Here is a 119164-nt window from a genome sequence, read left to right as displayed (position 1 = left end):
ACCAAGGAGCACTTATACCCTATAGCCTAAATATTTCGAGGGGGAGCTATTTCAAGGTTGAGCAATGTTGTTAAAAGTTTCGTGGTTTGAGCAATGTTGCTATAAATTTTTGCAGATTTGCAAACATTCACAAAATGTATTAGTCTATATGAATGTCTAAATGTTTCAAGCATAAAAGTTTTCGCTGGTAACCCTCTAAACTGCAAAATCAGCAAAAACATTCCCTCTCAAAATATTTAGGCTACACGGTGTCATAGTGATAGCCGCTATATGTGTTTCCCAGAGTATTGTGTTCCCGCACACATATGACTAACTGGCTAGCAATCTACAAGTCACAGTGATATATGTTTTCCCGGGTATTATGTTCCCCAGGTAAGGCGTTCCCCGCACACATATCCCTAGGGATGCGTGTTTCCATGCAAAGTGCATGTATACTGTTACTGCTTTTACTATTGTTACTAGCTGCTGCTGCTCCTTTACCTGCTACTACTACTACTTGTCTACTAGCTACACCAACTACTGCATGCAGGATCTGAGTTCCTTTTGCTCCTCTACTTACTGTATGTTTCTGCTACTGCTATAGCTATTGCTTACTGCTCCTACTACTACTACTTCTACTTATTATTATTATATGTAACCCAGTCTGGGAAAACTGGTCTTATCACCTATTTAAAAGTATCGAGAAATGCCGTTTTATAGTATTTAGAGTGTTGTAGCTCGCCAATGGTTGAAGCTATGTGTACCAAATTTTCACATGTTTTACACCAATTCCTTACCTTCCAAAGCATTTACTGTGCAAGTAGCCAACAACTAAGTGTACCACTATTTTAGATAGTTTTTAGGAAGTGGTTACCGAACTGAAAGGTTTATATTTTCGTGTCTTGTAGTTGCCCCAAGCATTCAACTTTAGGGGACACATCTAGTAGTTGCCCCAAGCATTCAATATTAGGGGCCGCAAAAAGTAGTATTAGCATTAGGGTTAGGGTCGAGTTCAGCCTTGGTTTCTTTTTCACCTTTAGGCTATGTTCTTCTTACTATATAAGACTACTACTTGAGTAACAGTTATAAGATAGGGAGGTGGGTAGCTGGCAGCAGTAGCACAGTGGTTAGCACACTTGCCTAAAGCTCCAGTAGTCCAGGGCTTGAGCCCTGGCTAAGTTTTGTGTTTTGTTTTGTATAGTTGCCCTTTTTGTCTAAGTTTTACTGTTGGTTCAATTGCCAGTACGGCTTATTGAACCGACTTTCGGTTCAGTATCCACTACCTAATTTTAAAACCGTGGTCGGCTGTATCAGGAGAACTCCAAAAGGGGAGGGAGGTGGGGCCCCAAAAGGAGGGCAAGAGGCTGTTTAAAAAAATTGAAAATGAAGGCGTAGGGATGAATTAGGCCAAGTTATGGGCCATTCAGGTTTCAAAACTGGCTAAAATGAAAGGAAATTCACAGCAGTGGTATTTGTTCAACACCACAGACTGAGCTGTATAACCATATACAGCCATCCCCAGGCTGACCAGAGCTCCATTAAGGCCCCACACTGCACGTATGGATCATCACTGGGCTTGCGAAAAGCAGCCAGCAAAACCAGACCACTTAAGTCTAGCTGATTTTGATTGTGAGATTAGGTAGTTTATTCATGTAGCTTTGTGTTCTGGGTGAAAAATACAATCTGCTGACATGGGCGATAAGACCGGTTTTCCCAGACTGGGTCACATATTATTACTTGTACGCCTCATAAATGAGTGTAATACAATAATAAATTATTACATTTCAGTCATTGATTTTAACATAGTCTTGAACAATCTATGGAGCAATCACAAGGGGGTAATTTGTTCCATTTGCTGATTGATCCGTGGAAGAAACTAAACGTGTAGGGGTTCACAGTGATTGAAGGCATTACAAATTTGATACTGTTTCCACGAGTGACTCTAGGTGCTAGAGTGATGTAATCTGGTATAGGTAATTCAACAATCTAATTAAAGGTAATTCCTCATATTGGCCTATAGTTTGCAGGGATGCTTTTATCACCCTTCTTATATACAGGTACAATATTGGCAGTAAGCTAATCATTTGGTAGTATGCCTGCATGGTTGTGTATATATTACTTGTAGAACTGGTGCTATAAGCAAAGCATATTCTTTTAGGATCCATGTAGGAATGTTACAGGGGCGGTGGAGCAGGATAAAAAGTGAGGGGGCCAACTTTGACAGTGAAATTTACACAATAAATATGAAACATACAACAAATACATGAATGAATGCTATCCATGGGGATCTGGGGGCTCTCTCTCAGGAAAATTTTCATATTTTAGAAGCTCTGAGAGTATTTTTGCAAATAAATTAAGTAGTTACTTAAAACTTTAAACAAAATGTAAAAGTGACTGTTCTATTAGAGTAGTTGACTGTTCTATTAGAGTATCTTGATCTTTCTTGCAAACATTGTCCCATAAAAGTTGGGGGGCCATGGCCCTCCAGTCTCCATTGCCTATCTGGACCTGCATATTTACCAGGCTTCAATTCTTGTAATAACTTCACAATTCCTTGATGTGTTGTGAATTTGATCTTGGCCATGTTATAGGATATTTAAGTTAACTAATGGAATATTATAATATTCCCCAGTAAAAACTTAATAAAACTGTTGGTTAAAAGCTTCAGCTTTGAATGATGGTCAGGTCTTTAATTCGTTTTCAACACAAATGAATAAAATAAATAAATAAATAAAACGCAAAGAATTGCCACAGATTGGTGATTCTTCCTTAACTGTTTTACTAAAGACCAGAATCTCTGGTTATTATTGGTGTAAGCATCATCAAACAAATGAGTACAGTACTTTTGGAGAGCTGCACTTAGAACTTGGTTTCAAGCCTTCCTGTATGCTCTTCAGTCTGTTGGTGCCTGTGTCTGCTTTACTTTAACGCATAGAAATTTCCTTTGCTTCATCTGTAACTTAGTACTGATCCATGGGTAAATGCTTTTCAGCGTTCAGATGTTTGAAGGGCAGGGCCGCCCAGAGAAATTAAGGGGCCCAGGGCAAAGAGTTAAAGTGGGGCCCTTGACCCAAGTTGTAAGGTGAAGACCAAAAAAAAAAAAAAAAAAAGGTCACAACCTGCTGGCAATGACAATAACTACCCATCACCAACCATATCTCCTTATCTATAAGCTTGCTACACTGCTCCTCTGAAGAATACTGTGACTGCTCTATTAGAGTATTTAGATCTGACTGCTCTATTAGAGTATATCGATCTTTTAAACAGGTATTCAGGGGGCCCCTCATGGGGCCTCCTGGGGCCTCTTTCAGGCTGGGGCCCGGGGCAAAATGCCCCAGTTGTCCCCCCCTGTGGGCGGCCCTGTTGAAGGGACATACTTATGAATGGTATGTAGTAATGTGCCTCAAATTGCTGCCAGTTATTTTCCACATGTGCAGTGTTTTATGGACTGCTTGTTAAAAGGATGTTGTAAAATTGCTTATGTGCTTGTTCATACCCCTTACATCAGCTCTATGATATTGGTAGACCTTTCCTAGATTGTTGGCATTTGGTTTGTCTGAGGGTATTACAAGCTGGCAAGTGATAGCTTTGTGATTGGAAATTCCAGGTACTACTTGGACATTTCCAATGATATCTGGATGTGTTGACAGAACCTGATCTAATAGATAATCTTTCCTAGTAGGTTGAGTAATAAATTGTTCGAATTCATAGTCTTTCATCATTTCCACAAAAGTGAAGTGGTCTCACATCTGTAGGTTGGATTCCGATTTACATATCTTCAAACTGAAGTTAAAGTCGCCTACCAAGAGAATTAATGGAGTAACAGAACTTTCGTGAATGTAGTTATACATAAATTTTACATGGATCATTAATTGACTCTCCTACATAATAACAGAGCACTGGTTCATAAAGGAATATGGTGCCATGATCGATGTGCTAATATATTAGAGTCATATAATTATTAGAGTTACTGACACCTCCGAATCATGTCATTGTTTTGCTGTTGCTAATAGCAGCAGTTCTAACAATAAATTTAGGTGTGTATAGTCTCGTGTGGCCAGACCACTTTTTTCTCTTTGTCATTGGGTAGGGGAAAAATGGTCTGGTCCAGTTCGAATCTCACAATCATCTCCATGCCTCACGTGGTTTTGTCACAAGTAGCAGTAATTATACTTAAACTCCATTGTAATAAAACTACCGTAGTACAATAACCAAAGGCTCCACTACCTGTGAATCAATAAAAGACTCATAACCGATTCAATTATTGGTAAACACCAAGCATGATTGGTTTGTAAATGCATACTTGTGATTCTTAGATGCAAGTGACTTCTATTGAAAACTCATCACATTTCTTTGGTTAATACTACCCATTTATCTGGGTAGTGTAAAGACTAGTGTGGGATTTGAACTGGACCAGCCCCTTTTCCCTCCCAAATATGTGAGACTATATGTAGTATGTGTATAATAGTTTTTCCATCTGAGATTGCTGTTGGTATACAGTAGCTTACAATAATCACAAGAGGCGAAGTTATTATTATGCTACAACCTGTGTGGATATAATTGTTATCACCCCCATGCAATGCTCTGAAATGTTTCTTAAACAACAACAAGAAACACAAATCATGTGCAAGAGACGATCAGCTTCTTTGCAAGCTTCTTTGTTTAAACTACAAGCACATGATTTTAGTTCAATTTTGTTGTTGTGCAAGGACTACTAGAATCCTTTGTACTGGGCACATGCTGCTGCAGGTATACATGGCATGGTCAGTGCCATACTGTGCTGAGGGTTGCCAGTATTGTGATTTAGCCTGTATTAATAGTATGTGGAAGACTGTAAAGGTTAGTCTACACTCTCTAATTTCACTATAGCTACCAGCTTGTCACAGATACCTAGTTTGGGGTCGCCATGGCACACATTGCAGCTTCCCTCAGATGAGCCCTACAGCAAAACATACTGTACTTGATTCTTATAACAGTTAAACCTCACTTTTGTCCACTTCTTTAACCTGACCATACTGCATAGTCTAAGTATTCATGATCAGAGGTGGGAGGGGGGATATTTGAGGTTGAACTATGTTATATATAAAGTTTGTGGACTTGCCCAAATTTAATTAATGGAGGTCTGAATATTTCAAGGATAAAATTTTTCTGTTACTTCTCAAAACTTCAAAGTTTCACCCAAAATATTTAGGCTATATTATAGTGAAGTCATACCTCACTACCTCCAGGGCCGCCCACAGGGGGGGGCAACTGGGGCATTTTGCCCCGGGCCCCAGCCTGAAAGGGGTCCCAGGAGGCCCCATGAAGGGCCCCCTGAATACCTGTTTAAAAGATCGATATACTCTAATAGAGCAGTCAGATCTAAATACTCTAATAGAGCAGTCACAGTATTCTTCAGAGGAGCAGTGTAGCAAGCTTATAGATAAGGAGATATGGTTGGTGATGGGTAGTTATTGTCATTACCAGCAGGTTGTGACCTTTTTTTTTTTTGGGTCTTCACCTTACAACTTGGGTCAAGGGCCCCACTTTAACTCTTTGCCCTGGGCCTCTTAATTTCTCTGGGCGGCCCTGACTACCTCATTATAGTTACCATGTCAAGAAGGTCCCATACATTACTAGGTTGTACTTCATGACCTCATTAATAAGACCACCTCATTAAAGTGACCGTGTCAAGTAGGTCTTAAACACAGTTTAATAAGACCACCATATCATGTCATGTAGGTCCAAAACACAGCTAATTAAACTTTATGAGCTCATTAATAAAGCCACTCATTATAGTGACCATGTCAGGTAGGTCTCAAACATAGTTAAGGTGTACTTCATGACCTCTTTCATAAGGCCACCTCATTATAGTTGTCATGTCAAGTAGGTTCCAAGCATAACTAAGGTGTACTAGATGACTTCATTAATAAGTATAGGGACCATATATGCATGTCAAGTGGGTGCCATGTCGCATAATATTACTATTTGTTACCGGACCTTTGAAAATAGGGCATGTGGGCACAAACTATGTCCTGTTGCACAACAGAACCTATCTCAGCACTGGAATAACATAATTATTTGCATTCTGAAACTTGTATTGTAATGCCAATTAATTACTTAATATCTGCTGAAAAGTTCAAAGCAATAGCTTGATGGCACACAATAATTATTATGGGTGATCAAAATTTGAAACAGTAGGCAAATTTTATTTACCCACATACCCTATTTTCGCAGGTCCAGTCACATCTGTGCCAAACATTTGATCCATTGTTTGATGAGGAAACTGCTCCAGTCCTATGATATGTTTATTGTGACAATGGTTGAATGACCTAGCTACTGATGTGTTGTGTATAATTTATGAAGGTTACGATGAAACATCTTTTTTTTGTTAGTGTGTCCAAAAATATTGCAAGCTAGTGAAGCTGTTGTCCAATAATAAATCATTCTGTTTCACACATTGATCAGTGATGCCACAGTTTTAAAATATAATATTATCACAATTTATCAGAATAAATTCATGTCATTTTCACAATACATGACTGGACAGTGTTATATTTTTGTTCATAATTGATGAATTTTGACCTTGGAAAACCATCCTTTTTGGCACATTGGTTAATTAGGCACTGGGTGTTTATCTGTCTTGTGTTTTGATATCTGCCAGATATGGTCAATTTACTGTCTATTATAATATTACAAACTAACTTTTTGTAGTAGTGCATTGAGTTCTGGGAGTGATTAAGTGTGTGACAAATGGCGACAAATCACTTTGTTCACAAATAATTCCATTCCTACCATCTACAATATATACCACTTTCACACCTCACTTCAAAGGGAAGAGAAGGTGTATAAGTGGTATAATAGCACTGCTAGCAGTGCTCAGGAATGCAGTAACGAGAATAGGAGGTAGTATATACAAGTTATATTCCTCCTAGGAGTGATATAACTTGTATATACTACCTCCTATTCTCATTCCAAGCATTCTCAGAAATCATTTGATTTCTTTAATGAAACTGTGTGATCTCCTCTCCTTTAATATAGCAACACTTCACAGGATCGATAGTGGGTTTTAGTTTTTGTAAAGTGAGCCAAGGCATAGATCATAGGTACTTTATAGTGCACTTAAGCTTCATTGTGAGCTGTTCAGCTCGCATTTGGGCTTCCTGTGTTTAATTGCGTACCCACAATCGAAGCGATCTGCATGCTCGTGATGGTACACTTACGTTCGCCTCTCAGCAGCGCCTTGTCGTTGCCCTTACGACGTTACCCTACCCACAATCGAAAGTCACATGGTCCCATATAAATACACTCGCAAAGCATTCCTACATTTTCCATGTACGCTTGCAGGTGAGTCACCCAAGTGGAATATGGGTCATTCCGTGTCAAATCAACAAGGAATTTAGGGTCACCTCTCGGATTTTGACGAAACTTGGTGTGTTTGTAGTACCTATGGTGCTTATCACTCATGCAAATTTTTAGCTCCATACATTCCATAGTTTCTGATTTATGACCACAAATATTTTGAATATTTCATGAAAATTTGGTCCATCTCTTGTTACAAAATCAATTGCAACCTTGCACTGTGTAAATATTTGTAAACACAATTTTCAGTGATGGAAGACTGTTGATTGACCTTTCCAGTGATCCCTAAATTATGGGATATCTACTTAATTATGGTTCAAAAGTACTTCATTGAAAACTTTAATCCTTTATATTTTGAAAAATGCTGCTTGAAATTTTTCGAATTCTTTTGTGAATAATGATTGGGTCATAGTCTATGTTTGATAAAATTTTTGTGGTGGGACCACAATGGGCTCAAGAGATATAATGAATTATGTTGTGGTATGCGGTGGAATTTGCCGTCTATTATTGCTGTATTGGAGTGTACACCTCCAATAACCACTCGCAACAAGGCCATGCCAAGTTTGTCTTACAGAGTGAAGGTGTCTAGGTGCATTGCAATCTGTATTAATGACCACCTGTATTGAAAGACCATCTATGTGCTGCAGTTAAGTTATACTTCATTAATGTATAGCACCAAAGCATCAACCCTTTCTAGCAAATCCAAAAATGGTCCTTATTAGACAGGTTGACTATAAATTACAGATCTGACCACCATGTGTCCATGAACATCATGTAAATGTACTATCTCTTCACAAATACCTTCTTTATTAAGTTGAATACCACTGTAGTGGACTTAGCCATATTTAAGTTGCGTATGTGGCTACATAGATACATACAACAGAACTCCTCAGAAGGGATACCTGGATATCTTGATAACCAGGACACCTGTTTATACACTGTACTCCCACTCTAGTGGTGCACATACATTTAGACCAAGATACTTCTGTGGCTTCTGTAATATGAGCACTTTATTATGTTCCTAGCAATGGAGGGGTTTTACCATACATGCATTAATTGTACCTCAATATGTGAAATTAATTACTACATTACTTTACATTCATGACCACTGAAGATCAAGTCATAAACTCATGCACATACTCACATAGGACATGCTGACCACATACTTAACATTTGCCTGTACTGATCTTCAAAGCGTCAACCCAAAATACTTTGAAAAACCATTTTAGTAATTACAGTACTATAAATCACACATTGAGGTGCAAGCAAGTGTTAATAATATAAAAACTCTTGGTACAAGTAATGCATCTACTGTATATAGTGTAACTATTCTATTCCCTGGACCATTGATAAAGTGTTCATTTTTGAGAAACCACACACTTGTCTTGGGCACAAAATGTACGTACAATTATAAAGTAAGATCATGAGGCTATTAAGGTGCCCAGGTATCCTTTTTGAGGAGGTCTATTGTACCTATGCAGCCATGTACGTAACTTGAATAGTGTAGAGTGGGGATATGTATGTGAGTGCACTACGGCGAGATTTTACTTAATAAATAAGGTATAACTGAAGAGATGGTACAACATTAATGTGTTTATGGACGCATGATAATCTCATTTATAATCAACCTGTCTAATAAGGACCATTTTTGGATTTGCTAGAAAGGGTTGATGCTTTGGTGCAAAACATTAATATCCAATTAAAGTATAAATTAGCTACAGCTTATAGATGGTCTTTCAATACAGGTGGTCATTAATACAGGTTGCAATGCACCTAGACACCTTCACTCTGTAAGACGAACTTGGCATGGCCTTGTTGTAAGTGGTTATTGGAGGTGTACACTCCAATACAGCAATAATAGACTGCAAATTCCACCGCATACCACAACATAATTCATTATATCTCTTGAGCCCATTGTGGTCCCACCACAAAAATTTTATCAAACATAGACTATGACCCAATCATTATTCACAAAAGAATTCGAAAAATTTCAAGCAGCATTTTTCAAAATATAAAGGATTAAAGTTTTCAATGAAGTACTTTTGAACCATAATTAAGTAGATATCCCATAATTTAGGGATCACTGGAAAGGTCAATCAACAGTCTTCCATCACTGAAAAGTGTGTTTAAAAATATGTACACAGTACAAAGTTGCAGTTGATTTTGTAACTAGAGATGGACCAAATTTTCATGAAATATTCAAAATATTTGTGGTCATAAATCAGAAACTATGGAATGTATGGAGCTAAAAATTTGCATGAGTGATAAGCACCATAGGTACTACAAACACACCAAGTTTCGTCAAAATCCGAGAGGTGACCCTAAATTCCTTGTTGATTTGACATGGAATGACCCATATATTATTGTAACATGGGCAGTTGTGATTTGCCTGAAGTATACACACTCGTGCCCATGTTACAACTACTAGATAATATTATATAAAGAGACTTCTGATAGTTAAATCAAGTGTTCTTGGTCCTTTTCTTCAATTTAATAACATGTATATCATTGTCTAAATAACCATTCCATCACCTTGCATCTCACACATTGTAAAATCACTACATGGTCAGATAAAATCATCCATATCTCCTGGCAGGAAAAGCTTTGGGTGTGAAACTTCACAGCAAAAGGTTGAGTATTTACTTTATTCAAATGTACAAAAAATGAGATAGCTGAAATTTTAAATTGCATGTGCCCAAAAGGATGGTTTCCAAACTTCAGTCACAATTAGTATATAATAGCAAAGAACTTGGAAGTATATACAAGTGTTTTTACAGCATGTAAAATAGCAGTAAACAACATTTTAGTATAGTTTTTGATTACATACTATGATGCAAATTACAAAATTCCGTAGTTATTTCACACTAATCTTTAAGCTTTTCACTGTTAAATCATATCATCGCAATTTATATGGCGATAATTTTATTGTGAAGTAGAGATTCAACGATACAGAGTATAGACGTATCGATATATTGCCTCTGGTGTATCATGATACAGCGATATATTGCACGATACAAAGTGGAGTCTAAGCAATGGTTTATGTTGTTTTTTAATGTTTTTAAGAGAAATAAGTGAGCTAATTTTTCTTTGAGAAGCATTGCGTATACTACTCAGTTTAACCACAATGTTCAATAATATGATTATCAGCCATGTTAACAAGCCACTATATGTCGATATATCACGATACGCGATATATCAATATGGCTTGACTTTGTATTGATACAGCGATATTGTCTTAAAATGATACGATACGCAATATATCAATATACTGTTGCATCTCTATTGTGAAGACATGGTATTTGTTGTTGATTTAAGCCATCTGGATAAGCCTGAAGATATACATGCTGACCGTCTTGGTTCTTGGATTTGCAATGGAAAGAGGTGTTCAAATTGTGAAGTAGAAGGTGGTTGTATCACAGGTGGATACTGGATCAATCCAAGTTGATGGAATATATTTCCTTGTTAGACACTATTATAAACATGCCACCTCGGGAGACTTTTGGAGTTCAATTGCTGAATTATACAGTAAAATCTGATTTATATCAGTAGGGATCCTTTAAAGCAGTGCACACCTGCAATAATGCTGCCCATTAAAACTTCTATATGTTAAGATAGTGGTCAGGAAGCATTGTAGTAGAAAATCTAATTGAATAGGAATTTTTGTATTAATATCTTAATATAATAAATTATGCCCATGCCCTCAGGTTTGAGCATACATACATCAGGCCAATTCTATGGTATATAAATATTTTATATGTACTTTTTATTTTCAGACTCATCTGGAGACCAACTTATTAGAGCATTTGTATAGTATTCATTTATAGGAAAACCTCACACCATTGTTTCTGAGCCACATGGAAATTCTAAGTTGATCGTGCCATTTATACGTACCACACCAAGTACTTTGTGAAGTTGAAGGAATCATGCAAGAAGAATTCTCCAAAAGAAATAGTTATTACCATTACAAAAGAAAAGGGGGGCATTCAAAAGCTTAATGCTGTTGGAGATATTCCATGTAATAATAAACAGTCAAGTATACAACATGAACAGCAAATCATCTGACAATGATGCACTGCTCAATGTAATGGTAATATGCAAAGAGAGCCAAGGGAAAGATGCTAATCCTTTTGTTCGCATTGTGACATCAGCTCCAGAACCAATGTCCGTCTTGTGTACAAATGCACAACTGTATGATATGCAGCGATTTTGTACTGATTCAGTCAATTTTTGTCCAATCAGTGTGGACCCTACGTACATTAGACTTGGGGGATTTTAGTGTCACCGTGATAAGTTATCAAAATCTGTTGTTGAAGAACAGAAGAACTGGAAAAAATCCCGTAATGCTAGGTCCTATGATGGTACATTAAAGGAAGCTTTTTAGTAGTTATCATTTTTTTGTATCTAGTTTGGTTTCATTAAATTCTTTGATTGAACAACTGGAACAGATGGAGAAGAGTCCTTGTACAATACATTTTCTGTCCAGTTTCCTTTTGCAACACATCTTAGATGTTTCTTAGATTTTCGTGATAATTGTAAATCTAAGCTACAGCAGTTGAATGTATCCAACAATGTATGCATAGATGTACTTCAAGATATTCTTTGAAAGGAAAAGTTGGCTTAGTGGATATAAGAACTACAAAATATGATTCTTTCCCTACAAGATCAATGGGAAACACAAGCGCCAGGTTTTTATGAGTGCTTCTTGGAGACCAAGCTTTCAGTGGTGGAGCCATTGATGCTCAAGTCTATGTGAGAAACTTCTGGTATGGGACATCCTCCAGACTCTTTTTATACAAATGATGTGGAGAGTACCAATCGCATAATTAAATGCAAAACAAATTATAAATCATGTGAATGGCCAGATTTTTGTAAGTTAACCTAAGAGCTGGTAGAGGAGCAAGAAAATGAAATAGAGAAAGCTGTAATAGGTGTTGGAGAGTACAGGTTTGATAATGAGTATTTTCGCTTAGAGGTACCTCTTGTTAAGTGGTCATCAATGTCACAAGCTCAAAGAAAGAACCATTTGCAGAAAATTAGAAAGTTTATGTTGATGGAGGCCAAAGCATTCAGTAAAGAAAACCTGGTTAACAGGTCAGTGGCCACTGATTCATCATCAGACAGTACAAAGGGCTTCACTATTATGTGGTAATTTGTTCAATGTAGATGGGTGTCAGTCTTCCGGCAATATTTTACAGATTATGTTTCGTAAGGCAGGAAGATTGGCCATTTGGCCATGTGAAATAAGACCTAGCTGATGCGCACATACCAATTGCAAGCCCCACTGCTGGGAGTAATCATAATGCGAACACTGACCGATCAATCAATCAACTGGGGACTGATTTGCAGACACTGATCCAGGCTATACCTTGCCTCATCCCTACTGAGGGGTTTTGATGAAGCACAAAAATTTTATTCAGTCAATCTAACCCCTAGAATAAGAGGAAAGGACATATCCAGGATTTAACAATAGCCCCAGTCAAGCCCCAGTACTGCTTCCCAGGAGAATCAGCTGTTGCTATTGTTGACCCAGCAGAGAGAGCTGTGCAGATTTTTAAAAAAGCCATGAAGCGAACAGATCCTCAAGAATCTCTGTCAACCTGTGTATCTAGATTTTTGTTTAAGTACTGTCCGACACGTCGCTCAACAACTGGAATATCTTCCATTACTAGGACCTAACCTGGCAAGCAAGGTCACAAGTAAACAGCTTGCCCAGAAGGTGTAGCATGACAAGAAGAGCAAGCCTCGAACTTTTCTAATGTTTTAGTATATATATGTAATTTCTCAACAGGGCCTGAGTGGTTGTTTGGTACAGTTGCCAACACTAAGGGACCAGTTTCCTACATAGTGAAATTGTCAGATGGGCGTCACATCTAGCATCATGTTGATCACCTGAGAAAAACTGACACTACTGCCTCTGATCAACAAGCTATACTGTTGCCAATGTGATTGATGACTTTATTCCATTCCAACCTCCAACTACTACCACTACTATGCAACAAGCCAATACAGAGCCACCTACACTATTACGTTGATCTACCAAAGTCAGAATTGCTCCAGACAGATTGACCTATATAGTTTCCCAAGTTACATGCAATATCTTTACTGGGAAGGAGTGTGACAGACTGTGGTAATTATTGACATTCCTCAGTGATTAGATGCATTGTTTGTAAAGAGTTTCTTAATCTGATTCATATGTGTTTGTACTTTGTTAACTATACTTATGTGTTTTTGTGTAACCTGTTTTTCCCTCCTTTGACTTTGTAATTAATTTCCCTTGTGCTTATTTTCTCCATCATGTATGTTTTACCTTTTGTTCTGTACCTGTGGTTTTATGCATACGTATAAATACTGTGTATTATAGCTACTTGTTCAGTTGTTGTATGCTGCTGCTATCTTAAAGTTGTTGTCAAGTTGTGACAGTTATGTATAAAGAACCAGTCTAGCATGTAAAGTTAAAAGTTTTATAGAGCTGTATCAGTATATAGTCAGCAAAATGATAATAAAAATGTGACCAGGCCTGTGAAAAGACTTTCCACCCTTGTCCTTTTTTTTGAGAAAGCCTTCACTGAATACTGTGGCATGGAAGCTAATGAACATCACTGTACATTTTAGTGACCATCATTAAGAACTTGCAATGACGTTCACTGTTTGTCACAGTAGCTATTCACTATTCATTGTTGATGACAAATTGTGGTTGCCTGGCCTAATTGGTCTTAATCCTTCACTGTAAAAACAACTTATAATTATATAGCTAGTGGTATCAGTTTTTTTTTCCTCAAATGGCCTGTGATGGGAGGCTTAGCTACTGCGGCAGTAGTACTGCCACATTGCCATTGGTCAGCAATGCTTGATGGCATTTGCGCCGCCTAGATCAGTTTTGCACTTTAAAGCTGTTTTCGAACAGCAGCATGGTGAAAAATTTTTTAACAGTGTGATCATGACAAGTGACTAACCACGCCCTACCATTTGGACGAGTGTGGGCGAAGTGCCAAGACATCGTTGTTGCACTCGTGTATCCGATTTTCACCACTTAGCTAGCTAGGTGATCAGTTCTTGGTTTTCACAGATCAGTCAAATTCGAGGTCAAATTACTCACGATTGTGTTGAACTGTGAGATTTGAAGACAAACGATGGAAGTCACGCCCATAAATAACACTACAGATTATGGTGGGTACGACTACAGATTTGTTGAACCTCCTGATCGTGTTGTTTGTAAAATATGCCATTTTCCCAGTAAAAATCCCTATCTGAGTGTGTGTTGTGGACATGTTTTCTGCAAATCCTGTCTGGATAACACTAAGAGAAATGCACTGACCACTTGTCCAATTTGTCGTAGTAAGAAGTTCATAACCTTTCCCAACAAGCAACTTGACAGAGAAGTTAAAGGTCTCCATGTGATGTGTACTAACAAGGAGAAAGGTTGTGAGTGGCAGGGTGAACTGAATGACATCAACAATCACCTTGGAAACAGTGATGGTTGCCAGTTTGAGGATGTGAAATGTTCCAATGAGTGTGGGAAGATGTTACAGCGGCGATATCTGACCAGTCATGTTGAGACTGAGTGTCCATGTCGTATAGTTGACTGCCAGTACTGCCACATTACAGGAGAACATCAGTTTATTGAGGGAGAACACAAAAAGTGGTACAAGTGTCCCAAGATTCCACTGGTTTGTCCAAACAAGTGTGATGTAGAAATTTTTGGCTCACTTGCTGACTTGAAAGCACACAGGAAGGAGTGTCCTCTTGAGATGATCCAGTGTGAGTATTACAATGTGGGGTGTGAGGAGAGGATGATGCGTAAGGACCTGGAGAAACATTGTAATGCAATGGTTGAAGTACACTTATCTCTTAAGCTTAGTTACACTGAAAATCAGCTTGCTAATGCCCGGAAGCAAATATGTGCCTTGGAGACCATCATAGCATACCAACTACAAAGACCAGGCACAGTGACTAGTGGGACTACAGAATCTCGCTGGTTAATAAAATTAGTTGAAATAATATATAAAACAGGCAATCAGGTTTGTCCTGTGATTCTGAAGATTCTGGACTTTAGTGAAAGGAAACAGATGATGGCATGCTGGAATAGCAACTCCTTCTACTCTCACAATAAAGGATATAAGATTTGTGTGTCTATTTATACTGCTGGTAAAGGTGGTGGTGAAGGTACTCACCTGTCAGTGTTTCTGTGTCTCCTAAAGGGTTCACATGATGATGAGCTAACATGGCCACTGAGGGGAAAGTTTCAGATCATACTGCTGAACCAGACCAGTGACTGCGAGCACCATTCGGTGACCATAATTTATAATCAACATGTTCCAGCTAAATATGTAGCTAGAGTTGACAGTGATGACAAATATATAGGTTGGGGGCAAGCAAAGTTTATTTCCCATGAAGATCTCTGTAAAGTTACTCCAACACGTCAGTACATTAAAGATGATTCTGTGTATTTCCAAATTAATAAACTGTAGATGTGGCCTGAATTATGAATGTATGCATGTCTAGCTAAGATTTCTTCTGTTGTGGTGCAGTTAGTGTACATGTTAGATTAAATATGAATTTTTGTGCCCATGCACTGCAAAACTAACCATCAAGAATTAATGCATGCGTCTCTACATGGACAGTACATACGTTATGGGTGAATTTAACTTATTCATGAAGATTTATATCATGTGTGCAGCTTGTCACGTCTTTAGCTACGTATTTTATCTATATATTAATTTTACAAGCATAGCTATACAATTGATGAAATGCTTGATTGTTTTCATTATCAGTGTTTAATTAACATCTGTGGTTTTAATATTAAACTATAGTGCAACCAGACATAAACCCCCAAAAAGCAAAATTCTGTAAAGGTTTAAAATACAAAAAACACATTATTTTGGGACTTACTGTAGCTACATGGATTTAGGTCATGAGGTAGCTAGTTTTATCAAAATGGTGAGGTTTTCATTCCACCACTAGAGATAGTTCCTGCAAACAGCTAGTACTTTTCATTATGAAAATGCCTACTGAAATTAGATTTTATGTAGTTACAAGCTATTGGACATTTTGTCCATGAAAACCCATTGAAAAAATAGCATACAACCTGTGAAATGTAGCATTCATAAATCCAATGAAAAATTACCAATGAAAATCAATGCAGCTTTCATTGGTTTTGCCCTTAAATGCTAATAAATAATGTACAAATTTTTTCAGTGGATCTCCATTGACAAAATGCACAGTACTGACGGGATACCTATACCACATCAAAACTTCTCAATGTGAAAATTATCATTGTATATCGAATTATTTTTTCAATGAAAATTAATTTTTCTGTTTCCCGTCCACCGCCAGCATCTGGTTGCTGTCAACTCAAAATATTTCATTATTCCGTATTCTTACATTGTTTCTGATTATTCTTTTGGAGAAGTTGGTAGCTACTGAATTGTCTAGGTATCTAGAGAGTACTGCACAGTTACATCCCCATCAGGCGGCATACGGGTTGGGAAGGTCTACTGAGGATATTCTAAGAGTAGCTGTTGATATTATTTCTAATTCAATTGACTCGGGTAATGCAGTTTGTGCTGCCTTTTTAGACTTGAAGAAAGCGTTTGACTCGCTGGACCATTGTATATTGCTTCAAACACTTTCTGAGTTGGGTGTGTCAAATACTGCATTGAGTTGGTTTAAGAACTATTTGACTGATAGATTTCATCGTGTTAAATGTCAAGGAAAGTTTTCTACCTGGAAGGTGATGTATGGTGGTATGCCTCAGGGCAGTGCTTCGGGGCTATTGCTGTTCTTGATATACATTAATACTCTACCTTCAACTGTTTCTGATGGAGTACTTCTCCAGTACGCAGATGACACTACTTTAATATGTTGCGGTAAAGATCCTCTGACTGTGGCTACTAGTATGAATAGACAATTACACAATGTTCAGACATGGTTAGTAGATAATAGGATGCAATTAAACATTAAGAAATCTTGTGTAATTTGGTTCCACACATGTCGTCAAAAAAATCGGTCTTACCCTGTAGATGATGGTAAACTGCAAGTTGCTACCAAACAGAAATATTTGGGTCTTATGTTTGATTCAACATTGAGCTGGTCTGATCAGGTTTCACGTACATGTCAGAAGATGGCTTACTACCTTTATTTGATTAATCATCACAGACATGTCCTTCCTTCATATTTGATTAAATTACTGATGGACTCATTAGTTATGTCTCATATGCAGTATGCACTGTCTGTATGGGGTCCATCTTTGAGTCAGAATCAGCTGCTGCGTTTACAACAACTTCAGAACCGTGCTGTGTGACTTGTGTTTTCCCTGATTAGGAATGATCATATATCTGACTATTATCAAGAGTTACATTGGCTTAAGGTTACCCAGCTCATTCAGTTTCATTTAGCTTGTGTAATGTTCCATCAATATCATGCAGCCAGAGGAATCATGTTTGTACCATCAATAGAGTTTGGAAACCGTACATCTTACAACACCAGAACTCCATCATATTTTGCGAATTCTAATCGAACCCGGTTATCTCAAACTCAGAAGTATGCTAGACATCAAGGTACTGTAGTATGGAACAATCTGCCCCCTAGATTGAAGGAACCAATGTCTTTTACAAACTTTTATGATGCCACCAATACTTATTTTTTGTCTTTTGAATGATTTTGTAATTGTTGTATATAATTTATATATGTACATGTGTGTTGTATTGTTTTTTTTGTTTTCTTTTGTATGCGTATTATTGTTCTGTTATTAGGCTATGTTTGGATTGTACTGTGTGTATTTTACTTGTATGTATATGTTTATGCATGTGCTTGTATGTATGTCCCTCCAATGAGGAAGAGCGGCTCAGGGGCGGATCTAGGATTTATAAAAGGGGGGGGGGCTAACTCAAGGTCCTAATCTCTTTGGTAGAGGTGTGTGAAGCACACTTCCCAGCATGCGAAGCATGCTGGAACTAGGGGGGTCTGGGGGCATGCTCCCCCAGGAAAATTTTGAAAAATAGATGCTAAAATACTGCAATTTGGAGACATTTCCACATAAAATTCATACCTGTAGATATTTTATATACTGCCTTTAGATTATATAGGTCTCTCTGAAGCATTTTGCTAATGGAAAAGTTTGGGTAGGTACAGACAACCAAGTACATGATGCACCCTTCTCACAATTGCACAGCACTGAATAGGTGCATGTTATGTTGAAAGTGGAAAATTTTGAAATTTGAACAATACAAGATTGAATCTGAGAGCATTTTCAATGGAAATTGTGTACCTGAATTAAATATTTCCATACATATTAACTACACAAGCAGAATGAAGCCCTTTAAACAGACCAATGCACTTCATTGTATGTATAGGTGCAGGCAGATTTGGAAAAATTCCATAACAGAACCAACTACATGTTTCTAGTGAATGTTCTATTAGAGTAGTTAGCTGACTGCTCTATTAGAGTATCTCGATCTTGTACACCTCCAATGCTGATCCGGGTCCTTGTTGCATAAACTTTAGCAAAAATCCACTGATAATACCTTGGAAAGATGTTTATAAGGTGGTTTTATGAGTATTTGTATTATTAGTGATCATATAATTATGCTAAGACAAAATTTCATTACAATACTCAGCATATTGATCAAGTAAAGCCTAAATATGAAGGGGGGGGGGGGGGGGGGGGCTTCAGCCCCCAAAGCCCCCCCCCCCCCCCCCTGGATCCGCCCCTGCGGCTGTGCCGATCATTGAGAGGTTAAACTTATCAATCAATCAATCAATCAATCAATCAATCATACTGTCAGGTTCACGTGTCAAGTCGGCACAAATTCACGCTTGCATGCGTTATTTTTGCAAGGTAAAAGGGAAATAAAAGCTTAGCATCCTTTTTTATAGTTGTGCCTAGTCTCGCGGCGCCCGACCCTAAAAAGAGGGTCTGGTGAAACTGTGTACAAAAAGTTTGGCGCTGCCGGAATGTTGGAAGCTCCAATCAAATCGCTCTATTTCAAATTGATTATGTAATGCGTACATTTCAAAAGATTCGTGCCTTACGGTTAATTACATCCGGTGACTCTGCCGCTTAAACCCATTGAGAAAACAGCCATACAATTCTGTTGGGTTCGTTTTAATGTTGAATAAATGAAGTAGCGCTATTAGTTTGGTGATGCTGTAAGCGGATCTGGTTGAATGGATGTTGTGACGTAAACAGTGCACTTACGTAACACGTAAAACGTCATCCAATAAACATTCCAGAGCTCAAACTTTTTGTACACAGTTTCACCAGACCCTCTTTTTAGGGTCGGGCGCCGCGAAACTAAGTTGTGCCAGGCAAAGGTTTCCAATCTCCCCGCCCGCGTGCAAATAAGCCTGAGTCCAGGAGGGGAAACAGGCCTTGTAAATTTACTTACTTGGCCAGTTTCTGGAATTTCAGAGCTCCCCCCCACCCATGGAGCCGAACCCGATCAGGGTGACTGTTTCGTATACGCGCCCGCGTCTCTACGTGTAGACATTAGAGGCGCGTAAGCTTAAATCATACCCGCCTATCTGGTAATGACCTTTTCTCGTTACGTGATTAGATTGGTCTTCTGCCAGAGGCTGCAGCATCAGTACACAAGTGAATCCAGTAAGACGTGAGAACTTCTAGATCTCTTAGAGATATTCAAAGTGATTTCTCCCCCTTTTTTACAGACGGAATTCATGTCGATATCCGGCACGCCCAGAGAACCTGCAACTCTAGCTCATGCGAGTGAACTTGGAGGATATGAACACGAATTTGTTGACTCTCCACACGACCGTCTTGTGTGTAAAATCTGTATCCATCCCTGCCGAGATCCTTACCTGAGTGGATGTTGTGGACACAACTTTTGCAAACTTTGTCTGGACAATGCCAAAGCTGCTACAAAAACTTGTCCATTTTGCCGTAATAAAGAGTTCAGTACGTTTCCTAACAGACAAGCTGATCGAGAGATTAGGAGTCTTCATGTGATGTGTACTAACAAGGAGAGAGGTTGTGAGTGGCAGGGTGAACTGAATTACATCAACAATCACCTTGTAAACAGTGATGGTTGTCAGTTTGAGGATGTGAAGTGTTCCAATGGGTGTGGGAAGATGTTACAACGACGATATCTGACCAGTCATGTTGAGACTGAGTGTTTATGTCGTAAGGTTGACTGTTCATACTGCCACATTACAGGAGAACATCAGTTTATTGAGGGAGAACACAAGGAACAGTGTCCCAAGCTTCCCCTACCCTGTCCCAACAAGTGTGAGGTAGGGAGTGTCCTTCGTGAAGATATGGAAGCACACAGAAAGGAGTGTTCTCTTGAAATGGTCCAGTGTGAGTATCATAATGTGGGGTGTGACGAGAGGATTATACGTAAGGATCTGGAGAAACATGAGCATGAAAGGATGAAAGGGCATTTGTCATTAACCAAAGTCAAGTTAATGGCTACTGATCAGCAACTACAATTGACAACATCACAGTTGACTGATACTCGATCACAACTTGATGGTGCACTGGAGCAGATCAATACACTCATGATCTTAATGCATCAAACAGTGATGGTGCAGAAACATACCAGTGATCCATTCCGTCCTGTACCAAATGTTTTGACAGCACAATGGTGGGCCAGGCTAACAGCCAAAGCAATAGTAATTAAATCTGGCGATCAGGTGTGTCCAGTAATCATGAATATTAATTTTACTGAACTCACAAGAACAGCAGTTTACTGGTTCAGTGACCCATTCTACTCTCATGATGAGGGCTACAAGATGTGCCTTCGTGTCAATATTCCAGGTCATGGTAAAGGTACTCACCTGTCAGTGTTCCTGCATCTCATGAAAGGTCCACATGATGACGAGTTAACATGGCCTATGAGGGAAAAGTTTGAGTTTAAATTGCTGAACCAGGTCAGTGACTGTCAGCATCATTCAGTTACTCTGATATATGGACACAATGATGGCAATGATGTGACTGGTAGGGTCACTGGAAGAGACAGAGCCACTGCAGGTGCAGGATATTCTCAGTTTATTTTAATGAAAAACTTGTACAAGGTCTCTTCCACACGTCACTATGTTAAAGATGACTCCATCTTCTTTCAAGTTAGTAAACTGTAGATATACTACGTATTCACGTGTAGTAATATCTTGTTTGATAGAAAATATATGATATTATATTGTTATTTAAACTGTGTAGCTATGCATGTCAGTATATGTGTCATTGGTGCATTGATTGCTAACTGTATTTGTGTGGCTATGTACCAGTACCCATTACAGTATCTATCATGTTCTAACATCTCAATTATTGCCTTGGGGAGTTAAAGACAGAAATGATCAAATTTCTGGGCAAAAATGGCCATAAAGGTCACCAAAGATCAAATTTGTGATGGCAAAACATACATGTAATGAGGAATACTGTTTATGTGGAAAGTTTCATGGTTTTATGAAAAAGTGCACAATTTGGCTAATTTTTGGGGCTATACCACTATATTATTAGTAAATCTGAGGGTATCATTGGACTGAGAACTGCTAAAAACATCTGTTTTCTGATCATATTGAGTTTGTAGCAGTTGTGGCAATTTCTGAATAGTTTGTTACGACATAAACTGTTTTTTGGTAGCCATGCAACACAAATTGTTGTTGGTAGCCAGTCAGCATTAAATTAATATATTGTATTATGAAAATTTAATGTTTGAAATTCCAGTGCATGGGACATAAAGTTTTCCAATACTGGAATTTTTGCACCATACATGCCAGAGTTAATAACAGTATGCTACAGCCGAATTAAGTAGAAAAGAATTTGTGTCAATTGCACATTTTTACTTCTATAAAATGGACACTTAATTAATCTGGCTTTATGGGACTCTCGTGAAGACATGGAAGCACACAGGATGGAGTGTCCTCTTGAGATGATCCAGTGTGAGTATCACAATGTGGGGTGTGAGGAGAGGATAATTCGTAAGAGAAAATTAAAGGGGAACATGAAGAGGTAAAGATGCATGGAAGGACACTTGTCATTGACCAAACATTCAATGACTCAAGGGCTTACTGATACACATGTACCAAATCACAGCTTGCTATAGTATTTTAGAACAGATCAACACATTGAGGTTAGTATTGCATCAGACATTTGGATACCACAGCTACATCAGTGACATATCTTCTGATATTGTGGTCACAAAATGGTGGACTGACGAAGTCTATGTTGACCAAGTCAGGCAGTCAGAGTTGTCCAGTAGTTATGAAAATAGCTGGGTTTAATGAAAAGAATAACAATCAGGTATGTTGGTACGGTGACTTTTTCTACTCTCACAATAAAGGATACAAGATGTATCTATACATGTTGATGCTGCTGTTAATGGTAAAGGTAAAGGTACTCACCTGTCAGTGTACCTGTACTTCATGAAGGGTCCACATGATGATAAACTAACTTGGCCACTGAGAGGAGAGTGTGAAGTGAAACTGTTAAACCAGATTAGTGAGTGTGAGTATTATTCTGCAGCAGTTCCCTATATGGTATTGATATATAGCCCGGGTTATGCTAACTGGTAGAGTTACTGACTGTATTAGAGCTACTAGTGGTTTTGGATACCTACAGTATATTTCCCATGAAGGCCTCCATGAGGTCATTCCTACTTGTCAGTATCTCAAAGATGATTGTATCTCCCTCCAAGTTAGTAAACTATAGACATGGCTGTACTTTGGAACTACAACATAATTATATGTGGCATTACATAGCTTTTATAGGACTCTACATCAAAAGTAAAAAAAAAGTGTGTACACAATTATTAGTAGGTCGTTGTGGCAAATTTACACCATGAACTCACCCTACACAAACTTGTTTTCCTAATCACATTCCCAAAGGTTATTAGTAGTTCCTATTTGTGAATGAGTAGTCCATGGCACCCCATAATAATTTTATGTCTCTGTGTAAAAGATACATGGGTTAAACAAAACTATAAAGCTTAGTAAAAATTAAATTTAAACATGGCTATTCATGAAGGTTTTTCACAATAATAGCTAGTTATTTTCTATCATATTCAGTAATGTCCATGTTTCCAATACACTACTGAGTACTGTACACAGAACACCAGTTTCTGACCTTCTGAGGTTGTAAACAGGCTCAACCTTATAATAATGTATGTATAACTAAAGCTAGAATTTTGCTATAGCAGTATAGCTAGCTATACATTAATTTGTACAATTCTATCTGCTAACAAAAATTAATGTGCATATATACATTGCTGTTCTGTTATTGAAATTCTCTAAACAGATTAGATGGTCTCATCTAATTTTGCTATCTCTTTAAAGAATTTCAATATCAGAACAGCAATGTATAGCTAGCTACAGTTGAACCACGATTATCCAAACACCGATTAACCAAACTCTCGATTATCTGAACACCAAATCGACTGCTCAATTAGGGTATTTTGTCAGTCAGCAAGTATATGCTTTATTAGGGTAGTTAAGCAAAACTCTGTATATAAATGTATGGATGTTCGATTTTACATACTATTCGATTATATGAACACTCTTTTCCCCCAATTAGTTGGGATAATCGAGGTTCCTCTATATAGCAATCTGGCTATAGTTATATGGTTAGGAGGTCAAGTATCCAGGAAACTAGTTTTCTGTGTACAGTACTCAGCCAGTGTAGTGGAAATATGGACATTACTTATGACAGAAAATAACTAGTTATTGTTGTGAAAAACCTTCATGAATAGCCATGTTTAAATTTTAGCATTTTATATTTTTGCTAAACATAGATTTGTTTAGGCCATGTATCTTTCACAATATTTATAAAACTATTATGGGATGTCATGGATTACTCATTCACAAACAGGAACTACCAACCTTTGGGAATGTGGTTAGGAGAACAAGTTATTCAATAATAATAGTAAATACAATGAGTTTAATTGTCAAAATTAGCTGTCTGTAAGAGGGTGCAGGGTGAGTTCATGGTGGTACCCCTTCTGAAATCACTTTATACACACTAAGGAATCACTGTACCAAATTTGGTGCTTTAATCCTCTGTGTCACAATCAAATCCATAAGGAACCAGACTATATTAAGCAATTACTAATTTGCAATTGAAATAAACCTGTTCTGTCTTGTGTGGAAACAACTTAAAATTGATTCCTTTCTGAACTAACAAATCATTAGTATGTAGGCCAAAAATCTGTATCCACAATGCATCCTTTAATGTAACAATATATCCTTTACATGTGGTAAATTATAGCTAAAGGTATTTCAACTAGGCTCATGTTTAAGCAAGGGTGTCAGAGAAGGGGAGCAAGGGGTTGTATCCCCTGTGAAAAAATTCCCCCTAAAATTATCTATACTATAGCTGTGATGGAGAACCTAGCTCAATAGCATCAATAATTTGAGATACTCTAATAGAGCAGTCAAGGTCGAGATAGTGTAATAGAACAGTCACAGTATTCTGGAGCAGTGTGGCAAACCACGTATGTAGTTATAAATAAGGAGATATAGTTGAGGAAGAGCAACTATTGCCAGCAGGTAATGACCTATTTCTTTCTTTTTTTTTTTTGGTCTTCGACTTACAGCTAGGCTATTGCATCACCAAGCTAGAAGACCCCCAGCCCTCCTTAAATGTAGGTGTCTCCTCTGCCCTTGCTTGCAAGTACTAACCTCTTGACTTAACTCTCAAAAATATTATCAATAATTATATGCTCAAGCTGGTATTATTAAAGGACTGCAACATTCACAAACAATTTAGCGTGACCTTATTTTGGAAAACCATACATTTGGGCATATGCAAAATTTGTGGGAATACTCAACTGAAAATTTCAGAGATTTTTTAAAATTAATTTTTTGTACACATTGATAGAGCAGCTATTAAGCCTTCTTGCTGTGAAATTTCACACCCATAGCTTCTTTATTCTAGGAGATATACTCAATTATATCAGACCATGTAGTAATTTCACAGTGTGTGGGACACCAATTAACTTACAAATTGGGTGATTTGTTCATTCCCAAAACCAAACATTTTCTTGTCTTTACACAATAATACAAGTGATTTAATTGAGGAAAAGCACTAAGAACACATGATTAAACTCTCAAGGATCTCTTTTAGATTGTAAGAATGGAGATCTTTGTTAACAAAGTGATTTGTCATCAATTTGTCACACCTGACCACTATACAGTTCTATAAACTGATAATGAAAAGTTAGTTTGTTATGTATAGCTATTAGACAGTAAATTAACCATATCTTTGGAATGCTTCAATGTATCATCACAAAATTTTCACACAAGGTAGGTAATCACGTGGTGCTTCATTTTAGGTATAAAAAAGAAAATTGACCAATGTATCAAAATGTATGGTTTTTCAAAATAGGGTCACTAATGTGCAACACTGCTTGCACACCCGACCGAATCTTATTTGAAGCCTTTTGAATATTGAATTACAGGCATGTAGTTATATTTTTGTGTACTGAAACCATTTTTCAATTTTAAACAAAGAGATATTTTATTTTAGTTCAGAATGGTACAGTATAGTCACTGATGCAAGGATCTTGGGTTGTGGGGTGAACCCTTTGTTACTGATAGACCCTGAAATTTTAAAATAGCTAGTGTAACAGAAACAAAGCATGTGTAGACTGCCATGTTGTTCTTATTCTAATTAATGTAACAGTAAGCACAATAATGCAAATTAACTACAACGGCAAACATAGAAAGCTTAGGTGCCATCAAGGTGACTACAGAAATGTCCCTCTTTACATTCGAAAACATTCATTGAAATGTACACCATATAGAAATTTTTAAATGTAACAGTGTGGTAGCTACGTACATATATGTACATAATTATATATATAATATATATAAAGATATAATACACCATATTTACAGCATGATTATAACATATTACAACTTAACTGTATGTGTGATTGTTTGTCAATAGCACCAGCTTTAAGTTTGTCTCGAAGACTCATTTCAGCATCGACCCCTTTGCTCTTTGAGATCCTTTCAAGCATGGCCTGACTTGATAGCAGACTATTTGCCATTGTGTGAATGACTCTCCTTAGCATGTCCCTAAAAATGCATAATATAGTAGAAGAACCAACTGAAGTAACACAAAATGTGATGATTGCTTCCAAATCTGTGATCAAATCTTGATTAGTTAGCATTTCTTTCTTAGTATGAATGACAACAGTCCTCCCTTGCAATTTTAGTTGCTTACAATTTAAATGGGCTTTAATAGCCCTAGAACACTTTTGCATAAAGGGCAGTAACGCATGGTGAGGAAATGTCATTTTACCTTGGTCCTGAAATTTTGATTACCACAGGGAGAACGTTAACAGACTTATCTGTTTCTACTAAATGTTTCAGAACATTTAGTTCATCTAGGTATCTTCTCCTTTTTATTGGAAGAAAGCACAACCGGAGTCTACCATATGCGGCCTTTTTCTGAATTGCATTCCAGCATGCAGAGCAAACCCAAACAAACAGTAGAGTGAGGCATCATCGTCAGCTTCTGGGGAATCATCAGTACTGACAGCATTTAGTTGGTTGGTTCTTCAAGTTGATTGAAGTGAAGTGATTTATATATTGAAGATGCAGGACTTATGTTTTCATATACAATTTATTTTACTTGTTGTTGAAGGAAAGTGTGTGAAGCTGATGCTATAGCAGAAAGGATGGCACTTCTATCCAGTGAAATGATCTCACCATTGAATTCAGAGATGGCATTCAGCCATAGCTTTTTAGTTTCAGATGTTTGTAAACCCTCACGTGCTAATGTACGTACTTGTCTTTTAATACCAGGATGCAAGTAGGCAATTAAATTGCTCTCCACCAACGCTGTGTTGATAATTCACAAAATGAGGCGGCAAGATAAAATTTTAAAATGCTGTTAAGTTTATTGTTCTTCAAAAACTTTCACAATTCTTGCCTGGTCAGATAGCAAACCAAGTGATATTCAACCCTTTCAGTTTCTTTCACTACAAATGCCTCCATTATTTCCAGGTCTTTTGTAAACACTTACAGATAAACTCCACTTCTTGTTTTCTAAGTTGTTTAGACATTCTTTCCAATTCAACACTTATGTACTAATCGCTTTCAACTAACTACACGAGCTATTGGATACCGGTATATAGCTCAGGTACTAATAAAAATGCGTGCTATATATGGCTGCCTACTAACCCACGACCACTGTTGACACAACAGTGGCAACCCATGCAGCTAATTAACACCCTACATATAAGGTAGGGTCCGCAATCCGAAAAATCAACTTCTACAAATCAACCCCCCTACCATTGTGGGATGTTCATTGTAGTATCCCATTGCTTGATCCACCATGAAACCGGAGGCACGATTGTTGTCTTCACAGAAATATCATTTTCAGTATCTCACAAGATGCAAGATTTATTTTTAAAATTTCGTGCTCAACACAAAGGACCGGATGAAACTTGCTACTTAGCCAAATCGTATCCAGAGTTGTTGTAGTTGAAAACTACGCACAGAAATAAATAAATGGTTTGCTGGGTGCCCGGCACAGGGTTGCTTTCTTTGAAAAAACAGACAAAGAAATACGAAGTTTCGAATTCAAACTGCCCTACCACCCAGGGCAAGAGAAGCCAACTCTTCCTCATAGTGTTTCGATACGGTTGGGTGCATAGTCTGTCTATGCTGTTAGTTTGGAAAAGATCTGAGACTTCTCACCATCTGGGTGACGAGCGTAAAAATTTTTTGCAGCATCAAAGAATTGTGTTGCGAATTCTGCCCATTTCCAGCGCTTCTGCAGCCACAACAATCATCAATTATAGACTAAAACTATGGCAAAAGATGTCCCTGAACGTTTAGTAACAGCGGTTGTCAATTATTATTTCATCCACAGCTTCCACGCCTCGCTCTAAGCTATGCATCAAGGGAGGCAGCAAAATAGTCCAAATTTGACTTCACCTCTAACGCTCCACAGCAGTTTCAAATCTTCACTAGATCACCCTACATCACCATTATGCTGCAAAACATCCCAAAACAAACCGAAAAATGCACAAAATCTTTCATTTTTTATTCGAGCTGGGTGGAGCTCCTGGTGAGCTGCTGGTATACTGCATCATATGAAATCACAGAAACACCAACTACTACTACTACCAAACGTTTTGAACCATCATTTATCATCATTCTAAACAAAATTAAGTGACCAGTGTGGCATCAGAAGTACTGGAAAGCACTTTGGTACCATTGAGAGAATCCCTTGAAATGACGCACGAAAATTTTGACGTTCTTCACCCAGATGGTGAGAAGTCTCAGATCCTTTCCAAACTAACAGCATAGACAGACTATGCATCCAACCTTAACACATCACTATGAGGAAGAGTTGGCTTTTCTTGTCTTGGCTGGTAGGGCAGTTTGAATTCGAAAATTTGTGTTTCGTTTTCTGCTTTTTGAGAGAAAGCAACGCTGTGCCGGGAATCCAGTGAATCATTTGCTTATTACTGTGCGTACTTTTTAACTACATTAACTCTAGATAATATCTAGCTAAGCAGCAAGTTCTATCCTGTTCTTTGTGTGGAGCCCGAAATTTTAAAAATAATTTTTGCATCTCACGAAATACTAAAATCGATAGTTCTGTGAAGACAACAACCGTGCCTCCGGTTTCATGGTGGATCTAGCAATGGGATACTACAATGAACATCCCACAATGGTAGGGGGATCGATTTGTGAAAGTTGATTTTTCGGATTGCGGACCCTATATAAGGACATGTGGTTGCAAAGGCATTTCAGAAAAGATAGAACACAGCTATTTCCTAAGTGTTACGCTCCTTTAGTCTCGTGCCCAGACTGCTTTTTTCTCTTTGTGTGAGGGCGGAGAAAAAATATTCTCCGCCCCCACCAAAAAAAAAGCGGTCTGGGCACTAGACTAACGCTCCTTTGCGCGCGGCGCTTTTGAGCTCCTGCTTTCTATCGCGTGATATAATGGTGCTCGACGGCGCAGACTATTCAACAACTGATGCCGTTTCAGTCTTCTATTGCATGGAGGCATCTATGGCCGGCGTCGCGCAGTAGCTGTAGCTATCCCATTGGCTTTTCAGGTCTACTAGTTTCCTTGCCAGTAGCTTAGGCCATACCTATTTGATCTTATGTTGCGCGGGCCCGACCGACTGCATTTTTCTTCAAATGAAATAATTTTGAAAATCACGTGTGCGGATCACGTGTACTTAATTAAAGACAACACATCAGCACTCTCGTGATATAGTCCAAAAGGGACCATTGAAGATCGTCCAATGCTCTAAAATGTAGAATACGATGGGAAAGCTCTTTTGGAGATATCTGATCCTACTAGAAGAGTATGAAACCTAGATTTTTAACTGTGTATGTACAGTGGAACCTGTCTATAATGGTCACCTTGGGACCAGATATATCTGGCTTTTATGCACTTGTCAATTTCATGCCTCACCCCCCCACCCCCATGGGGGGTGGGGGAATACAGGGGATTTGACAAATCGTGGTGTCAAATTCCCCACTACTGGGGCAAAATCGGCTGTCAAATCCCCACCCCCATAGTAGGGGATTTGACAACACCTCAAGGATGACTAAGCGCATATTTCATGCATGCGACTAGTAATAAACCTGCCCTGTAGCTAGTAAAATTATAGCGAGTGCAATTTTATTGTTTAGAAATGCAACTACCGAAAATCAGTTAGTGAATTGGACAACTGTCAATTGCCCCAGGGGTGGGGACAAGAGGCAATGTCAAATCCCCACCTGGGGTGTGGGGACGCCCGGGGGTGGGGGGTGGGGGGTGGGGCATGAAATTGACAAGTGCATTATATACAGGTGGCTGTTATAGAGAAAACCTGTATAAGGTGGTCAGCAGCATTTTAGTAGCTATGGCCGTTATAAATGAGTGATTATTATTAAGAGGCTCGCGCCAACCACAATGCAGTAATATTTTAGTACAAGATGAGCTTGTTATGAACGTTAGTTATAGCATAGATAATATATACCTTACCTAGCTATTGAATATACATTTAAGCTATTGAATATGTTTAATAATGAAGCCTGATAGATTATATAGTATTCATTAAAAGGCAGGAAGTGATAATTGTGCATTAATTGAAATGGTGCCGTGGTGCCAGACAGTTGGCTTAACAACCCACCATAAAAGGTAGCGACCACTATATGAAGGAGAAAGTTATGTATACAGTGATTCATAGGCGAATTCTTGGTTGGCCGTTATACGCGTTAGACAGGTGACCGCTTAATGCAGACAACAATGCATATATTTGTATGTGAAAATATTTGGGACCTCGTGTCCATGGCCGTTATGCAGAGGTGACCGTAACTCAGGTTCCACTGTACTATTATAGCTACATTCATTATTTACATTTTATATGCTTGTGTATAAAATTTTTATCATTTTCATTTTCAAACCGACCTACCTACCCAAATTTAAAATAATTTTGCCTGCGCAACATAAGATCAAATAGGTGTGGCCTTACTGATGTCCGAGCCGCGGAGCCTTTCCGTTCTGGATTCTATTTATTTAATGCGCACACCCGTATAAATTCATAATCAATACTAGCTAGCTAGCTATTCATCTTTCCGTTGATCCCGTGATTGATAGTTTAACTGTTCTCTCCAAACATTCATTGTATTGGAGTCACCAAGAAGGTTAGGTTATGTTATGTTGTTATATACCATTATTATTATTATTATTATTTTATTATTTTTATATAGATCCTTTACATGATACTTAGGCTAGTGCCACTCCAATAACATACCTCAGAACGGTAAATTAAAAGGACTTCTGTTTCGTTTGTAGCTAAGTGTAAAAGTATTTTTGTACAAGTTACGAGCGTCGCTAAAATTAATTATTAAAACGCCGTTGAGTGTCGCTTCAATGTACAACTTGATTCAGTATATGATTAGTGAAATAGCTCCATGGTGTGACACTTGTTTTGAAAGAGGGTGTGGCCTGAAATTATGGAACTGAATTGGTAGATACAGTCTATTTCAGGTTGGTTGTCCACGTAAGCCAAATGCAAAAATATCACGTGAATAGAAAAAACCACCAATGAAATTTCACACCAGACGGACGGCGCTAGTTTAAACTAAAGGCTGCTGATCTCATTGGCTACTTTCAAGCACGTGACCTTTAACACTTTCTCTAGTCAACCAACTGGAAATAGACTGTACATGGTGTGAACAATGTTGATGAAGCTATACAAGTGATTCAGACCACAAATCAGCACTTCCAGGGTAGAACAAAGCATAGATAGTACAAGCCAAGGATTGAAAACCACACGATTTCACATTTTACTCCTCACCTATGTAGCGCGGGCTTCAAGGGTTATACAGTAATGCCAAACACAACCTTGAATACAACACTTCTCTAAAGCACATGTACAGAATCACGTGATATATCTATTCTAATTAATGTTACATTACGTGTATGCATGTGATGTCTTTGTTCTATTGTATAAGAAGTAGACTAGATATAACCATGTTACATTATCCTTCCCCCTAGATCTTGTATCCTCACAAGGTTAATGTCGAACAAAGTCACTGTATCGAGCTGGGGGTCTGTTAGCTCTCGGTGGTCTGATATCGGAGTGTGCTGGTACTGGAGATGTTGACGGGTTTATTGCACTAGTATATCCGACTATTCCTGAATAGTGACCAGCTGTTACATCACTATACAAAGGTGTGTGGTGCTGCAATTCTGACTTGGACTGTTTAGACACCATGGAAGGTGGTGTTTGCTGTAGGGGTGGAGTGTGGCAGAGCTTTAGCCTACTGCAATGTACCACAAACTATTGGGTTTCCCCAATTAATTGTATTTTGTAATTTACTGGTCTTGGTTTATCAACAAGGATAGTATAGGGGCCTTTCCTGAAGGATGCAAACTTCCTTTGGGTACTACGGGTACAACCACACTCTGTCACCAATTTGGAATTCCTCAGAAACACCACAGCTATCATGTGTCCACTGTTGGTGTGCATGTTGCGTCCATAAGTACTCTCTAGGACTAGTGTAGATGCTTTCATTTGGTGATGTGTCTCTTGTACAAATTGGGAGTAAGAAGAAACTTTACTATGCTTTAATCGTCCAAGGATGACATCAACAGGAAGTTGGGATGAACGAGCAAATGTGAGGTGGAATGGACTAAACTTAGTGACTTCATGAACTGCAGTCCTATAAGCAAAAAGGGCCTTAGGAAGTTGGGAATCCCAGTCATGCTGGTTCTCATTGACCATCTTGGATAGCATTGCTTTCACCGTATGATTAAATCGCTTTACTTGACCATTTCCCTGCGGGTGGTATGCAGACATTCTGGTATTTGTAATGCCCAACATCTGTCAAAGAGAGTGGACGACACTGCTGCACAGGTTAGCTCCTTGTTCACTGTGAAGGCTAGTGGGTACACCATAGTGTCATTCAATAGGATAGTTGCTAAGGTAATAGTGGTTGTGCCCTTTAGGGGAAAAGCTTCTACCCATTTTGTAAACAAATTAGTGACCACCAATATATATTTGTCACCTTGTGATGATGTTGGAATAGGTCTCATAATATCCTAGCTAATCTTTTCAAAGGGGTGCGAGGATAGAATGGTACCCAAAGGTGCAACAGGAGTTGAATGTGGAGGGTTGCACCTCTGGCATTGGTCACATTGTTTCATCCAGTGTTCTACATCTTGCTCATATGCAGGCCAGTTCTTATGCAATCAAAGGTCTTCTTAACTCCCAGATGACCCAGTTGGTTATGTACTTCCTGGAGTATCGTATTTCTTATCCTTACAGGGAATACCACATGTGTGTGAGCTAAAGAAGTGCTTGTTTCTGTGTATTGCCTAGAAACAAGGCCATCTTCGACAAAACATTTGTGAAGGCCTGGAGGAAATCCTTGTGGTAATGTGTTCTTTTCCAGGTGTTGTCTTAGATGAACGAGTTTGGGATTTTCCTGCTGGGCTTGGACAAGTGTCTTGGTGGAGGCAGGGCACATGTCAGTAGCTATGGTTGCTATTGGTGAGGAGTCATGCGGAGGCCTCCTGGATAGAGCATCAGCATTTGTATTGCTTGTTCCTTTTTTTTGTACTCAACAGTAAAATTAAATTGCTGCAAAATTAACAACCAGTGGGTAAGATGGTGTGGTGTGTCCTTCATGCTCTTGAAAGAAGTTAGAGAGTTGTGATCAGTTAAAAGCCGAAAAGGAAAGCCATACAAATATGGGTAGAATTCCTTGACTGCAACCACTACAGCAAGGGCCTCACGTTCTATTGTTGAATAATTTCTCTCTGCTTTCTGCAGCTGCTGACTCCAGTAAGCTAACATGTTCGCAGTCATCCTGTATTTGGCTCAGGACTCCACCGATAGCTATATCAGAAGCATCTGTGGCCACTATAAATGTGTTGGTAAACCTGGGGTAGGTTAGAACTGGTGGAGAAGTGAGCTTGGATTTAAGAGCATTGAATGAGGAATCACAAGCTGCATTCTAATGAAAGCCCTTTGAATTCTTTCTTAGTAGCTGGTGTAGGGGTTCAGCAATGCTTGCGTACCCTGGGATAAAGTACCTGTAGTAGTTAGAGAATCCAATAAATTGTTTGATTTACTTGCTACTGGTAGGTGTAGGATAGTTAGAGACTGCCTCTAGCTTTACTTTGTCTGGTTTGATTCCCTTATCTGAAATGATGTGACCTAGATAAGTAACTGACTTCTGAGCAAATTGACACTTCTTTAATTGTGACCGGGCCTGCAAAAACAGGACATGTGGGCACATAAAAATGCCTACTTTTTCAAACTTTGATGCGCCAAAACTTTGTATTCCATTATTGCTTGGCCATGACATTTTCAGCACATATTAAACATTTAGTTGACTTTAAAGTACAAGTTACAGAATAAGAATATTCCATCCCAGAACTGAGATATGAGATGGTACGTGTTAGGGTGTAGTTTGTGCCCACATGCCCTATTTTCGCAGGCCTGGTCACAATTTCAACTTTAAGCCAGCTCATCAAAACCTTTCAAAAACTGGTGTCAATTGTTCCAGTGCTCCTTAAACATTGTAATGAATATGATTACATCATCCAAATAAATCAAACACTGTTCACCAGACAAACCTGCTAAAATAGACTTCATTAAGCACTGAAAGGTTACAGGAGCATTGGTGAGCCCAAACGGCATAACGTTAAACTCAAAATGACCTTGAGAGGTTGAAAACACAATCTTCTCCTTGTCAGATGGGTCAACCTCTACCTGCCAGTAGTTGGATGCGAGATGTAGGGTAATAAACAAGGTTGCAACAGCCTGGGAATCCAGAGTGGCATCTATCCGTGGCAGAGGATATGCATCATGGTACGTCACTTCATTTAGCTTATGATAATTTACACAAAACTGCCAGGCCCCATCTTTCTTTTTGGCCATTATTACTGGTGATGACCATGGACTAAAACTGTGCTGGATGACTCCCTGCTGAAGCATTTTCTGGACTTCTGAATTTATGTTGCTCTGTAATGCCATGGGTTGACGCCGCACTGGCTGGCGAATGGGAGGACTCTCTGTATATATGGTGTGTCTCCACGTGGAAGTTTGCCACAGTGGATCATCTTCAGTGGCAAACTCATCGTAATGCTTAAGCAAGGCCAGTAACTCCTGGTGTTGGGAAGGTGACATGGTTGAACCTGTCATGTCAATGTAAGGAAGTTCACATGTGTTAATAGCAGGTGATTTGGAATCCTGGGTTTCCACAAAATGTATGTCTGCCAGAGGTGTCACCTTGCCAATCTTGGTACCTTGGTAGAGCTTCATAGAGATGGGGCTCGTATTTATGATCTGAATCAGTGCATGATTATTCAAAACTGGTCTAAGAGTCCTAGCAGCAAGAAGGTGCTGTGGCAGCTTAGCAGTAGCCAGTGGTTCAATTAAAGGGCTTAATGGACTTTTCAACTTGACCTCCTCCGGCAAAGCAACATCAATCAGCTGAATTGATCGGCCAGGAATGATGACAATCTCAAGCACAGTTGTAGTATAGAACGGGAAGATTGTGCAGTGTTAATCACTACACAATGATGCTTGTAATTAATTATAGCCTCATTTGCTAACAAGTAATCTACACCTAACAAACAATCAACAGTTAACTTGCTAACAACTACAAATGCCTGCTCAGTCTTAAAGGCTCCAATGCTAACAGGGACCTTAACTTGTCCCACCACATCCAGGGGAGAACCATTTGCCCCTACAGGTGCTGACGATGTGTCCTTACTTATCTTGTCACGAAACTCACTGACAATAGCATCTAATCATACTATGGACATTGCGGCTCCTGAGTCTAGTAAGAAAGTAACTGGAGAGTGTCCTATCACACCATTAATGTGTAAAATTGTACTAATGTGTGGTGACTCACTACTGTCCTTACATTGTGCTTGGTGGGTTATGGTTGGTAGGGCCGGCTCTTGTCCACCTGCGATGCTGGCCCGTAGTAGTTTAAAAAGAAGAGCAGTTCCTGAACAAGTGGCCTTCCTCTCCACAATTATAGCAGGGACCCACACGACGGTCCCATCGCTGCCTTTGACCCCGTCCACCAGCATAGGCTCTCCTTGTGTATTGTGGATTTGAAGATCTTCATGACATTCATACAGTTGTTTCTAGAGATGCCAATTGCTTAGTTAGTTCTTCCAAGGAACTTTGAAGAGTAGTGGCATCAGGTAACTCTGGTTTCCTTTGTGGTTGCGACATAGCATGAACACTGTCGTCACTTCCATTGAACTTAAGGGCATATAAAAACTAGGCTGAGCCTAATATACTCAAAATTTTACCTATTATTCTTTCCAGAATTTCTCAAAATATTCTCCCATTATTCTTTTCAAATTCTTGTATCTAGCCTATTATTCCACTATAATTCTCCTTCAGTTTCTGTGGCAAGTCGCTCAGTTTTCAAGATGCTCATAAGCAGTTTTGCCAGAATTTATTAATAACCATTATATGAAGCACTTTATCTTGCACATCATTTTTGTAACCACATAAGTAGTTACAGCAAACTTAGAATAGCTATGTGCAGTAACAATAGTTCATAACAATATAACTGGCAGTAATAATTCAAGTGCTGTCAATTATTGGTGTATTAAGGCTGCCAGTGTATTTAAGCTGTATCTATAACTACATACTAAGTTAGGTAGACAATAATTATGAAGAAGATACACTGGTATAAGATGTACAAGTTTCAGAATTGTAGATAATCATGCAGTTGATCATGAATCTCTAATACTGACCGCAAATTGTTAACTTGAAACGATCTGACTGCTCTATTAGAGCATTTGAGCATTCTATTAGAGTATATCGATATTTTAGAAGCTTTTCAGCCTCTTTTCAGCCAGCACATTACAACACTCCTATAATAATGTCAGTTATATATCATTCTTAGTAGCTTAACTTTTTTCTAGCTACTCAAGAAGAGACACATTCCTAAATTCCTCCGATTATTCCTGTGGACTTCCGATAATTCTAAAATTATGCCTGTAACAATCCTATAATTCTGGAATTATTCTCACAAAATTGGTGACCTATTATTCTCAAAATTATTCCGGCATATTAGGTGCAGGCCTATTTCCTAGTAGTCTAAGAGGCCTGCTACGGTGTTTTTCAGTAGTTAAATACCTGAAGAGCCTGATGGGAAGGTAGCTCATGAAGTTTGTAGAGAGTCGCTACACCCATATCTCAATGCAAAGCTTACCTATGCTGAAGTTTAATATGGGCTTCATTAGTATTTAATTTTCATAAACTGACTGCTTTTACCACTAAATGGATTTGCTCACATGGGTATGTATGGAACATAGATAGATAGATACTGTACACACACACACACACACACACACACACACACACACACACACACACACACACACACACACACACACACACACACACACACACACACACACACACACACACACACACACACACACTAGGGCTGAGTGATACTGCCATTTTAGTACCATGATCGATACTAAAACCACGATACTGAATAGTTCACGATACTTACAAAGAAGTCAATCATAGCTGGTACTACACAGTGTATTGCTCAGTATTTCTGCAGGAACTCCTTATAGGTGATAGCAAACTAGCCACTATCATCGATCCTTGTTTACAGTAACAGTTATTGTAACACATGCTTTGAGGTTATGTTATGGTGTTCACATCTATCTGCAGGGGAAACCAGGTGGGTGGACTTTATCACTTACAAGGATTCTTAGCCAAGTACTACATAATAAATGGATTTTTAATGACAGTAATGTACAGGCATGGTATCACGATAGTTAATAACAAAATATTGCGATATCGATACTTTCAAACTATTGTGATATAGCGCTAAAACAACAGTATCGCTCAGCCCTAACACACACACAAACAATTTCAGTAATGTGGACACATGCCTGGTTTAAAATAGTAATTTATTAAATGAAGTAGGGATCCAAGCTATAACAACAACTTATAAATGATGGTACTGTAACATAGCACTGTCTACAATGCTATGTCAATTGTTTTGCACAATGCCAAAGTAGGGGTTTCCCTATCAGCCAATATGTAATCGTATAGTAAGTTGGTAAATGTATGCTTATAACCTGTTTGCCACACATATGTAGTTTCTGTGCATGCGACTTGAATGTTAGGCCAACATGATGTCTACATTAGTGTGCTATATCATGATATACCATATTTCCTTGCTGCACCTTCTATAGTTGCCACATTTGAATAGTGGCCACACTGTGTCCTTAAAGATAGAGCACACACTGTGAAAAAAGAGGGATATAAGATGGTATTTCCAGTGGCTTATTGAATACAAAAAAGCTTGGTATAATCTGTATTATACTAACAATCACATGTAAGGCTTTAGTAAATGTGTTAAACATACTGAAACCTTATATGTGATAGTATAGTGTGGGAATTATATCAGATATAAGCTATTCCAAGTATTGTGGTAATTAAACTGAAACCATACATGTAATAGTATAGTATGCATTATAATAAAGTATAACATGAGTATAATACAGGGTTTATATTAAGGCTTATTTGTATTCAATAAGCCACTGGAAATACCATCTTATATCCCACCTTTTTCACAGTGACAAATGCCGCCCTTAAATGAATTCCACGTATTTAATTGTTCTAAGGAGTTATCTGCTCATAAATATACTAACCTTGGGATTAGTATATCTATGATTTCATCTGCTGCTCTCTTTTAGTGCAGATCGTGCTGAAATATACCAGAACTACTAAATGTATAGGTACATACTCTCCTTGTTCGTATCATAATATTGCAGCACTAGAGCCATTGCCCCCGTCCTCATTTCCACTGCCTATGTATCCTATGGTTTTATAGTATGCTGGCTAGTAAACTATACGCTGTATTGTTTGTTTTATGCTAGGTCTTGAAAAGCCAGTCACACAATTCATGCATGGCAGCTATGGCCATAGCCACATCCAATAAAAATGGTGGATATGACTACAAATTTGTTAATACTCCACCAGATCGTCTTGTTTGCAACATTTGTTACCTTCCCAGTCGAGATCCTTACCTTACTACGTGTTGTGGACATGTTTTCTGTAAGTCCTGCCTAGATGATTCTAAGAAAGCTGTTTTAGTGAGTAAACCTTGTCCGGTTTGTAGTGAGGAAGAATTTGTGGCTTATATCAATAAGCAAGCTGATCGAGAGATTAGAAATCTTTATGTGATGTGTACTAACAAGGAGAGAGGTTGTGAGTGGCAGGGTGAACTGAATGATATCAACAATCACCTTGGAAACAGTGATGGTTGTAAGTTTGAGGATTCGAAGTGTTCCAATGAGTGTGGGAAGATGTTACAACGACGATATCTGACCAGTCACGTTGAGACTGAGTGTCCATGTCGTAAGGTTGACTGTCAGTACTGCCACATTACTGGAGAACATCAATTTATTGAGGGAGAACACAAAGAACAATGTCCCAAGCTACCTCTGCCCTGTCCCAACAAGTGTGAGGTAGGGAGTATCCCTCATGAAGACATGGAAACACACAGGAAGGAGTGTCCTCTTGAGATGGTCCAGTGTGAGTATCACAGTGTGGGTTGTGAGGAAAGGATGTTGCGAAAGAGGAAGAGGGAACATGAACAGGAGAAGATGGAAGAACACTTGTCATTTACCAAACGTACATTGACTGATACCAAATCACAACTTAATACTGCTATAGAAAAGATCAACACATTAAATTTAGTATTACATCAGGCACTTGGACACACCAGCTGTATTTCAGCATCAGATTTTGTAGTCACAAAATGGTGGACTGAGTTAACTACATTGTCTATGTTGATGAAATCAGGTAGTCAGATTTGTCCAGTAGTTGTGAGAATAACAGGATATAGTGAAAAGAAGAATAATGAGTTACAATGGTACAGTGACTCTTTTTACACTCATGATAAGGGGTATAAGATGTGCTTATCTGTTGAGCCTGCTGGTAATGGTGATGGTAAAGGTACTCACCTGTCAGTGTTCCTGCACCTCATGAAGGGTCCATATGATGATGAGCTAACATGGCCACTGAGGAAAAAGTTTGAAGTGAAACTGTTGAACCAGATCAGTGACTGTGAGCATCGTTCATATACTGTGACCTATAATGATCGTGCCAAAGATGATACTGCTGGTAGAATCACTACAGGTAACAGAGCTAGAGGGTGGGGATATCAACAGCTCATTTCCAATGAAGACCTCCACAAGGTCACTCCCACATGTCAGTATCTCAAGGATGATTGTATCTTCCTCCAATTAAAAAGTTAATCAAGTGTAGACATAATTACATTTGGAACCAGTATATACTGTAACTTTAGCTTTAGGACCACTTTTAAATGTTTAAACATACATTGCGTGCAAATTATTGAAGTTACTAAGTTGTAGTGTGTTACAAGAATGATTGTCTCAAACTTGTTTGTCTTGTGTGGAAAAAAGTTATATGGTTTTGTATTTCTTTTCATTTCTTTCCTGCACTATCTGAAGTATTCATGCAGTTTACTACAGCCATTAGTGTAATTGAATGATGGAACCTGATCCATTATACCTGTGGTAATAAACTATAGTACACGTACTGTATTGAATAGCTACAGTATTCCAACTAGGCTCATGTTATCCATCATGTAAATACTAGCTAACCTAGTTAGCCTTGGCATAATTATATGAAGCTGACATTGTGACTAGCAACATTTACAAGCAATGTATAATTACTATATAGATATTTGTTAATTTAAAAATGAAGTAGGGATCTATGCAATAAAAAGTAGTGAAACAAGAGATGAATGATGGTGTTACAGCAGAGCTCAGTGGAAAGTCCCTACTTTGGCATTGAACGAAATAATAATAGCAAATGTACCAAAGTAGGGACTTTCCCACTGAGCTATGCTGTAACACCATCATTCATCTCTGGTTGCACTACTATTTTTTATTGCATAGATCCCTACCTCATTTTTAAATTAACAAATTTTTGAAAAATACTAGTTTGTTTAGTTTTATTGTTGTGGCACAGCTAGCTACAATGTAACTTGTATTAGTCCAATTGTATTTTCCACATCTGTAGGTATGGGAAAGGCAGATACCATCACTTATAAACGTCTTGCCCATTTGCTCAGCCGGTGAGAAGTGGAGTTCTCCATATTCTGTGATTATGGGCAAGCTTTGCTGTAGTTTGGGGTTCTCCTTGCTGCGTTCTTCAGTAATGTGTATCAGGGGATCACGTTCTAGATCCAAGCGTCCCTGTGTGCCTCCAGCAGTCCACCTTGCTGTTGCTGAGGGCCATCTGTCTCCTTTAGAACAATAATGTAATCATCTTATATTGTGCTTGCTTCTTATTCTTATAAAAATAGCTAGGTCTACAATGTATTAAACTTGTAACTGTTCTATCATACATGGCTAATGTATTAGAGTGACTGTTGTATTAGAGTATATCTCGAGTCAGCCCAGGGGTGTGCAGCTAGCTAGACCAATAAGGAGTGAGGTGATCTTGTTTATTGCTATGTAAATAGCTAGATTGTTAAGAGGTGGGACCTCTTATATTATTATTATTTTATTGTTTAATTAGCAGAGCCCGCCTGGGGCATAAGTGCTAATGTACATTAAATTAAAAGTGATTGCATGATAATTGTTTGAAGCTGTCAATAGTTTGTTGGTTGATGATGTCTTGTGGTAGTCCATTCCATTCTGGTATTGTTCTTGGAAAAAATGAGTACTTATAATTGTCTATTGATGTATGATAGTGTAGGAATTTTTGTTCATGATTAGATCTTGTAATAGTGACAGGTGATAATGTTGGTAAGTAGCTGTTAGGTATTTCAGTTAGGTTGTAGATAATCTTGTACTCTTTTGCTATTAGTCCACCTAGATCTTTATTTGATGGGCGTGGTCGCAATCTTATCGCAAATAATGTGGCTCAAAATGCAATTTTCTCAGACTTTTAAAAGTGTTCAGTGACTCAGCAATGGTACAAAACATCATTAGGAAAACTAGCAATGCAGACAGAGACGAGAACTAATAATGTGTAGCCTAACCAGGTTTGGTTTGTTGGAGACGGAAACTTAAAATTCAATTGTTTTAAATGTTAACTTTTCTTATGAAATAAACTCTGCCGGTGGCATTGTATAGGAGTAAAACCAATAAATGTAGAGTCACTTACTTTGTATATGATACTGGGTGAAAGTTTTGAGTGAATTGGTGAAATGAGTGATTTTGCTACTAAAATATAATATGTCTTTTAAGTATGTACTGAAGTGATTTGTTGCACCAAATTCAATATTATTATAACATTCCACTATAGCCGTGGCAGTTAGGCCAGAAACCACCATTCGAGATCTCTACACCACCAAGAAAAGACGTCTGTTAAAACCAGCCTCAAGTAGTTTGAGTAGTACTGAGTGTCAAAACTAGTAGTACGATAGTGTAACTATCCACTGGCAGTGTTAGTTTGATTTTGCCTGATGTGCGATGTGGATTGATTTTGTAAAATCTGGTCACAAATATAGCAGGTGGTTTTGACATCATGATAGCTGAACACTGCCGATTACAAACTGCTCTTTCTATTAATGTTTGAAACCAGTTGGATGACATGCTATTCTATTTCATTCACTCAGGGTTGCTCACAATGACAAGGCATGCAATGAAAATAGAACTGCAGTTAGGTACGTGTCCGCAGCCCTTTGGCAGATTAGAACCCTAAAGGAAGCTTCTCTACAGTGCAACAAACTGGAAAATCACACTGAAAAGATGAATGTCAGCCATTATCAAGAGTGGAGCTGATGTCTCACTCTTGGACTCTGTGTGTGTGCGTGCATGCGTGTGTGCATGCCAGCCAAGCCAGCCAGCCAAGCCAGCCAGCCAAGCCAGCCGGCCAAGCCAGCCAGCCAACCAGCCAAGCCAAGCCAGCCAGCCAGCCAAGCCAGCCAGCCAAGCCAGCCAGCCAAGCCAGCCAGCCAAGCCAGCCAGCCAAGCCAGCCAGCCAGCCAGCCAGCCAGCCAGCCAGCCAGCCAGCCAAGCCAGCCAGCCAGCCAAGCCAGCCAGCCAGCCAAGCTAGCCAGCCAGCCAAGCTAGCCAGCCAGCCAAGCCAGCCAGCTAGCCAGCCAGCCAAGGCTCTCTCTGTCAAGGCTAGGCATGCAGCTATTATGCTCCAAAAATTGAGCATTATGCTTTTGAGCTGTGCTCAAAAAATCACCTATTATGCTTTTGAGAATTGCCAAAATTATGTCACCATAATTGGCTAATAATGCCAGTTTAGTGCAGTATCACGCCATCTTCATTGATGCTAAGCTTTAAAAAGTGTTGAATTCTTTAGCTGGTTGCTGTATTAGAGTATTTCATATCAATTTGACTGCTTTATTAGAGTAAATTATATTCAGTAACTGTTCTATTAGAGTTTCTGACTGCTCTATTAGAATATCTTGATTTTTTAAACGGAATTGTGCAATCTGCAGATTTTCTTACTGTTAAAAACTTTATAATCACCTTAAAATGCTAGCATAATTCCTGATTCCTATTATGCCTGAAATTATGCTGGCATAATCGCCGCATCCCTAGTCAAGGCAAATACTGTTTTCACTCAAGGAAGATGTTTTTGCGTAATAGACGATATGCACACTCTATTACTCGAACGAAAAATAATCAATTAAGCGTAGACGGCGCAAAACTCGACGGTAACTTAAAAGCGGAAGTCCCATACAAAAGTATGGGAAGCAAATACGGCTCGTGTAATAACTCACCACTCGAGCTAAGGACAGGCCATCTCGCTTGCCATACACTTCTTTCACGCTTAATTGATTATTTTTCGTTCGAGTAATAGAGTGTGCATATAGTCTATTCATATTTGGTCAGTGAAGAGCTGGTAGAAAAGACTGTATTATATTTATATATTCAGCTATAAATTTGAAGAAATTTGTGTAGTATCATGGTTTGGTCCTGTAGATCCATACATGGAGTGATACTGTTTTGGCCTCAATTCAACAATGGCGCCAGCAATTGCAAGGATAAAGCCCTAATGCAAAAAAAGTATAGAGCTACAGTACTATTACATGTGTATAACTTTGAACAGAGTTGGGGTAGCTATACTTCAAAAAGGTGACTATACGTAGTTACTAGTTACACAGAAAATCCAAATGGATCAATTCTTCTTACACAGATGACTTTATTTAACCACAGATGTTATTTGGCCCTCTCTGGTCATTCTTACTGATATTAATTCCTGCCCTGTAATTACAACAATCTTTGTATGGTCAATCCAACCAAAAACTCTAGCTAGGGTGTTAAATTCTGGTAATTTTAGGATAAATTATTGTATTTTCTTGGATAAATGTTGCACCATGACATTCTGAATCAATAGCAGCCACAACTGAATGGTGCCACAATCAATTTTGAACATAACTATAGGGCTTAACCATCATTTTCGATCATCGAGCAGTGGTCAAGTTTGAATAATCGTCCATCGATTTTTTGAACCATACGTTATAAGGCCCCTATTTGGTGATTATTAGTTTCTCATCCACCGCCCGCATCCTTCTTAGGCTACTGCATGGTAAGCCATTATTAACTCTGTGAATGCTCAGAAGAAAACGTGATACGAAACCGTTTTAATTTTTTTTGGTTGATGAACGCTACAGTGCACTGTGTATCGCCAGGAGAGCTGTTGTTTTCTTTAGCAAATTGCTGCAGTGGATCCACCCAGTTGCAATCGTGTTCTCAGTATCGACTTCATCAAAGCAGGCTTTCAGTTGACTGTTGAAAAACAGTTGGCGATACGAAAAGTAGAATCAGCTGGTGAAGGAAATGTTTGTAGTAAGAAAGAAAGACAATTGGACAAGGTCTATACATCAGTGTGTTAATATTATAAAATAATGGCCTAATGGTAATCTGACCCTCCCGCCCGCATCATAACATTTAGAAAGGCTGGATGAGAAACTAATAATCACCAAATAGGGGCCTAAATGCTGCAGTATTTAATTCTAGTTAATGTCTGGCCTACCATGGTAAGACCACCCATAGGCGGCGGAAAGGGGGGGCTAGGGGGTTAAAGCCCCCCCCCCTTGGTCTGCTGAGGGGGGGCTTAGCCCCCCCTCAGAATGATATCACACCGAAATTATCTTTCTTGGAGTGGGGCTGAAAACCGTGATAAAGATCGAGATACTCTAATAGAGCAGTCACTCTAATGAAGTAGTCAGTGTGTAGCAAGCTATGTAAGCATTTTTATGCAGTTTATCAGCTAGAAATGGTAGCTGGTGAGGTGGACAGCTCTTGTCAGTTGGTTGTGACCTTTTTTTTTTTTGGACTCACCTTGCCAAACTATAGATAGCGATTTCCAACCTACCAATTTTTCACACATATTTTTGCTACTTAAATTATACACCTTCAATAAACGTTTCACAAGCTGCCGTTCCAGTAAATGGTAGCCAATGCTTCGTACTTCGTATTGCACTTTACTGGATTAAAATCCATGCGGTATTTATTGAAAACAGCAAATCAAAGTTTGAGAAATAAAAATCCCCATAGGGAGCCCATACAAATAATTGCGTACGTAATTCTAATTGGAAGAATGTGGCATCTGTGATAGCCGAAGTTTCCGAGTGTTTCCGTGTGAATCTGCTGCTGATGAGGACGAAGAAAGTGGTTCTGGGCAAACCGTATATGCTGATTTCGATTTTGCTATGTGTTTTTTGATTGGAGGACGATTGATGTTGGATTACTATGGAAATATGGCCCTTTTAAAGGTAAATCGCCATCTAACACTGCTCAGAATTCAGCATTACAATCACCCTCGGCTTCAAGGCATCCCCCTGCATCGATGCAAGTATAGTTTGAAGGTGAGCAGTTTGTTGTCTTGCGCGGAATTGCAAAATAAGGTTCAAGGTTGAGCATAATCTTTTCAAAAGTGGAGACTGGCATGTGATACCAACCTTACATGGCTTCACACGTACCTGTTGTTATATTCTGGTGTATTTACTGCTGTTTTGATCCATTTTATGGCAGCTTCAGTGATTGTAATTTTGATCAGAAACTATTTATAATTTCTCTTTGTAGTATAGTGATGTCATTGTGTTATATAATAATTATCATCCTTAGTGCTTACAATGTGACAAATAAAGCTGAGCAGTGTCCAAACAAATCTATTTTAAAAATAATGTTGCTCTTATGTTGTGTTATCTGATTGTCATGTTTCCGAAGTACGTGTTAATTCTGACTTGTGATGTCAGTACTTGCCATTTATAAAATATTACTGATTTTTCTAGTTAGTTATCCTTGAAAATGCATTAAGTACCTGTTATTACACAATACACACAGTTTTATTTGTGAATCACTTGCTTTATTCATGTAATATTCTGAGTGGTCAGTCTACAAGGAAGTGGTCACTTTTGAGAGGTTTTACTTAGTTCATACGCTGTTCTTCATAAAATAGATATGTGGTAAAAATTTCATGTCGTTATTAGTTTCCTATCTAGATTTATGACACTTTGTATATTGTGTTTGGTGCCATGCAATATACATAAAAAGCATTGAAATGCTGTACACAAAGATCATCACACTGTCAACTTCTTTTCCTTATATCGTTTGATAGGAACCACTGATTGAGGTGGGGTTTGCACTAAAATGACCCTGACAAAATGCACAATATTTGCCATACCACTGAATGTATGGAATGTTAATTATTTAATTTAGTTGGAAATCTCTACTATAGAAATAAGTCTCAGTCAGCTCAGCGGAGCCTCCCCCTCATATCAACTACTTCCTCCGCCGCTGAGACCACCTATACAAATTACCTTAATTTGCTTTATTTTAGTGCAAAAATTTCCGTATGATTTACGTGAATGACTGTTCTATTAGAGTAGTTCGATCTTTATAAAAAATTTTCGTGCAAGAAATTTTCGTACAAGTGTTAGCATACGAAAATTATTTTACTACGAAAGAAAGCTAATTAGCTACAGTGATTTACATTGGTACAATGGTATCTAAACAATTGCAAATTTTGTATCCTACAATTTACAAAGTAAACTTAAAGACATAGATTTTAGGCCACTCCAAATAAATTCTCTGTTTCCCGTCCTGGACTCAAGCATATTTGCATGCGTGCGGGTGGTCCATTTCCATTATTTCATTATAAGATTGGCAGCTTTTCAAGCCATTGTTTGCCTGGCACAACCATAAAAAGCATAAAAGCATGCTTAAGCTTGTTCCTTCCTTTTTAAGTTGCAAAAATAGCAGTTTGTACCGACTTGATAGTACTACTGACACGTGAGCTGACACTGTTTCAAGATGGCCTTTACAGAGCCTGTCAGTATGCAAGAATAACCGGAAAATAATGGAAGAATACGGAATAATGGAGTTATTTAGAGCTGACAGTAACCAGATGCGGGCGGTGGACGGGAAACAGAGAATTTATTTGGAGTGGCCATATGTACAATTTGAAAACTCTGTACTATAATTATTATATACTAGCGCTGGTACCTGCCCTATATACAGGATCATGTCCATATGCACTAACTAAAGGTCATATCAATTAATTGTGTTAAATCATTGTTAGATTCTCACTTAGCTAATTCTAGATTTATTTTTGTACAGCCATCTTATGATTGTACAAATTTTGTGTTGACCCGGTATACACAGGCAGTGCCTTTACCGCGATACTAATATAAAAATGTTACATGATAAGTTCTCATAGAGAAAAAGATTGTACTAAAAAGGTTGCCAAAGCAATATTATAAATAAAGAAAAGAAAAAGTCTACCAGCGGGAATCAAACCCACGACCTCGCGATTATAAGGTGCATGCCATGACCACTTACGTAGCTAAATCTTTGGAAAGGCATTAGAAACCGTCTTATAAAGGCACGTATACATTGACTGGTATAGATGTTGACTTGCGGTTTGCATAATTATGTAGTTTACAGAAAGAATTCAAGTGAAGTTTTGTCTACGTCCTTGCACTAATCTCGCTGTAAATGAACAATGGTATAGTTAGAAGCTTAATTTAAAAATCTTAGATTTTCAAATACTCTAACAGAACATACATTTTAGGCAAAATAATCTAATAAAGCAGTCATTTATACTGTTTGGATAACCAAATGTTTGGATAATCAAGGGTGCACTGTATGAACTTGTCATGGTTATCTATACAAGCAAGTGGCCATTTAAACTCTAAAATTCTGTCTGTTAGCCTGTTACATAGCCTGAATCATGGAGTGCATATAGTACACAGAACACGTCTACATAATTTAAATTGGCTATACCTATTGGGACTCCACTATTATTATCTCTTGCAATATGGTGCAAACATTTCAGAGCAGTTTGGTTTTTCAGAACATTATTAATAGTAACTATTCTACAGCATTGTACATAGGAGGATCTCAGGGGGGGGGGGGGGGGGGCCAAGAGGGGCTTTGCCCCCCTGGCCCTTCTCTTACCCCCATTTTACTTACATGAGGACTATATTGACAATTTGACACCAGAAACGGGAGTCATACATTCACACTGTATCAGAAGTACAGAAAGTCAATGGGCAAATAGAAGACATGAAAGAATTGGAGGGGCCAGAGACAAGTGCCATCTGAAAATTTAGGTGACCACATAATGGGAATTAAACAGAATTTGGGACTTAACTGAATTATTATTGTAATGTTTGCTAAGAATTAAATTGAGGCTGCCATGAGCTTTTAAATTCTATTGTTATTTAGTGACAACATTATTCACTTGATTAAAACAAACCGTTCTAATTTTTAGAAAATGGAAAATCTAAAATGGCATATGTCCCTCTTTTCCAATGACCCTTTAATTTGTAAATGCACTTTACAGTTATATCAACTGTATCACTGTGAAGAAAGTCAGGTAAATAAGTTTGAATTTTGAGGTAAGATCGAGATACTCTAATAGAGCAGTCCTACTCTAATAGAACAGTCACAATTTTAATGTCATCAATTGATAATTAATATTTTTTGCAAATTATAATAATACTATATGCCTTATTTAGATTTAGCGCATTTTACCATCAAATTGGTTTTTCATATGCTTTGCAAAGCATAATTAGCTAATATTAAACATGCTCCCAAATTCAAATCTGAGTATAAGAGGTCAAATTTTCTAAGATATCCAACTAGAGTCTTAGAAAGTGTTCCCTTCATTCATTCAGCTATATATACCAAATAGTTATACAAATGAATAATTGTACTATAGTTGCACCCTTTTCCTCTTTGTGGAATGAACACTAGTCTCCCACCAGTTTCCAATCTAAGCTTATGATACTTTTACTAAAAAGCACACCTAAATACCAAAACATGGAGTCTAGGAGGCATGCATGCTCCCACAGGAAAGTTTTTGAAAGTTAGATCCTCTGAGATTGGATTTAAGCAATTTCAACAGTTTATCACACACAGTTATAACTATTAGTGTTTCATTCAGTGGAACAGTTCCCCAGTGTGATTCCTCTCTCTTTAATGCAGACAGTATAACGTGAGCACTTAATGGCATTGTTAATTGCATGTTCTATATAATCTGGAATTGATGGCATCACCATTTAACTCCCTATTTATTAGTAACTCTCTTCAATAAACTGAACAACTACAGTGTGTTGGAGCCTTGCTCAAATAAAGTCATAAAATATCTGGTGATAATAGTGATCCCTCTGACTTTGTCCAATTGCACTCACATCTGTGCATGGTGGGAAAGATGCTGCATAAAATCACTGTTTAGTCATCATCTTGAAGTGTACTTAAGAGCAAATGATGCCAGTGTCCAAAAGCGATTTGTTACAGGCCTGATAGAGCATATATAATATTGATGCTGTTTTTGTAATCATATACAGGATACTCTTTCCAACAAGAGGCCCAAAATGATGACATTCTTTGACTTTAAAAAATTTAATGTTTTCAGATCTCTGTCATATACCAATTGATTGTTGGTATGTTGGATGCTATAATGTTCCTTTATCCTTCATTCATTATATTACATTTAGTCCTTCAATACAAGACTGTTAGAGGCATGAGTTAGCAAACTGAGCCAACACCATTCAGATGAAGTGTTACCATAATAATTCTGCTTGCTTTAATCTTTACTGAAGTTAGCTGAAAATCATCCTTAATTATGGTTATGGAATTAAATTGCCAATTGACAATTCAGAAGTGGATTGCACCTGGTGAGGGAACCCCCTAGAGCATGTGTGGAGGAGTGGTGTTGGCAAAATCCTAATTTTTTTGTGACAATTAAGCTGAGCAAAACCTTACACAGTCCTTGAATTTCATTTTCTGTTATCTATATAGTAAGTTTCAGTTTTCAATAAGGAATAGTCTTGGAGTTATAGTGCTAGACGTTTTGAACAGCAAGAAGTTTGATTTGTACAGCAACAATAATTATAGTAAACAATTTCAAATACTTAAACTTGTAAAAATGATGAGATAAACACCAGACAATTGAGTCATGTGTCTGTAATATTATAATATTAATAATATACAGGCCTTATAAACTAAAGTTGCAGATTTTACATGCAGGCAAGTGACCAGATACTAAGACATAACTTGGTGTGGCTTTAAGCATGTGGACTTGATCTATTTACTGTTTGATATTGATGCAGCCCTATACCTAGATGTGCCTTTTTGCCAACTGCAGCAGCTACAATGCACACATCATGTGTTTATGTACCATTGTCCTCCTCGGTGTCTGTAGGTGTTAATTCACTGTAACACACCATGGAATTCAGTGTTTTAATTCCTGTAGTGTAATTGATCTTCTCATTCATGCTGTGTTTTTGAAAATTTGTATACAGTGGGTTCTCCATTATCTGAGCACCTGTGTGCCAGTTCAATTACAAATGTGTTTAGATAAGTAAATTTGCTGGAATAAGTGAATCCCATTCATTTATATATGGGGTTCTGTTCAACTAATCTAATGGAACACACAGTAAGTCTCAAAATACTCTAATGAAACATTCATTCGTACTGTTTGGATAATTGAACACCTAAGCCATCAATTGTAATTGGTGGGTGTCTAGGTGAAACATAGCAGAAACTGAAGTGGAATATCCACTTCATGTTTTACTACTTGATAGCTAGTTGGGACAGACATTCAGTCATGATTTCCATAGCTACTATAGACTGATTGCAGAGGCACTATTGTATTTATTCATTTAAAAATTGAATGGCCACTTTGCAGTTCAGTAATTGTGGTGCATGTTTAATTGCACAATTAATTTTCATAATTTATCTACCTTTGATGTGGTGATGGCACACCATCTCTCATTACAAAAAGTTAATAAGCAAAAATAAAAACACCCTTAAAAATACATACACACCCTTAAAATTTGCGGTACAGTTTAGTGCTGGGCAATATATGATATATTTTAGTCACGATATGATAGCTGGAAATTATTATCGTGATAGAACTCACATGACCTACCCAGTACTATGTAAGCTTGTAAAATAGTGTCTTTTGTTTTGCCAATTAAGCCTTACCCTGCACTCTCATTGAGAGTGCATAGTTATACCATTAGATATACTGGTAACAAGTATTCCAATCTAGTATTCTTTCTACCATTTTGAAAGGTGCTAGCCGGTAAACACAGATATGTTTGCAATGGGTCAATGCAATGCAGTGAACAGTATTTCAAAGAACCAATACAATTACACTTGTAATAAAGATGACAAAGGTATTACAGATTTAACTTTAAGTCTAACTTTTAAGCTATCAACTGTTATGGGTTAAATTTTGCCATGACATGACATAAGAAAAATGCATTTTTCCCAGCACTAAGTACAGTTGGTCAGATTGTCTTTATAGTGATCAAAGCAAGTGATAATACCTATAACAAAACCCTACTAAAAGTGTGATATCAATCTTAAAGGATGAAAAATGTACATTTCAGTCTCAGAGATTGGTAATAATAAATGGACCTTATCCGCAATGATATCACAACGTAAAAATGGTGGCAATAGTGTGGGGACTTTGTACAAGGTTGTATTGGGAGAGGTGGCGTTTCGCTGTGATAACATTAATATACAGCAACAAGGGGCAAGGTGAGGCATACATACTTACTTACAAGACAAAAGCACACCATTTTATATCCGTACCAAAACTTAGGTCTAGTTTCACCTAGGGGGATTATTTCGCATCGCAACATCATGCTAACTAGCCTCTTACCTTCATTAACCAATGTTCACATGTTGTGAAAACCACACACAAGGTTCATTTTAGTTACTATGAATAAAAATGTGATGAAGTCCCCATACTGACACTGCCTTTTGTCAATTATGACGTCAATGCGGACAAGGTCCATTATAACTGGAATGACTGGCTGATTAATTGGTTTACCCGGTAAGGTTTTACAGCACTAAATAATTAGGGTCAAGCATTGCATACAGTAAAAAAACAACAACAAACAAACAAACATGGAAAAGCACATGTTAAGCAGTCTTAACACACAAAAAATCCTATTACAACTTGTCCCAACAGGTATAATGTCTACAGTTTACTAACTTGGAGGAAGACACAATCATCTTTGAGATACTGACATGTGGGAATGACCTTGCAGAGGTTTTCATTTGAAATGAATTCAGTATGTCCCCAACCAGTAGCTCTATCACCACCAGTGACTCTACCAGCATACTTGTCTGGAGTACGACCATCATAGGTCACAGTCACTGAATGATGTTTACAGTCACTGATCTGGTTCAGTAGTATGACCTCAAACTTTCCCCTCAGTGGCCATGTTAGCTCATCATCATGTGGACCCTTCATGAGGCACAGGAACACTGACAGGTACACATTTATGGTGGGACGATCACCAGTATGATAAACACGCAGGCACATCTTGTATCCTTTGCTGTGAGAGTAAAAAAATTCACTGCAGAAAACACACCTGCTTGTTTTGTAATTAGCAAACTTTGATATTTTCACAATTGTCGGACATATTTGAGAAACTGTTCCAACCCTTGCTGCCATGGCGGTTAAATGACTGGACCAGTGTGCAGAGCCAATGAGCATATTTGAAGATCCAGAAGTATGGATCAAACGATGCATCATCAGCTCAAGTCTTGTAAGTCTAGTTTCTGTGGATGTCAGTTTGTTTTCTGTAGATGACAATTTATCTTCTGTTATACGTAGTTTAAGTTTAGTCATTAGCAAATGCTCCTTTGCTTTCTTGTCTTCATGTCCCTTCTTCCTCTTACGCATCATCCTTTCCTCACACCCCACATTGTGATACTCACACTGGACCATTTCAAGAGGACACTCCTTCCTGTGTGCTTCCATGTCTTCATGAAGGACACTACCTATCTCACACTTGTTCGGACAAGGTAGGGGAAGCTTGGGACACTGTTCCTTGTGTTCTCCCTCAATAAACTGATATCCTCCTATAATGTGACAGTACTGACAGTCAACCTTACGATGTGGACAATCAGTCTCCATGTGTCTGGTCAGATATTGTCGTTGCAACATCTTCCCACACTTAAAAGAGCATTCCACTTCCTGAAGAGGACACTCCTCCTTGTGTGTCTCCATATCCTCACGAGGGATATACTTGATTACTTCTCTAGGGTAAGGGTGCGCACGTCTCTTACGAACACAAACTGACTGAGGGTAACTACTTGTACAATTGTTGGGACAGGGTAGGGGAAGCTTGAGACACTGCTCCTTGTGTTCTCCATCAATAAATTGATGTTCTGCTGTAACGTGGCAGTATTGACATTCAACTTTACGACGCGGACACTTAGTCTTAACATGAGTGGTCAGATATTGCCGTTCTAACATCTTCCCACACTCATTGGTACACTTCACATTCTCAAATTGACAACCATCACTGTTTCCAAGGTGATTGTTGATGTCATTCAGTTCACCCTGCCACTCACAACCTCTCTCCTTGTTAATACACATCACATGGAGGCATTTGACTTCTCTATCAAGTTGTTTGTTGATATAAGCCACAAATTCTTTGTCGCTGCAAACTGGACAAACATTTGGTAGAGCAATAATTCTTTTGGAATCATCCAGGTATGATGATTTACAGAACACATATCCACAACACGTGGTAAGGTAAGGATCTCGACTGGGAAGATGACATATGTTACAGATATAGCGATCTGGTGGAGTATCAATGAATTTGTAGTCATATCCACAAGGCCTGGGTATTGCCATGCTGAGCTGATTTAATTACCATGCGTGACTTGGGTGTTGACTATTCGTAACACTATCAGCCGTGGCCACAACTGAGCTAAAGAAAAATATTACACACCACATTTACACATTGTATGAAGCATCTAACCTTGTTATACACAAGCAAGGAGTGGTGAAGTGTGCATTAATAGAGGATATAGCTATGCACACAATATTCTGGTTCGAACGAAAAATGATCAATACGATTTAGCCAAAAGGAATATTACACACCACATTTATACAATTGTATATGAAGGAAGCATCTAACCTGGTTTGGTGATAAAACACGAACACGCCGATACACGAGGAAGTGTGCATTAATAGGGATAAGCGCACTATAATATATATATATATTGATTATACAAACGAAAAATGATTAATTAACCCCACCGAGCACCACGCACGAAGACAACCATGTTACACATACAATAATGCAAATAGCATATTCTCCGTACGGAGAATATACTATCTATGCCATCATTATTATATTCCTTGCAGTTTCCTTCACCGCCCGCATCATATACAGGTCACGTAATTGCACTATTTCATAACAGAGGGATGATCAAGTGCTAAGGTACAGCTGTGCATATAAAGTCGTGTTCAACAGGGTGCATGCATATTAGTCTCGCGTGGCCAGACCGCTTTTTTCCGTATATTGGGTGGGGAAAAAAGGGTCTGGTGCAACTCCAATAGCTGTTTACTTCTGAGCCGTCCCCACATTCCGGGGACGCTAATTGAATAACATTGGTCACAAAGGAGGTGCCATGACGTCAGTAAAACTATGAAGTATTCCTACACTCCTGCTCCGGTTGTGAGTCTTGTTACACGATGAGGATTAACTTTCAAGACGCTATAAAAGAGACATCGGAGCAAATTAAGATTCGTTTAAAGCATAAACAGATCTCTAGTTAACTTACTGACGTCATGGCACCCTTTGTGACCAATGTTATTCAATTAGCGTCCCCGGAATGTGGGGACGGCTCAGAAGTAAACAGCTATTGGAGTTGCACCAGACCCTTTTTTCCCCACCCGATATACGGAAAAAAGCGGTCTGGCCACGCGAGACTACATGCATATGGGTAGCTACAATTGTTGCAAGATCGAAATACTCTAATAGAGCAGTCACTTATTCAAACAACAAGAGTCAACTGATAAATAACCTCTTGCCTGCACTAGGTTTTGCTCTAGCTACTAACTACGTGACGGAAAACAAGTAGCAATAATGGCCCTAGCTACCAGGGGCAAAGAGCAACTCTGTTTGCTACTCCCCCCTCTCTGAGAGAGAGAGAGAGAGAGAGAGAGAGAGAGAGAGAGAGAGAGAGAGAGAGAGAGAGAGAGAGAGAGAGAGAGAGAGAGAGAGAGAGATTTGAACGTTTTGAGATTGAATCTGTAAAATTTTCAGTGGAGCTATTACATGTTTGTCTGAATAGGAGAGAAATCCATCAATGATAACGATCACAATTTTTGTACATTGTCAATTAGCTAACTGCAAGTGAGTCCTTGTAGACAATTACATTAATGTTAGTCAGATCCAACCACTCTTTACAATTCCTAGCCTCTCAGAAGCAAGGATATACTTTGTTAGGCAGCATCATCTAAACATTTTCTAACAGATGACTTAAAAATATCTACAGTAGAGTTGGAAAATTATATATATAAAATTCAGTCAATGGAGGCTGGTTGGGTACTCCTATAATAGTTATTATTGCACTGACTAACTGTACAATTAGATACATGAAGGCATTTCAGAAAGGGAATTATACTCTTGATTAAGTGTTGATACAGGAGCAGTGGAGCAGGCCAAAGAGTGAGGGGGCCTGAGCACCTGCAAAGTCACAGCCTGCTGACAATAGCTGCTCTCCACCAATTATATCTCTTTATTTATAACTACACATACGTAGCTAAGTAGCTTGCTACACTGCTTCTCTGAATACTGTGACCACTCAGATCCTGACTGTTCTATTAGAGTATCTCGATCTTATCTTGCAAACAGTGTCCCATAAAAGTGGGGAGTCATGACCTCCCTGGCCCCCCCGTCTCCACCGCCTATGTGTTGATATACGTGTGGATGTTAGTGGAGACAGATTGGATTTATTGCACCAACTTACATGATTCCTATCCGCTGAATATTTAGTTAAATGGCTGCTCTATTAGAGTATCTCAATCTCATGCAGTCCCTAGCACTGACAGTGACTGATCCATGTTGTATTACATTCTTGAATAACCTTATAAGTCTTCCTCTCACAACAGACTAATATTCAGAATGAGCAGACTGGAAACTATAATACATTCTTATTTGTAGTGGCCTTTACTGAGCTAGCTAGCTACATCATGACATCAGCCAACCATATATGGTCTATTACGATAGGTAGATTATATATATGAACTTCTATATACAGTCGACTCACCGACAAAAAGTGTGCGTATTAGTTTAACAGCTATATAGCTACCTTGCCTCTAAAGAAGTTAACTGTAATATTATTAATGAAACATGATAGTAACAGCTCCAGTAATTTAGGAATTTTGGTGATCGTTTTTTTCAATCTGCTCCTGATGCCAGGGTGCCAGGGCCAACTAAATAGCATTTTATTATGACATACACCTTTTACCATTTGTGAAGCACACAATCACTGGACTGGACTGGTGGAATGGACTACTGGGCTCAGATTTTTTTCCTTTTTCACCAAATATTAATCAACTGGCTATTGTTTGTTATATATGTAGTATACTAATCATATATAACAGACTACTCTCACCTCCACACAGTGTAGCCATGCAGAATATGCCAGCTTTGCCTAGCTGCAGCTGAACAGGGTGTATATGTATCGTTTACCAATGGATGGAATAGCAAGGCAGTCACTTAATTTTGCTCACTCAGAATACCATTACTTGCGATTGTATTAGGATGCATGGTTATTTATAGTTAAACATGTACTGTGTGCGGTTTATACTCCATGATAAGAAAAATGGTAGTCATACATGATCATGCCATAAAAGAATGTTTGACTGTAAAAGAGATTAGTATATACTTTCATTTAAACACAATGATGTAGTTAACATCTGTCTCTTTCAACATTGATTGGCAAATTATACCTGCTCATTTGTCTTCCTTATACTGATGGGATGGATTTGTTGCAAGTTAACTTTTCTTGCAATAGTGTGTATACGTGGCCGTTTTATATGCTAGCTGCCCGGTTGCTAGCTGAAGCTCTCATTACTGATCGAGAAGCACTCGGTATAAATCACAAATGATGGCATTTTGTTAATTAGCAGGCTAGGTTGATTGTATGATCATCAGTGTGACTCAAGAGCAATTTTGTGGTCATCTTGTGGTCACATGTGTCCAATGACTCAAGTCAGTCAAGTGCATAACTGGAGCCCTTGTGATGTTTATTTTGACTGGCCCAGCAACCTCAGAAAACCCACACTGTGCAAAAAGTGGGATATAATATGGTATTTCCAGTGGCTTATTGAATACAAATAAGCCTTAATATAAATCCTGTATTATACTCATTTTATACTTTAGTATAATCCATACTATACTATTGCATATATGGTTTCAGTTTATTTACCACATTACCTCAAATAGCTTATATCTAGTATAATGCCCACACTATACCATCGCATATATGGTTTTAGTATATTTAACACATTAACTGAAGTCTTACATGAGATTGTTAGTATAATACAGGTTATACCAAGCTTTTTTGTATTCAATAAACCACTGGAAATACCATCTTATATCCCTCTTTTTTCACAGTGCCACCCCTGGAAAGTAGCTACCATGCATAGGAATGAATTTTCAATCCAGCCAGCTCTGTTCTGCCAGCCTGGGGTACGCCATAGTACAAACTCTTGTTGCTATTTCTTGTTAATATTTAGCTAACTCTTAAGCTTCTGCATCATGGGATGTAGTTCATCTGTTGATATGGCATCCAGAGAAATTAAGGGGCCCAGGGCAAAGAGTTAAAGTGGGGCCCGAGGGGCAAGGAGGTTTCCATTCTGAATCCCAACCTGTAAGTTGAAGACCAAAAAAAAAAAAGTCGTTGCATGCTGACAATGACAACAGCTAGCTACCCCTCACCACCCATTTGGACAGATTATAGCTATTTAGATTATAAGGATACATTATTTTGTACGAAAGTCTTTTGTTGGATAACACGTGTATGATGGTGTCAAGTACTTCGCTTACACTACACTGCTCCTCTGAAGAATACCATGACTGCTCTATTAGAGTACCTAGATCTGACTGCTCTATTAGAGCATATCGATCTTTTAAACAGGTATTCAAGGGGCCCTTCAAGGGGCCCTTCATGAGGCCTCCTGGGGCCCGGGGAAAAATGCCCACCCCCCTCTCCCTGTGGGCGGCCCTGATGCCATCATGTATCATGTATAGCTAATTACATGTTTAGTTTTATAAGTAGCTGTGGTAGCTAGCTACGATTTATTATATTTTTGTCTTACTCGGCCAGGGCTCCAAATTGGTTATTAGCTACAGTAGCTTTTTTTAATAACTTGGTAACCCTGAGACTAGACTCCTGACCCCTGTATTATGCATATGGTTCATGTAATTGTCAAGTTATTATCGCGACTAAATTAGTGATTGTTTTTATTAAAGCACACCATACAGTCACAACCCACAATTATTCGGTTCAAGTTGCCTCTCAGTGGTGAACGCGTGGTTGTAGTTGACCTCGGAATTACTGGAACGTTGTGTTCTCGGTTGTAAAGTCGTTACATTAGTAGTACTAAAGAACGATTGAATATTGTCCAGGTTGGTGTATTGTGTGATAGCACAGTGACGCATACAGTTCTCTGTAGAACAGGACTACGTTGGACTAACGACACAGCACTCAACTATGGCCATAGTCATGTCCAGTGAAATAGGTGGATACGAATATAGTTTCATTGATACCCCACCAGATCGTCTTGTTTGTAACATTTGTCACTTTCCCAGTAGAAATCCTTATCTCACTACGTGTTGTGGACATGTATTCTGTAAGTCTTGTCTGGATGATTCTAAGAAATATGTTTCACTGAAGAAGGTTTGTCCAGTTTGTCGTCAGAAAAAATTTGTGGCGTATGTCAACAAGCAAGCTGATCGAGAGATTAGGAGTTTTCATGTGATGTGTACTAACAAGGAGAGAGGTTGTGAGTGGCAGGGTGAACTGAATGACATCAACAATCACCTTGGAAACAGTGATGGTTGTCAGTTTGAGGATGTGAAGTGTTCCAATGAGTGTGGGAAGATGTTGCAACGACCATATCTGACCAGTCACGTTGAGACTGAGTGTCCACATCGTAAGGTTGACTGTCAGTACTGCCACATTGTAGGCGAACATCAGTTTATTGAAGGAGAGCACCAAGAACAGTGTCCCAGGTTTCCTTTACCCTGTCCCAATAATTGTACAAGTAGTTACCCTCATTTAGTTCGTGGTCATAAGAGACGTGCACACCCTTATCCTAGAGAAGTAATCAAATATATCCCTCGTGAGGATATTGAAGCACACAAGGAGGAGTGTCCTCTTCAGGAAGTGGAATGCTCTTTTAAATGTGGGAGGATGTTGCAACGGCAATATCTGACCAAACACATTGAGACTGATTGTCCACATCGTAAGGTTGACTGTCAATACTGCCACATTACAGGAGGATATCAGTTTATTGAGGGAGAACACAAGAAACAGTGTCCAAAGCTACTCTTACCTTGTCCAAACAAGTGTGAGATAGGTAGTGTACTTCAGGAAGACATGGAAGCACACAGGAAGGAGTGTCCTCTTGAGATAGTCCAATGTGAATATCACAGTGTGGGGTGTGAGGAGAGGATGGTGCGTAAGAAGAAAAAAGAACATGAAGAGGAGAAGGTGGAAGAACACTTGTCATTGACCAAACATTCATTGACTCAGACGGTCACTGATACCAAATCACAACTTGCTGATACCAAATCACAGTTTACTGATACCAAATCACAACTTGCTAGTGCTTTAGAAAAGATCAACACATTAAATTTAGTATTACATCAGGCACTTGGACACACCAGCTGTGTTTTAGCATCAGATTTTGTAGTCACAAAATGGTGGACCGAGTTAACTACATTGTCTATGTTGATGAAATCAGGTAGTCAGATTTGTCCAGTTGTTGTGAGAATAACAGGATATAGTGAAAAGAAGAATAATGAGTTACGATGGTTCAGTGACTCTTTTTACTCCCATGATAAGGGATACAAGATGTGCTTATGTGTTGAGCCTGCTGGCGATGGTGGTGGTAAAGGTACTTACCTGTCAGTGTTCCTGTGTGTCATGAAGGGTCCACATGATGATGAGGTAACATGGCCACTGAGGAAAAAATTTCTAGTGAAACTGTTGAACCAGATCAGTGACTGTGAGCATCATTCGAAGGCAGTGACCTATGTTGATCATGCCGAAGATGATACTGCTGCTAGAATCACTACAGATAACAGAGCTAGAGGTTGGGGATATCCACAGTTCATTTCCAATGAAGACCTCCACAAGGTCACTCCCACATGTCAGTATCTCAAAGATGATTGTATCTTCCTCCAATTAAGTTAATCAAATGTAGGCATAATTGAACCAGTGTATATAGCTTTAGCTTTAGCTTTAGGACCGCATTTAAAGATATGATGTGTGTAAATTACTAACGTTACTAAATTGTGGTGTATTACAAGAATAATTGTCTCAGATTTGTTCTAAATGTTTTTGTAATTTCGTTCCTGCACTATCTGAAGTATTCATGCAATTTACTCCTGCCATTAGTATCATTGAATGATGCATCCTGATCCATTATACCCATGGTAATAAACTTCAGTATACACGTACTGTATTAAATAGCTACAGTATTCCAACTAGGCTCATGTTATCCATCATGTAAATGCTTATTGCTAACCTACCTTGCCTTGTCACTTAACTGGTATAAATAAATTATATGAAGCTCATTGTGACTAACAACATAGATAAAGTGATGTGTAGCACAGCATATGTATACCTTATTAACATTTGGATTAGGAAACATAGGCATGTAGCTATGTATTATAATATTATATACATATCAGAACTATTAAAAACTGCTCATTGTGACTAACAACATAGATAAAGTGATGTGCAGCACAGCATATGTATACCTTATTAACATTTGGATTAGGAAACACAGGCATGTAGCTATGTATTATATTATATACATATCAGAACTATTAAAAACTTTTCATTTGTTATACATGTACATAGCAAATTAGTAATAGTTCAAAATGGTAGTGCTGAGTCAACAATACAGCCATTACATACATCAAAGTACTAACAGTCTTTTTTGTCAGGATATAAGTACTTTTAGTACTGCAAAATCATTATTGGCTTAGTTCTAGTTTTGTAAGAGCAATTTTAGTTAGTAGCACCCTCAGTTTACAGGAGTATACTGACAGGGGCGTAGCCAGGATTTTTTTGAAGGGGGTTCGGATGGAATGTCTTAAGGGGAAGGCCTCGGTACTTCCCCTAGACCACGTTTGAACGGAAATGATGTATACACAAAAGTGCCCTTATAGGCAGTAACATAAAAAGGTGTTGTTTGTGCATCTAACTAGCTAAAATCTACACACTGCTGTTTATGCAGCTTATAGAAACTATAAACCTATTGTAATCTTCACTTTCAGACAGCATACTGATAGCCAACTTCAATTTTCTAGCACATGGAAGCCCTCCACACTCGAGTCCCTTAGTTGGCAATACTACTTTCCAGGTATACATTATTCTCGGCCGATCCTCCTGATGGTCAATAACTGGCTTGTACTCCAATATGTTCGAGACATCACGTGCCCACAACATGTAACAAATAAACAAACCATTCAGGTAAACATACATCAACAATTCACAGTTTGTGCTAACCTGACACATGTATAACACGACCATTCAAGTTTAGCAGCTCCTCCCTTGTAACAAGTCTCAACCAACCATTGAGCAGTCCTTCACTCGCGCCATTTCAACCATGCATCACGTGCGCAGTTGATCACGTGAATATTAGGCACGTGAATATTATTATTTTCAAACTATGGAGCTTAATTTGAGGACTGATGCTCACAGTTAGGCATGAAGCTATTATGCTCCAAAAAATTGAGCATTGTGCTTTTGAGCAGTGCTCAAAAAATCCCCTATTATGCTTTTGAGAATTGTCCATTATTCCCAAAATTGTGCCATCATAATGGCCAATAATGTCAGTTCATTGCTGTATCAGGCCATTTTCATTGATGTTTAACTTCAAATAGTCTTGAATTCTTTAGCTGGTTGCTGTATTAAAGTATTTCATTTCAATGTGACTGCTTTATTAGAGTAAATAATATTCAGTGACTGCTCTATTAGAGTTTCTGACTGCTCTATTAGAGTATCTCGATTTTTTAACGGAATTGTGCAATCTACTGCAATCTGCAATCTCCTACTGTTAAGTTTTATAATCACCTCAAAATTCCTGATTCCCACACATACCCATTATGTTCGAAATTATGCCGGCATGATCACCGCTTCCCTACTCAAAGTTTAATCCAATCAGGAATTTCCCAAAAGTTTCACCCATTATGCTCTTTCAGTGTTCCTATTATGCTTGCATTGTGCTCCTAATTGTCTAATTATCATGGAATATTTTAATCAGTGAATGCTCTATTAGAGTATTTCTCTATAAAGTGACTGTTCTATTAGAGAGTGTCGACCTAAGGAGCTACCGTATACGTAAAAAGTTTGGAGTTGGAAAACTTTCGTAAATGAGCGATTATGGCAAGATTCGGAGGAAAACTTTCGTAGCTAGGCAGTCACAATAGCTAATTATAATTACTGGATTCGGAGGAAAATTTTCGTAGATAAAAGGTGTTCTATGAAAATTTTCCACCTCGAAATTTTTTTACGTAGCTATACGGTATGTACAATGCAGTTTCCACTGACTGCTCTATTAGGGAGTATCGATCTATTTACATGAAATTAAGCTCCATAGTTGGAAATATCCACATAGCACTCCAGCCCTCGCTCCAGCCTATTATGCTTTTTATTATGCTGGCATATTTGATGCAGGCCTCCTTAATTCCATGAAAATAGATCGATACTCCCTAATAGAGCAGTCAGTATAAACTGCAACGAGCACTCAAGAATATTTTAAAAGCTACTTGGAGTGATACTTTCTAATAGAACGGTGGGTCACTTTAGTAAAGCATTCACTGATTAAAATGTTCCAAGACAATTGTAAGAAATGTTCAGCATAATGGGAACACAGAAGAGCATAATGGGTGAAAATTTTGGGAAATTGATGAACAAAAAATTAAGCATATTTAGGGACCCGCCTATTATGCTGGCATAATTATGAGCATAACAGGTGCCTGAAAGCATTGAGAATAATGCTAGCATAATAGGTAGAATATTTTGTAACAGTATGAATTCTTGCTTATAACCCTCACAGAAAGATCGATATACTCTAATAGAACAGTCAGTAACTCTAATAGAACAATCACATAGCTGACTGTTCTATTAGAGTATATCGATCTTTTCTGTGATATGCATTTTAACAAATAAGTTTGTGCTTCAGCTACTATAATTTATTCATAAACTGGAAATTATTAGCAGAGCATGGTAACTGAGGCATAAATAATTGGGCATAATTTGAGCATAATAGGTAAGTATTGAGCATAAATTTAAGCATAATAGGTAAATTTTTTAGCAGTGCAGCATAGCATAATAGGTAAAATTATGAGCATAATCGGCGGGTCCCTAAGCATATTTGACTCAGGCCTATTTACGACTTAAAGGGAACCATGAAGCATGTATGTTAAAGATATGTATTGAAAATACTGTATAGTACAGTGGAACCTGTCTTAGCGGCCACCTGTATAGAAAGGCCACCTCTTTAAAAAGACCAGCTTTAAATTCTCCTAGTGAGAAGTTTATACACTAATTTACCTGTCTAAAGCAGCCACCTGCCTATTAAGGCCAAGAAATCTTGGCTGGAAGGTGACCGGCTTAGACAGTTTCCACTGTATATACCATCTGTGACATCATAAGTAGGCATTCCAGCTTGATTTTTAAATTTTGAAAAATATACTTTTATTATGCTCAATACAAGTCAATAAATAGAGTATTGATTTCCAATCTCAGAAATAGATCGATTATTGGCATGCACAGTGCTTTAAAAGATACATTTTCTCTGGTTGCTCCCCAAGGGAAATTGGCACAATTGATTTAGGAAGTCATCTGGTAACCAGGACTGTCTTGGAACTGCAGCTAGTTGCTTCTAACTGAAAATTTGCACATGTAATGAGAGTATCTTAGCAAAATTAATTGTAAAGGTAAACACAACTAAAGTGGAGGTGTCACAATGTTGCAACGCTACCTAAGGTGGAGTTGTGGTTCAATTATGGCTTTGTTATGCCGACTTTGAAGTGGTTTATACTTTTGAGTTGGTGACACAACCATCAAAAAATTGTTGAATGTGTAGCTGAAAATCACTAAAGCAACTACACACATTAAAGTAAGCACCAGTGAATTCCTTACATCTGACAGTATGTTATTAGTGTCAAAGTATTCTGCAAACATTAGAGGATTACAAAATGACACAAAACTTACTTAATTGCATGTAATTCACACAACAAAACTAAGGTTTCCACAATAATGAGCTTTAGACAAACCCCATAGAGATTTTCATCCTCATAGGAGGTCGGATGATGGTGTAATCCCAAGTTAAATGCATGTTATTTTGTGCCAGGGTTCTATTGGGTAATATATGGAGATTTAAAAAAACAAACTCAGATACTGGAATGCCTATATATTAATAGATTATGAAGTATTATAAATCCGTCAGCAGCTGGGGACCATACCCCCAGATTCTTGCACCTGTAACTTATACAAACTAATCTGCATGGAAACCCCCATTTTGAAAAATCCTGGATATGCCCCTGATGATACAAAAAAAAAATTAGAACCAGAAGAAATGCATTCATAGCTATCAAAAAAGTAAAACTTTGTGAATCAAGTTTTAATTGGTACCTTGTACATAAACCTGCATGCCATGCAGAATAACAACCATGGTAGTCCATTGATCTACCCCTAAGTATCATGCTTTAGTTAATTGTCATACTGTATAAGTATATACATATTAACCTTCCATCTGTAATATAGATCAAGCGTGTGCATAGGCAGGTGGCACATTTTACCACCAAAATCAATGTATCTTGTAGAACAGAGCAAGCTACATGTAGGCTTTCTGGAAAATCAACTTATTGTTTTAGGGTAAGAGCTTAAATTTGACATCACGTTTGTGGATTTTGGGATGATACAAACATGAAATAAAGGCAAAATCGACTCATTAAATTGCCTGTAAAGGTCACATGGTCAAATCTGAGGTGACTCCCTATCAAAAATAATCTTTGTCATATAGTTAGCTACACCCAAACTTTTTGGCCAAATTTCATCCGAAAGTCAGTGCACAAAAAAGTTTTAAGGCTTTTTTACTGGTGGTATTAGTTTGATTTTGCCTGATGTGGGATTTGGATCGGTTTTGTAAAATCTGGTCACATATTATTATTAGAAAATTCATTTCTTCTTATATACTTGTAGTGACAGATTTTCTAGTGATTAGATACATTCCCTGTTAATCTTGCTAATACGTTTTTGTACTTAGTTAACTATGTTGTTCATGTGTTTTTGTGTAGCTTGTTTTTCCCTCCTTTGGTTTTCTAATGCCTGTGTACCATACTTGATTTCTCATTTATATTTTGTACCCTTTGTTCTGTATTTGTATGTGTCTGTTCAGTTCTGTGTTGCTGTTGTCTTAAATATCATGTTAGAAGGATGGAAATTATAAACACTGCATGCATGGTCATAATTATGTAATCCTATAACTGTGGTACACTTTAAACAGGTTACTGGTAAGGACAGTATGGCAACGTCATGCAATGTAATGCTAAGGTGCAGCTATTAAGAATTTCACAAACTATTCCTTTGCCTCCTACATGTGCTGCTAGCAAGAGGGAATAATAAAGATGAGAGTGTGGTAGTCCATCAAAAATGTCCTTAGTTCCTGTATGACCACATTTTAGCCCATAAGGAACTCATTGTGACTTGCAGTACTTAAGGGCTCTTGGCCATATTCATTTCAAAGAAGCCTTGCTTGAAGGGTATCAAAGGGCTTTAAGGGCTTCTGTCAATACTCGTGTTACCAGGTGTTGAGGTGGATCATGGACAGGAAAGAGTAATACTTTTAGTACTTTGGATCAGCCTTATGTTTCTATTTATACAAATTTACTTCTATAGTTAAACTTATTGATGAAATCTTTATAAATCCACAAATACCACTGATTTGAAAGAGTAAGGAATCCTCAGCATCGTTGGAACAGTCATAAGTAACTAACAGTATAATAGCTATAATAACAGTTGACAAATCAACAATTCCTGATATATGTGCCACATACAGTGGAATACGTGTTTTAGCCCTCCTAAATGTGAATTTTTAAGAATCACAAACAAAAAGGATGTCATTCATTTCCAATATCTCATTCAAAGCATAGAGATACATGAAGTACAACAAGCCAAATATTTAGGGGTTACCCTGAATAATAAGTTAAAGTGGACAGATCATATTCAAATCATATCGAACAAAGCAAACTCAGTACTTGGATTCCTACGACGAAATTTTAACAACTGCCCAACTAGGGTGAAAAGTTCTCTTTACAAAAGCCTTGTAAGACCCATTCTAGAATATGCATGTACCATCTGGGCACCTCACTGTCAGAGAGGGATATACAATGTATTGAAGCTATTCAAAAAAGAGCAACTAGATTTACTATGAATCGCTATGGTAGATATGAGAGCATTACAAATATGTTATACCAACTAGACTGGCCCACTCTCTATGTAAGAAGAAACCAGCAAAAATTGATGATGATGTATAAAATAATTAACGGTCTTGTGTATGTGCAGCATAGCTTACCCCTAACATATTCAAACTTACACAGTACCCTCCGTGGTCACTCTTACAAGCTTTCTCAGCAAGCAACCAGAGTTGACTCCTACAAATTCTCATTTTTTCCATCAACTATTACTATGTGGAACAGTTTATACCATCATCGGTGGTTAAAGCTGAATTTTTTAATCAATTTAAGAACAACATTGTAAATTTGTACATATAATACTCAATCTGAGTTCTGTACTTAACACAATATAATAATAATAATAAATACAAGTCAGATCACTGCATCACTAGTTAGTGTGTATAAATAATTGTGACTGGGCCTGCTCGATCACTATATTATACAAACAAAGGGATACACACAGTACATTGTAATAACTCTGTCAATAAGTTATGTTGTAATGATGCAATACCTTATTAACCAAGTTAATTTGTGCCAATACCTGTCTTCTTTGTTCTGGAGTATATCGGTCAGTAACGTTACTATGTTTTCTGTGAAAACCTTCAATGGTAGATTTGATGGTACACTGTAAGTCATCTTCTGTGTAGAGAAAGTCCAAAAATTCCATTATTCTTTTTAATTCAGTATGTAAATCAGTGAGCAAGTTTTCATATTTTACAACTAACAGTGGAGTCTTTCTGGAACCTAAGTATCTCCTTATATGGTATCCCCATATTTTGGAAAGGTTCAATACTGCATGGCTCCAAGTAGTACCTGTTTGAAAAGAGAAGTGTAATTTTATATAATTTTGTATACATGTATGTATGGTTGTATCAGCCTTTAACCACTTGATTTATAATACATACTGTGATGTTTTGTAGAATACAAAGACACATTTGTTTGTACACTTACCTAGAAAACAGGAAAGAAATATGCGCTTGACTATATGCATAACAATAAAAATTTTCTGCAAAAATATGGTTACAAAGTAATGCCGCATACACATTTTGTGGCTTCTTGATCAATGGAGACAAGATTTTAAGGTACACCACACGTTTTACTAGTGTAATTCAATATAATATATTATTTCAAGGTATAATGTGTCTGAATTTCATGGTTCCGTGTAAGTTTATAAACAGAAAAACATGTTTTCTATAAGTGAGTGGATGTGTAAAAACTTTAACATGCCCTACTGATAAATTAGAGTGGTTCCACGTATACCTACAAACAGCATTAAACATTCCCTAAAAGTGGACGTGACTCACGAAACAAGCTGGCCTGTCAGAAGATAATAAGTTTTATGATAACACTCAGATAGTGGGCATGGCTCCATGTAAGTCTGTAGATAGTAACGGGCTTAGATCCGTACAATTATATGCTTACAGACAGTAGCACATAATCCTGATAAAATGGACATGATTGTCTCACGAAATAAGCTGGGTTGCAGCAGAACTAGACTTTGACACATTCCACATCATCAAACTAATTAATTCATTATACAGGACTGTTCTGTAAACACAATTTTACATATCTGTTGACACTAGAGACTGACTGTGGTTGATTTCAATAATTTACTAATATCTTGATCAGCAAAATTCGTTATCTTATTTACGATAGGTATCTAATACTAAATTATCTCCCAAGTCTAACACCAAGTGATCTAAAAGAATGGCAATTAACACATACCAGGATTGCTTATTGACTACATATGCTCTAGAAAGGAAACGGCCATTAAGACAATGTCATTTAAAACCAGTAAGCAGCACAATGACAAGTGTCCTTGAAGTAGCAAAGAGGAATTTTACGCCCTGCTGTATGTCACAACTACAAAAGAGGGATCTGGTACTTCAAGACGGCATTGTCAGAAATTACAATTACAGTGACACATTCTGAACACTACAGAGACAGTGAGTACTGTATGTTGACACCACATTTCTGGACACAGTTCATGCATGCAGACAGCCAAAGCTTCTGGAAAGTCATAGCTCTGGCCAACTGATGAAGTTTTATAAACTTTGAGGAGTGCTATTTAAGACAATCCTTGTTAGTAGTGGATACCATGAAGCATGACATTAATATGTAGCAGTATAAACAGTTGCTCACATATGACAACATTTGTTACACATAGTCTAGAAAGCAGGGAAAACAAAGGTTAGACCACCAAAATGTTACCAGAAAGAAAAGTACAAAGAAAACACCAATTACAACTGCTAAAACTGTAAGAATTGATGCTTATGTGAAGGGAAAAACACCACTATTAATGCTATCACATGTGAAACTACCTTTACTTAGTTGCCTGCTTAGTTGGTAAAGCAATACAGCACTTGTTAATAACTACAAGGCAAAAAATAATTTAAACATTTTATGTGGCTATACATCTCACAACAGAGCTCTCATCTCACCTGTTTTAACTCAACTTGCACAAAATGATGTCATAATTAACAGGTCCTCAATATTTCAGCCTATTAACCTCATTGGCGGATCCAGCACTATCAAACAAGGATCAATCAATACAGTGCTTCTAAAACTCTGTATCAATAATTGCTCCACCAAAGTATATGGAATTAACAGCTAATCAAAAGTGATGTCAAAATACTTTGGAGTAGATAGAAAAAGGCTTTTGTGGTTAACTTTAAGCACCCCAGTAAGACGCCCTACATCCTTATTGAAAAATCGGCTATTTGCAACAGACTACCAAAAGATTGTGTGGGTCAAGTTGTACACTCACAACTCTTGTAGCCAGCTACAGCGTAGTCTATGTAGTCAGACACCACAAGTATTTAGCTTGCCAGTAATCAAAACACTTCACTTGCTCAGTTAGTCTGAGTATTCCCAATATCCCTGAAACTATCCCCAAAATTCGACATTTGTAAATTGAAAAACTGGTGAGTAATTCACTTCAGTTTGTGCTGAGATTTAATATTTACTATTCTTCACACTGGAAATTATCAATTAGCCACCACTTTAAAGAGACAACTGTGCAGTGGTTATGAACACATTATTTTGGAGAATTACACAAAAGCAGACAGCATTTTAGTGTAAACCAGCTTTTCCTTTATCTACATGTTGATTTGTATGGCCATCAGACGTTGAGCAACGACTCTACAGAACCAATTGTAACAGCATGCAAAAACACTTTCATTGTCAGTTTACGCAAAACTTGTCGCATATTAAGACCAAGCAAATTGTGGAGTCTATTCTTTAGCAGCACACATCTCAGCCTATTTCAGGCTGAACACAACGACAGGATTTAAAAGATTTTAGGCCGACGTGAAGGGACCAAAACTAAACCCACTGTAACATTGATAGGAACTTTTTTTCTTGAAATGCAGCCCTGTGACAATATCACTTGCTCATTTTGTACTAATACAGAGGTCTCCCTCACTAGTATACAAGAAAAACTCAAACAAAAAGTTGTAGTAACAGTGTAGCATACCATACAAATGATGTTTGTATGAAGAAATTGAATCCCAAGGTTCTCAACTACTCTACTTACTTTAGTGGGTGCATTCTTTAATAATATTCACAAAACAGTAACAATAAGGCCATGAGCCTTAGCAGTTAGCACTCACAACAGCCAGTTTAGTAATTGTGGAATTATTAAGCATACACAACAATAATTAGCTAATTACAGTCAGTTGGGAAGTGGGACAACGGGGAAGGGTGAATACAGGGTGGAGTGGGAATTGGTAGCTGCTAGCATGTTTCAATGGTAGTTCAGAAATGGCAGATGGATGGCATTACATTCACCTCTGGCAAGGAACTATGTAATTACTGGAGAGTTTGACTAAACTCCATGTTGTTCAAGATCTTGCAGGTGCGCAACTTGAGTTGGGGTGACAGGAAACAGTTAGTGATGAAGAACTACAGTAAAGGAGAGACCTCTAAGAGCACCGACGTTACCAAAGTTTGTCCCGCTTTCTGCTCCATGGCAGAAGCAATGATGTTGTCAAGCAACTCTAAATCATTTGATCCTCTTTTCTCCTTCACAACCACCCCTTGGGACATAGAAATCGTACCAACTTCCTGTCCCATAATACTTCTTTATAAATCTGTTCACTCTCACAAGGCCTGATTACTACCTCCTTCAACAACATCTTGGGGCAAATTCTCTAAGCAGCTATTCTCTGCAACCAAGTCACCAACCTCTCATCTTTAGAGTGAGGGTGAAACGTAATTATTGTTTTAGCATAATACCAGTATAATTGAAAACTCAGTTGTTCAACAAAATGATGAAATTGCTTGATAAATAAACCATTTATCGCAGTGGAAGTCCAAGCAATAAGGATCTTTACACTTGAAGGTGTCTGAACACTAAAATTATGGGCAAAAGCTCACCTCCTGCTTCATTTGATACTGTATATATTGAGCTGCTTGTGCTTCAAATTGTACCTATAAACTGATTCTGGTAAACTTTGAGACTAGCTATAGCTTCTAGGGAGCTGTGTCCTCCAGTAGAGATTCTATACTCTGATCATCCTCCTGCCATTCCCACTACTTCCTCTACCACTGGCAATACCAGATCACTAAAATAATTATACACTTGGTGCTCACTGTTTCAAGCATAGTATGAACCTGTGCTAGTAATTGAGCTCCAAAGGCACACATTTTACACTTATGGTAGCTGATTATTTAGCCCTATCAACAGGTTGCTTATAGTGACACTTTAGGATATCTTAATTAGTTATTGACACTTGTCATTGGCTTCACATCCAACTGGTGTCAATAACTAACCTGCTGTGATATATGTGGACCAAATGAGTTTTAAGTACTCTATTACACACCATTCTGACTGCTATGTTCTGTTCTTGCTTAAAAATGAACCAATGACTGCTTTAGTACAATGGTAAAGACTGGTCACCTAACAGTTTATCTAGCAAATAAAACCATATAAGTGCAAATATATTCATAGCAGGGCTTGCCAATATGTATTGAAAGAGCAATGTATTATAATGAATAATATTATCCACCTCAAAAACACCTTCGCTGTAAAAAAAGGCGCGTCAAAGATACTACAAGTACCAATGTAATTAAAAACAGCTCAGTTGTAGGGAAAGACTTCATAAAAGTAAAAATAACTGGTAACTTAAAGAGCTGATATCTGGAGCGGCCAAGAAAAGTGCACCCATGAAAGTAACTGGCAATTGAAATAGCTGATATCTGAAGCGGCCAAGAATGAATGCTGATATACAACTAATTGGAATTAACAAAAGTTTAACATCGAACCTTTATCTTTCAGCTGTGTTCTACATTCACTCTTGCTGCATCATAAATTGATTTCTTTTAACTCTAATTGGCTGGTAATTTGGCCGCCTTTTTTAATATTCAGTGTGTGGCGCAAAAAAAAGGTATGTATGTACCGGTATGTATGTATGTATGTATGTACCGGTATGTATGTATGTGTGTATGTGTGTATGTATGTATGTGTGTGTGTGTGTGTGTGTGTGTGTGTGTGTGTGTGTGTCATACGTATTTATGTATGTATGTGTGTGTGTGTGTGTGTGTGTGTGTGTGTGTGTGTGTGTGTGTGTCATACGTATGTATGTATGTATGTATGTATGTATGTATGTATGTATGTATGTATGTATGTATGTATGTATGTATGTATGTATGTATGTATGTATGTATGTATGTATGTATGTATGTATGTATATGTACGTAGGAATGTACTTTGGTATTTATTGGGAAAGCAAATTTTTAACCTTTAGTGGTATGTGGGTAGTTGTGGAAATTCAGGTTCAGCAACCTCTCCTTGTGATCCACTAGTCCTACCCCAGGAGGATTTGCCTGCACAAGATTCAACTGCCTGAGTGGTGCACAGGCATCTCAGTGCTGGTTTGCTGGGTGGTAATAGCTGTGTTTAGCATGGCTGCTGGAGGCTTTGTTTGCTTTCATTTTGCAGGTCGGTACTAGGGCTGAGCGATACTACCGTTGATATTTTGAAAGTATCGATATCGCGATATTTTGTTATTAACTATCGTGATACCATGCCTGTACATTATTGTCATTGAAAATCCATTTGTTATGCAATACTAGGCTAAGAATCCTTGTAAATGATTAAGTCCACCCATCTGGTTTCCCCTGCAGAGAGGTGTGAACACTATAACAACCTCAAAGCATGTGTTACAATAACTGTTACTGTAAACAATGATGATAGTGGCTAGTTTGCTATCACCTTATAAGGACTTCCTGCAGGAATGCTGAGCAATATGCTATGTAGCAGCAGCTATGATTGACTTATATGTAAGTATTGTGAACTATTCAGTATCGTGAATAGTGGCTTTAGTATCGATCGTGATACTAAAATGGCAGTATCGCTCAGCCCTAGTCGGTACCAATTTTTCAGATGCTGAAGACATGAGCTCTCAATATGGACACCCTGAGATGGACACCTCTGTCACTGCAGAACAATCCGAGCTTTATCCGAAATTACGTCACAGAAATAAAAATGGCCGCTGTAGTGTGGGGACATTCATAAAATTTGTATGGGCAACTATGGGAAGAAAATTTTTGAACGGCAATATCTCAGCAATGAAGGAAGATATCGAACTCTAACTAGCAGGTATGGCTATAAGATATTACAATAAGTACGTAAAAGCGATTTTCGGTTGATTTTCAAAACAACGCTAGATTCTTATTCTTTCAGCTAATTTATAACCATACCTGCTGGTTAGAGCTCGATATCTTCCGTCTTGACTGAGATATTTCCGTTCAAAAATTTTCTCCCCATAGTCACCCATACAAATTTTACGAACGTCCCCACACTACAGCGGCCATTTTATGTTTGTGACGTAATTTCGGATAAGGCTCATTGTGCTGTAGTGCTTTGGAACCTGTCCATGAAAAGTTCCCTTATTAGTGAGGTATCCTAATTTCATGGGTCTAAATGATGTATACTAACACGATCATTGTTTCAAATGCCCCTTGTGTTGATGGGCTTCCAGACTACTTTATATACATAAGGTTTCAGGGTTATGAAGACCCTTTATTATGTCTTAATGTGTCTGTAGTTCTATGTCTCATGTGCAAGTTTTTTAATGTTCCAGCAAAAAAGGTTCTATTGTAAAGTGAATTATAGTGGTGAGACAAATACTTTTGATATGCACTTATTTTGTAGCCTCACCATCTGTTAACCTTGAACATGGTGCATGGGATTACAAGCTACATAGTAGGAATCATTGCTATGAAAGTGCTTGAGCTCAACAAGGGGATCATCACCTAAACTGCAAATTTAGTATCTACCTTAGTCATGCTGGTTTATTTGTTGTTATATAGGGCTTGTAAATTAATGTGTGTGGTTTGCTGGAACTATTTTGAAAACTACAACTTACTTAGAGAGTCCTATAGAATGAGGGTTAACTTGGAGTTCCTGTATGGTACATGTGCACTCTTCTTCCAAAGGGCGTTGATTACATCACCAAGGGCACTAAGGCTTTTGTTGATACTCTGAGCCTCTTTGAGACGATCTCCTTGTACTTGTGATGATGAGACACATCCTGAGCCAGTAAGATCAACCAAATTTAACTTGCCTACGAAACAATGACCACCAATATTAAGTACTACAACTTAAGGCATTAATGATGTGCACACTAGTATAAAATCTATATATGTGTGTGTGGATATGCGTGTTACTGTAATGTGTTCCTATCTTACCCATAGTCCGAATACCAGTTGTCAAGTTGTTTTTGGTGACTTGGATAGAGAATAAAGTATGACTTCTGCTGCTCTCATCATTTACGGAGGTTGCTGCTACTACTCTGTTCTTATGACCCTTGGCAAACACCTTTGAAACAGCAGTAATGAGTAGTGCTTTCCCATGCATCATCTTTTATAATACCTGATTCATATCCTTTGTATTGCGAACTGGTAACCATGTGAGCCCTTCTACAAAGTAGCTTTGGGCTCCTTGTTTGATGGAAAGCTTTGCCCCAGGGCTACTTCCAAGTAGGTCATGCACTTTCTCCATGTAAACCTCAGTTATAGACACCTCGAAATTGTAAATCCAATCTCCATACTTCATGTCAGCAATTTGAAAAAGCTTATTCATGGCTCTGTTATTGATGCCAGGGTTAGCATCTGTTCCCTGTAGAATGTGTAATACATGTAGTGTATTTCAATCCTTAATGTGTTACCTTCATGGTATATGTCTTCCCAGACCCAGTCTGACCATAGGCAATAATACATGCATTGCATCCGTCCGTACATGACGTGACCAGTCCCTGCACTTCGTCAAATATCTGAAAACCCAATATTTTCATACAAATACTCAAAATAAATGTTGGTGATATATGTGACCAGGCCTAGGAAAATAGGGCATGTGGGCACAAGCTACACACTGCCACTTAACATCTCATATCTCAGTATTGACAAAGGATGTTTTCATCCTGTAACTTGTATTTTAAGGCTAACTAAGTATGTAATATGTCACTGATGAATATTACCTGCTCTTGTGTTGAGCACTCTCCAAATACTTTATCAACTTTCAGAGTCCTTGTTGTGCCTTTCCAAGCCACGTTAACAGTTGCATCATCATCTATACTTGGAGTCACCACAATTTTAGATTTTGTATCTTTTGCAGTATCAGGACAGACACGACACAGTACTTGAATGTTGTTCTTTGATTTCATCACCTGATTGTGACGATTCTTATTTAATGCCGTCTCACAATGATATTTCTGTACCAGTTGTTTTTTAGGTGTTCCCACATCAGAATAAGCTCTGGAAATCTAGTAGATGATAGGAATATACTACACTGCACAGTTCATAATTATGTTTACTTTTTTCTCAGTAGAGGGTAATTCTTGTTGAAGGAAGTCGTTCTTTTGTTCTACTGCGGAAATTAAATGAGTGGTATCTTTTCTTACAGCCCAACTCTTTTGTGTATTTTCTAACATACCTTGATTTTCTTTGCAGGCATGATCACATTCCATATCTTTCTGTTCCAGAGCATTCCAATGTGCTGTCTTGGGCTATGTACAAAATTAATAATACTCTAATATAATAAAATACATACTAATGAATAATACTCTAATAGTATAAAAACATATGTACACTGCACATGTACATTACCATATCTATTAGGTAGTCATTCTTTTTTTGTTCTTCACTTAGTTGAGTTTTACATGTCTCCAATTCATTCTCCGAACTAGCATTCTGTGATTGTAGTGAATACCCTACACAATTCACACCTTGTTTATAAGACATCTGCCGATTATAAATGATCACATGGGGCGTGGCACTAAATGGACTCTAAAAGATTTCTGCTCAAAACTCCTTCCCTAGGGAACTTACGGGTCTGCACGCTTTCGCAACTTGTTTGTCAGACATTAGCCTAAGGGCTTGTGTCCACATCGTGTCTTTAAAAGTTATTGTAGGGATTACAGGTTTGAATGGAGAAAATACGCATAGGACTAACCAGAATCAGATAATGTCAGGCCTAGATGGCCGGTACAAACACGGGTAAGATGACTGGTATAACGTGACGATACGTGTAACACAAGGTAGAGAATAAAGTGAAATATGTCTAAATATGGCTATATTTTTTATTTTAGCAAGGTCGCAAGAAAACGATGACGACTAAAGATTTTTTTATTAAGTAACACAGTACAAATCCATTGAGAGATGTTGCATAACCCAGGGCTAATATTGCAAAACCGACCCTACACGTAAATAACTCACAGTAGTGGCCGCGTCTTTTAATTGGGCGTGCGTTTCGTAGTTTCTTGGCCGCGCGCCTCACTACCGTGAGTCTTGATTTCATGCTCAAAGAGCACTAATGAACAAAAAAATCCCAAAAAAATTGATTTGCTCTGATGCAAGCTAAAATAATTTAGAGCTTTTCTAATAGAGCATTAAATTTTAATGATGATTTCCTTTTCTTATCTTGTAAAACTATTCATAGTACATAGTAGCTAATTCATGTACTAGACAATATGTTACTCTATTATACCCACCAAAGTTTGTAGCGGTAGAAACATGAGCTATGAGATGATCCTTGTGACTTGATTGTGATCGGTTATATTCTGCAAGTATTGCATCAAAGGGGTTTCTAACAATGTAAATGATTATGTGCTTATACAACCACTGCAGTGCAGACCTTTGTAGTACAGTTAGACCAGTATTATGCATCTTAACAGCAATGACATTATCAGTATAAACTCCTTCTCCAATCATACCACCTGAAATGGTGTAACTATTATCACAATCTTGATATGAACCAGTATAAATTCCAGTAGTGGTCTCTATTAGTTGTCTCACCCATGCGTTACCTGATCCAGGGAAGCTGAGTATTGCAGCAGTTTTACCAGTCTGTTGAAAACTCATACTCTTAGAAGTCTGGAAGTGTTTAGGCATAACTACTATTCCTTCATTAGTTATATTTGACCTTCTTGCCAATTCTTGACCAGTACAAATTAAAAATTGACTATTGAAGTTTGGAGAATAGTTTGGTATGCCAAAGGCAGTAATAATGCTGTCTTTTAGTGAATTAGAAAAGTTACTCAAATCGTCCTTGTAAAATGTTGGTATCTTATAATCACTAAGTTTTTTTAAAATAATTCAGTAAGTTCAAATTTTGATACACTAAGACTGGTACTGGCTGTCACATCAGTCTTTGGGTGTTAATGGTGTAGTTTGTTTTGTCGTGTCACTCTTGGGTGCTACGGGTGTAGCTTGTTTTGTCACATCAGTCTTGGGTGTTACTGGTGTAGCCTGCTTTGTCACATCACTCTTAGTGGGTGCTACTGGTGTAATTTTCTTTGTCACATCGCCCTTGGGTGCTAGTTCAGGCCTAGGGGGTGTAAACTTCTCTGTGACGTCACTCTCGGGTGTTAGTGCTGGTGTCATTTCAATTCGCTCACCACTGACCTCATCGTATAGATAGAGGAATACACAGACTGATGAAATACACAACATTAAACATGACTGAGCAGATCCGATTGCTGATTTCCCAACAAACCACATTTTGCCCTATTTCAGCGTCCTTAGCTTTTATAAATTATAGCGTACCTCGATCGGCATCCTAGCATAGTTGTAAGCACGGATTGGCCCTTGAAACCACGGTAGTCCACACCATTCAACAGTCTCGGTTTCTGTCAATGCTGTAAGTGTAACGGTGTAGTGTAACGAAAATCCGTTTCTGTAAACCGAGTATTAAAAAGTTTAGGTATTAAGGCTGCAGCACATGTTGCTGTCAGACCTTCAGTGCTGGTCACTGTAAAGTGCTAATAATAATAAAGTTAAACCATAGATATAATATCTATGATAGAACATCCATGTAAATATCCATAACCATGGCATAATCATAGGAACTTCATTATTGAAGTATGCTTTTCAGACATTCTAACAATAGCATATATATATATATATAATATTATATTAATGGTAAGGCTGTTACAGTATGTACAAACAATGGCTGCCCACCCCATATGCATTTATCACTGATAAAGTACATACATGAGTTGCTATATATACACACTACCCTAATACTGTGACTGCTTTATTAGAGTGACTATTCTGTTAGAGTGTCTCAATCTTATATTATACCAAAAAATTTTGGAGGAAAAAGATATGGCTGGATACAAAATAAACACTGATTCAGGGGTGTTACAGGTGCAAGTAGGATCACTTCTCTGATCTCACAGTCCTCAAAGGTAGTCTAACGATCGTAACATTTTGATCAGTAAATGCTGTATTTGAGTATTTTACTACAAAGTGACTATTCCGTTACAATGCATTAATTTTGACTGCTCTATTACAGTTTGCATTTTCCACTGACTGCTCTATTAGGGAGAATCTATTAATTTTTAAGGAATTTAACTTCTGTAGTTTGAAATATTGCTAGCATTATGTTGGCATAGCACTCTACAGTGGCGGATCTAGGAATTTATAAAGGGGGTTTCCAGTTTAGAAGGTGGAGATATATATTGACATGAGATACGCAAACGTTTGCACTACATCGTCTGGTTTGGTAAGGTGAGACCAAAAAAAAAAAAAAAAAAAAAAAAAAAAAAAAAAAAAGGTCACAACCTAGTAATAGTACATAAAAACTTCCTACACACTACTTTAGTAGCTACTGTGACTGCTCTAATTACAGTATCTCGATCGAGACGCACGCCGCGATAATTAAAACATTTAATTGTTACGCAATCATTTTTCAAAGGGGGTTTCCGTGGAAACCAATGAAACCCCCCTGGATCCGCCACTGCTCTAGCCTACTATATATCTCATAATACATGGTTTTTATTATGTTGGTATATTTGACACAAGCCCATCATCTGTCCTAGCTAGGGACCTGTCAAAAGGCTGAAGCTCTTTAACATAGGAAGTCAGAATACAATAGGTGACACAACAAAATCACATTTCATTTTATTTTATGATTTTGCATTATATAGGATGAAAAAATGGATTGTTTTATTACATCATCATTTTAAAACTATTGCTTTTGTACAGGTTTTTAAAATGATTATTAATCATCCCTTTTCACAAATCCAGTCACATTTATGATCATAAATAAAGCCAAAATGTAGACAGAACTACAACCTTAAGATTACAGTTCTGTTTTTAGTTCTGCATAATTAGTTTAGTGCTCCATTTCTAAAACAATGCACAGTGTGTGCTAAACTATGGGTTATGTATCTAGGCAGAGCAACTACTACAAAACTAACTATACATGCAAGGCATTGATGCTCCAAGGCTTTGATTATGAAGGATGATTTGAAGTTAATTATCAAACAGTATAAACTAGATATAAAAACACATTTCAGAATGACAGGTAGTGGTTTCACTTCAGTGTAGCATTGGGTGTATATAATCACTGGACTGGATTGTGGACTATACCAGTGGACAGACCACATGGACTGGACCAGTGGACAAGCCATGGACTGGACTAGTGGATAGACCATGGACTGGACAAATTTCTTTCTTTTTATTGCAAGTATTTAGTAAACTGGTTGTAACTACAGTATTTTTTCCACAGCGGCACTAAATTTAGACTATACATGTAGGTGGCCCTGTCAACTTACAGCTTGTATATGGAAAAGCAAGATCGACAGATAAACTACAGCTACTTAATTTTGCCTACTCGAATGCCTATAGCTTGTATTCGAGGATGCATGTCACTACTACAATATTAAATATTAAGAACAAGAAGGATAGTGGACGCATACACACAGAGGTAAGAGTTTAACTGTAAATGGAAGTATTTAATACTTCAATTCTTAACAGCTATTTTGCATGTGTTTCAAGGTTGACTAACAAACAATTCCTGCTCAAAACATTAACACAAGTTGTTATTTTGTAAAGCAACCCTAGAAAAAATTAATGAGCAAACAATGCTGGTGGGCAAAGTTGATAGGTTCATTTGCATATTCTACGCATGTGTATATAGCAATATCATTTCTTTATATGTTCAATATTTCAAAATTAAAAGCTAAATTTGACCTCAGAAACAAGAAAGAATTAACTCTAACAATGTAATGGTTTCTCCAAGCCTGAATATTTATATAAGGCATGAGTCCAGTTGTCCAGTCTTCAAGTTAAGCCCAGTGTTTATAGCTTTTGCATCATTCTATTGAATACTTATCAGTTATCAGTTCTTGCTTTTATCAGCACACTAACTGTAGTCACGCAATGGGCATCGTATTTGCTATTTTTATTGATAATAACTAAATGATTATGACCAATTTCTGAATCAGTTCCAGTATTAGTTCCTCCAGTACTTTCATTTTAGTTCTAGTTCTAGTTCTAGTATTTAGAAAAATTAATTATTGTTCTAGTTCCAGTTCCAGTTCCAGTATTGAGAAAAGTAAAATTATTGTTCCAGTACTTGATAAATTTTCATTTTAGTTCCAGTTCTAGTTCCAGTATTTGTGACTGGGTCTGCGAAAACAGAGCATGTGGGCACAAACTACACACTGTCACTCTACAGGTCATATCTCAATACTGGAACAGAATATTTGCATTCTGTAACTTACATCAAAAAGCCAACGAAATGCTTACTAAGAATTAAGAATTGCATTGCCATAGCATAATCATATGAAAAATTATTAGTGGTGGAAGTTTGAAAAAGCAGGCAAAAATCATGTACCCACATGCCCTATTTTCGCAGGCCCAGTCACATTTAGGAAAATTAATTACTGTTCTAGTTCCAGTTCCAGTATTGAGAAATGTAAAATTATTGTTCCAGTACTAGTTCTAGAACTGGAACTAAAATAAAATTGCTGGTACTGGAATTACTTAGTTCCAGTACTAAGAACTGGAACAACACTACTTTTTATGTCACCTACTGTAACAACTCCAATGATTCAATCTCTGGAAATACATCAACAAAATAAAAGAAACCGACTACTAGGGACCCGCCGATTATGCTGGCATAATTATGAGCATAATAGGCGCCTAAAAGCATTGAGCATAATGCTAGCATAATAGGTAGAATATTTGTGTAATAGTGTGAATTCTTGCTTATAAAAGTAGCTATCACAGAAAGATCGATATACTCTAATAAAACAGTCAGTAGCTCTAATAGAACAATCATATAACTGACTGTTCTATTAGAGTATATCGATTTTTTTGTAATATTCATTTTGACAAGTAAGTTTGTGCTTCAACCACTTATTATTTATCCACAAACTGGAAATTATTAGCAGAGCATGAGAACTGAAGCATAAATAATTGGGCATAATTTGAGCATAATAGGTAAGTATTGAGCATAAATTTAAGCATAATAGGTAAATTTTTTAGCAGTGCAGCATAGCATAATAGGTAAAATTATGAGCATAATCGGCGGGTCCCTATCGACTACTTAAAATAAAGCAGCCCTCAAGGGCAGATCAAGGAGTTAGCAAGGTGAGCAGCACATTGGTCAGGGAGAAAATTCCCTTCACAGTTGTATTGTAGCATTAATACATGCACACATAATTCATATAACAGTAAAGTATTTATTGCTGTATAGTTTAGTACCACTGTTAATTTAATTATTTTTTTGCAATGACTGTTCTATAAAGTGAATGAATGCTCTATTAGAGTATCTCAAAATAGAAGGCTGTCAAATGATTTTATCATTGTCAGCAGCATAAATGCAATGTTATTTATACATCGATATCCTATCTCCATTTATACATACTGTTTAGTGTAATATATACATAAAGCTGTCTGTCTGCATTTTCCAATCGAAGCATGCATCAACATGACACTCTGGAAAAATTAAGCACTCATCTGGCAACTTCAAATTTGTATTGGTATATATGCACTTTTGTTCATTCTCTACAGAGTATTGAAGACATCATGTACAGGAAACCTTGAGCTACGTTTCTGTGAAACCATGAAAAAACAGCCCCAGCATTAGCCAATAATATTGTAAAACAAAAAGTCCAGGGTTCCCACAACAACTTTTCCTTCTCAGTACCTCCTTTTTGTGACATCTTTGTATTACATGTCAGATATTGACGATACTTACTCACCAATCAATGCAAATATAGTATGACCACAATTCACGTGCATGAAATGCTCATCATCTGGTTACCTCAAAAAGTTTATTGCAAGCTTCTACATGATTTCCTTCATCCACTACAGCACATTGAAAGCCATGATGTAGAGTTTACTGCAAACCATAGGACAAGCAGTTGAGTGGTACAGCGTCTCCTTAAAGTTGTTTTTGTTATTGTAGGGTACAGGTTCAAATCCCACCAGTGTCATAATTTGTCGTTCTATATACCTTTTTGGTGCACACTTAACTTTTTGATGAGAAAGTTCATAGCATCTTGGTATTGCTTCACAGTATGTGAACTGTTGGAAAAGTATATATAGCACATTTCATAGGTGTGCCCAATTGGATTCATGCTTTCTGTCTGTGCCGTGTGTTCTATTAGAGTATGCCATGTCCCTTCATTTCTTACTTCATGATGTTAACTACTGGTCTAAATAACAGAAATAATTAACCTGGGCACCAGGAAGTGTACACCTACATGTAAAGTTAATCTTGCTCAATTTGCTTGCAATAATTATAGCACTGCAATTAGTACTGCTTTAAATTTTTTTGCACAAACTAATTTCTTTTGTTGATCGTGTCACAGTACATGTGTTTAACGACAAATACTACTAAAACCACATACTCTGCATATTATGTGTTGGTATAACTGATCCAGTTTATACATGCTATTCTGCTATTTAATTAGTTAACCTGCATGTTCACAACTGGCTTGCGTGACTGTATACAGTTTATGCATAGAAATGGAACCTCATGTACAGAAATTTAAAAGAAACATCACCATGCACACTATGTTGTAGTGAATGATCTTCCCCAATGCATTAATTTTTTTCATACTAATACAGTATTCTATTATAGTATGGCCATGCAATTATCAGTAGGCCTGCGTCAAATATGCCAGTATAATAGGCTAGAGTACTATGTCAGTGTAATGTTATTAGGTGGAAATTTCAAATTATGCATGAGCTTAATTCCTTGAAAATAGATTGATAATTCCTAATAGAACAGTCTGTGGAAACCATAAACTGCAATAGAGCACTCAAACGCATTGTACATAGCTCTTTAGATCAATACTCTCTAATAGAACAGTCACTCTGTAGTGAAATACTCTAATAGAGCATTCACTGATTAAAATGTCTCAAGATATTGTAAGAAATGTTTGTTAACTTAGGAGCATAATGCAAGCATAATGAGAACACTGAAGAGCATAATAAAATTTGAGAAACTCCTGAAGGTATTTCGGGCAAAATTTGAGTATGTTTGACTCAGGCTAATTTTCAGTCATGGCTTTGTAATAAATACATACAGTAGTGCTGAAACAAATAGCAATTTTTGCTATTCAATGATTGTGAACAAAACAACTGATTATTCTACCAATTAATAAGCACTGAAATGTTTGTTGAGTGGTTATGGGTAAAGCTTCTACCCATTCTAAAATTGCCACTTAATTTAGAATCTCAAAGGTCTAGCTGTATTCATGTGATCACGGCTTACTAAAGTGCTACTGAATATATGAGTAGCATGTTAACAAATCTAATAACGTCATGCCAACCAAACAGTCAATTATCCAAATAATTATTTCAGCACTAGCATACAGACCCTCCAGCACTAACATGAGATATACGACCTGATACTTTTAGCAGTACAATTATTTAGCTCAAAGTTTTACTTAATTTCTTCAACCTATGGGAAAGGTAGGCCCATGAAACAATTAACTTTAAATAGCTTCAAATAAATAGTTTACCATGTACAGTAATTACAGATACTTTATTTGCAAAACTGCTTGATCACAGCCAGCTTTGAATAGCAGCCTACTACAATATGTTCCAAAATGAAATTCTACAGTTTACTAACTTGGAAGAAGATACAATCATCTTTGAGATACTGACATGTGGGCGTGACCTTGAGGAAGTCTTCATTGGAAATGAACCGTGACTTTCCCCAACCTCTAACAAAATTATCATCTGTGACCCTACCAGCAGTATCATCATCAGTACGACCATCATAGGTCACTGTACCAGAATGATGCTCACAGTCACTGATCTGGTTTAACAACTTGAACTCAAACTTTCCCCCCAGTGGCCATGTTAACTCATTATCATATGGACCCTTCATTAAGCGGAGGAACACTGACAGGTGAGTACCTTTCCCACCACTAATACCAGAACGATAAGCACGCAGGCACATCTTGTATCCTTTACTGTGTGAGTAAAAGCTATCACTGCATAAAACGTCATCTTCTGAATCGGTGAACTTTTGAATAGTCAAAGTAACCGGGCATATCTGAGTCACTGATGTAACCTTTGCTGCCATTAAATGACTGGACCATTGCAAGGATTCAACAAGATTATTGGAAGAAGTAGAAGTGTTGATAAGTTGATGCATTATCACCTCAAGGTTTGTAAGTCTAGATTCTGTGGATGCAAGTTTTTCTTCTGTTAAACGTAGTTTAAGATTAGTCATCAACAAATGCTCCTTTACTTTCTCATCTTCATGTTCCTTCTTCCTCTTTCGCATCATCCTATCCTCACACCCAACGTTGTGATACTCACACTCGACCATCTCAAGAGAACACTCCTTCCTGTGTGCTTTCACATTTTCACGAAGGAGGCTTTCAAGCCCACACTTATTTGGACAAGGCAAGGGACGCTTGGGACACTGTTCCTTGTGTTCTCCCTCAATAAACTGATGTTCTCCTGTAATGTGGCAGTACTGACAGTCAACTTTTCGACATGGACACTCAGTTTCAACATGACTGGTCAGATATCGTCGTTGTAAAATCTTTCCACATTTATGCAAGCATTTAACTTCCTGAAGAGGACACTTCTCCTTGTGTGCCTCCATTTCTTCACGAGGGACAAACTTAATTACCTCTGTGGGATATGAGTCATCCTGTCCGTTATGATCACAAACTAAATGAGAGAAACTAACCGTACAATTGTTAGGACAAGGCAAAGGAAGCTTGGGACACTGTTCCTTGTGTTCTCCCTCAATAAACCAATGTTCTCCTGTAATGTGACAGTATTGACAGTTAACCTTACGAAGTGGACACTCAGTTTCAACATGACTGGTCAGATATTGTTGTTGTAACATCTTCCCACTCTCATTGGAACACATTACATCCTCAAACTGACAACCATCACTGTTTCCAAGGTGATTGCCGATGTCATTCAGTTCACCCTGCCACTCACAACCTCTCTCCTGGTAAGTACACATCACATGAAGACTCCTAATTTCTCGATCAGCTTGTTTGTTGATGTATGCCACAAATTCTTCTTCACGACAAACTGGACAAACATTACTTACAGCAATGGATTTCTTAGAATCATCTAGACAAGACTTACAAAAAACATGTCCACAACATGTAGTCAGGTAAGGATCTCGACTGGGAAGGTGACAAATGTTACAGATAAGACGATCTGGTGGAGAATTAATAAATTTGTAGTCATATCCGCCAACTTCACCAGGTCTGGATATGGTTATGGCCATGGACACCTTGAACTGTGTTTGACTAACTAAGGCTGACTTTCTAAAATCCTAGTATGAATAAAAAATAAACAATGCAATGTACTATCTCATAACAGCACAGGAAGTGGGATACAGGATGGGGGGGGACATCATTGTAACAACAATAATGAAACACTAATAGAGTAGTCAAACAACATTCTTTTAAAGGCAATATGGTGAAAATAGTCCAAAATACCATCTCAAAGCTTACAAATTCTTTGGTTTTGATATATTCACTAAAACATTGATTAAGGCTTTACAGCACAGGTGTTGAAGGTGGTGTTGAAGGTCTGTAGGATACCTGGTCCTACAACCTATTTAAAGATGTTATATAAAGTGAGGTGTAGAATGGAGAAGTAATAAGCACGTGATCTTTAACACGTCATGACAGTGAACAAATGTATTGGGGCATGTGGCAGGAAGTGCAAATCGACTCATTATACATAAGATCAGGCTATGACGTCACTGGTTGGCAAACGCAGCACGGGACTCAAATACTGGCCAGGGAAAAACAAATTTTTATACAAACTGTTCACAAAAAGATTAAAGAAATAAGAAGGAACTAAGAACCAAGTTGTTTCGAGACAAAACTTATGTGCTTAAAGACTTGCCAACCACGTGGCTCGGCGCCGTTCTGCACTAACTACATAGCTCTGTATAGGGACAGTAGACCAGAGCCACAAATTCATTCTACCTAGGAAGTAGTGCAAATGGTGAGAGAAGGTTTGTCCCAAACTTTAGTGGCGAATTTATATAGCATGTACAAATTGTAGTAAAAACCCAACTTGTTTGCACAAGAGCATGCGTATTGAAAAAATTGAAGCTTAAAAATAATTTGTAAAATTATGCATGCTACATAAAAAACTATGCAAGTTTTTATCGGGCCAGTACTCAAAGAAGGAAGACTCAAATCAATTAAAACTACATATATATCATCTTATTCGACTATTAATGGAGAATTCGAAAATCTTTATTTCGTTTCTCTAGCTCCAATGGTATGCACGTCACTTGCGTTTGTTTACAATGTGGTAAACATAAACAAGATTGTCAATTGTTTCTTCTACCAAACTGCCTTCATATCCATATGTGCAAGTATCTACAGGGCTAACACTATACTTTGGCTGATGTGCTGATCCATGGTAAACATTTTAAGCCAAATTGCAGCATCGTAGACTAATTCTAAATGGCAGTTATGGCTGTGAATGTAAGCGCCTGTAGTATATTTTCAGTATAGTCACTGTAAAATCAATTATCTTGCTCTTCCTACTGTCTAGCACTATAATTCCAAAACTACGCACCACAGAAGGCTGAAACTTTGGTGGTCCATTCCTTCGACACTGCAGAAATTGCTGAGTGAATAATTTTTTTTAATTGTGCAAACAAGTTGGGTTTTTGCTGAGACGATCACAATTGAGCTGGATCCTGAAAATTAAAAGTCTATTTTTTTCTAACATTTCAGCCAACCAGATTAGTGATAACAGCAAAAGTGTCAACAGAAGACATGTACGGTTTGGTTCCATTACAAGTTTGGGAAAAGGCTGTAATGGACACTGTGCTTTTATGGCTTCCCATAGGAAATGTATGGTGAAAATTTTGATTGGCTGTAAATATTGTCAGACATTCAAACAAAAATATTTTAGTGGGTCAAGTAGTACTACAAATGAGCCAAATTTGAATATTGTGTGTAATTGCATCGATGAGTTATATGTTCTTAAGGATCTAGCTCAATGCATACATACTGTAGTCTGAGCCTGACCTGCCTGAGTCTGAGCCACATTTGCTACCCATACTTTTATATGGGCTTTTTTTGTAAAAGTTGGGTAGTTATTCACCATCCATGAAAGTGCCGCCATAGATTTTTCCATCTCCTTGATGACCAAAATTGGTGCCGTTCAGCCATATTTATGAACATCAGTATCAAGCATTCTTTAAAAGGTTAGCGTACTATAGCATACCGTACATTTTATATTTTACCCAATACCAAGCCCATCCACCACAACTTGGACTGTTAGTTGTTAGTGGTTTACGCAGACTTCAACTTGTCCATAAGCCCGCTACGTACAAAATTGTTCAACAATATGCCGACGAAAACGGTTGTCAAGGAGATGAAAAAGCTCTATACCATATTTTGATCATTTTCGTTCAAATATTAATACAGTGTGTATATCCTCTACTCATGAGAGATTACAGCGGAGTGAAGACCACTCAAGTTCTTGTAAACAGTAATAGAAGGGAAACATCTATCCCCAAGAGAAAAATCCCTAGGATACGTGTGCGGGAAAATGCGATTTCCACACACATAACATAACAAAACTAACTAACCTTTGAAAATCCGTCCTTTGGACAGTGAACTTACAATTTCTGTGAGAAAATTACCAGGAGACAGTCTCAGCAGCTCTGGAAAACGAAGTCAATCACAGCAGGATCAGCACATCGATTGATTGTGGGTTACGTGTGCGTTACATAAAAAGCTTCATGTCAGCAATCGTGAGATCATAGATATTAGAGTACTAATATCTATGTACTCTAATATCTATGGTGAGATCGACTGAACATGGACGTCGTTTAGTCACTGCACAACGAAACGTAAAGATAAATGACACAGCCCTATTGATTAATATATACTATTAATCTGCATGAGCCGTTCTGGCGTATTAAGAGGCCTACTACGGAGAATATGCCATCTACACATACAGCACAAACAGGTCAATAGCTAGCTAGCTAGCAACAAAACAGTGATTACTAACACACATCTTGATTTATTTAAAGACTTTACATTGTAAAAAGCAGTGACAAACGAAAGGTCTGCAGCGTGCTATATAGTTTCAAATTTTCTTCTTGGCAAGAATTTTCATGGTAAGAGATTGCCCACAATGGCTGGGGGAATCTTGAACCCATTGACTGCTTTAGTTCTTTTATTTATTGTAGTTGGGTCTTATCACTTTTTTCCCCTTGCCGCACCCACTTGTGAGACATTTTATTTCCCTATCCGGCCATGGCCGTGCGTCCGAGGACTCACTCAATTACTAGTTATTTTTGTAGCTATCCTGACCATTTTTTTTGACCAATAATGATAATGATGGTTTTCTCTCCTCTGTACAATGAAATTAACTAGCTATATTTATGTAAAAATTACAGTGATGGATACTGGCATCCTGTACCAGTATCCAAAAACTACCGACATTGTTTGTAATCACATATACAATTAAAGTATAATCTATTTGACTTAAAAGTTACAGTAACATAATTAGTCTTACAATAAATTAGAATAGTAAAGAAATATAAGAGAAATTAATATGATAAGTTGACAAGTTGTGATCAGGGCAGCATCGTTGCTTAAATACATAGATTTACCACAAATAACAAGTTAGCTTTGGAACTGTCCTTAGCGCTTCCTGTATGCTCAGTGAACTTATTCCTTTTAAATTGCAAAATAATAAAAACATGAAGTTTGTGCTGCACTGCTGATACATGAGCTGACACTGTTTCAAGATGGCTCCTATCAGTATGCAAGAATAATCAGAAAATAACAGTTATAAACTGAACACTGAAGAAAATGAGACAATTAAGTTATGATAAGTTTGATAAATTATTCTAAAGATCGAGATACTCTAGTAGGACAATCACAATTCTAATGTCATTAACTTTGACAATTTTGTAAATTATAACAATACTTAGTACACTTTACCATCAAACAGGTTTCTCTAACCAATTTTATATGTTTTCAAAGCATGCATTTTGATGGCTAAATAGCTATGAAAAATGCTCAAAACTAAGAGGTCTAACTTTAATTTTTTCTCAATATCCAACTAGAGTCTTAGAAAGTATATACCATTTATTCATCCAACTATACCAGACAAAGTTGCATAATTGAATATAACTTGTGTATTCGAGTTCCATTCTTCTCCTGTTAGTGGATTTTATCCTATAATTTCTTGCCCCCCATCCGTCTCCCAGATCTGCCTATGGCAATATGGACTTGACTGCTTGGCTACTCTTCACACAGAGCCCCCACTGTTATACTCTCCCGCATGGGAGAGCCAGTATACTATGTTAGTCATGGCATTGTGTGATGTATCGATGGGACAGCCACTTATTTCTCAGTTATTTCCGAGAAAGTTCTCACTTATTTCCCACTAATTTCTCACTTCTCAATTATTTTCTCGGTTATTTCTCAGTTTCCTTCCCAATTATTTCTCAGTTACCTTCTACCCATTTCTCAGTTACCTTTTCGATTATTTTCCAGTTATTTCTCATGCAATGAACTCTGGACTAATGCATAGTAGTCGTAGGCTGTGCAGCTATTTACACAATTGAAGGTTTTCTGGAAACAGCATGGTCCTGTATACTGTCAAATGACTGACTCAGCAGGGTGCAGGCTAGAAAAGTTGGGAGAGGGAAGACATTGATCATGATGATAAGGTCACCTGTCAATGAAGAAATAAAGTTAATGTTACCAGTATAAATTTGTAACTAACTGGGTGCTTATATGGTTGACAATGAAAAAATTTGCCAGGTAGCCGGAGTTCTATACATAGCTTTGAGCATTGTTGTATTGTATATTTAAAATTCACACATTTGCAAATATATGGGAAACACACAATGTTGAGTCTAGATCTATGTGTTGAATAAGTTACGAACATAAGGAATGGGATGATGGATATGCATGGTAGGGAAGGGTGAGTACTAGTAGCTACTATTGTTCCCTACTGAAGTTATTCCAGCAGCAATGGTGTATGAAAAACATTCATCCCTGGCAGGAAGTTAACAACTGTAGCTTGTTAAAGAAGAGCCTTAAGGTTAGACTGGGTTATTTGATATGTGGGTACGCACTGTCAAACAATTTATTGAACTAATGACCAATTCAGGTGCTAAAGTGATCCAATAATAATAATCTTGTACCACCATATGTTTAACAGCAGAAGTAACAGCCTTGTCAAGCACCTCTAAAGTAGTAGCCAGTCATCTTTATTTTCTCTTCCATAGTAACACTCATGAGCCAACGGTGGAAAGGACCACACTATAACTAATTTAACAATTTGACTGAGGGGTTGTGGACCCAGAGAGAATTTCTCTACAACCAACAAGAAAGTTATTGTCGCAAAAAAAATACTATCGATCATCTTACCAGAAGCCATCATGAACAAAAAATGCAATTTATACAGAAAGATCAATAGAATGTGCATATATGTAGTAGTTAGCATACATAAAAACTTCACAAGAGTTCTACGATTCTCCATTACTGTTTAATTTCTCATACTCAATAAGTATTCACTAAAGTGTCTTACATACCTTGAAAACTCCATCCACCAACCAGTACCATTTTCACAGCTGCCTCCATCATGCTTCATTCTGCTAGATTAATAAAAGTCATAACAGGTTGTGGTTAAATCATTACTTTTCACATGTTTAGCAGCATACACTCCACAGGGACAAACTCAGAGGGGTCTTTAGGGTCTTGAGACCTCCTCATCAAGTTCAACTTCAAAGGTATATATTAAATAAACTGACAGCAAAATATTGAGTTGGGTCAAAATACTCTAATAGAACAGTCACAACATCTAATGGAGCAATTAGACAAACTTAATATGAAAGTACAGTGGCCCCTCTATTATCTGAACTCATTGGGCCCTGAGTGTGTTCAGATATAGTATGTACAAGTTGCTGAGTCCTGAGAAAACAGCTTTAAAAGACAATTTTTTTTTTTCTCATGGGAATAACATTTCAGCCAATCAGATGATTAATGGTAGCAGTAAAGGTGTCAGGCAGACATGTGCAGTTTGGTTTCACTATAGTGCAACCAGGCATAAACTTCCAAAAGCCTTTTACTTGTTCACCCACACATTTATTCTGTGTCCCACTAGATACATTCCACAATATCCATTATGCTTTCAAGCAGTGCTCTGTTCATTAGTAGCTATTTCATAATTTACTGCAGCTGCTTTATTGTGGTTATACAAGTTTACATTGTCTTAAAGCACAATTTATAAATAGTGTTTTTTGACAAATTTCACTAAAAAGTCCATTATCTGAATTCACGATATCGTAAAACAAAAACTAAACAAAATTTTGCAAAACCTTTCCTATGAATTTTAGGCAGGTCTGTATTCTTCCAGAAAATAATGAGTAAATGTGTAAATTGTGAAGTAAGTGAAGCTGATATGTTTTATTGAAACTCTATGAAAAAATGCTTTAACAATGGGCCTAATGAGAGCTTGCATCTGTTACAAAATTATTGCCAAACTCAAAAGTATATACTAGCATTCTAGTATCACATATCATTACTATGGTTGTACAGAGAAAGAGTAAAGGAGAATGTATTGATATTAAGTTGTAAGTTGTAGCTACACATAGTGCTACATATGTTCAAAAATTTCAGTCCATATCATACAAGATTCAAAATCAAGATATTTTTATTCCATGCAGTACTGAGATAAGACATGGTATGCGATAGGGTGTAGTTTTTGCCATTCTTATAAGCAGGAATATTTACGTGTAATAAAAGGATGTGCTCATAACAACACAATTTAGTGCTACCCTATCAATGTGGTATGGAATATAGTGTGGAGCCATGCACAGTAATGCGTGATTTGTAGTATAATTATTATATTCTTGTTCTACTATTATTTTAACTATATAGTAATTAAAATATTCACCATATACACATCTTAAGTATTTAAATTTAACAGATTACATATTTCCAATTTAGGCATCTGAGTGGTGCACAGGAATCCCAGTGCTAGTTCATTGGGTGGTTATGTTTTGCATGGCTGTCGAAAGTTTTGTCACTGATAGGGAGAGCACTTGAGTCTTGTGTGAGCAAATCCTCCTGGGGCAGGACTAGAATAACCTACAGGGTGACTGTCTGGATCTCAAGGGGAGAAGTCATAGTTCCACAATAACCCCAACTAAGTGAGACATAGACAGTTGGGTATTTGCATCCCTAGTAAACACCAGGTACCATTGATCAATGTTACAGCTGGGTGGGCTGCTTCCCCAGTTGACACCAGCCCACCACTTCCCAATATACAGCTGAGTAGATTGGAACAATGTGAATACAGTTTCTTGCTCAAAAGTCAATCATGAATCCCTGATCTCAGACCCCTGGATTAATAGGCCAATGCTTAATCAGCTGGACAATTGGGCCTACATGCACACACACGCACGCACGCACGCACGCACGCACGCACGCACGCACGCACGCACGCACGCACGCACGCACGCACGCACGCACGCACGCACGCACGCACGCACGCACGCACGCACGCACGCACGCACGCACGCACGCACGCACGCACGCACGCACGCACGCACGCACGCACGCACGCACGCACGCACGCACGCACGCACGCACGCACGCACGCACGCACGCACGCACGCACGCACGCACGCACGCACGCACGCACGCACGCACGCACGCACGCACGCACGCACGCACGCACACGCACACACACACACAGTGTATGCCCTAACACCTTCTTTATAAGTACTGTACATATGTACCTATGCGTATGTATATACATGTATATATGTGAGCATGTGTGTGGTGTGTATGTGAAAGCAGCTCACTTGGTTGTATCATCAATGAGTAAATGATATGAAGTATGTCCATGTCTCATATAGTGGGTGAAGGTCCAGATGGGATTTCGGCAGCCCACACTTTCACCTATGACAGTTAAGTATGCAGCCTCCTGCAGGCTACAAGTCCTACCCAGGAGGATTTTCTTCCCAACGCTGAATCATAGCACCTGAACAGTGAACAGGTGTCTCACTGGATAGGTTGCTTTGCTTTGCTTTGGTGTTTGTGTGCGCGTGCATGCGAGTGTGTGAAGCAGCATGAGCTGAGTGGTTAGAAGTTGTAATCAAAAGGTTTTAGGTTTTAGGTTTGATGTTTGATGATTGTTTGTTGTTTCCTTGAACAAGAAACTTAACTTACATCTCACACTGCTCTGTTCTATCCAGCTGTTATAATGGGCAGTTGGTGTTAACTAGCAAAGGAAAAGCAACCCACCTAGCTGTGCTGTCAAAGGCTAGCCTGGTGGTAACTGGATACTAATGCCAACTGTCCATGTCTCAGTGCCCCCACACATAACAGGTGAGTGGGTGTCTTAGGTACCTGAGTAGTGCACAGGTTGTCCAGTTGCTGGGAATGGGTAGGTGTGACTGTTTATAGGGCAGCTTAAGGCTCTGCGTTTGCTTTGTGGGAGTCAAAACCTATAAATATGTCCTGAATTATGAATACTAAAAGGAGTGTATCACAGCGGAGAGGAATTGAAAGTCTGCTTAAGTAGGATTTTTTAAATCTGGCATTTCATTCCAATGGCCTATGAAAGGTGGCTTGATGTCTGGAGTATTATACTGTATTTCATGTGTTCGTCATTTTGTTGTGATTTCAATATAAGGTCAATCATGAGACTGCAGCATGTAAATGCAGTTGTGATCTTACCCTAGTGTCAGTAAAATGACATTACACACTGTATACAGTATCTGACCAATTATAAAGTTGTGTACATACATGTATACCACTACTGTATGAACAACTGTTACAGATAATGTTACTGTATCTGACTGATATTTGTGTTATATATGACAACAGGGTTGTATTTTAAAATTTACTTGTTTGCTTATCACAAGTTAAGCTATACTGTATGTCCGTGTTAACTTATCACCAGGGAAATTCAAAACTCACTGAGGTTATAACTAAAGCATCTTGTAAAGGTACTATATATAGCTACTCACACAAACACATACACACTACTTATACACATCTTACTTAGAACGTTGGACAACTTGGACTGTTGCTACTGCCATTACTACTCATGTATCTTTCAGGCAGGCGCGAGGAAGGATTACATATACACACTACACCACATGTAGAGGCTTGTATTTCCTAGCTTGTCACTGTGAAGTCAAGAGTTCTTTTAACTACTACATAATATTATGTGAAATCCATAGCTATTTAGGAAAATTATACTTGGCTCCATCATTACCATGCTATATATAAAACATATCCTTGTAAGGTATACATGTGTGCACTATTAGGCTACTTTAATACTATATAAGGGAAACACCTAGCAATGTAATGAATCTGATCATGATTTCCAAAATCATATAATGTCAACTATGTGGCAGATAGAATGGAAGCAAATGCCCTGTTGAACTATGTACATACACAAGGGTGGCTCCAGGAATTTTGGTGACAGGTATTTGTTGCATGCACACTTGGTTAAATCTGAGTACATTCTTCTTCAGGAAATTTGTGGATGCTTGTAAGCGCCTCTATAACTTTGAGGTCACCATTTGTCCTTCGCTCCTATGTAGGTAAAGTGTGACAAAAGAGGCACTTGCATAAGTTATGCAAGTGCCTCTTTTTGTCAAAGAAGTACTCATCACAGTCATCAGTTATAGTGGCTAATTTCAGTCATAGAGTGTACCCCAGCTAGTGAATTGTTAGCCTTAAAAGGTAGCTAGCTACGTACCCCTAACATAGTATAATTATATGCTTATCTTTTATAGATTGCAACTTGGTGGCTCACGTGAATGTGTGTGGACAGACACATGGTTTTTGCCACTGAAACTTCATTGGCTATGTAGGTATAATGTGCACTTTGTCAGGAATATTAATAGTAGAGAGCAGTTATTCTCAGCATGCAGTTACCTTTTTTTTTTGGTCTTTACTCTCTTGATCAGTAAGTAACCAGTCACCAAAATTCTTAATAAGACTTTTGTGCACAAAATTAACCAGTTTTCATAAATCATGCAAGTAAGTGAAGTAACTACACACACTACCCCTCCAGACATTATTGTTGTTGCTGAAATGTTTCTCAAAGCACCCACTTTCTCATTTTCCAGGATGTTGCATTCACCTAGCTAAATGTTGATTCTACTGAAACTGAAACAAAGCCAATTTCATGACCAGTAAACATTTTCTACTGTATTACTTTCTACAAGTCTTCAATGGCTTGGTCACCAAAGTTTAGATAGCAGGTACCAGGTAAATGCAGGTTGAAGAATTTTAGTAGATTCCTTATTATAATAATTTTGATATCCTGATCTTGTCTCATTGACAATTAATGCACTAGCAAAATTTACTTACAGCTGGAATAACAAGTCATATGAACCAGCAGCACATCTACTTCATTGTCTATTTAGCAAGGAAAGATATACTGAGCTACATACACAAGCATAATCTATATTATAGCTATCCTCAGATAAAAGCAACAAATAGTCTACACGTGCTTAGAGTGGTGCATGGTTGTCTTCATATGCTGCACATGATAACCATTGTAAACATGCAGTACATGCCAAGCACTAGGTAATGGATGGGACATCAACATTTTCACTATAACAATTATATGGATCAATTGAATAGACAAAGATCATTATGCTTATTGTAAACAGCAGTTAATGGCAAACAAGAAAAACTGAAAGTGGATAATACAATTGAAAATTTAATTTTTACACACAACTTTTGCTCTTGTGCTTTAAGCAGTCAATACTTAGTACAATTGTGCATAGGTACTTTGAAAGTTAAAATAGACTCTTTGTTGATTAACAATCAAGTTGTTATACAGGTACTATTATACATTAGAAGTATTCTCATTTGTGAGTAGTTCGTCTGAACTACAATAGAAGAAAAGCAAAGGGCAAAAAACAGTGCTTGCATAATTGCTGAAATCAATATTCTATAGCTATAGGAAAGTATAAAACCATCACAAAGAGAGACAATCAGTTTCACATATTCTGAAGTATTATAAAGACAATCTAGGAAGGAAAGAAGGTATTGATTGGTTTGCAATGTAATGCGCATACTGTATGTGAGTATTGCGCATACTGTATGTGAGTATTGCGCATACTGTATGTGAGTATATATGTTACATATGTATGCATTTATGCCTGTGTATACGAACATAGTCAACAGACTCCATATATTATGCTTATATATATAGTGTATATGTAATAGTTATACCATGGGCAAGAGTGCTTTGCCTGATATATACGCACAGGCCCGAGGGAAAATGCGTATATACAGGCAAAGCACGAGTGCCCATGGTATAACTAATATGTTCTACTTTAGCATGCAGACTCACCTAATTAGCAAAATCTGCAGTTGCTATACCCTTTTCTTATATAGGGAACCAAGTAAGCTGTGATTGTGGGATTGAATTTTGCCAAACAAACTGTGATTGTAGGATTCAATTTTTATACATCAAGCAGTAGTTTGATTTTATTATTGCTAATATAGCAATTTTAAGAGACTAGTGTTAATTAATTGCTACATTTACAAAAGTAAAAAACAAACCACTGTTAATGTATTAAAATTGAATCTCAAATCACAGGTTGTTTGGCAGAATTCAATCCCACAATCACAGCTTGCTTGATTCCTATATAAGAGAAGAGGATAACAGTAAAACATCAAAGAAATCTGATGATTTCTGGATATAGTGTGCACACCTATTAGGTATGCAGTGTCTGGCAATGCATATGTCTCATTAAGGCAGTGTGTAACGAGATATACGCACTGGTAGCAGTGCGTATATCTCGTTAACATTTTGAGTCAGTGCAATATGTGATATATATGCACTGCCTTTCCTTTGATCTGAGGTGTGAAAGTGATACATATATTATATGTATATGCCTATATTAATATTATATCACTCTTTACCTTCTTAAACCAGAACTCAGTTAGCTACATATGCAAAATTAGGGGCATAGCATATAATGGCAGTACTGTAACTATACATACACATGTAAAAACATTCTATTCTCAGATCGTCATGATATCACTATCACTGCTGCTGCTACTATCATTAATATCTCACATTACAACTAGAGGTGTCTACAATGTGAGACCTGATGATCACTACACTACATGTCATCATTGTCATAAACTACAACACTACCTGCTCAATACCACCAAATACTTCACCTCCAACACTCAACTACTCTTCCTACCTGGACTACATCACCTTCACACTGATCTCATCATACAAAATGTTCACAACATTTCACTCATTGGTAGTACAACTAATGGTACAACACCAGACACAGTCATCCAGTGTAACTCATCAGTTGGTATTGTAATGACTAATATTACTAACTTGATAGTAACTAATATAACAGTTAGGAGCTGCTTGGGTAATGAATATAACAATGCTACAGTCTTGATCAAGCAATGTACAAATGTTCAACTGAGACATGTAGTGATAAAGGAGAGCCATAACTCATATGGTTTAGTTGGCATCAATGTTTTAGGTGACTCACAGTTCAAATATGTCACTTCTAATTTTCTACAGATTAGTTATAATGACACTAAAATCACTATTAGAAACAGGAGACATCATCATCTGTCTATAGATCGCTTTCATAATATTCACAGCAATTGCTCTTTAAAAAACACCTTTAGATTCCACCAATATGTTCACAAAGTGATTGTTAGTTTGACAAACTCATTGTTGAACCATCAAACAATAGAAATTAACTTTCACAATGCTAACAGTGGACAAAGTATATTCAGGGCAAAATCCTGTAGTTTTACTGGCAATTACGACAAACGTCTATTTATCATTGTCTCTGTTAAAAAGCAACAAGATGATGGTGTGTGGATTGAGAATTGTTCAATATTCAATCATTACTTCTATAGAGAAAATAGTTATAATAGGCTAGTTGAACTATACTATGGTCCAGATATATACATCATCAATTGTAGCTTTCACCACATCTATAATACACGGATAATAGTCAAGAGGTACACTAAACCAATACGGTATACACAATTCCTTACAAAAGTATTCATTGCCAATACAAACTTTTCATCAATCACAGGGCTATATAATATCATTGACATACATGCAAGTCAACTACAACTCACTGGTCCAATAATATTTAACAACATGAGTATGTTCAAATGTGTCATTGGACTGCAAACTACTAACATCACATGTTCTAATTACATCGAGTTTGCAAATATTAACACAGATTACATTTTGTGTTACTATGATGAAACGATACACTATACTTATTTTAATATGTTCATTACAGAAAACTCTACAATTAGATTTACTCAAAGTAAAGTGAAGAGGTTTGCATTGCCCATACATAGCAAACGACAGAACTGGAATCAACCGTGCTACTTCCAGTATTTAAGTGATGTGCCATTAGATGATACATACAGCTATTACAACTATTCCATAGTACTAGATAACGATGACAAGTGGACAGAACAGTATGCCTTTAAAGACTTGCCTATTACACACTGTAAATGGCTACCAGGATCAGCATTCAAAACTGCTATGCCACTTGAGGTAAACAATAAATATCTAATGTATGCTAATAAATCTGGCAAATATCATGATGTATGTCAAATTGCCAATTGTAAAAAGCTAATATGTGTCTGTGAAGACACTGCCATATCTCATGACTGTAAGAAAGATCTACTGGATCCCATCTATCCTGGCCAAACAATGACACTAAATGTCTACGTAGGAGATTTCGATGTCCCACTAGAATTTCAAACATCTAACAATACAATAATTACAGTGGTGAATATTACTGACTGGCTACCATCAACAGCTTGTGTTGTAACAAATTTTTCTGAACTGTCAAAAACTGTCAAAAATCATATTTGCACATCATTAAAGTATACCATTGCTTTCCCAACAGAAGGATGGTGTGAACTGTTCCTTAAAGGATTTCGTGATGGAATCAGTCATGATATAACAGATGTTTATTATGTTAAACAGCTACCCTGTCCAATTGGTTTCATCAAGGTGAATGGTATTTGTCAATGTCATTCATTTCTTTACAAGTATAATATAAAATGTAATATTAATGATCAAACTTTACTACTTCCTGCCAATGCATGGATAGCACCAACACCTCACAATAATTCATATGTCTACAGTCTTTCATTGCAATGTCCATTCCACTATTGTCTGTCTCATTCATCACATCTTAACTTCTCCAATCCTAACGCACAGTGTCAGTTTAACAGATCTGGTATATTGTGTGGACATTGTCAACAAAGTCTCAGTACTGTATTTGGTTCCTCTCACTGTCAACTATGTTCAAGTATCTACCTGTTTCTAATTGTACCCATTGCAATAGCAGGTCTTGTGTTGGTCTTACTACTCTTTATTCTCAACCTCACAATAACTGATGGAACTATCAGTGCATTTATATTATATGTTAACATCATCAGTATTAACACTCCAGTGTTCTTTCCTGAATCACATAAACTTACACCAACTTATATTTTCATTTCACTAGCTAATCTTGATTTGGGTATTCAAACATGTTTCTACAATGGTATGGATGACTATGCTAAGATGTGGTTACAATTAGTATTTCCCTTCTACCTCATCTTCATTGCTACATCACTCATCATAACAAGTCGTTACTCCACTACAATACAGAGGCTCACTGCACGTAGAGCACTACCAGTACTTGCTACACTCTTCCTATTGTCCTATACTAAAATACTTCTAACAGTGTCCAGTGTCTTGTTCTCTTATTCTGTAATTGTGCATCTACCAAGTAAGGAAACTACATTTGTGTGGTCCATTGATGCTAATGTCTCTTTGCTTGAGGTCAGATTTATTACTTTGTTCATAGTGTGTTTTATCCTCTTCCTTGTACTGGTCCCATTCAATATCATACTTCTATTTACGAGATCATTATCAAGATTCACTATAATTGTTAAATTTAAGCCACTACTAGATGCTTATCAAGGACCCTACAAAGACAAAATGTATTACTGGGTTGGATTACAACTGGTGTTAAGGGTTGTACTATTTACAGTATCATCATTGGATAGGAGTATCAACCTCCTTATTGGTATTGTACTGTTTAGTTTAATGGAAGGAATTCATGGAGCTGTCAGACCTTTCAAGAAAATGTTGAAGAACTACCATGAACAAATACTTATCAAAAACATTCTGATCTTGTTTATAATAGCTCTGTACAGTCAAGATGCTCTGAACATGATTGCTGTCAATGTAATGATTGGATTGGTTATGGTTCACTTCAGTGTGATCATTTTTTATCACATAATTACATATGTGTTAAGTGGAGTGACTAGAAACACATTACAGTTACACATTAATGCATTTGTTGGATGGATAACAAGAAGAAAACACAAAGTTATAGATCAGCAGTTTAGATTATATACAAGTAAAATACCAGAAGCCATTAACTATAATGAGCATCAAGAACCTTTAATATTCCAAGATTAAAGTTAATAGTTTCACATACACAAGGAAAGTAATATCATGTTACAATAATATAAATATGGGAGATAGAGATTGCCAATAAAAACAAAAAGAAACAAGAGTCAAAACAAGCCATCATATAAAACACAGAGAGATCTCTATTCAGACTCAATGGATATGGTTGAGACTAAGATAAGTACTGAAAATTAATATGCTTCTGTATAAATGTGTATTTGAGTCTAGGCAGAGATCTGTACGTGTTTAACAAACATGCTGGCCTGTTTGAGTCTTGTTTCTTTCGTACTAATTTGTTTGCTTTTTATAAATCAATTACTGGATAGCTAACAAGATAATAAGAATCAAGTGCTGGTGGTACTTAATTGATATTATATTATTGGACAGTACTAAACATGTATATATCAAGTCAGTCATCATGTACTAGTAGCAGCTTTTAAGAGTGTAGTTAATATTATCAGAGTTAACAAACACCATGCTGTTTCTTGAACGTACTTTGTAACTATAATTATGCAGCTTTGATATATCCAATGTACAGTATTAACATGCTGTGATCAGCAATGTGCATTATTTTGGGTATGACTTCTGATATATATATACATATGTACACATGTACAGTTTTGTGTTCAATATCAAGGGCGTAGGCAGGGGGGTTCGGATGGTTCGGACGAACCCCCCTTTCAGAAGCAGAATTTTTTTTAAATTAAAAATCACACCACATCTTACAGCCCTGGAGCTCTCCGGTAGCTACTTTCCAACTGGCACTCTGTACTACTCTTGAGGGTCACATCACATTAATGCTGAACCATACAAATCATATCTACTGCATCACGTGATCAATTGCGCACGTGATGAATGGCGCGGGTGAAATGGCGAAGGACTGTTCAGTGGTTGGTTGAGGCATATTACAAGCTTAAGGCAGCAGCTGCTAAACTTAGTGGTCGTGTTATACATGTGTCAGGTTAGCACGAACTGTGAATTGTTGATGTATATTTACCTGATGAAATGTTTGTTTATTTATTACATGTTGTGGTCACGTGATGTCTCGAACATATTGGAGTACAAGCCAAGTCTGAAGTTATTGACCATCAACAGGCGGACCGGCCGAGAATAATGTATATAGCTGGAAAGAAGTATTGCCAACTCAACTAAGGGACTCGAGTGTGGAGGGCTTCCGTGTGCTAGGAAATTGAAGTTGGCTGTCAGTATGCTGTCTGGAAGTGAAGATTAGTTAGTTTTACAATAGGTTTATAGTTTCTATAAGCTGCATAAACAGCAGTGCGTAGGTTTTAGCTAGTTAGATGCACAAACACCCTTTTATGTTACTGCCTAAGGGCACATTAATTTTTGTGTATGCATCATTTTCGTTCAAACATGGTCGAGGGGAAGCACCCATGGCAGGCCTTCCCTTAAGACATTCCGGCCACTTTAAATCCGAACCCCCTTCAAAATTATCTTGGCTACGCCCCTGAATATACATAAGTCAAGTACGCAGTGGTAATAACAACATTGCTGCATGCTCTGGAATTTATGAATTTTGAGAACCTTATACTTTCTGAGAGAACCATACTTTGGAGAGTTCAATTACAAAGGAGGAAAGTGCATGGATTCCTGGTGGCATATCAATAGCTTTAACTATTATGTAATGGAAATCATCTGTAATTTATGTACCAAGCCTACAATAATATTTTTGAAGTAAATTATACTATGGGCGAGCTTTATATTACATGTTATGTAAAATGCTGCATTAATTAGTAATACTACTTGGTGGTGCACTTCATGGATTTTACCTCAAACTCAACATTCATCATATCTAGCTAGATCTCTGTCAAAAGTAAATAAAGGATGGGTAATTTTATAAGTGGACTACAAATAACTTGGTATATACCCAAGCCCAAGGACCCATATATCAGGCAAATCCCAAGTGGCCATTGTATACGTAATAATACCACTCACTTAATAGGTGATTCAGAAGAAAGACAAACTTGTATTCACCACATTACTTTTATACAGAGGTTTGTAAACATCGATTGTGGGTTTAAATTGTGGGTGCAAAAGAAATAATTGTGGGTTTCACTGGTTGTAGTGATATAATTTCTAAATAACCACTTTGTGAATGCCTAAAGTAATCTAAGGTGCTAAAATAAGTATAGGTTGAGAATGTCTGAGCCATCTTGTCATGTGGTTGAAATGTGCTGTGTATAAAAACAATCTCCACATTGTGAAAACGATTATTGAGTGATGTGTAGTAACTGAACTCCGCTATGCAATGCTGCCTCACTCAGTTTTTTCCTTCAAGAGAATGCTTAAATTATTAATGTATTAAAGTCTATGCTAAACTCAAACCCAACTTTAAGTAATGGACTGATGCCCCAGCCTTACGGCTATATCATGATATCACCCTAACCACAGGACAATAATTATTATGATATTGCACTGTGGTCAGGGAAATACATGAATTATAACCTTTGATCTGAGGTGTCTAGGTGGTATATTATAGTGTTGATGCAATGACTGATCCAGGATGTGGCATTTAGGTAGGCTTGTGCCACTTAATGTCAGCATAATTTCGAGCATAAGCAAAAGCATCAAGCATTATGCCAGCATAATAGGACGATTTTCAAGAATCAAGACACACGGTAGTGTGTCGTGTGGCCCAAGAAGCCGGCGCGTAACACCCGTGAGTATATTGACAGGAAGAAAGAAAACGCAATTTTCGCACCTCCGTAGCTCTGTGCTTCCTTGATGAAACAAGACGAGTTTTGCTGTGGACATGCCCCCCAACTGCAGCACTCCACATTCCAAATTTGAGCGAAATCGCTTCGCGCGTTCCCGAGATATGCGACTTCAAAAATTGGCTCAGTTTCTTCGTTCTTTTTTTCTTCTTTTTCTTTTTCTTGTCGCACACTTACAAAAACTGCTATAAAACTCGCACGCCATATCCGATTGCCTTGAAATTTGGCACACAGAAGGGGGATATAAAGGCGCATCTCGGTACCAACTTTGGCTGGAATACGATAAACAGGCAAAGAGTTATGAGCGATTATTCACGAAAATTAACACCAATATGTTGTCACGCCTACAGGGTAAACCGCGTAGGGGAAGAAGCTGAAAATCGGTGGGTGAATAGGTTAACTATTGAACCTCAAACCTTTTGTGGTTTGAAAGAAATCGAGCTAAAAACCAGGAAGATACAACGAAAAAACCAACAGTGTGTAACAATTACGCAATCGAGATTAGCTAATAAAAAACGACTACTTGCCACGCCTACCAGGTAAACCGCTTGGGGTAATGCTTTGAAAATCGCTGTACAGATGGAGTTATCATCTTAGAAAGGCTCTTCAATGGTGTAGAAGAATCAGACTTAAAACCACGGAGTAATAACACGAAATCCAACTTAGTGTAGCAAGTGCGAGATCGAGATACTCTAATAGAGCAGTCATCCTAATAGAGCAGTCATCCTAATAGAGCAGTCACCCGAAGAGAATTCAAGAGATCAGCTAGAAACAAGTAACCTGTATAGAGATCAGCTACAAACAAGTCACCCTGTAGAGAGATCAACCACAAACAATTCACCCTGTAGAGAGATCAGCTAGAAGAAGTTATCTTGTAGGGAATTCATGCAACTATAGAAAGAGATAATTCAGCTAGAAGAAATCACCTTGTAGAGTTCAGCTACAAAGAAACCACAATGTAGAGAGTTCAGATACAAAGAAACCACCATGTAGAGAATTCGTTTACAAACAAGTCACCCTATAGAAAGATCAGCTAGAAGAAGTTACCTCGTAGAGAGTTCAGTTACAAAGAAACCACCATGTAGAGAATTCATTTATAAACTAGTGACCCTGTAGAGACATCAGCTAGAAGAAGTTACCTTGTAAAGAGTTCAGCTACATAGAAACCATTCTGTAAAAAGCTCAGCTGCAAACAAATCACCTGTACAGAATTCAGCTACAAACAAATCACCCTGTAGAGAGATCAGCTAGAAGAAGTTACCTTGTTGATAGTTCAGCTACAAAGAAACCATCATGTAGAGAGTTCAGCTACAAACAAATCTCCCTGTAGAGAGATCAGCTAGAAGAAGTTACCTTGTAGAGAGTTCAGCTTCAAACAAATCACCCTGTAGAAAGATCAGCTACAAACAAATCTCCCTGTAGAGAGATTAGCTAGAAGTTACCTTGTAGAGAGTCCAGCTACAAAGAAACCATCATGTAGAGAGTTCAGCTACAAACAAATCTCCCTGTAGAGAGATCAGCTAGAAGAAGTTACCTTGTAGAGAGTTCAGCTTCAAACAAATCACCCTGTAGAAAGATCAGCTACAAACAAATCTCCCTGTAGAGAGATTAGCTAGAAGTTACCTTGTAGAGAGTTCAGCTACAAAGAAACCATCATGTAGAGAGTTCAGCTACAAACAAATCTCCCTGTAGAGAGATCAGCTAGAAGAAGTTACCTTGTAGAGAGTTCAGCTTCAAACAAATCACCCTGTAGAAAGATCAGCTAGAAGAGGTCACCTTGTAAAGAGTTCAGTTACAAAAAAAACCACCATGTAGAGAGCTCAGCTACAAACTAGTGATCTTGTAGAGACTTCAGCTAGAAGAAGTTACCTTGTAGATAGTTCAGCTACAAAGAAACCATTCTTTAAAGAGCTCAGCTGCAAACAAATCACCTGTAAAGAATTCAGCTACAAATAAATCACCCTGTAGAAAGATGAGCTAGAAAAAGTTACCTTGTAGAGAGTTCAGTTACAAAGAAACCACCATGTAGAGAATTCAGCTACAAACTAGTGACCCTGTAAAGACATCAGCTAGAAGAAGTTACCTTGAGAGAGTTCAGCTACAAAGAAACCATTATTTAAAGAGCTCAGCTGCAAACAAATCACCTATATAGAATTCAGCTACAAACAAATCACCATGTAGAGAGATCAGCTAGAAGAAGTTAACTTGTAGAGAGATCAGCTAGAAGAAGTTAACTTGTAGAGAGTTCAGCTACAAACAAATCACCCTGTATAGAGATCAGCTAGAAGAAGTTACCTTAAGAGAGTTCAGCTACAAAGAAACCACCATGTAGAGAGTTCAGCTGCAAAGATATCACCCTGTATAAAATTCTGCCACGAACAAATTGCCCTGTAGAAAGATCAGTTAGAAGAAGTTACCTTGTAGAGAGTTCAGCTACAAAGAAACCATTCTGTAAAGAGCTCAGCTGCAAACAAATCACCTGTACAGAATTCAGCTACAAACAAATCACCCTGTAGAGAGATCAGCTAGAAGAAATTACTTTGTAGAGAGTTCAGCTACAAAGAAACCACCATGTAGAGAGTTCAGCTGCAAAGAAATCACCCTGTAGAAAATACAGCCACAAACAAATTGCCCTGTAGAAAGATCAGTTAGATGAAGTTACCTTTTAGAGAGTTCAACTACAAAGAAACCACCCTGTAGAGAGATCAGCTAGAAGAAGTTACCTTGTAGATCGTTCAGCTACAAACAAATCACCCTGTAGAGAGATCAGCTATAAGAAGTTACCTTGTAGAGAGTTCAGCTACAAAGAAACCACCATGTAGAGAGTTCAGCTGCAAAGAAATCACCCTGTAGAAAATTCTGCCACAAACAAATTGCCCTGTAGAAAGATCAGTTAGAAGAAGTTACCTTTTAGAGAGTTCAGCTACAAAGAAACCATTCTGTAAAGAGCTCAGCTGCAAACAAATCACCTGTACAGAATTCAGCTACAAACAAATCACCCTGTAGAGAGATCAGCTAGAAGAAATTACCTTGTAGAGAGTGAAGCTACAAACAAATCACCCTATTGAAAAATCAGCTTGTAGAAGTCACCTTGTAGAAAGTTCAGTTACAAAGAAACCATTCTGTAAAGAGCTCAGCTGCAAACAAATCACCCTGTAGAGAGATCAGCTAGAAGAAGTTAACTTGTAGAGAGTTCAGCTACAAAGAAACCATCATTTAGAAAGTTCAGCTTCAAACAAATCACCTGTAGAGAGTTCAGCTACAAACAAATCTCCCTGTAGAGAGATCAGCTAGAAGAAGTTACCTTGTAGAGAGTGAAGCTACAAACAAATCACCCTATTGAAAAATCAGCTTGTAGAAGTCACCTTGTAGAAAGTTCAGTTACAAAGAAACCACCATGTAGAGAGTTCAGTTACAAACTAGCCACCTTGTAGAGACATCAGCTAGAAAAGTTACCTTGTAGAGAGTTCAGCTACAAAGAAACTATTCTGTAAAGAGCTCAGCTGCAAACAAATCACCTGTACAGAATTCAGCTACAAACAAATCACCCTGTAGAGAGATCAGCTAGAAGAAATTACTTTGTAGAGTTCAGCTACAAAGAAACCACCATGTAGAGAGTTCAGCTGCAAAGAAATCACCCTGTATAAAATTCTGGCACAAACAAATTGCCCTGTAGAAAGATCAGTTAGAAGAAGTTACCTTTTAGTGAGTTCAGCTACAAAGAAACCATTCTGTAAAGAGCTCAGCTGCAAACAAATCACCTGTACAGAATTCAGCTACGAACAAATCACCCTGTAGAGAGATCAGCTAGAAGAAGTTACCTTGTAGATAGTTCAGCTACAAACAAATCTCCCTGTAGAGAGATCAGCTAGAAGAAATTACCTTGTAGAGAGTTCAGCTACAAAGAAATCATCATGTGGAGAGTTCAGCTGCAAAGAAATCACCACTGCCCAAATTTCAAGGCAATAGCTCTTTCCAATCTGAAGTTATCAATTGTCAAAGTTGGCAAATTGGATGTGTGTGGAAGGCCCCTTTTCGCAAATCTGGTCCCATATGTATTATATATATAATTTGTACATTTACTGATAAAATATTTAAAGTACATCTACTTCATCTTTTCTTCTTCCTGTAGTAAAGAAAAAAAACATAGGTTAAAAAAGTCCCAAAGCTGGCCATAGGCCGGCTTTGGGGTATACAAATACAAAAAGAAATGAAATCTAATCCAAAACAGCCAAGCTGTAAAAAAAGTGTGCGGCCCTTGAAAAGGCTATGGTGAAAAAAGATGTGAAATCCAAGGTGGCGGCCAAGAAATGGCTGTGATGGTAGGTTAATGGTAAAAATTTTAATAACGACAATTCAGGTGAATTTTTGTGCCGCTTTACAAAATTTACCTGAATTGTCATTATTAAAATTTTTACCATTAACCTACCATCACAGCCATTTCTTGGCCGCCACCTTGGATTTCACATCTTTTTTCACCATAGCCTTTTCAAGGGCCGCACACTTTTTTTTACAGCTTGGCTGTTTTGGATTAGATTTTAATTAAAACGGGCAATGCGCGCGCCAAAAATACTGAACATGAATAGTCTGGCGGCGCCCGCCCTTTCGCATGGAGTAAGGGTCTGGTATGCTTAGTATCACCATAGATAAGATTTTATGTAACTTTGCAAATCACGTGATACTAGTGTTACATAATGCGAACTACTCACGTGAGCATTGTTAAACAATAGTGTTGGGATGTGTTCTCTGTGGAGATCAAGATCTACATGAGGATTGTCTACTGCTCTGCTTTGGAAATCCTCTTTGCTTCGCGCAACCAACTACTGTAGCTCTGTGGATGCTGAGCCATTGGCTGCTGGTATCATTCTCGGAATAGCTCTTCTAGTTACTGTACAGTGGCTGCAGTATACTTACATATAATTCCCTTAGTCGTGCGAGGGTATAAGCTAGCTACTATTGTATTACTTCACTGCAACTACAACTAGCTACTTTAGATTGTACACTAGCTACTTTCTGCCTGACAGTGAGCAGCCACTGAAACAAGTGATGATGAAACAAACCCCTACTGACCAATTTACAACACTTCTTTGGATCACTTTTTATTGCATTCATTTTTATGAACTTGAGGTACATGTTAAGTTATAATTTTTTGCAATTATGTAGCTAGCTTGTCATGTAACACCATGCATTCTGGCAGAGTATATTGATTGGTATACCTGGAGCATGACCTAGCCCATAGCTTCCACACATTCTTATATATCAAGATGCACTTGAGAGCCTTACTCCTGGGAAGATATTTGTTACAATCATCTATGTAGCTTGTCATGTAACAAACATGTAATTGTATAGTTGGAGCATGGCAGCTCAATTTTGTCCAAATCATAGTTATCACACATTTTTACAAGTGCTGAGTATGCATCGCCCAACCAATCCTTCTGGGCTAGCTACTCCACTGTGCTAAATAAAGGCTCTGCCTTAACCAGGTACTTTAATCATAATAAAACAATGTCCATTTGGTTCCACTTGGGGTACTTAGAGATAATAAGTCACTCTCTAGGGTTCCTATGGATACAAATACGTAAGAAGAAAATGTCCTGACCGCCTGGCAGACTCCTGTAAGTGTTTGAGTGTTAATCGGATGGCTGTAGGTTCGAGGCTGCCCAGGTCCAGTCATGGATTTTTTCTTCTTTCTCCACTTTTCAAACATACTTAGTGCAGTTTATATAAATATCTTAGGCCTTTATAAGGCCTTCTGGTATGCAGGTTCTGCCTTTACCAGGTACTTTAATCATAATACCCAACCCATAGTTTAAGCATACTTTTCTTATTATGCTGATGAAGGGTTGAGATTCGAAGAAAGCTTTTTTACAGTCCCTAAAAACCAGGAAGATATTTTTGATTTTGCATAATGCTTTGTGGATATTGATTTGGTGAAGGATGATGTTTCATGTTGTAGGTGTGATCAGAACTTGACATTTCATGCATTTATTGAGCTATGCAAGCTAGCATAAAAGGTTCTATTATTATCACATACAACACTATCAGTTATATTTAATTACATCCAATACGTACAGGCACAAATCAGTTAGTGTCCTATAAGAGCATGCTGTGAAAAGGATTTGTACAATTCTTATGGTACGTATGTTCCTTTCCTTGTGTAATAGCTAACAATGATATCCTGTACTGATGATATCCCACTTGTACTTAGATATGTACAGAAAGTGGGGTTTAACTGACATGCACTAAGGGGCAACCACCCACAAGATGCTCAGTATTGTGTGACAACAGTGGTTGCATTGGGGATGGACCATTAGTGGTGGAGAATTAAGCCAATTATTTGTCCCCTTCCCCCTCTGTTGGCTACGCTACTGTTCCTTATAACTTATGTTGAGTTAGACTTTGGTTTCATTAGTGCTAAAGTAGTTTCACGACAGCAACAATCTGAATAATAGTCTTTCAAGCAACAGTTAACAGGCTTGCACAAACATACAAAATACCTACTGTGTTGGCTTCAATGGCACGAATCTTGCTTAAAATGTTGCATAAACTGACAAGTCAATGATACTGTGTTTTGTAGAGTAACAAGAAAGCTGGATGGTAATTTATTACAATAATAATCCATCCAGTGGTCATCATCTAGTACTTTCCTCCTTTGATGTGTGCCGGGCTGCCTTGAAATGATGTATTGCTATTGTATGATGTTGTGGCAAAACAAAATAATTATGGTGAATTTATTAATTCTATTTTGTGTACATATTCCTTCTGCAGATGTGTGTATCAATGAGAGGCAATTCTTTTTACATGGTCCCACCTCTGAGTTATTGGTTTGCAATCTTAAATTGACTGCAAATGTTTCAAGTAGTATGAAACAATTAGCAGAGCAAGAATGGGGAAATCATAGTAGCCTAATTACCGTTACTCATGGAGATAAGAGATGATCAAAATGCCTCATTGTTTTTACATGATTCGAACATGTATGTGTCAATCAAACAATGCTTATCTGGTGGTGCCAAACAGTGCTAAATTTGTGGTGAGATGGTTCAATACAATTGTGATGAATGTAAGCACGAGCCTATTATGCTTTTAATATTGTCTATTATGCTATGCTGCAGTGCTCAAAAATTTTTCCTCATAATTATGCTCAAAAATTTTGCCACAGTTCCAATGTTTTGTTACTTTGTAATGGATAATGATAAACCTTGGCTTATGAACAACTGGCTAAATGTAAAAAGTACTCATTGTGCATTAAGAGTTTGGCTGCATTGTAAACTAATAACAGTTGTGGCAGATAACTACTTAATGCCATATCAGTGGCATCGACTGTTCTATTATTGTAAGACAACCTTTTTCTGTGGCATACATTTTTTGCTTACAGTATGACAATTATTATGCTAGCATTATGCTTGATGCTTTCAGGCACCTATTATGCTCAAAATTATGCCAGCATAATAGGCTGGTGCCTAGTATTTGCTGTTGAATGGTGCACCCACACAAAAAAAACAAAGATCACAAACCCTGCAAAATTCTGCCTAATAGTATGCATGATGATAGTGGCTATGTTTCATGTAGTGAAAGAAGTTGATGGAGTGGGAAGTGGTGGCTGGGTACATCTTTTCCATCAAAATAGTGATGCGCGTGCATGCACTTACTTTCACCAAAATGTTTAAAAATGCAAAGCGGATCATCCCAATTTCCAGCCAACTGAAACCCTTTTGGGAATAGTGACAGATTTGTCAGATGCTCAAATAAATGGATTAAAAAGGAGCATTGGAGAAGATTCAGCCATGCAATTACTGAAAGCTTGCAAGGTGCATTGAATCAGATCCTGGCACCGTGTATGAGGCAGAGTTGTTCATAGTATGTAAAAGATTAAAGAAAAGCAAATATTCAACAAAATTGCTACAGCTATTACACACTGCGATGGCCCTAGTGCACTAGAATACTTTACAGTATTGTGCTCACAATCATCTGCAAAAACTCTACTTACTGTTACAAAAAAAATGTCATTGGAAGAGGTGGAATTTTTGGACAAAAACTGCATACAATTGGACTGCTGCCAAGAAATAGGTTGAATAGTGGATCAGGCTCCAACACTTCAAAATGCTACATAACGATCATGCTGACATGGATATTAATACTTGGAAGAGATGTCCATCATCAGCCAATGCTGTTTAATGGAAAATTAGAGATTGCAAAACTGCTACTCCACAATTGTTACTTCCTGTATTATTTAATCTATACAAAATGGACAAAGCCATTTGTACTATACGTTGTTGCAAAGCAGGGATGTTCAAAGCCCTACAATGACCAAAGTGAGGCTAAAAAGCAAGAGACTGTAACCAAAAAGGATACACTGACATCAACAAGAAGCAGAATGCACCGGTTCACCAGATAAGCAAGATGACTTACCACGACTAAGAAAAGGTCTGTGTATAGCTTCAGTAGTAGGCCAATTTATACTTTACGGGGCTTTCATTGTTATAATAGGCTTTAGGTACGTAGTGGCTGCTTTTGCTTTAAGTGTGTCTCAGTCTGGCCTGATGACTTGATGAGTCTTGATATGCTGTATTGCTTGATTTAGAAATAGTTGCAGAGTTGCATATTATTATTATCTTATGCACAGATCTAAATCTTCAGTTTCCAGTAGACCACAGAGTGGCTTGTCAAGGCATGCATATCATAAAGTATGTTTATGCATGTATATCTCATGCGTGGACTTATAGTGTTCAATGTACATACTTTGACATGGTAACTACAGTATAATTTACAATATAGCTTGAGTAGTGAGCTCAAGAGGGTAATGCTGCACAGGCAAAGCTGCGGTCTCAACCATGAGTACTCTACAGTATCTTTTGTACAGTATCACTAAATGGTACTTTAACTGGCCATGGTATATAGTATTTTTTAATGCATGATGTCTTCAATGTAAAAGGTAAAGGTAAGCATGTAAGGAAGAAAATATTTAGCTTTGCTCTTCAAAGTGTTAAATGTTGGGTTTATACATGATGCAATGTTTTTCAAAAGAATGCTGTATTTTGTGGAAAATAAACCTCAGTCAGTGCCTTTGATCCTCCCATGCAAAATACTTTATAATAGTTATAGCTATTATTATTCAAACTTGACAATACTGGAAGCTTGAGGCTTTCTGGCCAAAACATCACCCCAAAACCCACCTCACAAATATACCTTCATGGTGCCTTGGCAGTATTGGTTACGTACGGTCAAGCCCAAAAGCATTCAGTGCAACCTGAAACAATTGCAATAACGTAAGCCACCAACTATCGGCACCATTTTGTCTAGCAATTGTAATTCTTTTTTGGAATGATGCATTATATGAACTTCCAGTTTGCACTATTCAATAGAGATGTCTGATGTCTCTTAGCACAGCAAATTTTAATAGCTCATGTGAGTGAAATTGCAAAGCGTATCATGTGCCAATTATTGGAATGAGGTAGTGACGTATTATCGGCAGTCTGTACTTCAGTGATTGACCAATTATCGGCAGATTTTGCAAATTACTCTCTGGTGCCTTGTTGGTTCATTGTGAAAGTTTTGTGGGATATACAGTCCTTGGATAACTCTGTTTCACACAAGTTTTACAAAGATGAGGCCAGCCGTTCGAGAGATATTCAGGTAAGAATCAAAGCATACTGGTTTCCAATACAAAATTATTTTACGTAACTTTATTCTATTCCATAGTCTGTATACAGAGGAGGTACGACACGAATTAAGCGCCATAAGAATTCACAGTAATTGCATTCTTCAAATGGTAAAATTGCGGAAAATCAATCCGTAAACAAGATTTGATGAACCGCAAAGCTACTTAGACACTTGTGCAGTTGATTTTCACTGGTTCTCTCTTCCCAAGTTGCTGCTTGGCTTGATTTCGTACGGTTAGTTATTCATCACGTGACGGTTCCTCCAATAGGCTGTGTATATTGAAACTGAACCACTGGGGTTGAATGGGGTAGACTGCACCGTTGAATTAAGCATAAGAAAAGAGTTAGATCGGCACGTATTTTTCGTTGATACCACCACGAAATAGCTTCCCTGTACAAAACATATGCGCTCACGTGTGCGTGTCGTACCTCCTCTGGTCTGTATAATTTACAAGTGCCAATGATTGGTACCTGACATTAGTATCAGTGGATTTATACACTGTTAAAAATAGGGTGTAATCCAATCACCTTTGGGGGAGTTCTAACTGCTGTTTAAATTAAACTCCTTTGAAGGGAGTTGTAGTACTCCCCAGGGGTGCTTTAGGAGCAACTAAAAGGTGTTACAAGGGCATTGCAACACTCCCTAAGGGTGTTCTAGGAATAGCTATAAAGGTGTTCTAGTGCTCTCCATGGTGGCATTTTGTTGAAAAGAAATGTAGGCTTGCTGTAGCATTCCAGTAACCTTCATGTTGATTTCAATTTATGCTCAATGACTACCAACAACAAAGCACATTAGCAGTACGCAATAATATATTTGCAACACCTTATACTTACCACATAGTTGTTTCCAAGTCACTCTTATAGAAGTTAGCAAACTGTACTTATAACCTAATTTTCAATAGAAGCATCCAATTGTGGGTTTCAATATACCTAGGTGTAGGCAAACACCCTTACAGTGGCTTAGCTATTATTGGGGAGTAAAATGACATTTGTGGTGTTCAACAACACCCCAAGTGCTACAATACTCCCCTAGGGTGTTGTAAATACCATGGGTGTACATGAACACCTTTACGATGGGTGTACCTGTAACACCTCGTTTTAACAGTGTAGTTCCCATACTAGTGAGATAACTATCACTTGCAGATTAGTATAATTATGTGCATGTCTCTATATGTTATGCTGTCTGTTTCCACTTGACTACACTGTTAAAACAGGGGAGTAGCAGTAACTATGGGAGTAAAATATTTTACTCTAAAAGGGGAGTTCGGATTACTAGGAGAGTAACAGTGACCCACTAAGGGTAAAGAGAACTCCCAGTAAGTGAAAGCACCAAAACTGAAGAGTTCTCATTACCAGCTAGCTAGTAACTAAGGTGAACTCAGTGAGCCAGTATATATAGCTATTATAGCTACTCAGTGAGGCCACATAGCTGAACTGAATGATGAGCCACTTATAGCTGTCTCACTATGATATTTTCTCCATTAACTAGCCAGTTCAATTCTAGCCACTCAATGTAAAAAGGAAAGTAATTATTTAGGTTTCCTTTTCAATGGCAGCCATTTACTGACTTATGTTTTATTTTACAGACTAACCAAGACATAGTGAAGGAAACAGACAGTACGAAAGCAGGAGGACGAATTGTTACTCAAGAGTAAAGAATATTTTGAAATACGTATGTATAATTATTAAATAGCATTTCTATTACAAGCGCATTATTTAGAGTGAAGAGTATTACCATAGAAACGGCTTCTTTAACAACAGAACCGTGTTGAGTAGTTGAAAGCGGTTTGTTTCTCTGAGGAATTGTAGTGCTTAAAAGGTGATACTAAAGTGTTTACTTGTTCGTGAATAATTACTGGACGTTTACTATCTCGTTCATTCTTTCTTCAGGCACGTTTGAGCTCATATCTGAGTCGTCTCGTGTGACACGCCAGGTTTATTAAACTGGCTCAAACGGAAGTCACCACTGCTCGTGAGGGTTTAGGCGCCTTATCGTGACACAGCAGAAATAGTTCAAGACTCAGGGAAAGAGAATAAAATTCGGCGGACTCAGCCGTATCACTGACTAGTACGTACAGTATTCAGCCCACTCACCGCTAGCTACTAGTATTCAGTGTGTAAGAAGTTGAAGACTGGAGGGAGGAGAGGAAAACCACCTAGCTTAAACATGACGTACATATCATGTCCGTCTGCTTTCAGTAGACGTTAGCAGCCGGACACAATGATTTTGCTGGTAAGGTCAGTAGCCTGTATCATTGTCAGTGTCTTTACATAATTACATGCAGATTCACTGGAATTAACTAGTAAGATATATCGTCTGCAGTTAACAAGAATCTTTATGATACAATGTACATTGTGTGTCTTCGACTTCATCAACTTTCCAAGACCTGTAAGGAGATAATGTTTATAGTTACGTAAGCACATATTTACTTTTTTAGCATGGATGTCTCAATGTCACTGAGAACATAGAATTTAAACAACATCCAGTAAGTGTGCTAACATACAGTGACTGTGCATCAATTTGTAAACATATATTACAGGTGCCACAAGAAATCAGTGAACAAGTAGACAAACAAAATGATGAATTCCAGGTAACAAAAATGTGCTGTTTTGCATGATAGCAACTGTGGTTATTTTAGTTTACACTACCAATGCTGCTGGTCTGGCAGAATTGTTTTTACAACTTTGTTGGCAACTGCGTGTGATGTACCTTCAGCCATACAGGTAACAAGTGTGTAATTGTTGAATATTTTTTTACTATACTGCTATTTACTACAGCTGATAACATGTCATGTGACAGGCAGTAACTCCAGTGAAGTGTCGTTTGCTGATGATGAAATGAAGCCTTGCTACTGATCTCTTGAGTGACTTTCCAATATTATAAAGCTGGATATTTTGTTACAGTTTTGCTGTATGTCTTTAACATCATTTGAGATTTTATACGGAGTCATTTGTAGAATTTCATGGAGTAAAGGAAACACCATGCATGCTTATGTGAACTCTCCTAGAGTAACTAAAACTCCCTACAATAGATTTTTCAAAGGGTTCCTGTTACTCCTTTGCAGGGTGTTAGTTACTCTCCACAAAAATATAGGGGTGTTAAATCCTCCCTACACTGGGAACTCCCCTAGGGGAGTAACAGTTACTCCTTATTTTTAACAGTGCCTATAGGCATCTTTATCTTTTATAGTACTAGCTTAATCCCAGGGGCACTTATATCAGTGGCGGATCCAGGAGGGGGGGCCGGGACACATGCCCCCCTCTCTTCCCTACCCTTCCTTCATCTCTTTCAAAAAAAATTGTATACAAGATCGAGATACTCTAATAGAGCAGTCACTCTACTAAAACAGTCATGAGGCAATGTAGCTATGAAGCTATGAATAAGAGTCTTTCTTTATATACACTTTATAGTAAATACATTTGGTAAAGGGCAGCCATTATTGCTGTGACCTTTTTTTTTTTTTTTGCTCTTCAACTTTTCAGCAAAGTGCACCCCCCCTTTCCAAACTCTGGATCTGCCTCTATATATGCATTATAATTAATGTACTTCTTGCATAAAATATAGTAATTTGCTGAGTTTTGATCATTAAAATCTCTCAGTGGCCGGGGATGTGCCCCCCAGACCCCTGCTTCTGGTATCTCAATACTGCTGTTGGAACTCCCCTTCAAAGAATCCTGGCTATATACACCCCTGTAGTCTACATATGCTTGGAGTGGTGAATGGCCATCTTCATATGTGGCTACACATGATATTCACTGTAAACATGTACAGTACATGTCAAGCACTAGGTAAGGCCACTCCAAATAAATTCTGTTTCCCGTCCACCGCCCGCATCTGGTTACTGTCAGCTCTAAATACTCCATTATTCCGTATTCTTCTATTATTTCCCGGTTATTCTTGCATACTGGCTGGCTCAATAAAGCTCACGTGTCAGCAGTGCTATCAAGTCAGCACAAACTTCATGTTTGTGTTATTTTTGCAATTTAAAAAGGAAGGAACAAGCCTAAGCATGCTTTTGTGCAGCTTTTTATGGTTGTACCAGGCAAATACTGGCTTGAAAAGCTGCCAGTCTTATAATGAAATAATGAAAATGGACCGCCCGCCCGCCCGCCCGCATGCAAATATGCTTGAGTCCAGGACTGGAAACAGAGAATTTATTTGGATGGGACAGCAGCATTTTCACTATGACAATTATATGCAGGGCCACCCACAGGGGGGCAACTGGGGCATTTTGTCCTGGGCCCCAGCCTGAAAAGGGTCCCAGGAGGCCCCCATGAAAGACCCCTTGAATACCTGTTTAAAAGATCGATATACTCTAATAGAGCAGTCAGACCTAAATACTCTAATAGAGTAGTCACAGTATTCTTCAGAGGAGCAGTGTAGCAAGCTTATAAATGAGCCGTGGGGGGGGGTAGCTATTGTCATTGTCAGCATGTAATGACCTTTTTTTTTGTTTTGGTCTTCAACTTACAGCTTGGCTGCTCTGGGGCCCCACTTTAACTCTTTGCCCTGGGCCCCTTAATTTCTCTGGGCGGCCCGGATTATATGGATCAATTAAAATATTATCAGTGGCGTAGCTAAGGTGAGTACTGGTAGGGCACAGGCCCAACCAATCAGTTCCAGTGCCCAGGTACTCACCGTACGTAGCTAGCTATAGCTAAATTGTGTGATACGAGGTGCAATATGAAGCCTCCTACAGCTACGTAACATATGTAAACAACAGCTAGTGTCCTACTAGAGATGACAGATTTTAGCTGTAAAATGCCACCAAATTGAATCTCAGCATGTAATTTTCAAAAACTTTCCTGGGGGGCATACCTTCAGATCCCTCTAGCTGCAGGATGCAAAGCATGCTTGGATGATGTGCTTCACACATCATGGTTGCTGTAGCTTGTTTGCATACACTGGTGCCAAACCAATCTTTCCGGGCTAGCTACGCCACTGATCATTATGCAATGTAAACAATGGTTAATGGCATGCAAACACGAAAAACTGAAATGGACAATACAATTGAAAATTTAATTTGTGTACACAACTTTTGCTCATGTGCTTTAAGCAGTCAATACTCAGTACAATTGTGCATAGAAAATTTGAAAGTGAAAAATAGACTCTTTGTTGATTAATAATCAAGTTGTTATACAGGTACTATTGCACGTTAGTACTCATTTGTGAGTAATTCGTCTGGACTACAACTGAAGAAAAGCAAAGGGAAAAAAAAGCAGTGCTTGCATAATTGCTGAAATCAATTTTCTACTTACTAGCTAGGGAGGTATGAAAGTCATCACAAAGAGAGACAATCAGTTTTACATATTCTGAAGTACTATAAAAAGAATCCAGCAAGAAATAAAGCTATTGAATGGTTTGCAATGTAATGTGCATATGTGAGTGTATATGTTACAAATGTATACATTTGTATGTGTATACGATCAGACTCTGTAATATTATGAGTATAGTGTATATGCCTATACATCACTCTTCACAATCAAAAACTTGTAGTTACATACCATATAATGGCAATTTGTACTGTAACTATACGTATGCATGCATGTACAGTAAAAATATAATATTCTCAGATCATCATGATAATATTATCACTACCACTGCTGCTGCTACTATCATCAATACTTCAAATTACAACTGCTAGTGTCTACAATGTGACACCTGATGATCACTACTATCCTAACACTACATGTCATCATTGTTATAACCTACAATACTACCTGCTCAATACCACC

The 119164-nt window shown here is 37.8% G+C and overlaps 7 protein-coding genes and 1 long non-coding RNA gene across 14 annotated transcripts; 5 read left to right on the top strand and 3 right to left on the bottom strand.

Moving 5' to 3' along the window:
* Nucleotides 1-14168: 14168 nt before the first annotated feature.
* Nucleotides 14169-16014, top strand: LOC136252995 (TNF receptor-associated factor 4-like). Its single transcript, XM_066045583.1, has one exon. The coding sequence runs from the start codon at nucleotides 14451-14453 to the stop codon at nucleotides 15786-15788; it is 1338 nt and encodes a 445-aa protein (XP_065901655.1). The 5' UTR covers nucleotides 14169-14450; the 3' UTR covers nucleotides 15789-16014.
* Nucleotides 16015-19811: 3797 nt separating this feature from the next.
* LOC136254063 (uncharacterized) lies at nucleotides 19812-40115 on the top strand. Of its 2 annotated transcripts, none has more exons than XM_066046726.1 (3): nucleotides 19812-19928; nucleotides 19987-21399; nucleotides 38681-40115. In XM_066046726.1, exons 2-3 carry the CDS (start codon nucleotides 19996-19998, stop codon nucleotides 40061-40063), a joined length of 2787 nt encoding a protein of 928 aa, XP_065902798.1. In that variant the 5' UTR covers nucleotides 19812-19928; nucleotides 19987-19995; the 3' UTR covers nucleotides 40064-40115. The 2 variants fall into 2 exon arrangements, with proteins under 2 accessions (XP_065902798.1, XP_065902797.1); XM_066046725.1 differs by having other exon boundaries at nucleotides 19823-19921.
* An 11989-nt stretch (nucleotides 40116-52104) lies between these two features.
* LOC136253300 (TNF receptor-associated factor 4-like) lies at nucleotides 52105-54262 on the bottom strand. 2 transcript variants are annotated; one of them, XM_066045943.1, is made up of 2 exons: nucleotides 54205-54262; nucleotides 52105-53994 (listed from the first exon to the last, which is right to left on the bottom strand). In XM_066045943.1, the coding sequence occupies exon 2, from the start codon at nucleotides 53916-53918 to the stop codon at nucleotides 52248-52250; it is 1671 nt and encodes a 556-aa protein (XP_065902015.1). In that variant the 5' UTR covers nucleotides 53919-53994; nucleotides 54205-54262; the 3' UTR covers nucleotides 52105-52247. The 2 variants fall into 2 exon arrangements, with proteins under 2 accessions (XP_065902015.1, XP_065902016.1); XM_066045944.1 differs by lacking the exon at nucleotides 54205-54262 and adding an exon at nucleotides 54046-54081.
* Nucleotides 54263-58574: 4312 nt separating this feature from the next.
* LOC136253116 (TNF receptor-associated factor 4-like) lies at nucleotides 58575-60661 on the top strand. 2 transcript variants are annotated; one of them, XM_066045730.1, is made up of 2 exons: nucleotides 58575-58710; nucleotides 58763-60661. In XM_066045730.1, exon 2 carries the CDS (start codon nucleotides 58796-58798, stop codon nucleotides 60500-60502), a length of 1707 nt encoding a protein of 568 aa, XP_065901802.1. In that variant the 5' UTR covers nucleotides 58575-58710; nucleotides 58763-58795; the 3' UTR covers nucleotides 60503-60661. The 2 variants fall into 2 exon arrangements, with proteins under 2 accessions (XP_065901802.1, XP_065901801.1); XM_066045729.1 differs by having other exon boundaries at nucleotides 58578-58710; nucleotides 58758-60661.
* A 6393-nt stretch (nucleotides 60662-67054) lies between these two features.
* LOC136253219 (kinesin-like protein KIFC3) lies at nucleotides 67055-77923 on the bottom strand. Its single transcript, XM_066045845.1, has 10 exons — nucleotides 76773-77923; nucleotides 75889-75992; nucleotides 75716-75788; nucleotides 75597-75649; nucleotides 75261-75545; nucleotides 74952-75056; nucleotides 74657-74902; nucleotides 74473-74602; nucleotides 74151-74348; nucleotides 67055-67593 (listed from the first exon to the last, which is right to left on the bottom strand). Exons 1-9 carry the CDS (start codon nucleotides 77170-77172, stop codon nucleotides 74161-74163), a joined length of 1584 nt encoding a protein of 527 aa, XP_065901917.1. The 5' UTR covers nucleotides 77173-77923; the 3' UTR covers nucleotides 67055-67593; nucleotides 74151-74160.
* Nucleotides 77924-84014: 6091 nt separating this feature from the next.
* Nucleotides 84015-88269, bottom strand: LOC136253473 (TNF receptor-associated factor 4-like). 2 transcript variants are annotated; one of them, XM_066046149.1, is made up of 2 exons: nucleotides 88133-88269; nucleotides 84015-85840 (listed from the first exon to the last, which is right to left on the bottom strand). In XM_066046149.1, exon 2 carries the CDS (start codon nucleotides 85790-85792, stop codon nucleotides 84143-84145), a length of 1650 nt encoding a protein of 549 aa, XP_065902221.1. In that variant the 5' UTR covers nucleotides 85793-85840; nucleotides 88133-88269; the 3' UTR covers nucleotides 84015-84142. The 2 variants fall into 2 exon arrangements, with proteins under 2 accessions (XP_065902221.1, XP_065902222.1); XM_066046150.1 differs by having other exon boundaries at nucleotides 88167-88268.
* An 8291-nt stretch (nucleotides 88270-96560) lies between these two features.
* LOC136253489 (uncharacterized) lies at nucleotides 96561-100889 on the top strand. Its single transcript, XM_066046163.1, has 4 exons — nucleotides 96561-96627; nucleotides 97582-100117; nucleotides 100610-100806; nucleotides 100878-100889. The coding sequence occupies exons 1-4, from the start codon at nucleotides 96613-96615 to the stop codon at nucleotides 100887-100889; spliced, it is 2760 nt and encodes a 919-aa protein (XP_065902235.1). The 5' UTR covers nucleotides 96561-96612.
* Nucleotides 100890-114544: 13655 nt separating this feature from the next.
* Nucleotides 114545-116374, top strand: LOC136254362 (uncharacterized). Of its 3 annotated transcripts, XR_010700442.1 has the most exons (8): nucleotides 114545-115100; nucleotides 115149-115247; nucleotides 115319-115661; nucleotides 115714-115817; nucleotides 115867-115914; nucleotides 115969-116019; nucleotides 116068-116152; nucleotides 116207-116374. It is a non-coding gene; the product is annotated as an uncharacterized lncRNA (long non-coding RNA). The 3 variants fall into 3 exon arrangements; XR_010700443.1 differs by having other exon boundaries at nucleotides 114547-115247; nucleotides 115319-115666; XR_010700441.1 differs by having other exon boundaries at nucleotides 114548-115247.
* Nucleotides 116375-119164: the final 2790 nt, after the last annotated feature.

The sequence above is a fragment of the Dysidea avara genome, chromosome 4, assembly GCF_963678975.1.
Source record: "Dysidea avara chromosome 4, odDysAvar1.4, whole genome shotgun sequence".
In the NCBI taxonomy this organism is placed as follows: Eukaryota; Metazoa; Porifera; class Demospongiae; order Dictyoceratida; family Dysideidae; genus Dysidea; species Dysidea avara.
The sequence above is the reverse complement of the archived record's forward strand: the minus strand, read 5'-3'. Positions and strand labels throughout refer to the sequence as shown.

Bases quoted from the DNA above. Each gene is read 5' to 3' on its own strand.
- LOC136253300 (XM_066045943.1), bottom strand. From the start codon at position 53,918: ATGGCAATACCCAGGCCTTGTGGATATGACTACAAATTCATTGATACT.
- LOC136253219 (XM_066045845.1), bottom strand. From the start codon at position 77,172: ATGCCTAAACACTTCCAGACTTCTAAGAGTATGAGTTTTCAACAGACT. The intron at 75,546-75,596 runs GTAAACATAATT...ATCATCTACTAG, and splicing joins TACCCTCTACTGAGAAAAAA to ATTTCCAGAGCTTATTCTGA. The intron at 74,603-74,656 runs GTATTATAAAAG...GCTGTTTCAAAG, and splicing joins ATACAAAGGATATGAATCAG to GTGTTTGCCAAGGGTCATAA.
- LOC136253473 (XM_066046149.1), bottom strand. From the start codon at position 85,792: ATGGCCATAACCATATCCAGACCTGGTGAAGTTGGCGGATATGACTAC.
- LOC136253116 (XM_066045730.1), top strand. From the start codon at position 58,796: ATGGCCATAGTCATGTCCAGTGAAATAGGTGGATACGAATATAGTTTC.
- LOC136252995 (XM_066045583.1), top strand. From the start codon at position 14,451: ATGGAAGTCACGCCCATAAATAACACTACAGATTATGGTGGGTACGAC.
- LOC136253489 (XM_066046163.1), top strand. The intron at 100,118-100,609 runs GTATGGATGACT...TACTATTTACAG, and splicing joins TCAAACATGTTTCTACAATG to TATCATCATTGGATAGGAGT.
- LOC136254063 (XM_066046726.1), top strand. From the start codon at position 19,996: ATGTCGATATCCGGCACGCCCAGAGAACCTGCAACTCTAGCTCATGCG. The intron at 21,400-38,680 runs GTTAGTAAACTG...GTTTTATGCTAG, and splicing joins ATGACTCCATCTTCTTTCAA to GTCTTGAAAAGCCAGTCACA.